Genomic DNA, 144,179 nt, shown 5'->3' with positions numbered 1-144,179 from the left:
CTTTTGCTGCCCCTCTCAATACACACCAAAAATATTACAAAAAGTCAAAACGACATATAGGGAAAATTAAAAACACCATGTTTAATTTTGAAGTAAAACTTTAATTCCAACATTCTAAAATATTATTTTTTTTGCTTTTCCATTAGCAAAATCATCGAGAAGATTGTCGAAGTCTATCACTCAGTTGCTGTTCTATAGACAGTATGGAAAGATTTCTTAAACACAAAGTGTGCCCCCCCCTCCCCATAGCTACACCACCGGGGACAAGTCATTAAGAAATCAGAATGCCACAGTTACACTTGAATGAAAAGTGTGGCACATTAGCAATTATTATACAATACCTATCATACCTTTCCTTAAACTCATTCACTGTCAGAGCACCTTTGGCACTCTATTCCAGTCATTCACCACCCTCCAAGCAAAAAAAAAAAAAAAAATCTAGCCCCATGCTCCAACTCAACACATTTTTATACATCTTGTACAGGTGATCCCTAGTTTTCTCCCTACTTATATATTAAAAAATTTCTTTTGTATCAATACTATAGAATATTTTTATTAACTTTCATGTCTTCTATTTTCTGCCAGTCAACTAAACTTTGAGACCCACCATCAACACTCATAGGGATCATCTCGTAGAGCAAGATCATTACATACACTTCAACACAGCATTTAGTAACTTTCAAAATCTAGTTCTTACTCCAATTCTCCTAAGTATTAAAAGGATATATCCTGGAGTTTAATTCAAACCCAGCATTCCTTTCACATAAATCAGAAGCCCTAATTTTTGTAAGTGCTGCTATTTAGAATTTTATATTATAAGAGGCTATTTTAGCAGGTAGCATTATTGGATGCTAAAATGGCAGAGATTACATTATTTTTCATTCAGTTAGTATTATTATGATGATCGTTAAAAAAGGATTTTTTTTAACAATAGGGGGAGGAGGAAAATGAATTGGAATGGAAAGATAAAAAAAAAAAAAAAAAGTCATAAATGTCACTTAAAACCATGGATAAGGAAGTTTTTATTTTACTTATTTTGTGGAATATGTTTGATAGGTGACAGTGTACTTATTTAAGATGCCTTTTATTGTGAGAAGAGTTAAGCAGTATGGGGGGGGCTGCAGAGTGGAAGTAAAAATGATTCATGAACATATCCATCTCTGCACACAGCATATTCAGTTTCTTAGTCTATGACATGACCTCCACAGTGACCCCACATATTACTGTATTCACTTCTGTTGCACATACTCTGTTAAAGGAAGTGGCAGCAGGACTATATTTACTAGCTTGTTGAGAAACCCTTCTGATGCATTACTATCAGATTTTGGTCTATATACTATCTAACCATGAGCCTGAGAACCACTCTTGAAGAATGTCACCTGCACTCTTTGTGGGAGGATAGAAACATGGCACCAGTCACCTCACGTCCTCCATTAAGTAATAGTGGTATTTACTAAATGATGAAAAGTCATCTACATCCTAGCTTTGTAGGCTTTTTTTTTTTTTTTTTTTTGGAAAATTGGCTTTTCCTCCCAGTAAGGAAGATATGCTTTACTAGCAGTGATACTTTCCAGAACCCATTGCAAAAATAGGCCTTACCAGGAAAGGTGGCATGTTGGCTGGCTCAGAGAGACTATATGCCATGTGTATTAGCCTACCTCCTAGCATCCTAACCATTTCCATAGAACTGCCACAATGTCAACAACACAAAATTTCAATGTAATGATCATTTTTTCAGGCACTACAAAAGAGTTCTCAGTCCAAAAGGCAGAAATATAGTATTTCTATACCATAAACACTGCTGCTACCACACTAAACACATATGACAATACATACACTTCTGGAAAATAACATTTTCATAGAAGCTACCAGGCCCAATCACATCCATTTGATGTGAATGGTGGTTTGTTATTTCATAGCTATCTGCTGTTCCAGTTATGACTTGCTTGATGCAGGGCTTGCAAAGCTGTATACAGCAGCACTACTTTGGAGACCCAGTCTATGAAGTTCACTACAGAATATTTTGACACAACGTGATGGACATCGTCACTTCCACATGAGAGAAAATCCAAACATACAAAGAGAATAATTCATCCTCCTTTCAGCACCATATTTTAATCAGTTTGACTGTTCCTTGAGTTTCTTTTCTCTCTCTCTCATTTTGCATATTTTAATGATATAGTCCAACCACATAAGCGAGAGCTATCATTGACAGACTGCCAAGAAGAGTCAATTCATGTTGAAGGGAAGAAAGAAATAATACAATGTACGAATTGGTCACCGACATGTGAAATTACGTGCTTTATACATAAAATTTTCAAACTGTTATACAAGCAAAATAGTTACCGCTTTAAAAACTACAATGATCATAAAAGTTTTAGAAGTTAATTTTCCGACGTGTAATAAACAACTCATCCCACAATACGGATGATTACCCTATTATCGAAATGGATTCTCCTTATGTTGACATGCACAGAAGTGTTGAAAGGGCTCGTATCTGTGGGTGTACTATATATCAGTTAATGTATTTCAATGCCTCTAAGTGTGTACAATCACAAAAACTGATGAATAATATGACATAATCTATGATATATTACTAAGTCCTATTCCCAGCATTGTACATAAACAACTACAGTAGTTTAGCATGCATTCTTTGCCTTTATGCTGTGGTTTGTCGCAGATAAACGGTATTTACGAAAAATCAGCGTATCGAATTAATTTTTTTTAATCGTAAGAACATACGCAAGAGCATCTCATATTCTGTTGTTGTTGTTTTTTACTATAATTTAAATTTGGAAAATGGAAACCTAAATAATATAGGTGGAGAAAAAAATATACTAAATAAATGAACCCATAGTCAAAGTGTTAAAAATAACTGACTACAATATGTATACCTTTAGAATTAATCTAAATCCCAGGAAAGTTGTGTTATCTGTATTATATTCTTGTAGAAAGGCTTACATATTAGTTACTCATAACTATTCATTTTCAGGAAATAAAGTTTACTAAAATATTAATCAGGAAATATGATTTCACCTTTCTGTTACAAAAAAAAAAAAGCCTTTATTCACCTTTCTGTTACTGAAAAGCCCTTTATAAAAACAAGCATAAATTTATGATTGTTTTTAAAAAATTATAAAGGGGAAAAAAGAATTATAAAGTTATAATATTTAGAATGTAGCTATGAAACTCACTAAACTTTTCAATGTTTACTGTTGAATCTTGTTAGTTATTTCACATTGAATAAATCATTCAGTAGCATTGATTGGTAAATTGGTATTTTATGGGAAAGGGATATCTGAGTATAGTCCTCAATCCACTACCAGGTCTAGTTTTAGTTATTGCTTAGGCATCCCAAATCCTTATTAATTATTATTAATTACTAGTATGTGCCCTCAAGGGTGTTCAGGTTACTATGACGTAACTACATGATTAAGTTTACATTATTATTACTGCTCTCTTATCAACAACTTTCCTCCAAATCAATCTATTATTTGTGAACACTCCAGTATTGTCATCTAACATTTAGTTCTAAGCATCAAACACCTGTTTTACTATCACTCATTCTATTTAAGTGGCCAAACCACCTTAGGTTAGTTCTGCTGACAAATTCTTGAATGCTAATAATATCAAGTTCCTTTCTAATATCTTAATTTTTAATATGATTATGCCATTGTTCACTCCCTTAATTTTTTGCAGGACTCTCATATCTGCAGTTTCTAGTCTTTGGTCAAGTGTTTTATTTCTAACCCAACTCTCAGATCCATAATTTAAAACTGGTTTGATCTCTGTCTTGTATACTGCTAGTTTGGTATTTTGGCTAATTTCTCACTTATTCATTATAAATTTATTCAGCTGGCTGCCCACCATACCAGTTTTGTTTATTCTGTTGTCTATTTCAAGATTTAACCTGTCATCTTCACTAAAAAATGTGCCTAAATAGCTGAAATATTTTACTTATTTTATAGCATCTCCATTCAGAATACAGATGAAGTTTTCTCCTGCCCATTTTTATAGTTTTGTCTTGTTGATTTTCATGTCAAATTTATTACAGCTATTATTCAATTTAGTTAATGAATCCTAGAGACTTGCACTAGATGTGTTTAGGAGTACAACATCATCTACATAAAGCAAAGAGCTAAGTTTGACATCTCCATTTCTAATATCAGGCTTGATGCCACTTTCTTTCATAATGTGATCCATATGATCCATATAGGCAGGCCACATGTGACCCACGGCAGGATAAAATCTATATTAAATTATATGTATTATCAATTTAGCCATTAGTTTTGACCGCAGATTTTCTGATTGATATACTAGTTATATTCATTATTTTTGATGACGGAAACAATTTATATTCTCAACACGGAATCAAAATTGCTTTAAAAAGATTACTCAATTTATAAAATCTACTGTTTCTCTGTGTGAGTGGTAGATTTCTATGCGCTCCAGAGTAAAGCATCATTGAAAGTCACTAGCTCTGCTCTGGTTACAGTGATCCCTTTCAGAGACTCAGTTTCAAGTATTTTATATTGTTTTCCCATTAGTAAAATGATTTAACAGATATAGTAATTCAATACATATAACCATTGCCTTGAAAAAATGCAGTTTATTTTTATTTAAGTTCTGCCTAAAAGTATGCAGCCCGTGACGCTACCACTCATCATATATTGGTCCTCGTACAGAATGAAGTTGGCCACGCCTGATATAGATGATGAATAAGAACGGAGATAATGTGCATCCTTGTCTTACACCTGATTTTACATCAAACCATCTTCCTTTATTTCCTTTAATTCTAACTGCTGACTGATAACTTAAATACAGATAATGTATTGTTCTGTATAATGCTTAAACATTATTTTATTGGTATTCGCTGTAGTTGGTGAAATTGAGTGGTGAAGACGGAGAGTTGTAGAGTCAGTGCTCTCTCCTTCAATGAGTCGTTGGACTCATTGGAGGTGTCACGTAATAATATAATTGTATTGTTTTGAAAAGTTTTTCTCTGAGCACCCTGTCGTATGCTTTTTCCAGATCTACAAAACTTAACTACAGATCCTTGTTATAATCCCATAATTTTTCAACTATTTGTGTTAAAGTGAAAATCTCATCTTGACAACCTCTATTTGGCCTACCAAGCTTGTTCTTCTCCAAGCTTCTCTTCCACAATCTTTCTCAACCTCTTTTCAAGTATGCTTGCACAAATCTCACTTGGAACCCTTAGTAGAAAAATTCCTCATAATTCTCACATTTCTCTTTATTCCCTGTTTTTTTATAGATAGTAATTATTAATGCACTACTCCAATCATTGGGAATTTGACCAGGCCCTTTGAGTTATGCAGTGTAGCCACTGCAAAACTTTTATACCCTCCATACTTCCGCAGTTCTGATCGAATATTATCTACTCCTGCCTCTCCACATTTCAAGTTTTTTATGGCATTTTCTACCTCACGTATTGATATGTACTCCTCTTTGCATTCCTCTTGAAAATTTTCTAGTACAGTTCTGTCGCTGTGCTTGTTTCATTTAACAGTCTTTCAAAGTAATTACTCCAGACATCTACAATATCATTATCTTCAGTTTTTCATGTCACCATTATCATATTTGAATCCTTTTACAGCATTCTTCCTTCCATTTCTAAGCTTCTTCAATAGCCTCCAGAACATTTTACCACCTTATATTTATTTTTCATTGGACTGCAGAATTAGTCCCCTGTATTCAAGCCACTCTGTAGACTTTTCCTAGTGTTCTGAGGCTAGTTTGTCTGTAACTTTGTTTCACTGTCGGACAGCCTTTGCTGTTCTATAAAAAAGGGAAATAAAAGTGAATCTCAGAATTATAGAGGAATTTCTCTACTAAGTGTTCTAGGTAAAATTTATGTAAGCATACTTTTTTTTTTTTTATGTTGGGCCCATACATGAGAGGTTGATTGATCAACCTATAGTACATTAGTACCATATATGGGTAGTGGGTTGGGAAAGGAGAAACTTGTTTACATTTGATTTAAAAGCCTGTATATTGTATTCCTTGGGAAATACATCGAGGGAGAGACTGTTCCACAGTAAAGAAATAGCAGGGATGGAGGAGGAAAAGAAACTTGTTCTGTGGGTTTCAAGGTGTACTGTGAAAAGTTTTTGGGCAGCAGCTGTACATGTTCCAACAGGCTTAGTACTGAGTGGGGAAATTATTGATGCTATTTCAGATGAACATTTGCCGTGGAAATATTTATAGAATACCAAGTTGCAGAGGCCAAATGCCTGTGTGAAAGTGGGGGGGGGGAGTTGGTAAGAGATGGGTCATTTATCAATCTAAATGCTCTCCTCTGTATTGAGTCAAGCATTTTGAGGGAACTTTTAGGAGGTCCACTCCAAATGTGAGAGCAGGGCAAATTTGTGATTTGCATAAGATAAATGGCTGTTTAGAGGTGACGTAATGTCTTGAGCAAAAGAAATTCTAGTTTTCTGGAAGCTGAGGATGCAATGGTTATGATGTATTTATGCCAAGAGAGGCCTGATGTCAGGATAATTCCAAGAAGAGAAATCTCATCTTGTCTGGAAATTTGAGTCTTATCAAAAATAATACTGGGGGAAAATAGTTCTTTTTTTGTGAGAAATAAGACAGAACTGGGTTTTACTAGTGTTGAAGTTGGTTATCTGAGCCCCATTGGAGGATGGCTTGGAGATCAGAATTGAGGGCAGTGGTGGTTGATGCTCTGTAGATTGAAGTGAACTGTGTAGAATAGGGTTTATCAAATGAAAGGAGGAGTGCAATGTGCTGTCATCTGCAAAACTGTTTATTGTGTTGGAGATCAACTGAAGTAGGTCATTGATATACAGAAAGAAAAGAGTTAGTGAGAGAACAGAACTTTGTAGAACCCCCAGCATTAGTTGGATGGTGAGAGGATAAGGAGCCGCCTTCCATCACACATAGCGTGCATCCAGACAGAAAACTGGCAATCCAACTAAGAAGTCCTGAGATAGTCCAAATGATAGGAGTTTGCTTAGTAAGCCTTTGTGCCAGACCTGGTCAAAAGCTTTAGAGATATCGAGTGCAACCACTTAAGATTCGTCAAATTTCTCCATGGCATTTGCTCAGAGATGGGTGATATATAAGAGTAGATCTCCTGTTGATTGGCAGCGATGGAATCCGTATTGGTGGTAGCTTAATAGCTGGGTACTTCAAGATAGTGTAGGAGTTGAGAATTGATGGCTTTCTCTATCACTTTAGATAAGACTGAGTTGAGTGAGATAGGCCGGTAGTTAGATGACAGCGATTTGTCACCCTTCTTAGGGTGACGAATGGGTTGAATATAGGCCAATTTCCAGGCTTTTGGGTAGATACCAGTAAAGTAAGAGAGTATGTACAGGTGGCATAGGTTAGGAGTCAGTTCTGATGCACAGACCTTCAGGACAATTGGAGGAATGCCATCAGGGCCAGAAGATGTTTTTGTGTATAATTTAGACAATAGGTTTCTGATCTCTTTCTGGCAAAAGGATATAAGGGGGAATTGTATGTTGGGCAATTGAACTTGAGAAGAGGCCAAGAAAAATTGTGGAAGAAAAACTTGGAGAAGAATAAGCTTGGTTCATACCAAGCAGTCATGATCAAATTTTCACTTTGCGACAAACAGTTAAGAAATCATGAGACTATAATAAGGATCTGTATTTTTAGATCTGGAAAAGCATAAGACAAGGTGTCAAGAGAAAAGCTGTTCAGAATGCTATAGTTATGAGATAAATGGAACATTATACAGAGGAATACATAGTGTATATATTTAAGTTACAAATCAGCAGTTAGAATCAAAGTAAGTACAGAAAAGTAGCTTGATGTAAAATCAGGTGCACACTATCCCCACTGTTAATCATCATTTCTGCAAATCATATAAAAGAAAATGGTATTAAACTTGATATCAAACTTAGCTCTTTGTTCTATGTAGATGATGTGATCCTAACTAAATCCAGTGCAAGTTTTCAGGATTTTTTAAATTAAACTGAATAACAAATTTGGTATGAAAAATCAGCAATGAAAAGACCAAAACAATAAAAACAGGATAGATCACCTCATATGGCAAGTTGGTATGCAGATTGAGGGAAACTGGGATAGACAGAAGATTGTCTGACCAAGTTCTGTGTAGAAGGGGCTGAAATGTCTCAGAAAAAGGAAGCATAACCAGTGACATCTTTACCACTAGTTACCTTACCTTTTGCTCACCTTGTTTGTTAATAATATTTTATGTACATTGACAAGGAATATTCAGTTATTTGCTGATGATACAAAGTGAGGAGAGTTATAAGGATTGATGCTTACATGTGGTTACTAAAGTAAGATTTAAGCAAACTTCTAGCTTAGATAGATAAGACTGCATTTTATATGAATAAGTACAAACATTGCACTTCAGAGCGAATCAGCATAAGAAACTATTGGTGAATGAGATTCAACAGATTATTATTAAGAGATACTTCCTGAGAGTCAGGGATTCATCAAGGTAAGCCTCATACTACATCCATCATCTGTCATACTTATTCTTGAATTCATTCACACTGCTTGCACATACTACATCCATTCCAATCATGCACCACTCTTTGAGAGAAAAATCTCGAAAAAACCTGATATAATTTTTAACACTCTCATTTGTACTTTCTTCACTGTATCAGAATTACAACAGAGACCAGACCTGCACACAGTAATCCAAGTGAGGGCTTATCAAGGCCTTGTAAAGAGGCAAAATGACATCCTTATCTTGTGAAAGTTCATTTCAGTATTGCAATTATCTTTTGAGTTGTATTTATAGTCTTTGCTACATGGCCCAGAACTTCAACTTGTTATCTACTAACACTCCAAGATCCCTAAACTGATCAGTTTCTTCTAGCATAATCCCACCAATATAATTGGTGGGATTACATTGGATATTGGATATCTTCCCAAAATTCATTCTGTACTGCATATCAGCAGCATTCCTAATTACCCCACCTATCTTTGCATCATCAGCAAATAGCTGTATGTTGCCTGTCAAATCCTTCTCAATATCATTAATGTATAGATTGAATAACAGTGAACCAAGAATTGATCCTTGTGATACACCATTAATTACCTTAAATCTTGCAGACTCGCATCCCCCGTATATACCACTTTTTGATATCTGTTAGTCGGCCATCCTCTTAACCATGCTAATATTTTATAATCCTACATGATGAATAGTCTCCAATTTATGCAACAGTCTTCCATGCTGTATTTTGTCAAAAGCCTTAGCAAAATCCAAAAGTGTCACGGTGTAGCCATTCCCTTTGTCTAGTTATGACAACATTATTATAGAATGTGAGCAAGTTGCTAAAACATGACCTTTCTTTAATAAACCCATGCTGTTCATAGCAAAGTAGAGATTCACTGTCAACCCGTTTCTGAATTTGAGCCCTAACCAATTTTTCCAAAATCTTCACCACCACTCCTGAGATACTGATTGGTTGATAGTTGTATACATCAGTCTTTGCACTAGCCTTGTACAATGGGATTATCATAAGTTCTTTCCATTCCTGCAGAATCTTCTCTGTTCTGAGACTCAAATTATATATAAATTAAGTGGTTATTAAATCCAACATTATTTCAAAGCCAAATACAGAAACTATAAAAGTTTTGTGCCAAATATAGTTAGAAACTATAAAAGTTTCGGCGAAGTTTGACCAGAGAGCTTACGGGAATACACTCGCACTTTTATAGTTTCTAACCATATTCGGCACAAAACTTTTATAGTTTCAGTATTTGGCTTTGAAATAATATTGGATTTAATATCCACTTAATTTATATAATTCTGCATCGCCAAAGTAAAGCCTTTTGGCTCTTTATTTTAGTAGTCAAATTATATAGCTTGGTCAAAGGAATAACCAGTTCAGCTGAACACTGTTTTAGCACCCGTGCTGAATTCTTATTCAGTTTGTGCAACAGCTCTAATACCTCCTCTTCATAGACCTGAGTTTCTTCAGAAGAGGTAACAGTGTACTCAATGTTGCATACACTAGGTTGATAGCTTTTAGCCAAATGGGCACTCATTAGTTGACCTCTTCCTCATTCTGTCACCCTCACACCATCTGCATTCAGAAGAGTTATTCTTTCATATTCCTTCTTTCTTTTACTTGCAAATATGAAGGTCGAGGAATACAATGCAAGAATTGGGAAGACTACATGATGCATTGCTATTGTAATAAAGAGGGTACTGACAAGTAAAGATAAGATAAAGATGTGACTTGCTACACAAGGCTTTGATCAGACCACACCTGAACTGTTGTATGCAAATATTGTCACCTAGTTTCCATTGATGTGAAGACTGAAATGTTGGTTTTATGGGGAGAGGTTATATTCTTTTAAGTTGGCAAACAAGGGAGTGAGGCATACTTTTTATGTATATTTTTATGGTGATGAGTTGATTGTATTGTGGATGACTTTAAGACACGGCATGATAGGTTGCTAGCTAAATGGTACCTCCTTTGCAATGCATCTGGACCCTATAGAGGTCCATTAATAATAATATGAATCTGATGAGTGAAAAATTTAGTAGAGCAAGAAGTTTAAAAGCTTTTTAGTCAGAAATCAATAGCTGCTAAATAAATTTCAATCCGGCCTGGTTGGCCGAGTGTTTAGCGTATCCACTCTCCAACCAAAAGGCTGTGGGTTCGAATCCTGCATAGGCATAGATGTTTGTGATTGTCTTCCACTTTCATACATTCATTCTCTCAAGTATAGATACACTCTCCCAATATGGACTGGGTCACCATGGGAGTAGTAGACTTGGACGTCCCTCAGTGGTAGAGGCCTTCACCCTGCAGTGGGTAGAAAAATAGGCTGTTCATCATCCTCAAAAAAATTTCAAAACTGCATTTCCAGAGAGTTGAGAAATTCAGCCTGCTTGATGCTTTGGATTAAAAGTATTTTTGCATGAGCTTTTAATTTCACTAGCAATCTTTCATTATCCCCTTGATCTGATGCCTTTAGAATTTCCTGTCTCTCAGCTCAGATAAATTATTCGAAACCTTATTTTTCTCTGGATGTTTATTCTATTATACAGATATCAAAATTTATTTTTTTCATGGTGCCAAATTCTTTGTGACACTCTGCTCGAGAAAACTCTTAAAATCTTAAAATAAAATCTGAAGAGAGTAGAAGTAAAGTGTTTTCAGGAGGATACTTGTGTCATGATAATTCTTTTAACATGTAAACACAAGAAATTATGATAATCTTAAAAAAATATAACTCTATACCAACATTCCTTCCAATTAATAAACTCAGCTACCTTCCGAGTTTATTTATTGGAAGCTTGGCTACCTTCCACAAAAGACAGATGACCTCTTCTTACCCTTTCAAGAAAGTACCAAGTTCCATGTGATTGTAATCTACTTTATTTTGGACAAATTAGTCATTCTGGCATCGATCTTATATTCCTTGTAATAAACATAATATTTAAAATGCTGATACAACAGTAGCTAGAATTAGTTATTCAATTATTCCAGTCCCTCAAAATCACTTTTACTTTGGGGGGGGGCTCCAGTTTGCTGGATTTAAGAGCAATCAATCACAAAATATACTGATTTTCTTTTGAAGAAGTTTGTTATATGTAATTCATAGTTTCGTTCTGTGTATAAAATTTTTTTATACACATTACACAACTTTTTATTTTATAAAAAGCTTTCTCATAAATTATAAAGGATAAATACAACTTCAATTCTTGTCTTTTTTTTAAATAATTTGTTTTAAGACATAAACTTGATCTTCCATGTCTAAAATCACTCTTTATCCTTCTCAGAGGATTGTTTGCAATATTTCTAAGTTTTTTATTAAAAATTTAATTAATATTTTGTAACTTATATTTAATAAACTCATTCCTGCATAATTTTTACATCTAAGTTTTTAACCAATCCTCCAACAATTAACTTTAAGAATCTTTGATGTAAATATTCAACAACACACTTTAAACTGTTGAGAGGTAGTCACAGGGGTTACACTGGAGGGGGGGGAGTGCAGACACAAGGGGCCATCCCTGGAAATTGCAAAAGGAAGTCGTGAGCAAGAAGATGAGGAGTGGTTTCTTTGCATGGATAGTGGTCGAACGTGGAAAGCATTGCTGTAGAATGGTAACAGTGGTGTTGATAAGAGGATGGCTGCCAGATATCATCAGAAAGGGGGTACACAGAAGAGCAGAATCCAGGTGAAAACTAGTGACTAGTGATATGCTGCAAAGTTCAGTATTAGGACCACTTCTGTGTACATGAATGATATAGGAAATACCGTACTCGGTTGTTTGCTGCTAATGCAAAATTAGATAGAATAATAGTGAATCAAGGTGATGTGAAGAGCTCACAGGATGATTTAAATAAGCTGTCAGTATGGGCAAAAGATGGGTGTCAGTTTTAATGTGGAGAAATGTAAATTTATACATTTGGGGATAAAATAAATTACAAGCTGAGTTCTGGATTTCTAGAGAGGAAATGTACAGTGAGTGGCTATTTTAATCAAAACACCACCAAATAGTGTGTTGCACCACTGTGATCCTTCAGAATAACCTTGGAACTTCAGAAATATCAGCTCAATGAGGTTCCAGTATTATTTTATGCAGACATGAATATACACACACACACACATATATAAATTAGTTGCCTATTTTTCTACCCATTGCAGGGTGAAGGCCTCTCCAGTTATAGGGGGTTTTGGGTCAACTACTCCCATGGTGACCCAGTCCATATTGGGAGATAACAATCACAAACATCCATGCCTACGCAGGATTCAAACCAGCAGCCTCTTGGCTGGAGAGCAGATACACTGACCACTCGGCCGGTGCACGTATACTAGGGATCCCAGACGTCCCGTAAAATACAAGATCGTCCCGTTTTTGGCTAATGTGTCCTGTTGTCCCGACTTCGGGACAGCTTTTTGTCCCGTATTTTAGAGTTCAAGACTGAACGACAAAATCGATGAGTTACAATTTCTATTCTATTACAAACATCGCTCTCCGTCATTACAGGGAATTGTAGACGCGTCGTTATTTTCTCAAGGCAAGTGATGGCAATAATGATAAGTTTTGTATCTATAATAGTAAGTAAAAAGCCATTTGAAGGCAACTTAAAGTGACTTAATGAAAATATGCAGCCTAACAATTTGATTTACTATTTGTTTACTTATACATAGTAAACCTTACCACGCACACACACACACTTGGAAAGTTAGAATCATTTTGTAACACTGGCATATGTGATGGATGCGCATATTAAACTTTCATCCTCAGTCATAAGTGTCCCGTATTTTTTTCCAATTATCTGGGATCCCTAACGTATACACACACACACAAATAAATATAAATAAAAAATATATATAATGTATACACATTGTAAATAAAAAAAATCAATAAATCTGCTGATGACTTTTATTCCACAAAGGGAATAGCGAAGGTCATTCTTGCATAAGATTTGCTAGCAGCAGGATGCTGTCACGAACATCACATGCCAAAGATCCTTAATTTTATTGAGATCTAATGAAAAGAGTAATTCATGAAGATGCTGTAAAACTTCTGAATATGTATTCATAATCCACAGTTCCATTGTTGTGAAACACACACACATACATATATATCAGTGTGCACTTCCAGCCGGAGCAAACTTTTGCAAGACCAAGTATTATTATTATTATTATTTGGCACCTCCAGGGAGCCCAAAGACTCATCGAGGGAGGGCACCTGCTCTACAACTCCATCTCCACTATTATCACCAACTGACCGCAACTACACCAACGCCATCAATCGCCAACTACCACTGGTATTTCCACAGGCAATCACAAATATCTATGCCCACGGCGGAATTCGGACCCACAGCCTTTTGGCTGGAGAGCAAATACACTATCCATTAGGCCAACTGGGCTGGCAATATAATTAAGAATATAATTTCTTGGCATTTCTAATTTAATTTATAATCAAGCGAAAAAAACTTTATCGACCTTGGTTTCTTTCTGGGTCTGGCTACTGCTGTTATGACCTTAATAAAGGTCAAAACTAGTCTGGGTAGTGACCCCCTTCTCATAATTCAGAGCAATATGTATACTCATCTGAAAGGAAGTGTTTTGTAGAATTATGGAATACTGAGGTATTTGATGAGAAATCAATCTCCTCTATATTCTAGTAGCCTAGTTGAGAAGATACTTTGCCTGCTTACATTTCAATAAAGGATTTAAAAATATATAATTTCTGACAAGTATAATTTATATTTTGCTTTGTCTGATATTATTTATATTTATATGGGCACGCCTTGGAGTCAAAAGGCTCATCGCAGAAGACCGACTTTATCCATTAACACAATACTCATCATACATCTTCTTAAACCCCCTAACAGGTTTAAGGAGATGTATGATGTTAGGGCACTCACAACCATATCTGGCAATCTATTCTACTCATTCACCACTCTCCAAGTGAAGAACCTAGTCCCCACACCCCAGGGGCGAATGCTGGTCTTGAAATTCACTCTTGCTCTTGTTATCATTCAGGGAGTGAGAGGTGTGATTGAAGTCTGATTAGTGGAATAATGAATTACTGACCATTTAAAACTATATATTTAGAAATTTATGTACATCTAATCATACAAATACAACATTTATTTTACAAATGATATTGTATCTTTTTCGATTTAGCTGACCTACTTGAATACTAATTCTACCCTACGGTTCTTCTTTATGAACTGGTGAATAACATCGTCATAAAAAGTTGGTTGTAACTTAATTTTCCCAAGCAACACACACTTGTAAATGCTGGCTGCAGCTCACTGGCTAGAGCTACTTTGACTGCAATGGCCTGTGTTTAAACAAACGGGATGAGACGACATGGAGGGAGCGGAAATGGGCTATGTGCACGCATGAAATCACAGTGCTGAAGCGAGGACCTGGAAGCTCCTGCAACCGAGCAAGCCAAGGTAGCTTGACTAGCATCGGCCTTCGATACACAACGCAAAGCTGAATTATTGCCGCGCAAGCTTAAGACATCTTCTGTCTACAAAAATAAAAGCCTAAATGGAATGCTTATAAATGTGTGCATTTATTAACAAATAAATATTACTTCTTTCTCAAGTAATGAGCTTGTGCAGCAAGCATGGAGAATTTGCCACTGCCACACCCTTACTAACTACACTCTTAGATAATTTCTAAGTGTGACCCCTTGTTTGGTATTCCAATCATTGCTTTTCTCCCTGAAAACAGTTTTATGGTAAACTTCTTTATTTTGTATTCCATACTCTTACCACTCTCCATGTAAAGACTTACCCTCTTGCTTGCAACTTCCAGTGATGGCCCCTTATTGTAACATACGAAAAATCTCTCCATCATCAATCCAGTAAATTACAGAACTTAAATGTTTGAACTTATTTGCCATGTTCAACATTGTGCAGTCCTAATACCATTTTCATTATCTGCCTCTGCACCATCTTCAGGGTTATTTCATCACCTTTAAGCCCCCATTGATAGTATAGTAATTCAAATGTGGTCTGATCAAAGCATTATGTCTGTTGTCCTCAGTATTACAGCAACTCATATGTGAATCATATCTGAAGTTGTCATATGTGAAGTTTGTATGTGAATTTTTTTGTTAGGCTACTTGTATATATGTTGACTTCACATCAAATTGCCTCAGCACACCTCCTTTCAGATGTGCATATTGCCATGCATTATGAGAAGAGGTCACTATCCAGACTAGTTTTGAGCTTTATTGAGGTCTCATCAGTGGAAACCAGATCTGTGGAGATACTACAGCTAAATCAATGCAGAAGTAATATCCTCCACACACAAGTAGCAAAATGATTTATCACCATATTAAACTACTCTGAATGAGAGTTATAGCAAATGAGGTGTGCTCTGCATTATGGGATACTGAGGAAATTTGATATGAAGTCAACAATCTCAATATACAAGTAGCTAGTCTTTCTAGTTACTTGTATACAGAGGCATCAACAGCTAATGCTGGGCCTGTTGAAAAGAACTTGCCATCCCTGTGAAGTGGGAAAAAAAAAGCAGAAAAAAACATGTCTATACCCTTAAAATTGTGAGCCCAAGGAATCTTATTCACTCCCCCCCCTCCCCCAACCTTCTCATCAGGTCTGCTTGTTATTGTATATTCTAGCTACAAGTAGCTAAGATACTTCAAATCAATGCTTGGATAAACATATTTTTCTCTACCAACTGTGTGTGTGTGTCCTCTGGCTGGATTGTGGGAAGGAAGCCTGTTACCTCTATATATGAGAGTTGCTAACTCATCTAAGTTGAAAAATCCATTTTTTTTTTTTTTTTTTTTTTTCATAAATAAAGTTCTCTAACCTATGTTCGCTTTGAATTTCTTTCATATATTTTGTGAGAAATTCTGTTTCTGTTGGCTTTATTTACAACACTCAATATATGAACATACTCAGAGCCGGCGCTAGGGTCTTTGCCGCCCGCATGCAATGTCTATCTAAGCGCCCCTGTAACGATCCGGGCGTGTGTGGTTCTTTTACGATAATAAAAATTTAAATGATTTGAAATTTCTTAAATAAATTTTGACAGAACAGCCACACGTTGGTTCGATAAATGTAACGAAACCGGGGGGTGTTGACTAGGCCGGATAATCGTTAAAAACCCGTATATTCAAAAAATTCTCAAAAGTTATAGCAAATTTTGATAAAGCCACTTCACTTTAATCGTTGAATATAATGATACAGGAATTTTAGCCTTCTCACCAAACCGAATCGCTAACAAAATTAAAATGAATTTTAATTAAAGTTAAAATTTATTTGAACTAAAGTTTAAAAAATTCTTGCATTTTACAAGTTACTAAATTTTTAGTAACTTGTAAATAAATTTTAATAATTTTTATAAGTGGAACTATCTTTTAGGAAAATAAAAGAAACTCAAGATAGATGAGAAAATAAAAGAATTCAGAAATGATTAGAACATTTAATATAAGTATTCAAAAAACAACATCTTTACAGAATAACAGAAAATAAATTAAATTACATAAATATACTTGAAATTTTTTTAAATTAAAATTTTAGGGTTTTTGATTTCATATTCATAAAATTAGAAATAATGGTCTTAACGTCTAATTCCGCACATATATCATTTTCAATAGCTATTAACGTCAAACTAACAAGCCTTTTTTTGTGACATACTTGTTCTTAAGTAGGTTTTAATCAATTTCAACATGGAAAGCCAACGTTCACCGCTCGCTACACTAACAGGTAAGGTTAATAGTATTCTTAAAGCAATTGAAAAGTTAGGGAAAGATAAATTATTGGATACAATAAAATTAAGAATATCGAAAGGGTTTTGAATATTTAAATTATGCTTCCGAAATATATCCCGGAAAGCACATAACTCGTCATATAGTTCTATTGTATTTACGTCTTGATTGTCGCCGTCCTTCAAGAGAATCTCTAAATCGTCACAATTTTTTCGTAAATCTTCGTTATTAATTTGTAGTAATCTATACAAGAAATTGAAATTATGTGTTTTTAATTGTTCAAAACGTTCTATTACTGCAACGTCTAGAAGTGTATAAAACACATTCACTCTAAATTTATCTTCTGGCGATTGTGGCGTTTCGTCATGATGCTCGTAGTCAAATTGTCGTGTCTTCTTTCGTCGTCGGACTTCGTACCAGTTTTAAATTCTTGTTCTCCGTCCATCTCTTCACTCAGTTCTTTTGCCGTTTTAGAACTTCTTTAAAATTTGTATCTGATCGATACTCTTGTAAGAATATTTTTAAGTTTTCGATAAATTCTAAAGTAAGTGTAATGTTCATATTTTTGTCTTGAAGCATTTTACTCACAGGGTTTATTCTGTTAAGTAAATCATGCCCAGTTATAAGAGAGCAAATAAATTTGTAGTCCTTTATTTTAGCACATAATGTTTATGCTTCATGCTAAGTTTCTTTATTAAAATTTTCATTATTAAAAATTTCAAAAAGTGCATCGTAAATTTCTCCTAACTGATATCGTAGAGGGCGGATTGCATTAATTTTACTTTCCCATCGTGTTTTTGATGGCTGTTTCAATGTTAAAATTTTTACGAACTTTAAAAGGATTGCCCAATGTTTGTAAGAGAATGAAAAGAAATTGTATATTTGAATAATTGCAAAGAAACTAATTGTATCTGCATATACTCTGGCTGCATCGTTAATGATTAAATTTAGAGTATGAGCAGCACATGGCACGTAAAAAGCTGGAGGATTTTTGTTCAAAAGGAAATATTGGAGCCTATATTTTTTCCCTTTCATATTTACCCCATTGTCATACCCTTGACCTCGCATGTCTTCAATGGGGATGTTCCATTTTTTCAGTTGTTCCATTATTGTTGCACACAAACCACGTCCTGTGGAATCTGATATATTTGCAAAACCTAAAAAGTTTTTTCTGATCTTGACAATTCCATTGTCACAGGAAACAAAGCGAATAATAATGGTCATTTGTTCCGTTTTACTTGCATCAGGTGTGCAGTCTAAAATTATGGAATAATATTTAGATTTTCGAATTGATAATAAAATTGTATCCCTGATTGCGTTACTTCAAGTTTCCAATATTTCATTTGTCTGTCTTTACTCGAATAGTGTACTCTATTATTTCGATGTAGGGCCCTTTCAACATGATTTTTCCGTAACGGGATCAAACTTCGCAAACAGTTCGACTAATTTTAAAAAATTGCCGTTATTCCTTTCATATAATTTATCAGATGATCCGCGAAAAGCTAAATTTTGGCTACCAAGGAATTTTATAATTTCAATCAAGCGTTCTAAAACACTCGTCCAAGGTTTCTTTTCCATTTCATACATGCTTTGAGTCTGACAATCAATAGTAATTTTGTTTTTTAAATTTTTATCAAGTTCTTTCCATTTCAAGAAATTTTTCATGTGAGTTAAACTAGTCTCATGTCTATGCAAAGTTGTACTTACATTTCTCCAATCGTTATAGCCTTCTGCAAAACTACTTGATTCAGTAGGTGCAAAAAAGTTTGCAACAAAAGCAAAAAACAGAATTTAAAGTTTCGGAATAAATGAGCCATGCTCTTGGCACGAGTTCTTCCCCGTTTTCCATTTTTCTATTATAATACGTGTCGCCAAATTTACGACCATATATATCTCTGGGATATATTATATTTTTCTTTTGAACAGGCCCCATTTCAATTAAAACAACTCGTAACTTTTCATCAATATTTCTCCATTCCTCTGGATCTTCTAAATTTACAGAGACTAGCAATGTGTTAATTTCGTGGTCAACTACAACTAAATCTAACTATTTTTCACTTAAATCATGCGTCTTGTTATCTTGTTCATAGTTGCAATAGTTCTTTTATGCAAACTGGATGATGTGCACGGTTCTTCAACTCTGATTTCTGATGTATCGAGTTGGTTGCAATCTGCATCAGAATATTTTGATATTTTAACAAATTTATTAAGAGCCCCAGTTTGTTTCTTAACATCTCCTTCTTTTGCAGCATGTCGCTTACGATTTTGTGCACCAGATAACTTTTTTTTTAAATTTTTGATTTCATTTCTATTTTTTACCCACAGGAAATTATTACACAACACGACACAGAGACGAAATAATAGTCCGCACTGCGCTACGGTCAGTAGCCTACTGAGATGCGTACCATATGACTGGTTAACTAGCAATAAATGTTTTGTTCGAAAATTCGTTTCTGCACATAAAAACCGTTCACCATTTCACTTTAGATAGACTGCAGTAGACACAACATTCTCTACGCAAGCATTTAGCCTGCTCTCGCTGCAAAATTGTAAACGGCCGGCTGATCAAAGTGGTGGCAATATATAATTTTTCTTAATTTTTATTCGGTGTATCCGGCTTTATTTATTTTAATATTGATCATTCTAAGAATTTTTTGTTTTCATGATAAACTTTTTTTTTCTTAAAAATGAACTTATGAACGGTGCCCCGGCGGCGGCGCCCCCTTCGTAGCGGCGCCCGTATGTACGCTTCCGTCGGCCCTGAACATACTGAAAGAGAACATAAATATTTCTGAAACTGTTATAATTTGGATTAAAAAAAAAAAAAAACTACAGCATTTCTTTCTTTCTTAAATTGTGTTATTCTAATTACAGTTTTCACATACTCATTGCATTTTAGTTTATATAAAATGTGACAAAAAAAAAAAAAAAAACTGCATAAGAGTACTTGAAACATACAACATCATTAATAGGGAACCCATCATTACTGCCGCATGCAAGCTAACAAATCACAGACAGCAATGAAAGTTTTTTGTATCGTCTGCTGTCTTTATTATGCGAAGAGGCTTAGGTCTATGAATAACATATGCACACTTTCTCTAACACAAAAGAAGTGATTTGTGTTACAACAGATTACTTCCTGGAAGCATTTTGACATTAAGTTAAAAATTACAAAATTGCACTTATCTTCAAACTTCACTTAGTAGTTTCAATAAAATTTTTATTTTATTTTAGTTTGTATTTCTAAATTATAATGTGTAAATCAAACATTGCAAAAATTTAAAAATAAAACATATGATATAAAATTAAAAATTATGTCTGCAACCACCACGAGAATATTATGTTATGCAGAAGAAGCCAAAATTAATGAAACAGAAGAATGGAAATTTTTTTTTATATATAAAGATATTTTATAAGGCAGATTCTGAAGTTCTTGGAAAGTAAACTAAAATATTAAAATGAAAAACATTAAAAATCTGGAACAAAGAAATCAAAGAAAAACAATCGGAGGAAACAGAAGAAATATACAAAAAAGCAAAAGAAATATCATTAAATCCATAGAAAAGACAGCTCACCGAGATTTTGGGGATAAATTTATTAATAAAATAGGATTAGCAAAACAAGTGTTCTCTGCCAGGTTGGCAGCAAAACGACCCAGAGGAAGACCAAGATATAGGTGGATTGATACAGTACAAAGTGCCTCAGACGATAGAAATATAAGATCTGATAATGTTGGAGTCTTGACAAGTAACAGACTGATTTGGAGGAAAATTGTAGATAGAAAGTTAGTAACGATGTAATTTTTGTTTTTCATGTAGTACTATCATATCCTGTACACCCCTTGAGGGTACATGGCAGGAATTTGATGATGATGATGATAAAATAGGAGATATACGAGGGTGGTCTGAAAAGTACTTGGCCTAACGATGAAAAAACGAATTTATAATTTCAAAATTATTTTTATGTTTTAGCATAATCTCCTTTAAGACTAATACAAAATACCTCTACAGATGCAATCGCCTCTTGATTCGAAGAAAAACGCTGACCAGTGAGGAAGAGATAGAAATCAGAGGGAGCCAAATCTGGGGAATAGGGTGGATGTTCCAACAATTCATAGTGCAGATCCCTTAATTTTCTCATTGCGAAAACACTTTTGTGGGCAGGTGCATTGTCCTAATGAAAGATGATTTTTTTCGTCTGCAAACCGGGTCTTTTCTCAAGAATTTTTTCGTCTAGTCTGGTTAAAAGATCGGAATAATATTCCCCGGTTATTGTTTTACCTTTTCAAGATGATAAAGATTTTAGGCTAAATCTAAGCCTACTCCTCCTGCGAAATAAAGGCGTTAGTAGATTTATTTTTAGGAATCGATGTTTTGGGATGCTAAAGGCATCCCAAAACATCGATGCCATGACCTTTCCTGCCGATGGAACCGACTCTGTCTTTGGTGTTGAACAACCGGCTTCTGTCCACTGTTTTGACTGCTGTTTGGATTCTGCTGTGTAATGGCGAATCCAAGTCTCATCCATAGTAATAAATCGACGCACAAAATCAGTTTTATTCTTGTTAAAATGCTCCAAGCACTGTTCAGAAATTTTCATGCGAGTGCGTTTTTGATCTGCTGTGAGCAAGCGCGGCACCCATCTTGCGCAAAACTTTTTTATTTGCAATTCTTCGCAAAATATATCCTACACGTTCTTTTGAAATGCCTATAGTCTCAGCAGTTTCACGCACTTTGACTCGCCGGTCATCCAATACCATATCGTGCACTTGATCATTGATTTCTGGTGGTGTTACACTTTTTGGACATCACGTGGATCATCCTCAAGGCTGTTACGGCCACGTTTAAACTCAACAGCCCATTTCTTAATTTTTGAAAACGAAGGAGAAGAGTGCCCATAAACTTTTATGAACTTTGAATGCATTTCTTTTGGCGTTAAACTTTCTTTTACAAAGAATTTTATAACCGCACGATACTCAATTTTATCCATTTCAAGGGATACAGACAACACTTTTGCTTCAGACAGCTGTATATAACAAACTACTTGATAGAATGACTTGCAATTTCACATGGATGCTTATAACAGATGTACCAACTTAGAAAAAAAATCTTGCCGATAGTGTTGCCATCTATGGTCAAGGCCGAGAATGTTTCAGACCACTCTCGTATATGGAAGACAATAAATATCCTACAACATATTAAGTAAATGAAATAAAGAAGAAAGCGATATTGCATTAATCAATATAATAAAGAAAGATAGAACATAAGGATTTATGGTAGAATCCAAATATATTAACAGAAAATAAAGAAATCAGTGGATAAAGAACCAATTGTATTGGAAAAACTAAACTAAGCAATAAAGGTTTCAAAAAATAGAAAATCAACTGAATTATTATTATGATTCCGCACCCCTATGGTGTCGCAAGACTCAACGTGAGAAACCCATCCTTGAAAACAGTACCATACCACTCCTTGAATCAATTGACTATTGACAGATTGAAATCTCATCTAGGACATAAAGAATCGTTATAAGTTCTTTTCTCGTGAAAGATTTGCGTTTTTTTATCCTGCAGAACAGAGAAACTAGTCAGAGAATACATGCACAAACTACATTTCAATACTACAGTATATATATATATATATATATATATATATATATATATATATATATATATATATATATATATATATATATTTATTTAATAAGATGGTGAAGTACGAGTACATGCCCATATGGTCATCACGGTCATCATATGCTAATAGTAATAATAATTAAGAAAATTAATACCTCCATATTTTACATGAAACTATCCAGTATCATGAAAATTGAAATTGCATAATCAATTACAAAAATGCCATCTTTGAATTGGAAACACTTATGGTATGAACAAAAGCTGCTGGATTAGTGTACCCATCAGTATATCAGATTAGTGTACAGATCAGAAGTCTGTATGCTTCTAGCCCCATGCCACAGGAGAAAGTTTGAAATGAGCCAAATTCCATTTCAACTGTACCCAAGACTAACGATGGTCAGAATTGTTTACATACGAGTCCCACTATGCTCTACAAATCGATATCAGACGTGCTATAATCTGGAAAGAACCAGGGACATATTTTCACTCATATACACTGCCAGTAATTGTCCGGACGATTTAGCAATTTATAATTGATACCAGCAGGCAAACCCTAATATCGGGTATGTCCGGCTTTGGCTTTGATCACTTGCATCCCTTTGAAGGAGACTTTCCACCAATGTGCGGCAGACATCAGGTGGAATTTGTCTCCATTCCTTCATCAAAGCAGCACTGAGTTCAGCGACAGATCGAGGTGCTGCTCTGGACCTCAATCGCCGCTTCAATTCTTCCCACAGGTGTTCGACGGGGTTGAGGTCAGGACTCTGTGCAGGCCAAGGTAGTCATGTAACATGCATCTCTTCATACTATTACATAACAGCTGCACCTTTGTAGCATGGGGCATTGTTGTCTTGATAGTAACACAGGTTCGTTCCATAAAAATCTAGTGTAGGTAACACCTGATTATCCAGAATATCAACGTACTAAGCTGCCTTGATGGAACCACAAACAACGACCAGTAGTCCCACTCCAAACCATCTTTATTTCGTATGGTGTTCCCCCCTTTCCTCCCCATCCCTTAGGACAGTTGAGCCTTCCTAATAAGGAATTAAGTAGGTATTTTATGGCTGTAGATCCGTGTGTGTGTTCACGGGGCAGGTTTGATTGTTCTGAGGGACGAAAAGCTGGTTTTCCCGGGTGAAAAACTCTATCTCTGTATGAGACTGGCTAATTCACATTTAGTCGAAAGAGACCAGATAAAGGTTCCTCACATCATGGATGGGGATCGAACCTAGGTCTTTCCGATCAAAGGGCTTCGTCTATATCTACCAGCTGAATGCACCTCACACCATTACTCCTCCACCACCAAACTTTACTGTGAGTACAACACTATGGTAACAAGCATTCACCAGGCTGTCTCCACATCCAGATCCAGCCAGCAGACTGGAAACAGCTGAACCTTAATTAACAGCTCCAGCTCAATTGTCCAGTTCAGAAGCTCTTTGCACCAGGTCAGATGAGCCGTCTTGTTCATTGTGATGTTCGGCTTGTGTGCCGCTGCTCTTTCGTGGAAACCCAGTAAATGGAGTTCTTTTCATACAGTAATAGTGCTCACTATGGTGTTACTGGACCTCATCGGAAATGGTCTGTGCCGATTGTAACTGGTTTTTGCGTGCCACCCTCCTAGCCCTGTCAGTCATATCCGGCGGCCGCCCTGGGTGTTTGCCTGCACCTAGTGATGCCACTGTGTCTCCATTTGTTGATGACATCGTCAACCGTTGATTTTGGATGCTATACTTGAGTGGCAATGAGACGTACGGACATGCCACCAGTGTGACAGCCCACGAAGACACCTCTCTCGAAGCCACTGAGTTCACTTCGTGTTGCCATACCATGTGTGTGGCAACACGAAGATGTATTTCATCTATCGTTCAACTGCTAGATGAAATATTGCTTCTTACTATCTGTACAGCTGGTTTTTATGTTATTAATAAACCTGGAATGTTCCATTACTTCAAATAACAGGGATGTCCAAGCAATCATTAGTAGATAGTGTATATTCGTGAAAGGGGTACTTATGGTGGAGATAGTGTGATGGCTTGGGAAAGCATCTCGTGGATAGATACATTGATCTATATGCTTTCTAGCAGAACCACGAATGCTTTCCTTATAGAAACAACGTCCTGGATGCATATATTCGCCCGCATGCGGATGCAGTAGGGAAGACTTTTATCCTAGGAGAGAATACCGCTCGTCCACAAGTACATTGAAGAATATCTTCAGTATACCACTATCGTGCATGTGGACTACTCAGTCAGGTCTTCTTGACCGTAGTACTACTAAGCATGTCTGGGATGCCCTAGATAGAGGTGTTGCTACTCTCAAACCACTCCCCAAAACCAATTGAGCTCCTGGATATCATTATAAACAGTATAAAGTATCGTTCTGAGAGCTGTATTGCTTTTGAAGGTGACGACATTCCTTACTGAGATAAAGTGACAATCTCTTTTATCCTGTTGTTTTTTGACCACTGTCTTCATGTACCCATTTGTTACTGATTAAACTGTTTATTCACACTTTTTGTGAGTGAGTTTCTCACATTTCATACCATACCGTATTTCATCAAATTGCAAAAATCTTCACCATGCAATTTTTGAGTTATCGTGATTTCTCTCATGGTTCCTTAATATATGGAATCCAGTATACATGAAATATAAATGATGATGATAAAGTACAAAAAGACAAATCAGCCCTTCTGAACACACGCAATTTACAGACAAAAAATACTAATTGTGGTGGGCGATAGATGGAGTTGATGGAGATGATTCGTAGTAGAAGTTCGATGTAGTGGTTGAGACAGTTGTGGGTATCCTCTCGCGATGAGTCTTCGGACTCCTTGGAGGTGTCAGGAATAATAATAATAATAATAATAATAATAATAATAATAATAATAAGGGAATACAAATTAGGATAGAGTCCATTAGCGAAGCAAAACAAAAAGTTTCTGAATTTTTCGCTTTGACTGTGAAGATTATAATATAGAGAAATTCTTGTATCTAATGCAAATAATGGGAAAGCAGGGCTAAGAATAGATGTAAGCAAGCAGGGCATTTTCTGCGTACCAGAAATTTCTCTCAGTTCCACTTCAGTGGTGCCGGAAAACATGAAAAAAAAAAAAACCTGCTGAATTATAATTTTTAAGGATGTCATATTGTCGAAAGGTATTCTATCCTAAGAGAACTAATAACCGTGGAATGCATTGCCTGATAAAGTGGTGAGAGCAAGAACGGTCAATGCGTGGTATGATAGACTTTGTGTTTCTAGGAAGGATCTCCCACAATGAGTCTTTTGACTCCATGAACGCTTGAATAATAATAATAAGTAGGATTGAAAAATGACGTAGAAATTCCTAAAAATAAATCTACTGGCAAAGGGAGTAGGCTTAGCCATTTAGCCCTAACTAATTTCTGAAGACTTCTGGGCAGTTAGCCTTCATCCTTAATCACAGAATATCTATGCCTAAACTCTAATTTTTAACTCACAACCCTGAAGGAGAGTGCGACAGACAACTGCTGCCATTTCATGGCCCTAACACAACATTTTCGTCTGAAATAGTGTGAATTCTATGGATGATTTTCTTGAGTTTAGGGGATGAAAAACTCCACTTTCATGGAGAAAAAATACCGCTTCCCTAATGTCAGAGATCGAGTAACTCGAGAACTGCTCTACAAACGGATAAGAAAAAGTTTCTCTAAGTTGGCGACTAGAATCGAGTACAACAATCTTTCTTCTGGGCGGTCTAGCGTTATGGATCCAAAGGTGATTTCTACGGGCTTACACAAGCCTCTCTAGCGGTGCATTGAATATTAAATAATCTAGATGTGGATATAGCAATAGACAAGATAACTTATCACGTATGTTGCGAGATTTTTATAAGAAACCAATAGTAAACGAATTTAATAACAACTGAGAATCTTGTAATCAGAAGTGTCCTAAAGAAGACATAAAGGTTTATAAGATACTAACAAATACATGAGGGACAAATTGAAAAAAAATTGCAGATTAGTTGGCACTTCTGAAAGAAAGTTTTGAAGATGTTAGTAAATTAAATGATTGGAGGGAATGACTGCAGAATTCCATATGCAAGTCAGCAGATGGGTGGTTTGGGGGGAGGCAATCTTGTTTTAACTCAAAATTTACAATAAAGCAATTGATAGATAAGGGAAATTGTATGTACTGAAAGCCATTTGACAAATTGTTAAATGTTAAATCAATATAAGAATTGCAGCAAAGGAAGCCGGGTAAAAAATAATTGATTAGTTCTCTTACAGATATCAAAATACTAACAGAGAAGGAGGAACTCAAGTGCAAATTTAGGAGCAGTATGGAGTTATTACTATTTTGCAATTACACGGCAGCAACCAGTTGTATAAAATGTGATAACCTCATGTGTTCTAAAGCCAGTTTGTTCTACTCGAAAATGCCCTATTAATCTTCATATTAAGACCAGTAAGTTATTCCCGGTTGAAAATCTCACATAATGGTTTAAAGCTATTAAGAATAGAAAAGCCTTCTAATGCAGAAAAGAGAAGATTAGGTTTAGCATTTCACTGTAGTTAACTATAAGGTTTCCATTTTGGATATCATTTAATCTGTAGCAGATACAGATAGTTTAGGAACAGAATGATCATAAATCAATGAATCTATTATTATAGTAAGTTTCATGGCTTACACAGGCAACAGAAATTATATAGAATTTATTCTAAAACTCCACTATATTTCATCCAACATTACGTGGACATCATCAAGGAGATGGACCGTTAAGTACATTCAAAAGATGAATGAAAATAAGGAGTCATAAATCATGCGTCTGTTAGCTTGTGTCTCGGTCGCAGATGAAGTACTGGTATGTGATATTACGCTGAGTTCCAAGAAACAATTGTATTTCCGTAGATTTAAATTTAAAATATTTATTAATTTAAAAAAATTAAAAACAATTAATAGTGATCGCTTCCTACAAAGGATATTGGCATACAGTCTGATCGGTTCAGGATCGGACGATTTCTTAGCGTTTCACAAGTTTCAAGGAAAAGATGATCGAATTTGAACTTGCTGGAGTGAAGTTTTGTTTAGTTATAAAGAAATCTGTGCCTAGTCAATAGCATGAGACGAAAGGTTAGAGTTGTTAGATTCCAAAAATGTAATATAGTCTTAATGTTCTTCAATTCTAATCAAGGCTAAACGGCCTGTCTGTCCAAAATGAAAAAGATGACATGAACAGGGTATCTGATAGACCTGGTAAGGAAAGAGGTGGTAATGTATCCTTTCTTGATTGTAGGAAAGAAGGAAGGAAGGTAGGTAGTTTTAGTTTCCAAGCTGGTTTGAAGGAAGAATATCCTTGCTATTTGTTCCGAAGTTCCTTTAAGATAGAGTATTGAAATTCTTTTCCCATTGGATTGTAGAATGGTAGAAAGATGATAATTATCAATACTTTTTTGAATGGTAGTTTTGTTGTATCCAATACATATGATATGAAAGGCTTAGAGAAAGTTCATGTAGTCATCGACCGGAATCGAACTTAAAACAGTCTTTCTTTGGGCGCATGCAAACACTTTCCACAGAGCTGCGTAAGCCTAAACAGGTAGGTTTGTATTTTATTATTTAGCAGAAATGTTCTGAACCTTATATGTTTTTTTTAAAAGACTGTGCTATAGGACATAGAAGAAACAACGGATCATAGATTAGTTCAGGTAGGTAACTGTTATAAAAATGATAGACGATTGATGTGATGATGACAAAGTTTTCGAAAAAACTTGAGAAGCAAATGAGGAAGTAATATTGAGGCTGTGGAATACGTGGTTAGGGAATGCAATCTGCAGAAGTTGTAAATAAGAGAAAAGATTGAGATTTTTCAGACCCACAAATTGCTAAAAGGAGCTTGTTCATCAAATAGAAACCGCGTGTATTTTTCAAAAATGTGGAAGAAATGATAGATTGGAAAAAACAAGAAATTCTTTGGAAATTGTATAAAGTGGTAAGCACAGAGATAGCAGACGAGTTTCATGTATTGCAAAGAAATCTGCTAAATAAATCCACTAACTAATTTTATTTATAAAAGTTACATATGGATAAAACGGCCTCGCCTACTCCCTAAAGGGAGTAGGCGAGGCCGTTTTATCCCTATGTAACTTTTAGAGACTGAGGAGGAAGTTATTCTCCACCATTAGTCAATCTTAACCTTACGCTTTGCTACATTAAACTGACCTCCATTCTCCTTTGCTCAGACTGCCAGTCTATCCAAATAATCCTGAAAAGTTTTAAGATCATCTGTATCAACTATTGCTCTACCAAACTTTGCATCATTGGTAAATTAACCAAACAGTTTCTCTCAGATCCTTTCCTATATTATTAATATTCAAATTGAACAGTAGCACCCGAATAGCAGAGCCCTCTGGCATGCCACTAGTCACAGTCCTTTTTCTGGACTCTACTCCTAAATAAACTACTCTCTGATATCTCTCAATCAATTACTCTTTGATATCTCTCCGTCAACCACCCTCTTATCCACCTGACCAACCCTATATCCATCCCCATGTGTTGCAGTTTATTGATTAGAATTCAATATGGTATCCTGCCAAAGGCCTTTCCATAGTCGTATCACTGTAAACCCATTACCTTCATCCAACTCAGCTGTCACTGTATTATAAAACGTGATAAAGTTAATGAAGCCGACCTACCCTTCACAAAACGATGTTTCCCCATATAGTATCCTATTTCTCTATATATATTCCTGTATTTTGCTCTTGACCAGCTTCTCCAGTATCTTGACTATTACTTCTGATATTCTGATTGCTAAAGCAGTCTTGGAGCCACCTTTATGCAATGGAACTAATTTCCCCTCTTTCCACCCCTTGGACTAACCTAGAGCCGAAATAGATTAAACAGTGTGGTCAAAGGCACTGCCAATTCCCTAGCACCTCCTCGTAAAACTCGAGCTGATTTCGTTACTGCAATTTCTCTTTCATTATTGCAATATCTTCACCTGGATAATATACTCTTTCAAAGTGTTCACTTAGAATTCTATTTCGACTGATTCGGTTACCTCACTTCCATCGGCATTCCTTAAAATCATTCTGCCATAAACATTCCTTCTTTTACTTGCAGCATATCGAAAGAACTGTTTGGGATTATCTTTGGCCTGCAGTGCTAATTCCTTTCATAGCCTACTTTTGCCTTTATCACACTAGTTATCCTTCTGGCCTGTACTTACTGTTCATGTGCCTGCAGGCACCTTTCTCCTTAAATTCCCTCCACAATTGTTTCTTTCTTTCTTTTTTTTTTTTGCAGCTCCATCGTAATGATGATATTCATCCATTTAACTCCCGCTTGAATTACTGTCCTCACTCTGGGTATGTAGTCTGTCATTATTTCCCTCAAAGAGTGTTCCTTTACCACTTCCCATGCACTACCAACATCCAGCCCTTGCAGTTTCACATTCCATGACACCGATCCAAGCAATCTCCTAAGCCTATCATACTTACCAGCCTGTAATTCCACATATACCTCCTCTTAACTGAAAATTCCACACATAGCCACCTCCCAAGTCACGACCATATGACTGCCCTCTCACTAATTGGCGGCAACTAATTAGCGACCTGCATAGCTTCCATGACACAGGCTCTTCAGAAGAAAGGCCATTATAGATTTGATTCTACTGACCAACTAGAGGGACTTTTTTGTGACAGTTTCTTACCCAATTTACTCTTCAAAGATGCTTGCTTTTAATTTCTCAACTTATGAAAATCGCCTGCAGAGCGCACGAGTGTGTATACAAATAACATCGATTAGGGTTAGGAACGTCGCCTTTTATTTATCTCGTCGTGGGAACACATTTAATATTGGCGATAGTAATAAGTGGAGACCAGCTGTCCATTCATTTTCAAAAAAAAAAAAAAAAAGAATGCTGCCTACTTCTTATTAGAATAAAAATGCATTGAAGGATTTATTTTTATTTATTTATAATAATACGGTATGTCTGTGTAGCTTCGTAGTAATCACCAAAAGACCATTGCTGATTCAAGTCCCAGTCCCTGATTAGAATAACTTTTTCAGTGGGTTCCCGAGTCAGTCGATCTTTTGGTCAAGCAGGTAGAGTTTTCTTATACTAGGATATCCAGATTTTAATCCCGCAAGTTGACTGAAAAACTATAATTACATATTTCAGACAGCGATATTAGTTACGACACAAGATGGCAGCAGTTATCTGCTGTACTCTCGCGCCGATGTTTTTAAAACATCGGCCGAGATGTTTATAGGTAAAGATAGAAATCTGCTACCTACAAATTTCCAAAACTTTGTGTATAAAAGAATTCTGCAAAATAAGACTACTAAAAAGCATTAAAATAGGAAATGAATGAGCAGGGATCATAATCGTTTTATTGTGAGTGGCAGTTTTAAAAAAAAATAAAAATAAAAAAACGAATACCATCATAAAACTTTATAATCGATAACACGCAAGCAATTTAAGAACGCTGTTGAGACAACAGCAGAGCGTATCGGTCTGTTTATTCGCTGATTGTTGTAATGATAATGAGCTGAATGAAAAATTATTTCAGCGGTTTATTATTACTTTCAAAATCGATTTACACGGGTTGAGCTAAGTTTATTTATATAAGAATTGTTTCGCCTTTCACAATTTTAGATTTAAGAAAGTTATTCTAGGGAAAACTTGAATGAATAAATTTTTATTTCTTCCAAATATTTATTGCAAACGAAAATTCAAACAAAATCTTTTTTATATATATCGGAACAAAAGAAATCCCATTTTTGTCAGATATATCAAATTAAAGAAGTATCGTAATAATAAAATAAAATAATAATAACATGTAAAGTACTGTATATGACCTTTTTGCCTTTAAAATTAGGTATAATAACATTGGCGTCATAGCCTGAGTTGCTTTAGCCGTAAAAATCTAAATAAGCCAAACTAAAGCTTTTAAACTTACCAAATATGGAATATTATTTGGACGTTTTGTAGTTATATTCGAACTCCATGTTTTTGTTACATTAAATTGCTTTAAAAAAATTAAAAAAAAGAAAAAAAAAAACTACGCTATCATATTCCACCGCGAATAAAACAATCTGACAAGACTGTTAAACAAATTAAAACCATAAAATGATCTGTAAGTAGTAAATAATTTACTATAAACTGTCTTTAAATTTTAATTAAAAATAATAATAGTTGTAGCGTTTTTTTTTTTTTTAACCGAACCTTTTAATATACACTATAACTATAATGAATAATCAAATCATATAAATCGAAAGATGGTAGCCTTTGCTACCATCTAGTGGTGATATTCGAAACTAATCTTGTTTATTAATTTGGAAGGTTGATCTATTTACGCAGAATTCAGGGGCTCGAATACGAAAAAAATATTTTTGGACACCCGAATTTAATAATTATTTTATGCAATTATTTCATTAAACAGTTCAGAATACTATTTTAGTAATATTGCAATAATTTTAATGAACTACTTTTATTAACAATATATTACTGCATTGATATAAATACGAAAATATTATTTGTCTCTTTATAAATTAAAAAAAAAAATAACATTACGATATTTTTATAGTAATCATATCCACTTTTATTTTTAAAATATGATTTGGAGGGGACGGGGGATTAGGGCCGAAATCTGATATTAAAAGTAATATCAGATTTCGGCCCTAATTATTTAGCTCTTTTAATAAAATTGTTTAATAAATTATTATTATTATTATTTGCAGGAAAGAAAGAGTACTAGTCTTTGCTTCCATGTTTGTCATTTATCATATAAACTAGCTTAATTGTTCAGGAAAATAAGTTGTTCATTACCAATTTCAGAACTCGGAATTTCCATGAATTTTCTTCCGTTGTAAGCATTTCTTATTTCCTGTTTAGATTTTTGTCACCAAAGCTTTCTGATATTCTTTTAGGAATGAGAAAAGTAATTAATGGACTGAATAAAATTTCCCATGCGCCTTAGAGCAGTAAGGAAGTAGCCTTCACTGCATAGAACATTCATAAATCACTTCCTCGCTAGTAATTGGACGAAGGGAGATCATTAAGTTCCTTCTAGGAGGCGCTATTTGCACTGTTAGACCCTCTGGCGGTAAATGTTGCTTATAATGAGCGGATTTCTTTCTGCATGAATACCAATCTCTCGGTAGGATATGAGAAAAGAATCTGCAGCTTTGCAGTGGTAGGTACACATCCCTACGCAGGATTTCAAGTTGACGAACAGTTGATTTTAATGAGCTGATCTTTCGATCCACTCTATCTGCTAGTAATAATTTAATAATGTTAATGTGTTGATTTATTTATTTAGATGCTTAAACTAGTCAACAAAAACAATCTAAAAACCTGATTCACCACGAAAGAAAATCTAAACATTCCACAAGAATTATATTAAGTGCTACATAAACATATTTTGATATTTTTCATTTTATTATTTTACTAGCGTAAATTCTGTCTTAAAATGACGAGTTATACGTAAAAAAAAAAAAAAAAAAGCTGAATAAATCTTCAGTTGACAAACTGTAGATTTCGTTCAGCTTATAAACAACAGTTCTTTATTTATTTACTAGTTTAAGCCTAACATCAATAGCCTGTATGCTTTTTTTTTCTTTCTTTTTTTTTTACAACCGGTGATAGATAAATATTAGAAGAGTGTGAAATACTTAGTCGATTTTTTTTTTTAAATATTTCTGGTTTTACTTAATAAAACAAGAAATATTATAATATGGGAAGTGAAAAAAAGAAGGAAATAATGTGTAATTCAGATAGCATAGAAGTTTTCTTCTTTTTTTTTAAAGTAAAATTCCCGATATCATTTTGTCATATTTTGAAGAATGGGTGATTCTCAGTCTTCCATTCGGGATTAGCCACTATCCAAAATTAGTGCCTAATAGTCAAGAATTAAACTATTAGTATTTGTAAGTCACGAAAAAAAAAAAATATATATATATTAACAGACGAAGGGTACACTTCCAAAATTATTTTTAATTGTAGAAATTTACTTACAATAATTAAAAACATTGTGATTATTTATTTCGGTTTGACTATATGAAGGACAATCAAATAATGGGTAGTTTTTTATTTATTTATTTAAAAATTACAGCCTTTCGGCACTCATGCATTTCTTTCAAAGTATGTCAGTCAAAATGACTGCGACATTGGTTGAAACAGTTCATTTTTATTGATAAAGATGGGGATCGCCATCTTTAAGTGGAATTCCATTTTTCGGAGGAAGAACAGACAGCATCAAAATAAATACCTAGATCTTTACACTTATTTTTTTTTTTAAACGACAAGTCCTATAAACTCAAAGAGCTATACGTGCTGTGGGCTTTTTACAAACATCCATGGCCAAAGTGGGATTCGAACCAACAACCTGTTGGTTGGAAAGCCAGTATGCTGTCCACTCAGCTTTTGGGATGGGAAAATCCTTTTATCCTGATAGCACCATCAAGACGTTCCCAGCTGTCACCACTTGGAATCAACTCCAATGGATGGCTTGGTGTTCCTGTTTAGCTTTCTTCCATCATTTGCTAAGTTTAACACGAAGTTGTATTTGCATTCATAAAGATAGCAATATTTGTTATTTCGATGATCCGGCATGGTATAAGATATAAAAAAGGGGTGAGAAAAGAAAATGAATCTCTCGAGATTTCTTAAATACTGGATTCTAACGCAGGTATCAAACCAAGAGCTATTATCGAAACCAAATATTTAGGATTTATTTAGGGTGTATCACTAACAACATTATGATGGGTTGATTGCTAAGATTACACCAAAGTACGCTACCCATCAGACAAGCGTAAGGTCTCTGTTAATTGCGTATGTTCTCAAGCAGGTTTGTCTATTTTGCAAGATTTAAAAAAGATTACTTTCCCGGAGTTAAATGCCTTTTGCCTTCACACGTGGCTAATTTCAGTTAAAAAGTTCTCGTAAATGCTCTTTTGTACTATGACGAGATTCTAACTCAATTCTTCAAAGGACGTCGTCACTCGACTGCGTTAACGATATGGATAGGGCAGATGTTTTACTGATTCATCTTTCTGATCCCTCTCGACAAGCTATTCATATATTGTTTTGTCTTCGTATCCCATTATCATGAAGTCTCCTTGAGTAATAATCAGATGAATATGGAATGTTGATTCATAAAACCTAGTTCGAATCCATTTTATGATGTCAGGAACATTTATGAACTTTTTTTGTTTCTTGCGAAAATATTTTCAGATAGGTACAAAGTAACCAATGACTTTATGTCAATGGTTTTTCCATAAGATCTTATTCTTCAGTCTATTTCCATTCGGGTATGGGGGAAAAGCATTGACATAAACTTACTTTGTACCCATCTCGAAATATTTTCGCGTTATCTTCTTAAGTATATCTTAGACACTGTCGGATCACCAAAATGACAAATAATTCTGCCTTTATGAATGCAAATACATCATGAATGTTAATCCATTTAGAGATCAAACTGTGCTTTTTCAAGCCTCTTAAGTCCTCTATAAGCAGGCCTAATACCGCTAACTCTATGTATGTATAACAGAATGAGATCTGGTGAACGACAGTCATTTCTGCAGATCGCCATTGCAATCCGTCGATCATATTCACGTGCCACCATTGCTATACAACACGAAGTACTGAAATGCGGATGTGTTTGGCTCATGCTAGTAATTTTCAAGCTGGTAGTCTTCATTCGTGTTTATAGAGGAACGAGGATTTTAAAAGGCCAGCAGCCTATTTTCAGCTAAAATATGTTGAGTATGATAAAATGAGTTGGTCGTTAACAATACCACAGAAAGACGTTGAAAATTATTGTTGATTCCTTGATGAAGAAAAATTCTTTTCAATAAGCAAAATATAGAGATATAAGAGCACTTATCAAACTAAAAGAAGAAGAACAAACTGTCAACTGTTGCCAGCCTAGTTAGCAGCGTGGATAGCTCTGTTTTCCATCATATTACTGATTCAAATTCCGTCACGGCATGGATGTCGATAAAGGTATTTAGTCAATAGGTGAATTTCATTGTCTTGTTAGAGTCTGAAGTGACTTAAAAAGTTCAGGATTCTCAGGTCCTCTAACTCTTAGGTCCCCAACGGTACTAATGTAAATAGGTTTATAGTCTCCATTCAGTAAATTCAACATCTTGAACTAGGAAGTACTTTTCTAGAGTACCTACGAAAGGTTATACTTAATCAAGGGTCGTATCCTTACAAACTCTGGTTATTAATCCCACAAATCACGAAAATCGGACTTAAAACTCACATTATTTAAGTCAATTACTACGTTGTTAAGGTTAGGGAACCACCAGATGGCAAAAGTTGGGCTATTGTATTCTGCTTCCTGGATGCCTTACCACCTAGGAAATCATCGATAATCTTGAACCAACTATCAGTGACAGCTAAGGATAGAGATGGGCTGCTGCTTCAAAATGCTAGGACTAAACAGTCTCGACTCCTCTTTTTGGGGAATAAAAGGCATTAGATTTTACTTATTTTTATTTCATTTTATTAATTTATTTATTTTGTATCCACACACTTGCTGTGGTTGAATAACACATTCCTTCTCACCCACATCTTCTATAATGGAAGTTCAGTAGCCAATAACACACTCTGAAATATTCTACTTTCTAAGAACTGTCAGTAAATATCACTGAATTAAGTCAGTCTAGGATTCTTCATGGTGGGAATCTGTACATAAGATGCATCTTCTGCGTATTCATTGGGAAACTTAAGAAGCACGTTGACACTTACTTTCAATAATATTTAGCATTCATTTAAGACACTTAAACTGTTACCTGTCCATCTGCATCCCAGGTGTTGCATTTCAAATATCTAAAGTTCTGCAGCCAGTGATAATGTTCATGTGCCATTTCTATTCATGAGAATAATCTCAAGAATAGGGTCTTCAAGTATTGACATATAGTCAGTAAACCTCGTGTACGTGACGTCTACAAACATGGTAACAAGTCTTGCTTAAATCCTACATGCATGAATCCTTTACGCATTACATCCAATAGTCTGTTTAAGGCCTGACTTGGTTTCAAAATGTTTTGAAAAGGTTGGTTTTTTTTTAGGAAAAGCGTGTAATTTCCATAATTAAGCCAATGAGCCATGAAATATCCAGATGATGAGTAAGAAAAAATTTTACTCCCCTTTTATTCGTGAGAGGAAGTGTTAAGCTTTTATGCAGTTTTATTTATTTTTTTAACTTTATCATCTTCATGCTAAAGAAAACTTGAATATTTGCATAAAAGAACTCTGTCAGATTTCACGCTTCTTAAAGTATTTTAATTACTCCTTGAAAACAAACATAAACAACAACAAAAAAAAAAGAAAAAACTCTCATGCGATATTTTTATAAGAGATATCTGATGATAAACATTGGCATAGTTTTATAACTGAAATTTACTTTGTTCCAAATTTCCAGTGTAAATAGGAAATTTATAATAGATGCTCGGATTTGTTTATTTTAATTCCAAAATATTTTTTCAACGTTTCACGCATGAGGTGGCAGCATTGTGTCAGTTTCCTACTTGCTGTGTTTGAGTATACTCTGACGCATGTGCAAAGTCTTCCTTTTGTGTTAATTCATGCGCATTTATCATTTTTCTCGGCTTCTTTTGCGAGTGTGCATACCTACTGAGAAAAGTTACGCATCAGTCGACTAGGAAAGCATTCCTGTTGCTACGTAAGTTCAATGCTCTCGTGAATAATTTTCTATTCAACGCAGCTGACAAAATATCAGCTATTGGATTTAATGGGAGGGGGGAATAAAAGTTACGGGCAGACATAAATCTTTCCACTTGAAACTATTTTATTATTTAAATATATAAATGTTAAATTAATTTTATTTAAATAAAAACGTTAGCATTTTATATCTTTAGATATTTTTTTTGTTTTTTTCTCACATAAATAAAAAATTAAATAGCACTGATAGCTTGCACTTATCGTATTTTTAAAAGAAAAAATTATTGCATTTGTTCGATGCAAATAGTTATGGCATAGAATATGAAGCTGAAATTAACAAGTTTACAGAAAATATGTTGAAGCTGAAATTAACAAGTCTACAGAGAATGTGTTGAAGCTGAAATTAACAAGTTCACAGAGAATGTCGAAGCTGAAATTAACAAGTCTACAGAGAATGTTGAAGATGACATTCAGAAGCACTTCCAAAGCATTTACAAATGAAACTATTCCGAAACATTGCTATATTAAAGAAAAAAATATTTTCTTTGTATTTTAGGTTTGTTTACGCTTGTTAACTAGCGCACGCTTTCCAACGGCTGGTTGGACATGCATTGAGGAAATAAATGCGGAAGTAAACGCTCAAGTCGCGTGACTCATTAGTAAGTTTTATAGAACATGAATGTTCTTTGGGCGTAATTCATCTGCGCATGTGTAATTCAAGTGTTCCTGGATGTATCTTCTAAAGAGACCTAAGCAATGCCATTCTCTATCATATAAATGACGTCGATTTGTGTTTTCTTGAACACAACTTCTATTTCTCATTTCATTTATCCTTACATTTCTTTGTAATTTTGGTTTATTCCTTTTTTTTTTTTTGTAAAGGACAACGACTACCTCTGATGTTAAATATTCGCATATTTACTTTTCTTAAAGTTTTGTTATATTGAGTTTTAAAAATTGTCAATTTTAACTTCAAAACGTTCACTGCTACGTCGATTTCAAGTTTAACACCTTCTTCTGTAAACTCATCAATTTTAGGTTCATCATTTTCTTCTGTAAACATGTTCATTTCACCTTCATCCCTTCTGTAAACTTCTCAATTCCAGGTTCATCACCTTCTATAAACTCGTCAATTTCATCTTCCATTCCTAATAAACTTGTTAAATTTGGCTTCATATTCTCTGTGCGATCAATTTTTATTATTTATATATCATCTGAACAACACACAAATGTTCTCATGTGTATTTAATTCATTTCGAAATACATGTATTACAAACGTACACCACGTACATTGCAAACATATTTTCCAAAAATAAAAATCTGAATTAAATTAACAACCAGACTGTGGGTATAACGTACTGTTTCCTTTCAACCAATATACAGTATTTAATTGGAATAATGAAGCGCCATCTAGTGATAATAAAAATAAAGAATTCCTCTTTTACTGCTGTACAAAATAACATCCCCTGTAAATCCCCCTTCTCCGCACGACAATATTTACCAACAGGAAAGCCTCCTAATAAAATGAGCTAAGTGATTTCAACCTTTCTTATTTGATTTTTTTAGTTGGTTGAAATAAATTTTTTTTTTAAAAAAAAGAAATGTTTTTAGAGTTCGGCGTAACATAAAAATGACCATCAACCAATAATTGATAAAATATATTTTTAACAGACATTTGTTTTGTTCATTTTTAAAAACGTAACAGAGGCTTCTATATTACTTCTCGTGGGAAAAATTTATCGTGTGCATTTTCCTTAACCCGAATATATTAGTTTTTACGAGCAAAAATGAATTTCTGTTTTATCACTAAACAAATCTTTTGCAGAAGTAAATGAAAAGTTTTAGATGACAAATTTATCTGCACAAACCAGCCTCTCTAGTGCATCTCATGTTTGGGTTGTCTGTTTATTCCGTGTGTTAAAGAAAATACTCTCATAATTTTGCATGCCATCGCTTAAAACTGTAGAATCGTACTTGAGAAAACCCATTACTTGTATTTAGGTGATGTAGAGTGGCACAAATAAACAAGAAAGACGTCTGCAAACGAGAATGGATGCTGATGGAGAAGTAGATATTTAAGGTCCAAAGCGACTGTGCTTCAATAAAATGGAGTAGTCCCCCGTGGCGGTGGGTATGGATACCATTAGCGACCTCTTTATTACTCCGCTGCTACCGCCACCTGCATCATTGTGTGTGTGTGTGTGTGCGTGCGTGCGTGTGTCCTGAACAGAGCGTGTAAGTCGGGATCTCCAATGACTACACCACCTCTTCCACTCCTTGTACTCCAAGAGCAAGGAGTATTGATTGGCGAGAAATTGTTTGTGACAGACGACAACCCTGTACGGCTGACCTAAAACAGGGGGCGTGAAGGTTGTTGACCCTTCCTCAGTTGCGATCCAACAAGGCGCAAAAGAAGGTGGAAGGATGTTAGCACGGTTTCACCGTGTGCCTGCAGATGATGCATTTGATTTAGAAGGATTTGCTGCAGACGTTTATCGCATGTCTGATTAAAGCCTTTTAACTGCAAGTGACGTAAATGAGAGCGAACGTATTATTTCGAGACAGCGTAGGTTGATTTCTTAATAAAACACTTCAGCTATCGCTAATAACATCCGCATTTCCTCTTCATTTAGATAGCCGTCCGAGATTAAAGAAACAAGCCATTTCTCTTAATCCGGGTTGTTCGAGTTCTTTTCGGTTGGAACAGGCAACATCTCGAAGTGCTTGGCCGATGTTTACACAGCGCTTTCAGGCAGCTGTGGAGACGATAATCACACTCACTCACAATGCGGTAGTGAATTACCGTGATGATTTGCAAACGGATGCCTTATTGCTACAAAAGATATTTGATGATGTACGTTATTCTATCGGAAGCAAATGTTTCTTGATTTTACATATTATTAATACTCTTTAGTTCCAGTGTGAAATGGATTTCTATGGCCTTTTTTAAAATTCTACAAATCCGATGCAATAATCAAATACGCTCAATTGACGGATGTAGTACGAACATTTTCTCTTTGAAAACTAGCGATGGAAATCTCGGCGTTGACCATTTTTTTCCCTTACGGAAAACTGGATTTTTCACATAAACCATTTCGAGAATTGGCACATTCTTTAAGAAAAAAAAAAAAAAAAATTCAAAGTTCAAAGTGGGCTTGAGTGCAAGGAATTTTGTGGATGGTTTAAGTCAGGGTTTCCCAAACTGTGTTCCGCGAAAAGTTCCGCTTGAATCTGTCATTTTATTTTTCTAAGAATTTTTCATGAATAAATATTTTACAGTGGAAATATTCTGAAGAGAATAATATTCGTGAATATGTCGAAAAGTTCAGAACGCCTAATAACATCTGTATAGCAAATGTTAGTGACCAAGCCGTGTATTTTTAAATGGAAGTATTCATGAAGTATCGTTAATTTGCACACATCGAAACCTTTCAACATTTGGGAAAGGGAATACCGCTGTTCATGATCGGTCATAAAAATTGCCGGCAAGCGGATTATAACAATGGGCGGTGTATCCTCTGTTCTCAAAACTGAACGAAATAACATCTGTGTTGCAAATGTTAGCGAGCAATCAGCAAGGAAGTATAAAGAAAATTTTTCCACTAAAATTGAAGATCAAGGTAGTCTGTATCCGGTTCCCAAATCTAGTAATACTGAATACTTTCTTCGCAAGTTCTTATTGTAGGGTGAAAGTTTCGAAACTGTAGTGCCGTGATTTTTTAAAAGTAATAGGCCTGCAGATTTAAATTTTAATATGAATAAGAGACAAGGGACTTTGTTTAATTTTGGTGTTAAGAAATCTCTTATTGAAGGTGTTCGTGACGCAACAGATAGTGAGTCATCCACAACCGGCTTACAGAGCGATCTCCAGGATGTACAAAAGGAGGGGAAACTGCCAGCACACAAGAGAAAAAGTCTGCATTCACTCGTAAGTACTTATAATAATATTACAAATTTTTGGTGACGGGAATGGGATATGTCAATGAAAATCAACACAAATTAATTTAATGTTTAATTAATAATTAATGACCAATTATTAATTAATAATAAAAAACAGCTAAATTAACAATTAATTATTAATTAATACGTTACTAAATAACTAAGTGAAGGGTTCCGTCGTCGGAAAAGTTTGGGAAACGCTGGTTTAAGTAATCGGGATCTGTAGATCTCGAGATTTGCTCAAAAACACAGAACCTGATTTTGTTGATAATTGAAAACTCAAATTTAGGAATTTAGAGAATTGAACTTGAAAGTGGAACACCTGATCAAGAGTTGTCCAAGAACATATACTCCAAATAACATCTTAATCGTCTGTTGTGATCATGTTGATAAAGGTGTTTTGGTACCAACAACAACGCTCCGAATTGCTTTCTCCAAGGCTGTATTACCGAAGACTACTTGATCAGGCATTGGACAAAAGCACTGAAGGATTTGCTAAGATAACTCCTAAGAAAATGCAAAATGTTTATGATATTGGTCTGCATCTGTAAAGAAGATGCTGGACTACGAAATTGTAAAAGGAAGAAATCGATGCCTATCGATTTGGATGTAACAACTCCCTCCAAATGTTTCAGATGTAAATCAGTAGTTATGCCCAGTTAAAAAAAAACTCAAAAGTGCCTACGCTATCTAAAACAGTAAGGCGCGATACACGGACGGCAGAAGACTGAACTGTTCAAATGGGACAACGAGATCCGCGCTAATTAGAATCACACTAATTTCTAGTTTAATAATAAAGCTAGAATGCCTATTATGTTATGTTTTCTAATTTAATTGCAAAGGAATCAAATCAAAACTGAGATCACGTTCTGGATCAGAATCAAGGTTGTATCTGGATCAAGAACTGACATTCCGAGCGGAATCAAGACAGACCATGCATGAGGGGAGGTGGGTGGGATGGTGGAGTGGCTCTCAAGGATTACAAAGATCAAAAATATGTTAGTTAGAATTTAAATATGTGAAGGTGACGCTACCTGTTGAGTTTGACTACAAAGTCTCGTATTGAACGCTAAACTAATCGATGCATTTCTTGAGCACCACAATGATATTACATGACAAATATCATTGTGGAATGTAGATGTAAATCACGCATTGAGGCATCCCTCTCAGTGTGAGGTTTCCCATATGGGGACATTGAGCTATTCGTCTACTCCCTCTTCCCGCACCGACACGAATCCTTCACAATTTTGGCCTTGTGTAAAACATAAGTTCAGCAATGGTTATAAAGAACGTAGAATTACCACGTTAATGAATTTCATTCTTAAAGAAAAATCCAAATAAATAAATAACCTTGGCATGAGCCAAAGACCAATTCATACTTGTTAATGTTTCGTGAATCCATTACAAAATGTTCAATTTCTACTTACAAAATTTCACGTGGCAATGCGATGATTTCTATTTGTCCAGCTAAGCTGAAATCTCATCTACCTTACAGCACGGATTTATATCCATATTCGTGGACAGCTGCTAAAAACGGTCCACGTCAGGTAGAGAAGACCGATTATACAACCCCATGTTGTTGAATTCACTATGTTCTCAGGTCTGTTTGAGAGATTAAAAAAGTCTCCCGAGGAAAAAAAAAAAAAAACCGCCTTCCTATAAGACCAGCTAACTCACCCACCTTAGGTTGAAGAGAAGGAGAAAAAAAAAAAAAAAAAAACTTTTATTCTGTAGGATATGGTTTTCACATTAGCGAAGAGAATGAAGCTTATTTTTCCAGCCACAGGTCGTTCTCATCTATTCGCTAAGGAGGCATTAACGCATTAGGTTACTGACAGATCATGACTCTTTAGCACTGCTCTCTTTTTCTCTCTCTCTCTGATAAAAGGATTGCCTATTCATGAAATGCTAAAGAATGTACTGTCATCAAAATAGATAAGGAAATGTATTTTTTTTTAAATTCAAACTTCTTTTAAATATCTACTATATACCGCAATCCATTCTCAACATCATCAGCATGAAAACTATCATGTAACAAACTAAACATCCCAATGCTAAATTCACATTTTTAATAGGGAATATTTACTTTCAAAAGGCGAATATGAAATAGATTTAATAGAGAATGAATGGAACGAAAAAAACAAACCTGAATAAACCTAATAAACCTAGAGAATGGATTGAATTTCGGAGAATCTTATTGAAAAATATGAGATGGAAAGTTCTTGGAATTCTTGAATTTCGGTCCACTGGAGGGCATACTCGTTCTTCAACCAATACGTTGAGGGAATAAATAACCTTAGCTCATCCACGGTACAAATGCATTACAGGTTTACAGTCTTTCGTAGGTGGAAGTCACATAAAAAAAGAATTAAAACAACAGCTATCTAATCCATCTCAATATTTCAGTGATATGTTTCACCTAAAAGGTTATGACTTCAGTGTGGTACATATTAAAGCCACCATTAAATCATTTTTTTTTATGCGTCCAGGAAACCTCTGTAGATCAGTCGGTATAAAAGACTCCCTTTGCTTGGATAGACCTAGGTTCGAATTCCATCTAGGACGCAAGGACCCTTTATCAGGACTTTTCATCTGAATGTGAGTTAGCCAGTCTTATACGGAGGTGAAAGGTTTGATCCCAGAAACTCGAGTTTTCCAACCCGCAAGCAGATAAGCTGCCTTCGTGAACACGCATATCTGCAAACATAAACCAGTTACCCATAGAGGGATGGCAAAGCCGCAAGTGTTAAATTGCCTAATCAGACTTCTAATTAGGGAACCCAACTCGTCTTGAACAAAAGAGAATTGGATGGAATCCGTCCAAATTGTGCCTGCTTTTTTAAAGTGTTATAAAAATCGACCAAAAAATTTGTGGATGGTTTAAGGAACTGGGATTTGGATGTGAATTTTGAGATGCTCAGAAACACAGAAGCTGTTAGGAAATCCAAATTTTTATCTATAGCAAGGGTTCCAAATTATGTAAAAAAAAAAAAAAAAAAAAAAAAAAAAGGTGACTTCCTTGTGGTACATATCACTTATGATCGCTTTGCCCTCTTCCAGAAGCTACCAAATATAATTCGTTTAAAGTCATCCAGCCTTACCATGAATTTATATGAATTCAATGTAGACTGGATTTGAAATTAAAAAAATATCGTTCCTAAGATTAAAAATAGATAAGTTTTAAAAAATTATTTAAATTGAGGATGAGATGGGCATCAAAAACAACTTTGTGATCCCATCGATTTGGTTTATTTAACTTTTAGGAGTGTCTACTTGCTTTCGTTTGTGAAACACACCAGGGAGCAACAGAAAAGTAACACACAATTTAAACTTGTTATTCTGTAAATAAAAAAAAAATGTAGAAAACAAAAGAGTTTGAAAGCAAAAAAGGAAGAGCACATTCTTAAGTATCATACTTCTTCGGAAGCATCAAATAAGCTGAACTACCCACCTCCACCAACCCTCAAAGAATGTCTTAAGCTTCGTTACCTTTGAACAGTGAGATTTTTCTTTTACTCGATCCAATTCGCCCGCAACTTTCAACATTTTGGAGTATACAGACGCGTGTCTGAACGCCATATTTAAACTGTCCAAATAAATTCACCGAAGCGAAAAATCGACACTCCATTGCACCTCGTTAATCCTGTTCCCTAGAGGCCAATGCGTCCTCTGTTTCCTCATTGCATACAATGTGACGGGAGAATAAAGCTTTCAGCAATGCTTGCGTATGTACACGCGTGGAAGGGGGAAAAGATGGGTCAACAGAAATGAGTCGGTTGAATTAATCCTGTAATTAGTCTCCTCCTGACGCAAAGCTGTTAGATGGGAAAGGTTGTAGAGAAAAAAAAAAGACGCTAAAAATACTTCTACGTTGTCAATTACGTTGATTTAATCTTTAAAAACCGTTAATTGGTATAATCTGATGACATGACTCAACTATAACGTTAAAGCCAATTGGGTATTTACATCTCAGTTGATTACATCATCTGCTGCCATCTGTCGAGAGTTTTTCTAAATAGTTTTTCTTTTATGTGTAATGTATGTAATCTGAATCAAGTCAAATAAGCTCCTCCAGTATCACACGAAGCATGCTTTAATCACACATTGCTTTTAAGATACAAAGTTGACGAGTTAAAACTCATTTATTCCAGATGTACACAACATTTAAATATTTCCAGTGCGAAATAGCCGACAATAGAATTTATCATGTCTGCAAAGTTCACATTCTGCATAAAATTGATATGAAAATTGTAAATGCCACGATCCACTGTGCAAATTACACAAAAAAACTTTTATTTGGGTTTCAATACAATTGGGAGCTGACTTTCATGAACAGGCTACGAGTAAATGTAAACAGTGACAATATGCCGCTGGAATCTTTTTAAAACCACGATCCATATATTGTTCCTGTAAAATGTATGTCTTGTACATGTTTGTGTGTTTTGTATGTTTTTTGGACACAATGTTCAAGGCAAAAGCCCATCAATCAAGATGGCCAAAAAAATGGTAGCCATGTTGACGGAGGTCCTCAGATGATGAAATTTCTGAAAAAAAAGTGGGCGATGTCATCGGTGGAAGACGACCCACAAGAGACTGGATGTTTTGCTCATTGAAAAAGAGGACAGGTGAAGGATCTGGTTGGAGCAAAAGGGAACAACGCAGGAGAAATAATGAGCATCCATTTGCAAGCCAACTACATGACTTACACAAATGTCCACTGGTCACTGTTTGGAATGGAAAAAATTAGAATTGGAGATTTGCTTGAGCATAAAACAAACTGAAGACTGGGAGACATGAGTTATCACTAAGCAACAACGAAGACACTTTACATCAAACACTGGATCCAACAAGTTGCTATTATATGACTCAATGATGGCCAGCAGTCGGCCACACTTGCCAGGAAGGTTGAGTCCCGACATCAAGGTTGGTTTTAGGGGACCTTTTCAATTCTCATACTCACTCTTTCTTTTCGGTTTCATCTTTGGCTTTTTCTGAGCTTTCCTCTTCTGTGATCTCCTGTGGTTTCTCATCCTTGTCTTCTGCCTTTTGTTTTTCTTTGTCTTCTGGTTCGATGGGTTTGTCTTTTTCCTCTTCTTTTTCTTCCTTCTTTTCCTCTTCCTCTGTCTTCTGATCTTCTTTGATCTCTTCGACTTTCTTGGGTAGATGGGTGTTCAGTTCCAGCGTCTTGCACATATCATCCCAGTCTGGCCAATACCGTTCCTTCATACGCTCAACGAAGGAGATGAGATTGGTGCAATCGGATTCCAGATATTCCTTGATCCCGCCAAATGGAACATAAATGAACTGGCACAGGTGAGCAAAGGCCACACAATCCAACTGTAAAGATAACAGGATTATTTTAAGTTTATCGTGTGATAATTAACCCAACCAAAGAAAATGAACTGTGCGTTACATACAACGATTATAATTCAACCCTGATTATAATTATATTGTCTCGAAATAATTTTAGGATATTTTAAATAATATATATTTTTAATTATACTCGAGGAAATGTTAGTAGTAAGTTTTTTTTTTATTTCTCATCATGCTTTATACTTACAAGATGAGGTTCATCTCCAAAAAAATAGGGTTTTTCAGCCAAATATTCACTCAAGGCCTTCATGTCATTCTTCCCAAATTCATAGATCTCTTCTGCAGTGTGACGCCCCAATCCATGTCCGACTGCTCGCTTTACGTTCTGCAAATATATTTATTTGTTACTTTCATGCGATTTAGGTTTCTGGGAGCAGTTTGTGGGTAATTTTTTTTTTAAACAAAATAGGAAAATTGTAATGAGTAATTGAATGAATGGATGTTATAGTCAATTAATTTTCTTACCAAATGTTTGAAACGAAAATGGTTAGACAGCTTATGAGAATACAAAACCTTTGGCATCAGGGTTGCTATGGTAACACTGAAGGAAACTGTCAGGCCAGTGAAATCTTACAACCAAAAGCACTGATACAAGACGAACATACAGGTTCCTGGGCAGAGTTTGTCTACCAAGGCGCTTGTATGTTCCTGGACAGAATCCATTTATGATAATACTGCATTCGTTTCTTCTTGTGATTCATTAAATATCATTTGATTAGTTAATCATTGTTCATAGTTTTCAGAATCTTCCATATTGCAAAATACATTGAAAGGTACTTACGCTTTTAAAGCCAAGTTTGAAAAAAAACTGCAACAATCCTTTTGGCAGTCTGGAGTTGAGAGTGCGTTTAATATCCAACTGAGCAGCTTTCAGGAATTCTCCCGGATGACTATAACGCCACCAACGCATCACCCTGCAAAGAAAGATTTGAATTCATGGGAAAAATAAAGTTAACAAAATAAAAGTTCTTCTTGTAACTAAATTTCCTCTATACATCTGATAACTCTACAATCCTAATCATATTTTTATTTTATTTTTTTTTTTACGTTCATTAATTTTCTGAGTTATTCAAAAATAGCGCCATCTACTGATCCGATTATGAACTACCACATATGACTTTTTACTGTTATTAACTCATCCACTTCTGTTATCGATACAAAAATAGATAAATAAAATAAAAATCGTCATGGAATCAATAAAGAAGAAAATAATAAGACGTTAGATGCTGATTCCTCAGGACAATAAATATGTAACAGGAAAAAGTTAGATCATATGAACATGAATGGAGATTGCCAAGATTAACCCGTTTAACATTTGAATATGTTTATTCCCTTTAATTAGTTCTTTTTGTTGTTAAAAATTATTCTGTGCATTTTCCAGCATGGGCTTTATTAGATACTATTCACGAAATTTATTATTATATCAAGTTATATCAGAATAAGCATTTAAGTTCTTTCCAAACGGCACCAAATCGCCATAGAAATAAATAGAAGGCTTAAAAATGAAGATCATCAGCGCGTCGACTTACAAAATCACCGTTGGAGCATTGACTTAAAAAGCATAAATTTCTTCCTCACTCCCAAACACTTCTTTATGCGAAAACACCTCGATTTTGCGTCTTAAGCGTTGACAGGTCGTTTATAAAGTAACAGAATATCTGGCGAGATTGTCCCTACCTCCTGTTCCAGTTAACATGATTATACCATCAATCTATCCCCGATTGAGTGGGTGTAAACTTCATCTTTTAAACATTGAAGGAGAGAGACTTCTTTTTTTTTTTTTCCATTGATAAAGTATCACTCAATGATTACGCCTTTTCGCCAGGCAACAAAAGAGAAAACGGATCTAAATGTGTGCAACTCTTGGTGAATAGTACAATCGCCACATCACAGCGAAGGATCAATAATTGGTACCCAATGGAAAGAGCAAAAATGTCTCAGTTTAATGGCATCGAGTGATATATCCATGCGTCCTGATTGGAACAAAGCTCAACAAGTTTATTCCAACTCTCTCTCTAGCTTGTTCTTTCTCTCTTTTCCCAATGTTATGTTATCTTTATTAAAGATGGAAGAAAATTTCTGGAATTAAATTTCCCACATGCATTTTTTTTTTCTTTCATGTTCGCGATGTCTATACCCATGTATATAATAATTTATACAGAACTCAGAAAAAATCAGTAATCCTACCTTGTTTAACTGAACAATTTTTTGATTTTTTTTAATTAAAAAAAATAATCACTAACCCTACTGTACCGTTAGGGTCTACAACAATCAAAAGTCAAAATTAAGAGAAGATAGACCTCATGCTCAAAGCAGGATGTTCGGAATTATGGCCTAAACAGCTTGAGGATTATGTTCGTTAATTCCATGCATTCTCTTGGCCGGTATGACTGTTTTGTGGGATTTAAAAAAACCCGAATTTTCAAGAGGAAAACCTTATCATCACCGCATAAGACCGGCTAACTCGCCCTCATCCGAAAAACCCTTATAATGTCCAAAGCATTTCATCCCAGAGCATATTAGTTTGAAAGCGGAAACACTATCCACTAGGCCCATCTAAAACAGATAATTGAATGAAATAAAGAAGGAATAAAAGCAAGTAAAAAATCAACACAAGCCAAAAAAATGAAGTTAAACCAATTCGCCAATCACAGAAAGCCACACATTAGAAAACGCATTGGAATATAGTCGGCTTGAGCAAATAATGGAGATGCACTTATCTACAATTTATTCTATCGTCCGATAAGATACCTTCGTCCAATATGTTAGTCTAACATGGCAACGGAATGCATCAGCCAACTACTGACGCAGTGCCACGCAGTAATATTGGGGAACTGCACGGCAAGTGTCAAATATAACACTCCGTCTCTTCTCGCTTATTGGCTACGAAAAATTAAGGTCTAATATGAGGCAGAAAACCGCTCTAGCCACGTGCGATAATTCATCTGTTTCTCAGAGAATGACACGCTCCGGTCGGTAAAAGAGGAAGGAGAAATCTTCGTCAAGAAATTAAGAACAGCAGTCATCATTCTACCTTTTTCTATCTCTTCGAAACAGGTCGGGAGAGACAGACAACGTTGGGCTCGTTTTTCATTACAAAGAGAGAGAGAGAGAGAGAGAGAGAGAGAGAGAGAGAAAGAGAGAGAGAGAGAGAGAGAGAAAGAGAGAGAGAGAGTGTGCTGAATGTAAAGACACACACACACACACACAACACGAATGAGAGAGAGCAGCTCCGTAGCCATAGAGACGGTGTCACATCCCCGTCAAACTCCGACTTCTTGTGGATGCGGGAGCTCCGGCGTAAATTCGGTTACCTCCCCAACCGTGTGGACATGACCACGGATGAGAGTCATCGAGTTCGTAGCCATCTCTGCTACTCCTGACGGCTCCTTCCCCGTGGCAAAGTGGGGTCGGCCGTCTGCAGGCAACTCACGTCTGAACTATCGATTGTAATGCTCCTCTTCCTGTAGACATGACGGCGACGAACTCTCGCGCATCCAATACTTACGCCCCCCTCATCCTCCCCCCCTCCTCCCAGCAGCTCTCGTCTGTTTAAAGCCAATTATAGCGTACGATTCCGAACTCGACGATGGAAATTTTTTAATGAGTGTGATGGAGTCTTTGGAGCCTTTAATAAGTCAAGTTCAGTATGCAAACAGCTCATGGAATGGTGTGTGGAGAAGGCAACTCGACTGTTTTAACTGCCGCTGCTTCTTGTTACGACAGAAAGCTACGATATGAGCTGGTCATATATCCAACGGGTGGTGTGATGCTTCAAGTGCGATGCAGAAGCACCTCTCATATTTTCTGATATGGTAGTACTACAGGCCATCGTAAGAGGGCGCTATAGTAGGGCTACGTTATCCTCGGTATTCTAGCACCTGTAAAACAGAAGTGTCTCATGTAAACCTTCAATTAATTTCGTCTCTACCTAATACAAAGAAGCTGTTTTTTTCTTTCTGTTTTCTTTTCTTAAACAGGTATTTGAAAACAGTCGGCAGTAAATTTAAACTTTACTTTGATTTTATACCGTAAAAGACCGCGACAACAGCAACAAGTGTAACTTCCCATCAGTTAAGTGTCAAAGCAATGGCTTCCACACAGCATGTCATTTGCATACCAATAACCAGATGTTAAATGAATAATGAGACTAATTTTTACGGGAAAGTGTCTTCAACAATTTCTTCAAGCCTTTCCGTTAGATTAAATTCCTATTTAATACAGCTTTCAAATGGCAAGCATTCAACCACATTATCTCTGACCCATTGTTTTTAGAACGACTACCACCATGTAAAAACATGGTGGTAGTCGTACTAGACCCATCTGTAGGGTCATTTTTCTTCCTCTTGATGTGACTATCTTCTGTATAATAACTTCTATAACTCCAGTCCAGTGGCTGCTTCCACAATTTCACAGAATAGTATCGTTTTTGATCTAATCTCTTCATAACCTTCAAGATCTTCTATACTAGAATCAATTTTAACTCCTTACAGCTTATTTCAATTTTTTTTTTAAAAAAAAACGCATTCCTAGCTGTATTCTTAATTTAATTTCTCTGAAGATTACCTTCCAAGATACTTAAGCACTGCCTCTTCTTGCTCATCAATAATTAATGTACTACCACCTATTCCGAAGCTTCCCTAGCTCAGTTAGTTTTTATGGAGCCTTTTGGTTGGAAAGACATGGGGTTGAATCCCTTCAATAACGCCAAAAATAAACCTTGATCAAGGATTTTAATCAAAGGTGAGTTAGCCAGTCTCATACGGAGGTAGAGGATTTTTCCAGGTGACTCGAGTTTTTTGGCCCCAGGCAAACCGGCCCTGTGATTACACATTACGACAGACAGAAAACTATTGGACAAGGAATGCAACGGGAATCCTCCTTGTTATATAATAATTCTCTAGTAAAGTAGAACAATCCTATTGTCTTCCCTGATGGCCAATATAAATGAATCATTGGAAAAGAATGATGAAAAGAAATATTGAAAACAGAGTGTTCAAGTATACCCATTACCAGTAGCGCAGTCAGGATTTAATCTTTGGGGGGGGGGGGCAGTTGAGTAGACGATTTGAGAATACACACTACGCATCGCATACGACCGAGCATCTGCAATGATTGCTAATTCGTAAGTAGTATAGAAATAGAAGACACGACACAACATAACTTAAAAAAAAAAATGAATTTTAATTAGGAAATGATTTTTGGAAAATTTTCTAGTGATTTTTTTTACCTTTTTCTTTTTTTAGGGGGGGAGAGAAGGGCCCCTTGGCCTCCTCTAGGGGCGCGCCACTGCCTATTACAAATCATATTTGCTTGTATCATATTTGTAAATATTGATACTGTTGTTCACTAGGTTTCGCTATCGGTTCTGCCGATCGTAAAATATATACTTACCTTCCCATCTTTTTCCAAATTACCTGACAGTAAAGTACCCTCTTCGATGCTTGAAAAAAAACTTAATCTATCGCTTCTTCCATTCTGTTTTGCATCTTTCGTGGTTTTTATTATCTTCTCCCCCCCCCCCTTCAATCATTGCGGCTACCCTGTCCATTATTAACAACCTTGCTGGCAACCGCACAGCCTTTTAATGACAACCATAAAAACTTTACACCCATCATTCGTCACATTATTCAAACAGCGATTTTTATCGGCAGACATATGCTAATTTATTTAATTCGATGTTTCCATGCGGAGTAAAAAGCTTTCGTTTATTGGCATTAAAAAAAAAAAAAAAACTTTTTTTTTTTTGAAACTAGAGAAGGTTTATTTTTCATGGCCAGTATTCGTCAAGGGATAGAAAACAGCACAAAACTAAATGCAAGTTCGTCAAATAAATTCTATTTTCTTTGGTTGAAAATTACATGACTAATATTAGCATTAGCGAGAAGAAATGACTACTTGTTGCAGTTTTATCTATCAAAACATAAACAGCATGTTTTATCAATAACAATAATAACAGCGAAAATTGTTTCTTTCATTTTATTTCGTATTCACAATTTTATCGCTGCCTATAATTGTATAAATATGCGCTGCTACTGCCTGATGGGGAAAAAAAATGTCAACATGATAATTTCCCATTAATAATATAAACAACTATGTTAAGCCAATTAAATTAATATAAAAAATTATTAAATTTAGTGAACCAACGTAGAAAACTGAGATTATTTTGAACCTACTTAAAAAAATAAATAAATAAAGCCAAAAGTTCTGCTATGACGTCAAGTACATTGCTCTCCCACAAAAGGAGTGTGATGAGACTGACGGAAGTGATGTTGTTTCCTCTTATTAGTTTCGTTTGGTGATTTGTAAAATTAGCCCTTTCTGACCTGAATTTTTTTTTCCAAGTGAAACATTTTTTTCTTTCTATTTATTTTATCTTTATATATTGCTCTTTCTGCCTTAGTGATTCCAACTGGAATCACTAAGGCAGAAAGAGTTAGCAATATTTCAATGATGAATTTGCTAATAAGATATTTTTATTAATTACAAGCAACGTATTGTAATTAATAGCATAATTATTATAATAAGGAAAGTAGGATTTTTTTTTAAAGCAACAAAAATATTTTCTACAATTATAGTAGTTTGGAATAAATTTATTGTAACGGTAATGTTCTTCCTAGATTGATGTAACTGTATCACATAATCTAACAAGAAATAGCATATTTAAAATGCATGTGACGTCACTGAGCGTGCTTCTGTCCATGATATTGTACATTGCACTCACGCTTCATGAATGCCGATCACGTGGTTAGCAATTCACTTCCATCAATATCAGGCATGCGTGCCTAGTGTAATAGAATTGGCCTCATCAAATATCAACGCGGAAATAAGCTTCGTTTTTGGAAGAAAATTGTCTCCCATCTGCAAATTCATGTTGCACTCCTGTAAGCATATATGAGTGCAAAATATGGGTGTTCAACCAATAAGAGAGAGAGGGCTCAACTTTAAGAGTATTTAGCACCACTTCTTTAATGACAGGCCGTCCCCTATTCAACTATTCGTACTTTTAGAAGTTATGATGTTTGTTAGAGCGTGTATACATGCACCACTACCATCACGATGGGTCTGTAGTCAGCTGCAAGGCACCCTTCCGGAAGAAAAAGCCTCGGGAAGTGACTTGCTCAGACTTCCCCCAGTTCATTTCTACACGGTGACTCACCACTTCGGTGAAAATTAGTGACGCATGCGCAGATAGGTGTTACGAGCTGCAACTTGGTTTTGTACACACAGGAAGTGTGCAGTTGGCAAATTACGACTATTGGCAGGCCAAGGTCGTTCGAAACACGATTAAAAGTGGGGTTACGCGTACTTGGAAGGGAATATGACATGTTTATAAAGTAAAATCACCGAGAAATGAATAAAAAAAAATGAGAACATTCCAATTACAATATTTTGTACAGTCAGAAAAGGCTGAAGAGAATTAGACATGAGTAAATTTTTTTTAATCTTCCAAAACATTCTGAAATAATAAAAACATTTCACAAACTTGTGCATTCCATTCAGAGATAAGAACGTTTACCTTAAAAAAAATCAATTGAATAACATGTGAGAATACGAGAAAGGGTTCGGATCGATATTATTCTAGTAGCAATGACCTAACATAAGGCATTGCTCAGAAGTAGATAACTAAAACAAAATAGAACTAAAGGTTGGTCATATTCCTGAAAAGTTCCAACTTCGACTCTTAATTGGCAGCTAACACTGGTGTGCACATAACTAAAGACACACAACGAGCGGCCAGTTTATTCGGTACATCCATCATCCATGATTTTACTGATATTCCAGCAAAGGTTGCCAACAAAGGTTGGTCGATTGGTAGAGCTTCTGCTACTAATGGCTCACGCAAAAAGTTAAGCAAGTTTGAGTGCGGTTAGTAGTTGGAAGGGATCAGTCGTTCAATGCTGTTGGCACACTCTCTCCCTCTCTCTCGATGAGTCTTTGGACTCCCTGGAGATGTCAAATAACAATAATAATAAATTCCTATAAAGTATGTGTACGTGTGGGTGGATCTAAACTTCATGACTATACGCAATAGGATAATGAGACAGCAGTACGAAATTTTGGGCGAGGTACAATAGTTGGTACAACAGTAGTGTATTTAGGAGGGGGGGGGGGGGTTGGAGGCTATAGATATGCTTATGCCCAGAAAGGTTAGAGATATAAGTTAACTTAAGAAGAGATTCAATGTTTTGTACAGCAATCCGAGTATTATAAAAAGTAACGAATAGCGAAGGCAGATCTTTTTCGAAAAAAAAGAAAAAAGACTGTGTTTTGACAGAATTCACATTAACGAGGCTGCCCTCTCACCCACTGGAGAAAGACAAGATCAGTGTTTAAGGCATTCGTTATGGAAGATCTTGGTTATTAGAATGTTTGAGCACGAGGTATGTCATTGGCAAACTACGGATGAGATTTAAGTGCAAAAAGATCATTTATGCATAGGAGGGAAAAAGCACTGGAATACTTCGGTATAAGAAATATGAAGAGAGGAAATGATTCATCATGGTACACACTAAACGACCAGACAGAAAACCATTGCAGATACAATTATAAAATGCATGGAACACATACTATAAAACTGCAGTTTGTTAAGGGAACCTCTAGGGACAAATTCCATATCAGATAATTCTGGAAATGTCGAGTGGCCATCTGAATTTCTCCAAACTTTTCATGGCTTGTGTCCAAAGGTGAGAATTTTGGTCTGCTGGTTCAACAGCAGACTTGCTATCGAACCTGAGTGACGGAATATATATTGGTGATTACCCATTAATTGGCGGCCTCCAATTGATGATGGAGTTGTCTAGTGATGCCCGACTCATTATCTAAGGAGAGGGTTGAGAGAAGGAAGATTAGACGATAGTCTGACTTTTAATTTCTTTTTGGCCAATCTAGTCCTGTTTAATGGATTAGATTTGCCCATTATTCTGTAAAATAATTCTGAAAGATTGTTAATTTTGGGTGAATTCCAGTTAGGTGAAAAGAAATAGTAATGAGGCCATTAGAAGGAAGAACAGAAATGACAAAAATCATCCCACTGGATACCATTATAGCGCCAAGAAACTGAGAGTGATTGAGGGACGGTCGTTGCATAAAAAAGGAAACTTGAGACGAGCTTATGATCTGGTTACTGAGAGGAGATGGGACTTCTATAACTGTTACTGTTATTTGGAATTACGACGAAAGCAACTACGGCTAAGCAGCGATTAATGTGTATTCTGTGAACTGTGTTCTGCTAATTGTCTGTTTTGCAGGATGAAGAACCCGTTTACGCGAGGAAAAAACCCTTCCACCTTCGTATGAGACCAGCTAACCTCGCCATTAGTTGAAATAAGCTTCTTGAATGTTCTTCGCATTCTAAACAAGATTCGATCCCAGGTCTTTCCGACTGAAGGACATCGTCGATATATTGTTCATATACCTCGAAAGCTAGACTGTATCAGCGATAGGGATACGAACTCATCATTTTCTTAACAATGAAAAATAACCAAAGAATTCCGATTTCTTACGACAACATTTCAGAATAACCATTTACCGACTTCTGCTCCATCCACAGCATACTGTGAAACTAATACTATTAAGATAACATGAATCTCTCTTCCGTATATAAGTTCCAAATTTCTTTCAAAATCAGAACCCCTTTCACCGATCCATACTTTAAATTGTTTACCGCCTTCTGTGTTATTGTATTCAGGTTGCATCTGAAATGGAGGAACTGAAAATCATCCGATAAAAAATAATAATAAAAAATCCGCCTCAAAACAATTTGAAATTTCTGCTCTGAGATGGAATGTTTCTATTGCCTCAAGTGAAGTTGCTATTGTACTGCATTTAAGAACATTAGCGACTGTGTTTCATCTTTCAGTCGTTTTCAGGGTTGACAAACACTGTTTCCATCCTCGTTGGAGTTTCAGATAGAAAGCCAGGAGATTTCTCTTCAAAAACACAAAACCGAAATAACTAACAAGAGTACCAGGTTGTGTGGAGATAAGACTAGGTACGACAGATTGACATTTTTGCATTTCGACGATATTTGTATCCGGTTTCATAGCAGAAATCGAATGGATTAGGAAATAGAGTCGACACAAATATAGGGGAAAAAAAAAAAGTCATTAGATATGAAAATTATTAAGATTACCTTAGTGAGATCTCTGATGTTGAATATTCCTGGTTAATTTGTGTTAACCAGTTTCTACATCCAATTTTAAACTGGATGTAGAAACAACATAACAAGACATGTGTTATAGTATGTAGTTTTTCGAAAATAAATTCATCCCCGTGAAAGTTCGCTCGATTTATCAGATCTCGAGACGGTCGCATTTTTCCCAGGTCGCCTAAAATGCACTCAAAGGGTTGCCAACCTCTGTTGTATACTATCAGAAACTCAGATTTTCAGAAATGTAGACTTGTTTATACTTAGTTTTTAAGTTAGAAATATCTTAGATATGACATATCTACAGAAATTTTGGGTTTATATTCACCGCCCCCCCCCCTCTTTTTTTTAAGAATACAACCAGCTATGATTCATCCATGAGTAAAAGTTGAGTTCTATGAACTTAACGAAAGATAAGGAAAGCAATGATAGCAAATATGTTTTAAAAATGTTAGTAAAACGTTGTTGGGAAGAATAATCAACAAGATAGAACTGTTTTATCTCTATTTAAACTGCGCGTCGTGAAATTGCGTCTCAGTTCAACTTAACAGCAAGAGATTACACTTCTGATACACGAACTTAGACAAGAAAAAAATAATAATAACAATAAATCACTGGTTGTCATCTGCCCTTTTAACACGGTAAATAACTGCAAGAAATAAAGCATCACCAAAAGATCACTCGTGACACGAATGAAAATTTATTATGCGAGAGATTTTTGTTGCTTGGTGCAATAAATAACTTAACTTGCAGAAGGATTTCTATTATGTTTGAAAAGCTGTCGTGTGTATCCAATCGGCACGCATGCGTAGTCACTACAGTGGCGTGAACTCGGTTGGACGCGTGAAAATGGCTTTTAAAAGTTGTGAGGTACTGTTTGAAGTAACAAGCTGGAGTTCGTGGCAAACTGATCGCCTTACAACAGTTGCAACGCTAATTACACACACGTGACACAGACCGCTACTGCTCCGCACAGCGCAGTCAACGATCGACTTCAAGGCCACATCGCGCAGACAAGTATCGACTGAAAACAAATTCCGCTGCTATCGAGGCTCTCAGTTCAAATAACAAGGGAATTAAATACTAACTCAAAGAGGCAAACGGTCAAGTAAAAAATATAATTAAAGATATTATTAATAATAATAATAATAATACAGGGAGTCCATCGAAAATTCTATACCTTAAAAATTAATTAAAAAAAACTCGGATATTTCGATATGGAGTGTTTCATTAAACGAAATATAGTCTAGTTTAGGACGAATTACAAAAAAACTTTCAACAAACCCTTCCATAGCATTCCATATAATAGCCTGCTGATTAAATTGATTAGTTGTAGGAACCAGACGACAAGCAAATGACAGGAAGTGGTGTTTTTAGGAGGAAGTTGAAATTTCAGCCTTTGTTGTTTGATTAATATACTCATTAATGATTTATGTTTCAAATGTAAGTAGAATGTCTGTCTTTTGCTGATAATGAAATGTTCACTAGCACTTGGCCGAACTCTACTCGAGGATATAAAAACACAGCGAAGAAGAATTGTAAGACTTATAACTGTAAGAATTACGAGTTAGAATTATATAACTTAAAATTATAACTTAGAAGAATCATGAGAACTTCCTTGTTAACATTTTTTGTTGAAACTATGTGGAATGACGTTCTGCATCGATTTACAGGAGCTGTGAATTTAGGTGGCTTTAAGAAAATATTACATAACCGGATATAATATAAAAAGGGTTGCAAGAAATGAAGATTAACAATGAGGGTGAAGATATCGTACTCGTTATATAATCTATCGTATTCCTCCTGCTGTATCTATCGTAGTATGGAAGCAAGTTCGTATTCGGTTTTATTTTTAAAAAATGAACAAAAATCAGCTATAAAACTTAATTTCAGTTTATCTCTCTTTTCAGTTTTCTTTCAATAACTTTGTCGCAAACATTTATGATAATTTTCCAAATAAAATAAATAAAATTCAAATTAGAAAATAACTAAATAAAATAATAATAATAATAATAATAATAATAATAATAATAATAATAATAATAATAATAAAGAGATGTAAAAATTATATAAACAATAATCAGGATTTAGCAGCAAGTGACAAATCTGTTAGTTTTATTATATATTTCAGGTGTTTGTTGTTCAGGAACTCATCCTAAAGAGCTAGAACCACCAAATTAGGCATACATATCGTTTTATTATTTATGAAATAAATGCAAATTCAGGTAAAAATAGGGAATTTTTACCTGAATTTGTTAAGGTGTATTTCAACGTTGTTATTTCAATAGAATTTGGCTTTCGTCTTTCATTTTTGGACACAAAAAGCAGTAATTTATAAGTACACTAAAGAAAAAGTTCTCCAGGAAGAAGAAGAAGAACAAGAAGGGAGAAAAACAAACAAACAGGTAATTGGATTCAGGACCTGAGCAACAAGGATATGACACTAGTACATCGACAGAAACAATAAAAATCCAGAGAAAGACAAAGATGAAAACTGGATTGATAATTATTGCTACCTAATTATAGCTATTCATATTGCTATATGAATGTTTCTATTATGACGGGAAAATAATACTTCGACTTACTTCAGCGTTAACTAATTTGCTTTTCAAATCACAATTATCATATTTAGAAGAGGAATTATTTTCTAACCTGCTCGTTTAAAAAGAAAATTAAAGAAAGTTATTTTATTTTTCTGTGTGATTTATCATAAATCACACAGAAATCAATGCCATAAAAGAGTATGAAATATTATAAATAGGATGAAAATGGACTTCAGAAATACATCTCATATTCGCTCTGTTATGATAACATGCTATGATTTTTATATGGATATCGAATCATATTTGAACAGTTTTTTTTTAATATGAAAAAAAAAAAAAGATTAGATCATGAAGCTTATAATAATATGACAGAATCTTTACTGAAACAATGTTTACAAAACATCTTAGAAATTAAAATTTGCAAGGCATCATTGTACTCTCCATCCACCCAAGAAAAGTTGTAAACATACAGCACCTTACCTATAAAGATCAAGTACATGGTATTTTTCAAACCGTTTGAAGCCGCCAATAAGCAAGATGGTAGCACATAAAACAGATATTTACCGAGTATTATTTTATACAGACATTTCTACAAAAAATTTTTCTGTGATTTATCAGAATTTCAATCGAGTACCTAATTTTGCAATACTACAAAAAGTACCAATGTATAATGCATGCCTTATTTGTAAGAAATGTATTTCGTTTAAAATATATACGAAACCTGTATAAAAACAAAGCATTTTATCCTGTTTTCTTCTTCTTCCTTTCCAGGCTTATAGGTCAAGTGGCCTGTTCCGGACTCAATTCCATCTTTTTAAGGGTCTTTCTCTTCATCCGGTACCTTTTGGGAGGTAATTTAGAATTTGTTTAGGTATTCTGCTTCTATTCATTCTCAGTACGTGTTCTTTCCATTTTGCTCTATAGCAAATAACTGTTTCATTTAGGAAGTTTGTAATTCCAAGTTTATTTCTGATTTTGCTGCTTTTCATTTTATCCATTATTGTGACTCCTTCAGTTCTGCGCAGAAATTTCATTTCGGATGATTCAATTCTTCTTTCATCTGCTTGTTTATTGTCCGTATCTCACTGCCATAAAGTAAGGTAGGTTTAGCTACTGTACTGTAGATTCTTATTCGTGTGTTTTTGTACATAATTGAGTTCGAAAATTTTATTTATAATGCGTGTTACTTTCAAAAAGTTTGATAGCTTCGGTTCTACATCAGCTTCATATGACATTGTGCATCCTAAATATTTGAATGTATTTAATTGCTCTATTATTTTGTTGTTTATTACTATTTTGCTTCTTATTGGATGAGCACCTTTGAAGACCATGGCTTTTGTTTTGTCGGTTGATATTTCCATACCATATGTTTTTATCAGATTATTTAGACTGCATAATGATTTTTGTAGTTCATCTTCATTGTTTCCAAGGATTATTTGGTCATTTAGCCAATCTGTTGTTACGGTTTATCTTGAATCCTCCTTCATTAGTTATCTTCCATTTTTTTATGATTTTATCTGTGTATATATTAAATAAAACAGGTGAGAGAGGGCAACCCTGACGTACTCTTCTATTTATTGGTTTCCAGCTTGATGTTAAATTATTGTGCTTCACAGATATTTTTAAGATCAGATATTTAACATTAAATCTTTATAAACAAATAAAAACACTTTATCGTCGATTCGAAACCAATTAGATTGCACAGTTAAAAACACATTCTATAAACAGACGCACTTGATTAATAAAGATTGGGGAAATTATGTGAAAGCCAAGAATTAAAAAAGAACTCTTCCATAGTTACGAGTATTATTATGATTATTGCACTGGAACCTCCATGAAACCGAAGACTCATTTAAAAAGGTACGCATTATCCACAAGATATCTTATGGTACCTCTCCTTGAATGCATTGATCGACATAGCATTCAAAGCAGACTCTGACAATCCATTCTCATTTATCACTCTCCAAGCGAATACAAATCTAGTCCTCACACTCTTACTCAATGTCCAGAGATGACCTATCCTGTTCTGTCCCACTAGCCAAGGGATGAAAAATTATCTTTGCACCAATCCTATAAAATCTTTATAGTAACTTGAACGTTTCTATCATATTCTCCCTTTTCCGCGTTCAACCTATTGTCGCAGGGAGCATTCCACAGACCATGAATTCGAAACATCTATTTTGCTTGCTTCCATCTTTATCCAATGAAAGAGTGTCTTGGCCGCTTATTAGGACCCAAGACTTTGATTAAACGAATACAAGTTCTCTAGCACATTCTTTTGCAATACATCCACTCCAACCATTTTATCCCCGTCAAGCCTACTCAAGACTTCCACTTCACTCACTTTCAAGGGGATAAGATGAGGTTTTGATTCCTCCCTGCTTCCTTACAACAATATCATTATTGTTGTAATTTTAAGCCATCTCGATTAAGCAAAATTATCCTCTCATAATAATTATTTCCGCATAACCGAAAAACTCCGATTTTTTCCGAGCCTGCTTCGCTAGTCTCCTCTAATACTCTTTCTTCTTATACTTGTCACTTTTCTAGCCAGCAGCACTTTATTTTACCCTTTTGGATTTAGGCATACAGTCTGTTATTGAGATCATAAAATCTTTTTAATTATCGCCAACGCAATATCAATCTCTTTTCTTAAGTTTATCTTCCCAAACCGGAATTGTTTCAAGCTGCTTCCTGAGCCTAGCCTTTCATAATCTCCTATCCTCCACATGTACCCTCTTATTCCAAATACGTTTACAATGCCGTTGCCTTATATGTTAGGACTATATGATCACTGTCACCTCCTGGTGGTAAAGAGCTGATTAGCCCATGAGTTCCTTGCGTCACCATATGGAATAGTGGTTCTTTAAGAATTCACAAAATTCTCTTTCCTTTCAGTTTATATTCAGGAAAAAAAAAAAAAAAATCAGCTAACGCCTTTTTATTCCCGTTTACAGGGAATAGACGAGGCTGTTTTTTTAGCCCATTTCGAAAGTTAAAATTCCTCTCTCTCACTATCACTCTCGTTTTTCCCAGGCTTGAACAGATACCACTCATTTGCCCATTGGTAGTACATCATCTCCCTTTTTTTTCATTGCTGTCTTTTCTAAAATACTAATTAATAAACTTCGGTCTAAATTTTTCACTCACTAAAAATGTTCCGATTTAAACCAAAAGTCGAAAGAGTGAATTTTTGTTAATCATTCAGAGAACAAATTCCATTAAAATCAGTAAAGGCAAAGACAAGTTATAACTTTGTGCCATTTTTTGCAAAATCAAGAAAGTTTTGCCATTACAAATAGTTCAAAATTGCAACCAAAATTACGCTAATGATAAATTTAATAAACATTACAAACATCAACCTGGTAAAAATAAATAAAAATCAATAACACGAAACAAAAATTCTACTACAGATTTATAGTAGCCTTTGGTGAGCGGAAGCCACATAAAAAATAAAATAAATATGATTTCTCTTAAAAATTAATTAACATGATATTGCAGTTACGCATGCCCTCTCATTACAACAACAAAGTAATTTTTCTTGTTTTTTTATGACAAAATATCAAGACATTAAATCAGGATATTCTGAATACTGACAAGGCCTCTTTTCTTTCAAGATATAGGCTCTTTCGGCATCTAAAAGCACTTCTAAATAGGCTGAAAAGTGACGCACAAATGCGAGTTAAATGTAAGCCATATCGTGTTTATCTTTGCATTATAGCAGTTAGGCAAGTGCTGACAGTAACTCCCATGTCGTAGAAGCATTTGACGGCTTTATTAATCGCCCACGTATAATATCTTTACCGCACATCGGTATCGATTTGCGCAAGTGCAAATGTACAGTTATGTCTAACGTTCGTTTGGCGACGTTAGGCCTAAGATATAAATCGTAATTCCGAAATATGTTTTATTCCTACCATTATTCCCGAAAAGCAAACAGTAGCATTTTCACGTGCAGCTTATGACGTCAATAAAAGTGTTCTTGTCCTTGACTTCGAGTTCTTTGACAGCAAATAGTTTGATAATCGATCAGTCTACGTTACAACAGTCACTGCTAGCTTCTTCGGTCAAATACCGAAAGGATATGGCGTCGTTTACACAACGAATATAGATTAAATTTAATTTAACAGACTAAACGAAAAATAATTTATGTATTGATTTTTTTTTTATTTTTTAAGTAAGAAAAGTAACAAATAGAAGTGGAATAATTACCAATACATCATATTTTAACTAACATGTAAAGCGGTTTATTAATGAAAGGGAGAAACTTAAAATAAATATATAAAAATTTAACTAATTAACAAGCAGAAACATGTGATACTGTATTAAATTACACACATTCTAACTCAATACTAATTCAAGAATAAGATATTTCCAACTTACCAGCTGGTGTGATTATTGAGCATGGATATAAAAGCGTGGCTAACATTCTTTTGGTCCGCGGAAAGATCTTCATCGAGCTCTTTACCAAACTGTTTTCCCAGCTCTTTAATGATGATGTCAGAATCTGCTATTTCAAGACCATTCACTTCGATAAAAGGTAGCTGCCCCTTCTTAGATTTGTACTTCATCTTATGATCTACATTCTGGAAATATAAGTGAGAGAAAATGATTGTGGCTTAAGTCCAGAATAAATTTTAAGATTCAATAATGTATTTTAAATAAATAAAACCCAAGCGTTGACCATATGAAGGGTAATTGAATAAAATGGGAACATTACGACTGGAATACAAAGAAAAACGAGATTTTTTTTTTGTAACCTGAGGTGATTGTGTACTGTTGGGCGTCAAGTCTATCATTAAATACCAATGGCGTACGGCATTTGTCTAGCGTGGAAAACCTCAATGTATTTTGGTAAAGGAAGACAAGGAATGACCAGAACACGCAAAATTACGATGGAAAGGAACTCCCATCTACAGTGCTGTGTGTACAGGATTACTAGTTGTTATGTGTAATGCGATAAATGTTTTTTTCTTCCGTCCAAGAAGCATTTTTTGCTTTTATCTTCTGAACGCTATTGTGTAATACGTAACGGTGAGTTGATGTGCACACATGCGTTTCAGATTTGGATCTTTCACTGCGACAAAAAATTAGTAATCATAACAACACCCTGACTTCTCATCTGTCCTATTCCTGGCTTATTTAATTTATGCGTGCCCAGATAGACTACCTCATTAATCAGGACCAGGTGTTACGATGAAGGTTTAACAGGTGAAAACACACCATCATTGCAGTATCATCAAATATGAAACATTGAGTTTCTAGACACGCAATCCCACTGCTGCTGTCTAAATAATGTACACAATAACTGATGCGATTGAGTCACCAGCTAATTTTATTGTTCTCTGGTGATTATCAAGTGCTTTGTTTTGATTTAGATTAGCAGTCATTTGTTTGGGTTAATACATTATTAGATAAAAGAAGATTTGGGTGTGTGTTTTAATCATGTTTTGCTGTCTAATAAAGACAGCAAAACATGATTAAAACACACACCCAAAAGTTTTTTTTTTCATTCCTGTCACTTCCCATCCATGCTTCCCAAAAAAAAAAAAAAAAGCAAATGAAAAAATTGTACTTTTAGTTATTATAATAAAATCAATTTATGTTTAACTTTTTTTTTTTAATTCGTCTAGCTAAAGATGCAAACGATAAATGATCAAACGGATCTCGAGCAAATGAGCATTTAACTAGTATATTTTCTTACGGTTCTGTTTGAAGTAATATGAAACATTTATAAGACACTGGTGATGATAAAGTGAAAAAAGCAAGCTGACTAAAATTCTGCTTTTATAATTTCAAAAACGGTATCATTTTTAAGATATGTTTCTATGACTACAGTTGAGTGAACCTGAAGTCCGAGATTAGGTCACATTGTACACACTGGTGTATCACTATTCGTCCTTGAGTCCCAAACTTTTGAAATTTATCCCCAGTATCTTCATCATTAGGTATCGTGGTAAGTGTTCCCACCCAGTCGTAAAACGGAAGTGGGAAGGTTTTCCTCCCTAAAACACGTGTTTTTCATCTAGCAAAAGGGGCATATCGGAAATAGAAATCACATGCTGGATGCGTAGCCTCAGTTGTTTTTGGTCGTGATTCAGTCTAAACAAAACTAAATTAACCCTCACAAGAAAAGTTGCAAAACACATCTAGTGCGGTAGTTCCTGTAGGAGTAACGCATACAACCAGTCATCTGCCAAGGAAAAGATATTATCATACAGTATGTGTGTAGTCTGTAGTGTACTGATGCCGAAAAAATAAAGCGGAAATGGAAATACAAAATGGTAACAGTAAACTAAAAAATATTGCTATAATCCAAAGCAGTACATCGATAGTTAATACTGCAGATGCTGATGTGTTGGATGATTTTATTTATTTCCTGAACTGTTTCTATTTACATTTCGAGAACGGAGATGAATTTTAAAAGGATTAAAATAAACAAAATTGTAAACAATTTCTAAACAGAGTAAACTCACATAGGCTTGTTACCTTAAATTGAAGAAGGGATGTTGTTAAAGCGTCGATGTATTTGAATTAATGGCAATATTTTATCAAATTCGTATCGAAACATAATCTTACTGACTACAGTTAGTTTCTTCAGTTTAAAAGAAGATAATAAAAAGTTAATTAAAAGAAGAGAATAAAAATGTCAGAAGAGTCCTCACGTGTTGGCTCAATGGCATGTTACAGTTAAGTAACCTAGTTGATTTGTTAGGCCAGTTAGCCTAAATGAATAATCAACTATATATATATATATATATATAGTTGATTATTCATATAGTTGAACACACACACACACACACACACACACACACACACACACACACACACACACACACACACACACACACACACACACACACACACTATAGTGTGTGTGGAGAGAGAGAGAGAGAGAGTGTGTGAGTGAGTGAGTGTGTGTCGAACGAAGGTCTTTTTTTCAGCACTGTTTATAATTTAGATGCTTATAAAGTTTCTTTGATTTGCAGCTCGGATGTACGTTTCCACTACATATTACGTTTATTATTCAATATAACAGTGGTCTGAGCTTGTTAAAATAAATAGTTATTTATTAGGGGAAAATAATCCGGAGAAATAAAGGAGAGAGAAATTCTAAGAAGGAAAGTGCTAGAAGAAAATACTTACGAACTAATGTTATACAGTAAGGATTTTCAAATCAGTAAATACTCTTAGAGGTCTGCAATTTTTATCAACGGTATTTACTTCATAAAAAATGCTAAAAATAAACACCGCCTTTTTTTTTTCTTGAGATTTCAACATACTAAAATACAATCCAATACTTGGTATTTGTACTTAGAATTCCCCCCCCCCAAAAAAAAAATTAAAATATCTTAAAGGCAAAAAAAGAAAGAAAGCGATTAGTAAATGGATGCGAGGAGGAAATTATTGGAATATTTTTCTGACAACATCATCTTAGATCTTGCACCATACTATGGTGCATTATCATATGATAATCTAGTGAGCAGTTTCCATAGAAACCACAGCTGAAATAGGCAATAATTAACAGTCCTGACACAAGCCTGTACAGCTATGAACTCCCTGGAGTTCAAGTCAACAGAATCCACACAGAATCAGTTAGTGATTCCAGTGTTTCTTGACTCGGGTCCCTTTTTTTACTATCGCTTTTTCACCTTTTAATAACGACGGCCCCAGTTGATCCAAATACTCGAATCGTGTGATAATGAGTGATGATGACTAATAGGACAATGTAAAATAACACATCATTCAAAGTCATTTAACTCTAAACCACACACACCACCGCATACACAATAGTCTGTAGCGTGCATCCCTGACATTTACTCTTTATTTTTATAGCATTTATTCCGTAAATGCTGCAGCACCAAATTCACAGTTATTGTCTTCCGATGTTTTCCTATTATAGAATAATCTACGATCAATTTATTCGTTAAAACTTCTTACAAGTTATGCGTTTAGTTTATAATGATATCCTATTATGAATGAATCATTTTTCTGTCACCAATACTTGTCGTTTCTACTAAGAGTTGCATTCTTTGAATAACTCCATGCATATTTGGTAACAACAGATTAAGAAAAATGAATCAGGGAAACATTTTCAAATTACATTCTGTATATCTTCTGTCGGTTTGACAAGCGAGTAATGTTTTTAATATTTTGTCTGATTTTACAACAGGATTGGTGACGTTATTTTTCGTCATTCTTTAAAACGAACCCTTATTGCTACGTTAATATTCGGACCGACTTTCGCTTTGACACAGAATTTTTATCACTTCCAAAGTACACTACAATAATTTTTGTTTTGTATGCGGTTGTAAATAGTTATTTTTAAAAGGGCCAGGATTTCATTAGACCCCCAGGCTACTTTGAGAATTACATTTTATCGATATTTATTTCTGTAGCAGAAGTAAATATTAAAGATTCAGTAAACTGTGAAAATATTTAAATCATATTGTCTGACAACAACTTCTTTGAAGAGAAACAGTCTAAAACCATGACAAAACATGAAATTAAAAAAAAATAAAATAAATCTTCTTAACCTTGCGATATTCCGGGAATAGTGAAATCAACCTTGCCTCATATACAGTGTGCCATCATCATGAGGTATTCCCCAAAGACTACAACCACCAGCTCTTCAAAAAGAGTATTTATAAATTACTTTGCTCTTCCAGTCCACACACGCCATCTATTTGCTATAAGCCTTACGGCCTCAATCTATGAAGCTAGATCGGCAAAAGAATCGAACCTTATAAGCTCGATTCTAGTCGCCGACCAGAAGATTTTTTTCTACGGTTTTTATTTCGCTGGTTCTAGAGTTAGTCATTCTTTGATGTATGGTGTTTTCTATTGGAAACTAGAGCTTGTAATTCCATAACTTAGAAATACCCATCGTAGCACATACGCTAAGTCAGGCAATAATCCCAGTCAGTATTAGGAACACAAGATAGAGAGAACTAATACGTATTCTACGTAACTGACTATACACTTACATCGAGATCGATGACAACAAACGTCAATGGCTTGGAATCTCACCTTCGCCAAATAAATAAATAAAAATAAAAATTATCCGCTTTGAGAATGAAGGCTGACTCCATTAATATTTAGCCGAAAATGTCATTGGACTGTTTGAGGCTTCAATAAAGATACCATGGTTGAGTGAACCAGACTGATATCCTGCAGAGTTGCCAGGGCAATGAATGTGAAAACAACTGTATGACGCAATGGATTCCTCATGTCTTGCATTTACTGTAAAAACTCCGTTTCTACCTATTTAACAATATTTCAGATCCGGTGCTTACCAGTGCCATATTTTGACTTTGAAGACAATGCTGTCGAGATGATAGCAATAATGATATATATATATAAGGGTGGAGCAAGCTCCGATCACTATTCTTGGTATTTACCCATAATGTGAAACCCAGCTCCTAGGAGCTGTATTACTGTTCTACATTATGAGAGAAGGTCACTACCCAGACCTTCCGCTTGGACTCGCCGAACTTTATATAGTTTCTATATTCGGCATGAAACTCTGAGTTTCTTATTCGGCTATGAAACAATATGGAATGTAATATCCCATATTGTTTCATAGATTTCTTTGATGTATGGTGTTTGCTATTGGAAACTAGAGCTTGTAATTCCATAACTTAGAAAGACCCATCGTAGCACATACGCTAAGTCAGGCAATAATTCCAGTCAGTATTAGGAACACGAGATAATCCCTTAACATAAATAAGTTCATGTCGCCGAATTGAAGCCTTTGGCTCTTTATATAATTAATAATAATGTAAGTTTTATTTTACTTATAATTTTTAATTCAAAATTGTAAAAGATTTAACATATTTTTGTAAATTCTCAAAACAACCACACCTTTACAAATTTTATATAATATAATTATAATTCTTTCATTGCTACAACTTTTTTTATTGTTAAGCTCAATGATTTATTTATTCATTTTTTTTAGGACTCTTTTGCGGCAAAAATATTTTCCTGTTTATTTTTACAAATTCTCTACCTTATCGTACATATATTATACATATCCTCCTCTCAAAACAAAGAGTCTCATTTCCATTTAAATAAAACCATAAAACTTTTCCCCCCCCATTTGTTGTTTTTTCTCCTGCAGGAGGTTTGATCTCTGTTATTACTAAAATGCAATCATAATAAAGTAAACTGCGATTACATACATTTTCAAAAGCAGAATCACAATATCTCAATTTGTAGATAGCTTCATGCGCTTTCCATGAGCACAAAATACTGCTTCTTTCTTTCTTTCTTTCTTTTTTTTTTGTTGTTGTTTTTTCAAAACTATTTATACATCCGTTTTGGGAATCGGGATTTTTATTAAGTTTAAATACAGAAATAACGTGGATTTAAGACTGCATCAGAAAAGAAATAAAAACATAAGTGGAGTGTGTGTGTGTGTATTCTCCGCTATCTTATATAAGAACACACACACTGTTTTTCTTTATTATTGTCTGTATTTGCAAATTTTATCCCTTCCACCCAAGACTGGTTGCAGTGAAACACAATTCTAACAATGGAAACTATTAATCAAATATTTGTTGTTTCGTACTAAATTTAGCTGTAATTTATCTCCAAAACTGAATTTTGGCGAATCAATACTAAAAAATAAAACGAAAAGTTTTTAACAATATAATTTTGTATATGTTATACTTTAAGTGTGCCGTAAAACTTATGGGATGGATATGAAATGTGAATTTACAATATATTTTTAATAATAATACGCTGTGTTGAAAAATGTATTGGGATACTACTAGAAGCTCACACATTATATACATATACACACATACATATACACATATATACACAGTACGTACAACATCCAAATAGAAGCTATGTAAATAATACAGATGGAAATCAGTACATATATAAAGAAGACGTCAGCGCAAACACAGTTCAGTTTGAATTAAAAACTGAACCACAAATAATAGACTGTGCCCAAGTGAAAAGAGGACTTTTCAATTCTCTAGCATCGGATGGAAGAGATTGATCTGTTGGCATTCCATCGAACGAATGCTGTGAGTTATAACTGCATTGCCCTCCAAGTTCTGAATAATTGTATGTCCTGCACTTATGAAATTTTAAGGCAAAGGGCCATACTTTTTCCAGCAAGATACTTTCCTTTGTAAGCACAACAAAGTGTCACAAGACAATAACAGTACTGTGTTCCTGTTAAAAATAAAATGCAATCAATGCTGTGATACGAAAATGTAACGTTTTGATTTGTCAGGTGCAGGAAAACAACGACCAAATATAAAATTTAAAAATAAAATATCGTACATGAAAAAAAAAAACTAATAAAAGAACATGGATAATAGGTTGGGTGAAGAAAATCAGCACTTCCAATTCCTTTAACAACCATAAAAATATAATTATTGGTTAAAAAAGTTGATGAGAATGTCTTACGGTACACTTAAGAAGATAGATTACAAAATGAATGGTAAAAATACGTCATGATAATAATTATCGCGACAAAAACTGAATGTTCAAAGAAAAAATCTCCATAAAATCGATGGTATACTTCGCCATTGTCTTAATTACAGAAGACGATAATGAAAAATAATAATATATGTAGAAAAATTCTTCTACATGTAAACATTCATTTGATTCACCTGTTGGTCCTAATTTATGTTTCTATTTATTTAATCGGAAACCAAATGGGTACATTTCAAAATAACAGATGAAGAATATTTTTCTTCATCTGTTTGAAAAATAGTTCAATATTTGATCATTTTAAAAATGTTGTCATTATTCATGTGAAATACGTGATGACGTAGTTGCGCCGGGGTCTGTTATGGACGGGCCCACAATTAGGAAACTCAATATATATTTAAAACAGAGGGTCCCACTGAGATCTATTTCCTCCAGGGCCCCTGTACCTTAATTTGACATTGCTAATACGGTTGACAAGCAGAAGTCTTAAAACTGTATCCTCCTTAGTATTAAAGTGTCATGGAGTTTTTCCTCCAAGGAGACACGCATGGTAAACAGGCCAAAGCCGATGCAAACGATTAGAACCTGCAGTCAATGATTCCCTAAAAGATTTTTTTTTTGTCTTCACTAGCAAGACCTTAAACTTCTTTACTGCATGTTCACAGCTTGTAATACCTTTAACAAGCGTAAACTTTTAGTTATTTTAATTATTTGGAGGAAGGAAGAGTATTCCAACCGACGTTAGTCAGGGTTCAACGATCACTGCAATCATTCCTCTCCTGTATTCGCAATGAAGGAAGGAACTAAACAAGACGACAGATTCTGCATTACTGCAAACAAGCCAACTTCCTACTTAAATCCTGGAACAAGGAGAGAGTTGTGTAACGTCAAAACGACTTCTATCAAGTTGATAGGGCCTTGGAAATTATGTGGAAACTGTCCTGTGACATTTCTGCATAATGCATTGTACATAGATGAAATCCCATCCATCCTATGCTGTCACCCCCAATATTAAGAATGGACCCATCCTTGTGATGACTCACATAAGTTAGCATAACTCATATTACCAACAGTTCTCCGATAGAACCTACACGAGATGTCATTTTCATACACAAAGTTATGAATATTTCAACTCGGATAAATCTGAGTAAAAAAACAGGTTACAAAAGTCTGTATACTTCATAAATTTTCCGAAGATTTGAAGTATTCGTTTGGCGAGATTAAACAGCTCATCATAGGAAAATCCGATACAATTTTTTTTTCAAGATTTCATAACACGTGATCTGCATCAATTGATATATCCTCAAGTCAGAAAAGATATATCTTGATGGAAAAAACATACAATCAACAGAAGGTCATATCTTTACTGCCATTCTAATCCAATTGCTGTCCAACTGCGAGATGATTTCTCTCGGTTCAAAGATATATTTCTTTTATACATTTAAAGACTTCAATCAATTCCTTTCTATAAACCAAAACAAAAATGTTATTACCTTTCTAAATCATTTTTCATCGATTCATCTTTAAAATAATACAATATATTGCAATAATAAATGATGCAACAAATCTTCACTTCTGTTATGGTTAAAAAGAACTCCAAACCGCAAACTTCTTACTTCTACTGCAAGGCAGAGAGGCAACCCGTTCAAAAGGACATTCGCCTCAGATTAAGGACAGAAAAATCCAACTGTTTAAAGCAATTCTTTTAAATGGTTCACGTACTATAAGCATGCTTTTTTTTAATTTTTTTTTTTTACATTTCTCGAAAATAAAAGATTGCGCAATTTTTCTATACAAGCGTTAGAATAAGACATGGAAGAAAAAAAAAAAATAAAGAAGAAAGTATAGATGGGTATTAAGATGTACACTTCTTAAAAACCAAATGTAATTAAATTTTAACGTTAAAAAAAAATATAAAACCGAACACACAAAATACCTGCTGAATCATTTCAAGAATTTAGTGGGATTTTAAAGACGTATTTGTAATTACGTTGGATTTTTGTGACAGAGCTAATTAATCCGAATAAAACGAAGATGTTAAATCTTTCATGGATTTATGGTGGAGGATAGTTAGAATGTGCTGTTTTTACCCTACTGAGAGTCATACTATTCTTTCATTCTCAGTGTTAGTTAAATTATTATTTTATTCACGTCGCAACAACTGAAACTGGAGACCATTTATAATATTTTAAAAACTGCCCAATTAAAATCAAAAATCAGTCGACATCCTAAATACCAATTTTCATGAATAATTGCTCTTAGCTAACGCGATATATTTCTTGATATAATTCCGAAGTGTGTTGGGCAGAGGGATAACAACGAATCTGTGTGTTTACATATTTTTGCGAAATCACTAACAAATTGTTTACAAAAGCCTACAAGCTAGGAGATATTTAAGTTCTGTTCGCTTGAGTACAAACCGAAAAACAGCTTTCAATTCAATTAATAATGAAAGACATCATAGTAAAATAACAATATGCAAAATTCACCTTTTGTGAGTCTGCACGTATTTTCGTTACTTGTTTTTTTATAAGCGAACACAATTCTATACCTCGAATATTACCGAATGATAGACGTTTCACTGGAAGGTGAAGCAGGGAAGGGTAACGACACTACAAATATACAATCAACTTCTTTTTTTTTTTTTTTTTTTTTTTTTAAATAGAGTTATATGAGCTCGTCCGAACAGGGATTTTACAAACATTCATGTCTTACGTGGGAAAAATCTAATAATCCTGATTTTTTTTTTATTTTTTTTTTTTACCGAAAGGATTTAACAGAACAGCGGAAAGGGTTTATTATTATAGAATATCCATTACGTATTATTTAATCACTAAAACGGTAATACTTGAATGCTACAAGAGTGTCTCAAATGAACATACGAGCATATTTGTGACGAATTCAATGAACCACATAAAAAGAGCTAATTTTTTTCTGCTCATCCAGAACAGATTTAAACTGGATTACAAGATATCAACAGGGAGGCCAAAAATAAAAATAAATAAATAAGCTGCATGCAGTCTGCAGACTGAGAGGTTGTACCATTATGGAGAATGTATGCAAGGTATGTAAGAGCACTTCAGCATTTGACCCTACAACACTTCGGTCTCAATCACGTTGCCATGAGCAACAGCAGCTTAAGGTGGTTCCATATTCTCCCCGAAGGGTATAGAAACTGTAAGTTTAGCGCCTTATTGTAGCAATCGATGTACAGGCTAAATTCTTTTCTTCCATTCTGCCTTTCTTAATGTTAAGGAGATGGCTAATTAAGACAGCTTTCAAGTTACTGTCAAGAGACTTAACGCCCTCTATCTCCTCCCCCTTCTTGGCTTAGATGCGCTCAATGTCTTTCGGAGGATTGTTGTGCAAATCTGGCGTCACGCTGTGCTAAACAGTGTGTTGGGTGGGGGAACTTTTCTTGTATAGTACTGACGTGCCACAAGTAAATAAAAAAAAAAAGTAAAATTTTTAAAGAAAAATCGTAGATATTATAAGGAACAATAATAAATAGTATAAATAAATAAATGTTTAACGTATTTTCAGAAATAAGCCAAACAGTTAGCAGAAATCCTGCATTTTGCACAAAAATTCATGATCTCTAACAAAAATAAATAAATAAATAAATAAAACTTTGGTAGCATGTTCATTTCTCTGCATAATAAAATTAATTTGTTGGATAGTTGACTAAGACGGATATGAGGTTATGTATCCGTGTTCCCATAGCAACAGTGCCTTGGGTCTTCCACGCGAAATGCCTGGTATACCACAAGAATTTTGGATTGAATTTTGGATGCGTTTGGCTAAACACACCTAAAAATGAGTTCTGTTTCTGTCCTCTTTTTTTTTTTTCATTGAAAGCAGGCAATATTTCATTACATATCTGATAAAATAATAATCTATTATTATTGATATAACAATAATCTATTATTATTGATATAACAATAATCTATTAAGTTTGATAAAATATGTGATAGATTATTGTTATCAACAAAATACTTTTTTTTCGGCTCCATTAAATATTTCGCTTTGATATTTTTTTGTCATTGTGTAAAACTGTCTTCCCTCAATTATTCCCCTCCCCCCATTGTAACTACCGTCAAATTTCTAATCTTAAAAAAAAAAAAAATCTCGGAGCCAAATATCGGCTTGTAATGGTCACTTAATATGAATGCACAAATATATTTTGCATTCATAAGTGGCGCACCCAGAGGGGTAGGGACAAGGGCCCCCTGCTCACCCAAAGAAAAAGGGGAAAAAACACTAGAAAGTTTTCCAAAAATCCTTTTCCTAATTGAAATTCATTTTTTTAAAATTTAAATTGTGTCGTGTCTTCTATTTCTATACTACTTATGAATTAGCGACCATTGCAGATGCTCAGTCATGGGTCGTATGCGATGCGTATTCTCAAATCGTCTACTCAACTCCCCCCCCCCCCGATTAAACCCTGAGTGCGCTACTGTTTGTGACAGTATGCTAGAAGTGATCTAAGAGCACTTCTGACATGCCAACTTTATCTATTTATTACTTTTTTTGCACAATGTAAAACTAAGGATTTTAATTCGATAATTTTACATCAGATAGAAAAACTCAATACACGTTTTCTGATATGTCAAACGAAGACTAATCATTGAATAATAAATACTGAACAGAATCCAATTAAGTCTCTTTTTATGTCATAAAGAATAGATAAATATCACTTCTTCCTGTTTCTCTCTCTTTCCCAGGTCTCCAGGAAGCGTTCATTGTCACGTGATCACCAACTCGCCACAAGAATAATCATTTACGAAGGCCCAGTAGACGCCACATCCCCCGAAAGTCGTAAAAGACGCTTGATAATGCCATAAAATGTTTATTACTGTTTGTGTGCATAGAGAATCGCTGTGCTAGAGTGCCCTTGAGTTATAGCCTTACTGCATTCCAACTCTATAAGAAAGTGGTTTGGTTCGTAGCCATCTGGGCATCCCTTCTTTCCTCCCCCCCCCCCAACCTCTTTAAAAGAAATATAAAATAAGATGTTTGAACCCACAAATGGCACGTGACAAGACCTGTCAGACCGATATAAAGATTATATCCGGACGTTTCGGTTGATATTTCCTACGTAACAAAGCAGAAAAGTATCATGATCAAATAATATTTCATTTATTTCTTAAGTGACATATCAAAAAATAAAATAAAATAATATATATATATACATACATTTGAATTAGGAAACAGGCGAACAAAACTTTTGGGGGCAGAATGATAAAATTGGCAAATCTCACGTGATCTCGAGATGTCGATTTCTGTATTATTTGTTCCATTAGCTAGCATTATGTGCGCGGTCCTTTAAGCTGTCTTGGCAAACATGAAAACCCGCATCCCTACTCTGTACATCATCAACATCCCTCCCGTTCTGCCTGCCTCAACATCTTTATCCTAGTTGGACGCACTCCCCTTTTACATTAGCCCCGGTCGAAACCCCGGTCTGTTGCTATGCACGAAATCCGTTGCTAAGAGGAAAATGTAGGTCGCTACTCATATGTACCCATTAGCCTTCAGCGGGAGGGCTGATGCACCGCAGTGTTCCTTTTGAAAGGAGTGGTCGTCAATAGCTTGCAAAGTCTTCTTTCTATCGTTCGCCCCCATTCCTACAAATTTTCACCTAATGTAATTCTATATATCCCCCCCCCCCACCTAAAGTAGGGAATCTGAAAATGTTCATTGGAAAGGAGAGAGAGAGAGAGAGAGAGAGAGTTTTAACTTTAATCATCTTTCAGTGCCAATTTTTCAAGGGAAAAGGTAGCTTACATTCACCAAATTACTTTTTTTTAAGCAGTGACGTAATTCCAAATACATGACTGATTTTTTCAAAAAAGAAGTTGGACAAAACTAAAATCTATTATGCATTTATTTATTTAAACTCTGTCGTCTGTTTGTTAACATAAATCATGTTTTCTCTTTTTTTTTTTATTCTTTAGAACGATCCCGTCTCAACACAAAAATTTGAGAACTACTTCCTCTTCCTTATCAAAAACACTTCTCTGGCTGTGATAACTCTTTGTTAATAAAGCAATGCAAGTCTAATATAACAACACTTTCTCTATTTCAAGTTGCTCAATAACAGTGTACTACACTCTTATTATTATTATTTTATTCACATAATTGATGCACAGTCAAAACAAGATATCATTTAAACAACAATTTGACTGGTGATCTGTTTTTTGTAGGTCATATGGGGGTCACTTCGTTGATGTTTAATTACTGTAAATAGTTGGATAGCTTCTTTGAAGTTGCACCAAGCTCACCGATAACTATTGGGATGACTTTAGTGTGTTTAAGCCACAACTTCGATTGCCAGATCTCGATATTTAGTAATTTTTTCCAGTTCTTTGTTGTTAATGTTGTTATCACTGGGTACTGCGATATCAATAATCGAAGCCTGTCGATGTTCGATGATTGTGATGTCAGGTCTATTGTGTTCCGAATGCCGATCAGTTTGTATTCTAAAGTCCCAGAGAATTTTTGCTGTTTCGTTTTCCAATACAGTCTCTATTTTATGTTGCCAGCAGTTATCAGAAGCAGGAAAGCCATATTTTGCCAATGAATTATTTTAGCCACTTGATCATGGCGGTATTTAAAGTCGGTTTCAGCTATCTTGCTGCAGGCACTGATTAGATGTTCTACAGTCTCATCTTTCTGATCGCATAATCTGCATTTGCTGTTATTATTGATGTTAAATTTTTTTGCTTTCATTGCATTAGTTTGTAATACCTGTTCTTGGGCTGCTAGAATAAATCCTTCTGTTTCTTTTTTAATATATCCAAATCGTAGCCATTGCCACGTCTTGCTCACGTAAATTATTATAATTATTATTATTAAGAGAACGGACAGTTCAAAACAGCTGCCAGCCATAGGGAAACCTATTTGATGCAATAATAAAAGAAGAATAAATATATGGACTTCGGGAAAGAGTCCATGTCTTTTAAGTAATACAAACTCCAAGGCAACTTTGATGCTGATTATATTCTCATAATCGTTGGTAAATATCGAAACTTTTTAAGTTTGTTTCTATGTTTGGATGGATTCCTTGATTTTAATATATTTTTTTAGCAGTACTGCCGATTTCTGAATCGCTTAAAAGTTATCAAATATCTAATAATACTTTAAAGAATCTTAAAGTGACTACTACGACACTTTAGACTGTTATTTGATATTTCAAAATGAAATTTCAGTCCAATGATTATGTCAATAACAGATTCGAAATTAATAAGGGGAAAAGACCTACTAATACTGGAACGAAAGAGGGCAAAGTTGGAGGAACTTTATAAAGCACATTACAAAGAAATGTAGTGTATCATTTAAGAAATTCTCAGTGAGAAGATAAGGGTCATAGAGATAAAAGCATATCCGAAATTAACCGTGATGTCATGTTTATTTAAAAAGAAGCTAAAATATGAGCTAGCGTGGCATATTTCTTTCAGAATGGGACTAAAACCTTCATGGGGGTGGAGAAACCGTATCTCCTGCTTAGTATGTTTCAAATGGTATTGTAAAAATGGGCGTTGGATGAATTTCACCTCGTCCCCCCCCTCCCCAATGTAATCATTCCCTCACCATTACAGTTATATCACCTGTTCTATGACTTGAGGTTAGGTTATGATGGTGTTATTCAGCTGGGTGATTGCGAACGAGTCCCCGTTTTCTCCCCAAGCGAGGGACGAAAGTGATAATCTCATTATTCACAACCCGGAAGTGACGTCACCTTTGCTTAATGATAAGGTCTGAACAATGATGGGTGGGGTGTGCAGATGACCTTCGACCGCCATGTGGTATCCCAACATCAATTTCTAACCGCGTTCATCGGGGGGAACTATGTTATCAGAGGAAGGAAGGACAAGTTGGCTAGTATCCAATTAGACAACCGAGTCACAGAGTAGCGATGAGATGAAAGATGAGCAGATTGAATTCATGTGCACTCTCGTAGCCTTCGATCAAAAATCAGACCAAACCAGCAAAAATAGAAATTCAGAATCAAAAATTTCATGAAAAGATATTGAGGTAAAAAAAAAAAATTCGCACAATTAATTTAAGAATTAATAAAATAACAAAAATCTTTACTTTTTTTTATTGAATAAAACAACAGAGACCGAGTATAATATTAATAATTTCCACAGAACCCTAAATATAGAACCAAAATTATAGAATAGGAAAATACGAAATAATAGGTAATTTTGGTATGATGAATTACTGCATATAAAATAATTTACAAACGTATTCAAAAATTGCAAACGGAAACTACGAAAACAATTAATAAAATAAAACAATGGAATAAATTACATACGAAAGAAAAAAATAAACAATTTGGTACAATAAATTAATGCCTTCTGACTTTGTACAGAGGGCGCACTTCAAAACACTAAATTAAGAAAATAATTATGATGAAAAACAATTAAAATAACCAGATCCTTTCCAAAATATAAATAAATAAATAAATTCTATATGATAAATAACTGCAAATAAAATTCGCCAGCACAATTTAAATTTATTTAAATGAATTCGCCAATGTCATATTTTGAATAAATAGCATAAAGGACTTCAGTAGAATATTCACGTAAATTAAAGACATTATAGATCCATCCTTATTTCATACTCAAATAATTGAATTTGAAAGTTTCAAATGTCAATCTAGCACTCAGGTCAATAAACTGGACACCTTGGAAATATAAAAATACCATTTTCATACAGTAATATAAATGCCTTTAGGGGGCGCTGTTTTCCGCAAAACAATTAAACCTTAAAATATTCAGAATAAACAGATTTAATAATAACGTTAGATAAATCAGTATATAACAATTACAAATTTTTATATATTATCAATGAATCTTCCAGAAAGCGCTGGTTAGAGATTAAAATATATAAATAAGGGGAAAAAAGCACGATCAATTAATAGTTTAGTTGCTGATATAGTCATAAAGTATGCATTTCGGAGGACGATGCTCAGAAAGATGCAAAATGAAAAATAACTAATCGGTGTTAATATATTAGAAGTTTTATTAGAGCATATCTTAATAAAGTTATACTTTTCAGGAAGCTATTCGGAATAGAAATGAATAGAAATGAAACAGAACAACAACAATAACAACAAAAAAAAGAATTATAATAAAATATTACTCTGACTGATAATGACATAAATTCTTTTGATGTTTTCCAGAGGGCGCTGTTTAGAAATATACATGAACTACGTAATGCTAAATTATTAGTTGAGTTGATGAAATAGACGACTTTGTAAGAAACTTATAATTTAAGTTTTGCATAAAATATCGTAGATGTTTTTCTAGTTTCAAAAATAATCGCCATAAACTAAAGAATTTCGGACTGATAATAACACGAATGCTTCTCCAGAGGGCGCTGTTTACAAATATACCTGAACAGGATGTAAAGTTGAGTTGATGAAATACACAACTTTGTAAAAAAGTATAAATTTTGCATAAAAATCATCGATGTTTTTCAGAAGGCGCTGGTAAGAAACAGAAATAAAAACTACAAAAATAACCAGGATGAACCAAAGAATGTAAGTGAATACTTCAACGCTTTTGAAATCTACTGTAAGTAGCTATCAGTCATAAATTGCGTTGGGTGAAGCCATTTTTGGTCAGAAAATAAACACGACCCACACAACTCTAACCTAAGATTTATTTTTCTAAAGGATTCAAGGAACATCGCCTGCCCTTGATAGAAATGCAATGCACTAATTCCTAACCGTTTGCATGAATACCTCTAACAGTGGGTTCCGCTATTACAGATCGGTCATTCGCCTCCTGATTTTTTTTTTCTACTTCCCCCTCTCCGATTTGCACTCTCCCCTGCGCCATCCTCCCAGTTACAATGCGAAGATCGGATGGCGCAGGTTACTCACATCGTTCGCCTGGCGTACCAGACGCGACCCAATCGATAAAGTACGCTTTCCTGGTCTGGAGAGCTGATAGTTCACCTTGTGTGCACTAGTGGGAGTGCGTGTGGCTGTCAGCCAAGAAGTCCTCACGAAACACAACGTCACCCCCTCCACTTTTCCCCCCCAACATACACACGACTGGCCTACTGTAGAACACGGTTCTCACGAGGGTCGGACATGGACCTATATCTCTAGTAGAGTAGAACCGGAAAGAAAAATAAGAGACGGTTCTATGGTTAAACTTCAATATGCGTGACAGCAAACGATTCTGATCCTGCATTCGACCATCTACTGATACAATCGTAAAAAAAGTTTCTACGTGAAAAGATTCCAAAACGTATGAAGAATTGCCAAATAACCGTGAAAGGTTCTTAGCGTAACAAACTTGGCGTAACATACCGAATCTGTAAGCTTGGGATACCCCCCCCCATAAAAATATCATTGCAGATGTCCCTTAGAGAGGAGTAGAGAGAAAGAAAAAAAAGTCATTGGTATAGGATGGCTCCAGACAGGCTGGAACACGCCTTAATGGATCCATTTGCCATTCAAATAAGCAAAGGCAGTGGTGAAAACGATTATCTCAGTAACAGCTGGGTGCGCATGCTCAAAACGATATCAATTTTATTTTGGATCAGTAAGATGCAAAATCTTTAATAAACAGAAGCAAATGTTTATTATACTGTAGTTGTTGTGCACATTTTAACTGTCTTTAATTTAGCTGAAATCAACATATGCATGATAAAGAAGAAATTAACAAGTTTTGAGAGCTCGTGTTTAAGCTAAAATCGACATGTTTTGAGAAACAACATAAATTAGATTTATATGTACAGAAATGTTAACTCTTTAAAATTATGCTGTTGCACAGTTGTGGTTTTTTTTATTATTATTATAACGCTGACGTCATGATTAATATTCTGCAATACGACCCGCTCACGCAAATATAAGGATAGTTGCGTGTTGGGCGGGGTGGCGAAGTCATGATTGGCAAAGCAATAAATTGTTAATACGGTGTTGGAACTAACAAGTTTTTGACTGAAGGAGCGTTACCGGTTGTATTAAGATAATCGTAACGTAGTGGTTTTAAGTTAGTCATTTTTTGTTAGATTATAAAATATGAAATAAAGAGACAAAACTATCATTTTATTTTTTGGTGTCGAAACTTATTAATACAGTTTTCTGTTAATTTACACCTGATGAATTTACAGAGTTAAATAATAATTAGACAACATTACCACCAGTGATATTAACATCAAAAGAGGAGTGAGACAAGGATGTGTGCTCTTACCACTCCTGTTCAACATATATGCAGAGGTAATCTTTAAAAAAGCATTGGAAGAATGTTCAGAGGGAATCACAATAAATGGAAAGATTGTTAACAACCTTCGATATGCAGATGACACCGTGCTAATTGCAGATAATATTATGGATCTCCAAAAACTCATTGACAGAGTATACATAGAAAGCCAAAGAATGGGAATAAATATAAACATCAACAAGACAAAATACATGATCATCAGCAAACATCCAGCCTCAATGAAACTGACACTCAATGGGAAAAATATTGATCAAATGTCAAGATATAAATATCTTGGTTGCTGGCTTAATGAACGGTGAGATCCAGAAATAGATATAAAGACAAGGATTGAAGTTGTACGGCAGTCCTTCGTGAAAATGAGAACACTATTCTGCAATAAAGACCTAAACATGGAAGTCAGATGCCGAATGCTGAAATGCTACATGTGGTCTATTCTGCTCTATGGATTTGAAACATGGACATTGAAGGTGACAACCATCAAGAAAATCGAAGCCTTTGAGATGTGGCTATACAGAAGAATGCTAAAGATATCATGGACAGAAAAAATTACCAATGAAGAGGTCTTAAAATCCATTGGCAAAGCTAAACATCTTGTATAAATAATCAAGAAACGAAAAACATCATATCTTGGCCACATCATGAGAAACAGCAAATACCAACTTCTACAAACTATTTTGATAGGAAGAATTGGTGGCAAAGGAACCAGAGGAAGAAAAAGAATATCATGGTTTGACAACATCAAGACGTGGACAGGAAAGAGCAGTGCACAACTGCTCAGATTAGCACAAGAGCGCAGTTTGTTCGCCAAGATGGTCGCTGACCTTCGATAGAAGATAGCACAATAAGAAGAAATAATAATATTCAATTTTTTAATATTCGAATATTTTTATACTGAAGTTTTTGTAGTTTTTTCCCACAATTTTCAGATAAACGGGGTTGTTTCCATCTGGTTATAAGAGACTACAGCTTTTACGGTTTAGATCTTTATTTGTAAGACTCTCTTCAATTTTTTTTTTTTTTTTCCTATTCATAAAAATTTGCTATTTACACTAAAAAAAACGAAAACTAAAAATAAATATTTTTAGTTTTCGTTGTTTTGTTTTGTTATTCTATTATACAAATTCCATTCCATTTAACTGTAAATGAGCATTTAAGTTGTGCCAACTATTTGTTTTTAATTATATAAGTACAAAATAATCTGAGAAAATCATAAAAAGATTTTTCATAGCAACACTCTTACAGTAACAGTATATATTATCACGGAACATTTAATTTTAATCACAACTTAGTATATTTTAATGTTAAACTTAGTACATCGAGGACCATGGGTGGATTGAAAAGTCAAAAAGAAAAAAAAAAAAAAAAAATCACAAGAGTTACAGACCTAAACATTGAACAGAGGACTGTGAATAGTTACCATGGAAATATTTGTAGAAAATAAAGCAAGAGAAACGGAATGTGGAAGACTTCATTAAGTTCGTAGAATAATTAATCACAATTTATTTTCAAATAATAGCACGCATTTCTGTATCGTTTGACTTAATCTGGCCACTAAAAAGGCCATTTAAAAACGGATGTAATTAAAAATCAGTAAATTCTCAAAATATCAAATTTACATAAATAAAAGTAGTAATCTTGTAGCTAAAAATACAAAACATGTCTTGCATATATAGTGAAATGGATTACGTTAATTTCTCGATGATCTGATATCCGCATTGAAAAAAAAAAATTCAATTTCAATTCAAATATTTTTCAAAGTCAATTTCAAATTCTTCATGTTCTTCAAAAAACTTACCAAATTAACGTTGACCTAATTGAGACACAGTCTAAATTCTTAAAAATGTCTATTTTTTCCGATGAGTTCATCAACGGATTTCACTGAAAATATCTTTTAAATACTCCATAAATACCTAATCAAAGGCTTCGTAACAGTTTCGATGAGACCCAATCAAGCAAGTGGAAAAAGTTCTTTATAAAGTGTTAAAGTCTGTAACATACTTCTGTTCTCCGATAGAAGGAATTATTCTTACAAAAGAAAAATAATAAATTGGTCTGGAATCAGAAAACGCCAATCATTCGCTTAAAAAGAACGCCCTTTTGTTGTAATGCAATTATCTGCAATTGGGGACAAGTTGCAAAGACTCTAACCGTCCCTCAACAACAAAAGAGCCAAACTGAGAGGAAACAGCCTCATATCAAGGGAAAGGGAGAGAAAAAAAAAAAAAAAATGCGATGACCAATCATAGCCCGAAAGGGTATCACCGGCTAGAATCATTAGCAGAAGAATGATGTGAAGAATTCTTGTACAGTAAAGGGATATTCGATGTACTACTATAACTCTGGTTCCAAGGTGAATATTATTGAAGTGTTATTCGACAATAGTCCAGTTAAATAAAAATTGAAAACGATTTTCACAACGATTCTCAAATATTTGACCTACTCCGTCGTTGCCTGGAATTTAAAATATTATAACAGCAAAAATAACAATACTACCAAGTATTAAAAATAATGTCAACAAACTATGTGCTTCTAAGTTGTAACCAGCTTCTTGTTTCCTAGTAACTGGTTCAATTTTTTTCATATAATGTGTTTTTTTTATCAGGTAATGATCATGCGATTTGGCACAGTTGATCATTGGCATTGCTATGTGTGTTTAGTTGTAGAAACGTGTAAAAAATAAACAGATAAACGCATACAAATTAAAAATATTAAAAACAAGGATGTGTTATATGAACGAAAGGGAGAAATTTCGTCATTTTTTTGTTCTTTGTTTTCTAGTTAGTCTTGAATTCAGGGTATGATAGAGTTAGTTTTCTTCTGGTTGGTCTTTTTTTTTTTTCTTCTTTCTCTCGCCCTCATAAATCTGATTTTGAACACAATTCATATTAATGACGTCTCTCCACTTTTTTTTAAAGAAATACATCCACGAAAGATCGTAAAATTATTACAACCGTGGACACTAAGGAATGGATCATTAGTAAACCGTATTAGAGATTAAACATGGCATATTTTATCAAAACACCTTGGTTGTCCCACACCGGGCAACGATAAAATGGTCAACTCCTGAAAACGTATACCAGATGGATTAACTCTTCTGATGGAAGTCCGATAATAATAATGTAATATTTTAAAAACACATAATTATCCGAATGAACTTACAATCTTCTGTAGCAGTGACAAAAAAAATTAACATCGCATACAAAAAGTTAGCCTAACTCAAATAGAGAATAAAAAAAATTTCAACCTCTGTGTAGATGTCGTTGGTCTGTCTATATCACATATTATAATATTACGAAAATTTCAGAATATAAAAAAGAAAAAAAAATTCCCAATGCGATATTTTCTTGATTTTGATTGGCATCTCTCCTCTGTGTCCATACAAAAGGAACAAGGAAGTGTTGTTCCTTTTCCTCGGTCCCAAAATTGAACCATGTGATATTTATCAGCAGATAACTTCTATCAGGAGGGAACAAGAACCTTCCAACCTAACGATTGATGATTTGCTAAATTACATTGCTCGCTGCTGTATGGTTGCGTGTGGTCATGGAACAAGAGCACCTCAGAGAGTGTTCCAAATTGGAAGTTTCTTTGGGACGGCAGCGCACAAATATTACAATGTGCTGCGATAGGATTTCCTCATGTACAATGACGCTTCCAGGCAAGAAATTGTCCGAAACGATTCATTGCATGTCTCAACAGTACGTCCACATCACCGACACTCTTGAAGCCCGAGACTTTTCCCTTCATTGACATCGATCCATCCATGTTTCTGTTAGTCGCTCCAGCAGTTTATCAGACATGACGAACAGTTCTCTTCATATACAAGAGCCGCCTGTCGATAAATTTTACTTGGTGTAACATTCTAGAACCGCAAAACACGCACTTGTCGTTGCTCTGACAAGAGCAAAGATAGTAGAAATTCTTTGGAATACCTTAAGATCCCATACAATTTCGCTACCTTCCGAGAAAAAGTTAAAAGAAAACACATTTTAATTTCGTTTATCATTTAAATATTCTGATGTGTTCATAATTTTAAAATATATGAAATAACAATAACGTGTGGATCTATAACATAGGATCTATAAACACTTTCTATTTCAAAAAAAAAGCTGAATGCTTCTTTCTTTACAGTGGTGTGAATTTAGAGAGAAGTTTAACCTTGACTTCTAGCAAACAAATAAAACAGGATTAAACACGTGACAGATGCAAGAAGAATATGTTTCATGTATTTGGCAAGGATCTATCAACCATTTCAAATAATTCCTTAAAATAACACAAATACATCTTGGGAGAGAAAGAGTGCCATGGCATTCTCTCCAGACGTATTTGAACAACTGACAATCTAAGAAACAAACTATGGAAAAAAATGCTCGTATTCAGCTTCTACACAACGCATATGAAAAAGACAATTACCAACTCCATCGATTTTTTGAATCGATAAACATCTTAAATAGAAAGTATCACGATCAAGAAGATAAAGTTTCGCTTAAAAGAAAAACGTACGTGAATGGTCTTATGACAGAGTGCATCAACTGTTTCTTTATCTCCATGAAAATGAACAAAGTTTGTCTTTTTGAGGGGATCATTTTTGTCCCTACGTTCGCACACAAGTTATTCTAAATTCTGAACGGATTTCATCGATGTTTGATATTTGGAATCCATACAACAATTTGCTTCACCGTCCCAAGTTTTGCTTCCATTGACCCATTTAACGTAGTAAAAGCACACGCGCGAATCGTAGATTGGTCATTAAACATCATGTTTAAGCATGGAGGAATAAGACAAGTCATTTGAGTGATTTGTACAAAATAACGCTGGTCTGGTTGGCCGAGTGGTTAGCGTATCCAATGTCCAGCCGAGAAGCTTCGGGTTCGAATCCCGCCATGGGTATGGATATTTGTGATTGTTCTACTAACTCTTTGTGGAAAGGGGATCTGCGATCCTACCACTTCCAGCAGGACTTCATTCCCAAAATGCAATGAGGTCCAGAAGTGACCTTACGGCGTCCACTGACGTCACACGTGAAAAACTAACCTCAGACTTATGTTGAAGATTCACTATCCACAAATTTATATTATAGTAGTAAATGATAACGGTGGAAGGTCCAACCGCTTTTTTAATACGTCTGTCCGGAAGTTTATGGAATAAGACATTGAGTCAATAGTCCTTTTCATTTAACTGGAATGAATCAGTCAGGAACATCTTTTCCCTTTTGTCAATAGATGTGGTCGCGGCTCGAATTCCACTAGACAAATGTTTGTGGGTGGTAGTTAAATAAAAAAACATAGCATAGGATGATGCATGGCTTACTGGATTCGACATCATTATCTAAGCAGTTACAGTTCTACTACAACCACGTGCAAGAAGTTATGCAACCCATATTCTACCCCTAGTTATTCGTATGTGGGAATATCTCATCTCTTTAACGTATTATGTTAAATAACCTGTCATGGCTAAGTAAAATGGCTCCACTCGGACCTATTGAATTCGATAGGATAGTTGATGCTATAGACATAGTCTACTGCGTCTAGCAATGCTGGATTCTCTGACAGGTCGTCCATTTCGCAGGAGTAAAACCTACCATCACCATATATTAGATGACCTAACTCATCTGCAATTGAAAAGCTCCTATAAAGGATTCTTATACATCAGTCGGGATTCAAAACGTAGGTCTTGCAAATTCCAACCAAAGGGCATCGTTGTAGTGAGGCCGTGACGGTTTTGGAAATGTGATGTCCGAAATCAGGCAAAAAATGTATCAGAAAAATTGATCATGAAATATTCTCCAAAAATGAAGAAAAAAAATTTGCAATCAGCAATTGTTTTATTATTATTATAAGGAACTACCGAAGGCAACACGATTTGACATACCGAAGAAAACCAAGTTACTTTTCTTCACCATTGCATTTTGCTACTTGAATCCCCATTTATAGTTGGACAAAAGCAGTTCCAAAAACGGAAGGATACGTAAACGTCACAAAATAAGTTTTGAAAGTCTTCTATAAGTTTCTAATGGATACAAGAAAATGCTTCGAGAGTTTTTACATTGAGAAGCACAAAGAGAAGTACTTTACACCGGAAAACGGTTTGACAAAATGGGAACATTTATAAATGTCTTTTCCAATAGAAATCTCGTTTTTCCTTGTTGCGTCCGACTAGTGGAAATCACTTAGGAGACTCGCAAAATACTTTGCGGGTTTCAAGATTAGTTTCTTATTGAGCTTCAAATCAGATTTCTAATCAACTTTTTCCTACCCACTTCACCGAGTTACAAGCGACATCATGTTCACGATGTTGACGAGCTGCGGTTGACAGTGCAAAGAACAAAAATAGTACTTCTTACAGAGCTACAGAAAATGCCGTAAAGTATGTAGTTTCTCTCCTCTCTCTCTCTCTCTCACACACACACAATTTCAATTTACGCGCAATTTTCTTTGCTTTTCTTTACAGTTCATTTTAAAATTTTTCGCTCAGTATCTCTACAACAAGCCCATTCCATCTGACGGAATTCGATGATTGGTGCTTGTCTGCCAGGTGTGTGTGTGTGTGTGTGTGTGTGTATATATATATATATATACATACAAGCGCTGCACCCATCTGTATATGAAGGTGGAAGAAAATTTCTTCTCCCAAAATTTCTTTTGGGAGAAGTGACCCGGGATGACGTGCAGCATTTGAAATACGCCCTAAAGCCGCTGATGCAAGGGTGGTCTGAAAAGTTCTAGACCTAACAATAAAAAAAAACGAATTATAATTTCAAAATTATTTTTATTTTTCAACATAATCTCCCTTAAGACTAATACATGTATTTCAGCGATGCTCCAGCGCCATTATCTCGTCCCTGTAGTGGTTCACAGTAAGATCTGCAAAATACCCCTCTACAGCTGCAATCACCTCTTGATTCGAAGAAAAATGCTGACCAACGAGGAAGAGTTTTAATTTTGGGAAGAGATAGAAGTCAGAGGGAGCCAAATCTGGGGAATAGGGTGGATGTTCTAACAATTCATAGTGCACAATTACCATTGTCAAAACACCTTTGTGTGCAGGTGCATTGTCCTGATGAAAGATGATTTTTTTGTTCTGCAAACCGGGTGTTTTCTCAAGAATATTTTTCATCTAGTCTGGTTAAAAGATAGGAATAATATTCTCCGGTTATTGTTTTACCCTTTTCAAGATAATTAATAAATGAAATGTTTTAGCATCCCCAAACACCGATGCCATGACCTTTCCTGCTGATGGAGCCGACTTTTTCTTCTTTGGCGTTGAAACAACCGGTTTCTGTCCACTGTTTTGACTGCTGTTTGGATTCTGGTGTGTAATGGTGAATCCAAGTCTCATCCATAGTAATAAATCGACGCACAAAATCAGTTTTATTCTTGTTAAAATGCTCCAAGCACTGTTCAGAGATTTTCATGCGAATGCGTTTTTGATCTGCTCTGAGTAAGCGCTGCACCCATCTTGAACAAAGCTTTTTCATTTGCAATGCTTCATGCAAAATATATCCTACACGTTCTTTTGAAATGCCTATATTCTCAACAATTTCACGCACTTTGACTCGCCGATCATCCATTACCATATTGTGCACTTGATGAACGATTTCATGTGTTGTCGCACTTTTTGGACGTCCTTCACGTGGATCATCTTCAAGGCTGCTATGGCCATGTTTAAACTCGGCAGCCCATTTCCTAATTGTCGTAAACGAAGGAGAAGAGTGCCCATAAATTTTTATGAACTTCGAATGAATTTCTTTTGGCGTTAAATCTTCTTTTACAAAGAATTTTATAACCGCACGCTACTAAATTCTATCCGTTTTGAAGGGATTCAGGCATCACTTTTGCTTCAGACAGCTGAATAAAACAAACTACTTGATAGAATTATTTGCAATTTCACATGGATGCTTATGACATATGTACCAACTTAGAAAAAGAAAAATCTTGCCGATAGTGTTGCCATCTATGGTCAAGGCCGAGAACGTTTCAGACCACCCTCGTATATGAAAGAACTTCTACCAAAAAAAAAAAAAAAATCCTTTTCTCTTAGATAACAAAAATTCATAGCTGAAATAAAACACGAATTATTAAACGGGGGTGTTTATCCAATGAGTAATACCTAAAAGTCCTTTAACAATGTCAAATTTAAACGAATGGTTGAAGATAAAATACAATACACGAGAATTGCGATAAATCCATGTGGCAGCTTTACAATCCAGTTGATTGTAAAATGAACAAAACTTTCTGTACACTTGCCAGGGATTACAGTCACTAAAACAGAGGATGAGAAATTCGATCGTATCGATTTATATTTCTTTGGAACAACTTCCTATTTCATGTATTTCCTAAAGCGAATAATCCACAATCATTGAATCCAATATTAACAAGTTTTTTTTCTTCTTCACTTTCTGTCCATCTACAATAAATGTACTATGGTTGAACAACCTCGCGTGTGTAGTTTACGATATATATACATATGTGTGTGTGTGTTAAAGAATAAATTTTAAATGACTTTAAACCGAGATAAAATATTAAATTTTAATGATACAACTAGTTTCAGCCTTTTACAGCCCTTCTTCAGGTATCCACTAAAGGTAGAACACAATAAATACTAGAACTAAAATAATAGAACATAGTAATAGAACACTTTAAACAAAATGGATATTCTGAAAAAACGATTAAGAAATATCTGCTGGATCCTCCTAGGCAGCGTACTACGGGAACTACTGATTTTAAAAGGTAGCATCTCAATACCTTACATTAGTTCAGTCTCCAATAAATTGGCTAAAGTCCTTAAAAAATACAACATCAGGACGTTTTTCACTACACTCCCTAAAGTCCGTTCTCTTATAAGCCATCCGAAGCCTATTCATCATAATCTGGAATATCCAGGTGTTTACAAGTTATAGTGCGACTGTAATATTCCTTATTTTGGACAGACTAGCAAATCTGTTGAACTGCGTATTGAGGAGCATAAGAGAGACATCTCCTATAAAAGATCACATACATCTGCGCTATCCAGTAATGTTCTTTTCTCTAATAACCCTCATGACGATCTACAGAGTCACTCAGTTTGCTGGGATAAATCCGAAAACATTTTTCGCTGTAGTGATGAGTTTGAAAGGAAAATCGTGGAGTCCAGAGAAATCCTCCTTAATCCTGAACATTTGAACAGCAATTTGAGTTATAACATCCTTGATAGCCATACTGCAGTTGTTCAATACTGGCGCTCACGAGAACCTGCAAGCACGCATGCTACAAACAATAGCACGTTAGATAGAACGACTTGAAAAATACAACGTTTTTGTGTCAATCATGTATTGCATTTTTTGCCTGTAATTCTCAATTTTTTGTAACTTCAATTTTTTTTTTTTTACTGTGTTCTACCTTTAGTGGATACCTGAAGAAGGCGGTAAAAGGCTGAAACTAGTTGTATCATTATCATTAAAATTTAATATTTTATCTTGGTTTAAAGTCATTTAAAATTTATTCTTTAACACGTATCATTACAACCGAGTAGAAGATCAAGAATATATATTTCCAGGCTTGCTCCCACTGATGAGACCTCAATAAAGGTCGAAACCGGTCTGGGTAGTGGCCCCTTGCCTTTAATACATAACATCATACATCTCCTCAAGGAGATGGGCTGTGCATTAAGGGTAAATATTAAGAATAGTAATCAGAGCTTATTCTACCTTTACCACGAGTTGCCTTGGTTTTGAACTACGTGCAGGGTCAGCTAGACTTGAAACACTTGCAGGCGCAAACTTGACTTGTTTGCTGTTTGCTTACTTGGGAAATGTTGTAAAACCAGGGGTTTAAAATAGCTTGGTATCTTTAACATACATATATATACACACACATACACAGATACTATGGGAAAAAACTTCGTTCTTTCAATCTTCAGTTGAAAACCATTATAACGGTTGCTATCGTAGACGAGATTCGAATCCAGGTTCTTTCCATAGTCAACCAAAAATTTTAAAGTCTGCAGGGATTCAGGTTAATAGGAGGATACTAGGCAGAGCTACACCTTCTCCTTTTATTACAGAAGGAAAGTTGCACCTAAGCTAAACATCAACCATAGTAATGAACAGGGCAGACCACACAGAATATCGCCACTGTTTCGGAAATCCGTGATACAGAATGGTTCTGCATCGTTTTCAGACAGGATAGGCGAATGTATTTGGAAGAAAGAATGCCAATAGATATGTATCTCTTCTAGATAATGCAAACAGGACATGGACGCAGTGACGTCTTCAACGTTGTCACTGCGACATCATTGTGTGTGTGTGTGTGGTTCAGGTTTTCTGAAATATAATGCTATCCCATTATTTGGTTAGGTCGATGTGGCGTTAGCCAGATGTATGGATAATTCAAAAGTTAAAGCAATGAGATAAAAACTAAAACGTAAGTTAAATTAAAATAAAATAATATGAACTTACAAGAAAAAAAAGAGTTCTTCATAAATGAAACAGAATATTTTTAAAGCCACTTCACTGCGGTAATTAATGGACTCACAAATAATAGGATCAGTGGTTACCATGGCATATTTGAGTATAACCACATAAATAATGTAAAAGAAAAAAAAAAGAGAAAAAAACAGACGAAAACTTGTCATACTACCGAGAAAAACACATGCAACACAGGGTCCACGACTCTTTCCTGGGTTCCGGTAATTTGTTTATTTTATTATTTCTTGTTTTGATAAAAATTGTTGTTATTTTTGTTTTATAAATACTTTTAAATCAAATTTCATATTATCTATTTATTTCAATATGCAACCATATGCAACCATATGCATGGGGAAGGAGTGTCCTAGGTTCGATTCCCGTCGGAGACGTGAAGAGCTGAAGGATCTTCCTCAGCCATAGCCAAGTCAACCGGTCTTGGGCGTGGTTTTTTCCCCAGTTTATCCTGGGGTTTTTCATCCCGCAAAGCAAGCAAACCGGCCTTGAGAACTCAACACTACGGACATAGGATACACTGGGGGGTAGGTCTGACCACCCTTATCCAGTGAACGGTTTGAGGTCCGATGATTAATAAACCCTCGACACCGCAAGGTAAAAGAGGGAAAAGATGAGATATAAAAAATGCAGAGTCGGGAAAAAAATCTTAATTTTTCTCAAGTAGTACAATGGGGATTTTAATTTAAAAACGAAGAGTGTTAATGCAATCCTCCTTTCCAAACATAAAAAAAAATAGCACCATCTTTTGACACGAACAAGCCATCCAACAAACTGCTAATAAAAACATTAAAAAACCTCATACGACTATTGTAGTCTCTTCAACCGTTTGGGTGGAGATAAAACTTATCTTCGGCCCGACAAAAAAAAAAAAAAAAAAAAAAACCAAAGCAACTCAATCTAGCGAGAATCACTCCATCTGACAAGCCCATGAATGAATGGCTGATGGAGCCATCAGTGCCTGACGATGACTCATTTAAAAATGCTAAGCTACCGAGAATTACTCATTTTATTTTTCCTCGTTTCTCTCTCTTTCTCTCTCCTGGAAGAAGTGTTTGGTCAGCATTGACCTCCATGTTATTAACTTTGTCTATTGATTACGCTCAATAGACCTCACATGAATAATCTCAACAGCCTAAACAAACTACGCAACGACTTCGTTGTTTATATAAAACGCAGTTCTCTAAACCAGTTATAGTCAGCGATAAAGAAAATAAATTGCTGATTTTTTATTCTTCTACTGCTATCCTCACTAATATAAAACAATTTTGTTCGAACAACTTACAGATCTCTCTGTGGGGAGGAGAAGGCAACTGGATTGACTTGATATGAGATAAATGCAATCACTGGGGCAAAACTTTTTAAGATGTAACGGTTTGGAAGAGAGAACATAGTTACAAGAGTATTCAGCCCTTATCTGTTCGTTCTATCTTTTTGTTACTTCATACCAAGGTTTTTGCTGAAGCATTCTAGCAACGTCATAATTGTGGCTTCCTGTGATGAGATAAATTTGAATTAATAAAAGATTGCGAGCCTGATTTTCTTTCATTGCTTGGTTTACTAAATTACTAAAATTGCGCAACTAGGAAGAAACAGCAATTTAGCAAAATATCAATAAATGTGTCCTCTGTCATTTAGTATAAAGTAACACAAACTCGGCATTCTTTGGGTATACTTTACGTAACAATTTTACATTGTGTGATTTTACACCATTTGTTAAAGCACTATAGAATGGCCACAAAAGCCCGATGAGGGATAAAATGGGACTTCATTCTATATCAGGCTTATTTATTTATATTTTTGATGCATATTTCCCAGACAATAAATCAAAATATAAATATAAAAAACCCATAAAAAGATAAATGTTATTAAATCACAAGTATCAATGCCAAATATTCAGTAGAGTGAAACAAAAAGTTTTTACTTTTTTTATGATTTATAACTTGCGTTGTTAGTTAACGAGAAACCTCTCCTAAAACCATATATTCCGTATAAAATTTAATATTTTTAATAAGACGAACCTAAGAAAATAAACTGTTTAACTAAATGAAATATATGTTTTTGAATTTTTTTTTAAGTAATACCGATAGATGCCACTGTAATATTATCGTCTGCCAAAAATAATTTCAATAAATTTTACTGAAATCGACCATTGAGAAGGCCGATAGATGTCACTTTCGTAATATCATAGCATTTTTTACTTTTTTTTTTAAACAGGTACAAACACTGCTGTTCACCGTTCTTATTACATTCGTGAAATGTTGTCAGTTAATTTTGTTCCTTATTCTGTCTCCCCTCTTTACTTGGAATGCGATCGTTCTGATTAGCATTTTCCGTCTTCGATCAAAAGCTCTTATTTGGCTACTGGTAAAAGCTAGTCCAGTTCTAGATGTCTTTAAGCTCCGTTTTTTTAAATAAACGGAATCTCCCAGATGCGAATGATTTTTTAAGCTAAAATGTTCTGTTAGAGCGATCAATTTTTTACCAGTTGTAAGGTATAAAAATTCAACTAAATTACTTCGAAGACAAAACTTATCTATCCAAAGTCAAAAAAAAAAAGATAGTAAGATATGTGAAAGAAAAAAAATTATCACTGAACATATCCGCTAAGTCACCGATAGATGTCGTTAGCCATTCTACATGAAATCGTCTGATTCGTTTGTGTTAAGCTGGGCAATTTAATTGCTTTCCTAAATCACACTTACTCAGGAATTTATTTTCGTGGAATTCCTTTTTTCGAAGAGTTTATTTATTTTACTGTTTTTCTCTTTATTTTGTTGTCTTATCTGATGTCGTTTTTATGAAGATTTTGTTGTTATTTATTTTTTTTGTAAAGTAATTAGTTTTTATTTTTATCCGTATTAATAAAATATTGAATAGTGGCCAAGAGGATTCTACATATATCGCCCTATTCAAGTTCTTTGTATTTACTACTGCTTCACTTTTAATTTAATTTTTTAAGCGTTTTAAAGTTATTTCTACTTTGCTTCCCGAAATGCCAGTTTTCCTTGCATGAGTATTTTCGAAATTCCTTGTTAATTTTCCATATGACGGTTCTGTGCCCATTTGTTCAGTCATTATTTGTTTATTCCCATTTTATTTATCGTCCTCAAACCAGCTTTATTTCATTTGTAGTTATTATCTCAGTTGTTTCTGTTTACAGAGGAAATCGTGCATCACTTATGACCTATATTCTTAGTACTTAGTTCCATTTCTTTCATTTTTGGCCAAATTTCATCATTTCCTCACATTTATGCCATCATTTCTAGCATTCCTTTAGTCGCTACCTATTTAAGACGACAAACCACTTCCTAAAAGATGATATCCAGATATCAGACAATATCTTTAAAATTTCAAGTGGCATGTAGGACTTCCTATAAAGAGAAACAAACCTCATGCGCAGTTAACTAGATTTTCTCAGATAATTTTCGTCGTGATCTGAATACTTCCAATGTCCTGCTATTCATTTTTGTATCTTAATCGTATAAATTTATTTCATAATTTATCCTGTTCATTGTTCTTTCTATTTCAGAACAACAAAGCTTGAAATGAGAACTAAAATCAAATGGTAAAGCATCCAACCAAATGATCAACACAGATTAGAAATATTTGAAGCTTTGGTCGGATTGTGCATACATGCCCTATGAATTCAAATAAATAGTTATCTGATGGACAAATAAATTTATACTCCCGTCTCTAGCAAATACAAAAATAAATAAAAGGTGTCTGTGGCGTAGCCTGTCAAATAGATTTAAAAAATCTTTAAGGAAAATATACCAGGGAATGATATGGAAACTGCATTTCTTGTAAACGTAGAAGGCCAAAGACAGACTTTCGAGTTGCGAATAAGGTTATGCTATTCGTTCGAGGAGAAAGCGGTACCAAGGAATATTTATGATCCACGAAGTTTATTTTATTTTATTTTGAAAAGCCTAAGAGTCATGTCACTTCGCACGCTGACTCATATAATCAACTAAAAATATAAATGGGTTGTGTTAATAGCTTGTTTCCTATTTGTTACACCAGTTTTTTTTTTTTCTTCTTCGCAGAAATGGAAAAATAAAAACGCAAGCACTTTCAAGAAAGGGCTAAGAAAAATCAAACAAATTGAGTGAGACTAATGAAAACTAATAATTACCGCGTGTTCCACTAGAGGCAAACAAGCAAGTTTGAGTCTTTCAAGCAGAAATTACTGCAACCTTCAAAGTACGGTGAGGAAATATACTGTCTTCCCCATTTCAAAAAATGAAGGGGAAAAAAAAAATGAGGGGAGGAAATAATCTGCTGGAGGATCCTAAATTGCGCAGTTGGGGACTATCATATTTTAGTTACCTAAATGCTCATTGAACGCTAAAACAGTGATTATAGACGATAATAAGCATTGCCTGAGTTTCTCAGTTTAAACCAGCAACTTCCAAAAAAAAAAGTTTTTTATTTTATTATAATGACAGGCGCATATTTGAATAATACAAATATACACCTTAATATTAAATATGGACAAAAATATAATTCTCTTACAATTACATAACAGAATTATGAAATAAAGACAGTGAAAAATCGATGCACTGTTATTCTGCGTAGGGAAGTGTGCATTTTTCTTGTATTTGTGCAATTCATAGTACTAAATAATTTTTGACAATTTATAATATGCAGAATCATATAAATGCACTGCAATAAAAATCAGATACCGAATGGACAAATTATTTGAAGCACATACTTTCATATCATCCAGGAAGTCCACCTCCTTCTTCAAATTCTTATTCCAAATATGTGAAGTGGGTAGACAAATACCAAGGGATAACGTGTGTTCGCACGATGAACTCAAAGTGATACCGAACCAACAACGTGATCTCGGCAATAGCGCCTTACTGAGACGTTCGTGTACAGAAGTGTGTAACGTGCACCGATAATAGACGAAGAACCAAAAAAACATCCAGCCAACGGCAGTCCTTCAGCCACAGACAGCAACTTGTTAATGTGAGAGGTTGAGTGAGATCTACAAGAATCGTGCGTTGCCACACTAACACCAATACTAGAATTCAATGCAATAGTGGTCTATAGAGAAGCATATCGAAATGCACAATGCATCGGATCTTGTCCGTCATTAGCAACACTACAAGACGGTAACGATGACTTGCTTGGACTATGTAGGTTCATTGATGCCAGTGAAGTAAGTCTGAATGTAAATAGTCTATTTAAAAATTGTTGTAAAGGGATATCACTCCAGACTGCTAGTTTATCCAACTGATAACGGTCACTGCTAGCAGAATAATGTAGCAGTCACAGGACAGATAAGTTGGTGGATGGTTCTAGGAGCAGAGGGCGCGACTTTACCACACTTCATTGGACTACTCAATCATCGGATCCCAACCCATTTTTTTTAACTCAGAGAAACTCTGCGCTACAGCCCAATCTGGGAGAAACGCGAGATTCACTCACGTCTGCATAGGATAATTATTATTATTCCATGAGGAGCCTCCGTAGCTCAGTAAATATAGACGAAGCCCTTTGGTCGGAAAGACCTGGGTTCGATTCTCGTCTACGACGTGGGGAACCTTTATCTGGTCTCTTTCGACTAAAGGCGTTATTTTTTCTTCCGGTAACTCGGATTTTTCGTCCCCCAGAAGAGGCAAACCGGTCCCGTGAACACACACGGGTATAGTCATAAATATACTTACGACAAGGAAGGCAACGGACATCTTGCTTGATAATCATCTCCTTGGTATAGAAGAGTATGCTGCCCCACCAGCCATAAAGCTGAAGGGAAAATACATACATTATTTGGGAATGTTTTCTCGGAAATTAGTACACTCGGGGAAAAGTACGCCACTCTACGCAACCCACCGTACACGCTATTTACTTAAAGCTCCATCTACACACACACACACTGTCACAATCCATCCATTACACATAGCGACATCTACCGCTACTAATAGTATTTTTTGTCTGCAAATTTCGTGTGTACTAGGGCTGATTTGCTTTTATGTGAGATGAAAATTCCGAGTTTACAGGAGAAAAAATGCCTGCTATCCCCGTACGAATTTGGCTAAATTGATCTTCAACTGAAAAAGCCAATAAAGATTTCTCTCGTGACGACGAGAATCGAACTCGGTCTTTTTACAGTCGAAGGGCACAATGTACCATCGTTCTTCTTCCAAACTGCACTGCGGAGACTTAATAATATTGTGCGGAATGCTTTCGCAACAGTACGGAGGTCATGCTTTAACGAACTGATGGCTAAGTTGCTGCTAGTAGGTGAACCCAAGTTGGAAATAGTAGAATGCTGTTCTCCATTTTCAATCGTCACTAGTAGTTGCGTTCGTGTTCAGTACCTAAGATTAAGATTTACTGGTGAACAGCAGCAGAAACCTGCCACACTCTGTTTGTACCCGCAAGTGGTATTATTGATTCCAGTAAGCGACTAGAATCCAAACAACTACAATGGTCTTCCTTTTGGTGATCTAGAATATTGTAGCGTTTACTACAAGGATGCAGTGACAGTTCTAACTTCTACGTAAAGTGTGTGTGCGTGTGTGTGTGCGCGATTTGCATCTTACAGGTTAATGCAACGGAAACAGCTGGAAAAAAAAACAAAAAAAAAAAAACATCGATATTTGATTTTAAATAACGAAACCCATAAATGCAGTCCGTACATACGTTGAGTAGTAGCAATGTGTTCTCGATCTTACATGATTTTAATTTTTCCACTGACAGAAATCGATTCGCTACGAAAGAATTATCTTTTCTTTGTTTAAAAACCACACGAAGTTCGTTATTTGTTCGTCGCAAATTCCCGAGTGGCGTCGCCAGATTTGAAAAGTCAAGTAATAGAAAGGAAGAGGAGGGCTAAAAGGTCAGAGGACTATGCAGGAAGGGATTTCCTAGCAACAAGCAACCATGACTAACTTGTTGACTCATAGAGCGTCGTATTTGCAAAGAACACGTAATATGTAGGGCGAGGAAGTTACAAAGGTTGATTTCCGTCCTTCTTTCTCTGTACGTTTCCTTCTGGAAAAAGTCAAGCAACCACAACTCAGCACTAAGCAGAGATTCCGCAAAGTACAAATAAAAATTTGATATCTAATAAGCCCTTCCTTTTAATATGCTTACGTAGGTTAATTATTTCTTTAATATTTCTTTCTTGACTGTGAATATATATAGGTAGGCAACTAGTAGAATAAAGATTCCTAAGCAAAATGCTATTATCATACATTTATTCCAAAGAAAATGTAACAAGAAAGCCTCATTCAGAAGAAACAGAACTCTGAATTTACATCAGAGAAATGGGTTTGACTGCTTTGTGTTCATGTGATCTTGCGTAACTAACCTCGAGTGTAAGGCCTTGGCGTAATTCGTTTGCTAGTTCACTGCAATCATGTATGTCATCGTCTGCTGTTTGTTTCGTTGAGAGACAACTAAATTAATTGTTTCTTGAAAGTATTTTGATCTACAACCACATCGTACTCAATCAAAGAGAATGGTTGCATTTTCCTACAAGGTTAGTGTTGTTAACTGAGAAGTATCCCTCACACTGGAATTGTCTTGAAGGCAACTCTTCAAATATTAATCTCAAAATTGATACCAGCTCATCCTGAGATGTTTCTTCTTCTTTTTTTATTTTTTATTTTTAGAAGCCCTTCTGATTTCTAATTAAACGATTATAAAGGCAGTTCCTTTTCAAAACAAGTCTCATTGCAAACGTCAAGGCACAGGTATTTAACTGCTTGTAAGCAATTATTGAAAAAAAAAAAAATCGTTCTGAAAAATTTTGACTCGGACAAGTACGAAGAGTATGTTTGAAAATTTATTACATTTAAGTACACAGTTATTATTAAGCAATAAGTTTCTTAAATTTGAAATCTGTTTTACAATTTTATTTTTAGATGCGACAGGTTCGAGTGTTAAGAGTAAATAAATAAATATATATATATCGGTTTTAAGTTTGATATTAACCGAATTTTGATACGAATAACTTCCCGATCTATAAGTAAAAAAAAGAAAAGAAAATTCAAATGGAATGAAGGACCCCATGAGGTCCCAAGAACGCTACTCTAGACAATTAACAAAGCAGTTCAGGAAACTTTCTGAGCTTGGCAAGCGTGGAAACAATAAAAAATTCTTGTTCCCAGTTTACGAACGATCACAGCACTATCATGTCAATTGCAGTTAATCCTGACTACCTTTTTTTTTTTTTTTTTCCCTCTCCAATGGTCGAACAGAGTTCGTCCATTTCTTTCCTTGCTTATATCCTATCGTATATCCTCTCGACCAGCTTCCTACTGTTCATACATTGTATTCTTTTTACACGGCGCGCAGCTTATAAATCAAACATGTCGACAGCAAAATGCCGAAATACACAGCAGCACTATTGATCTACCGATTTCTTCTTCTTCAATAAAGGCAGAGCGATCAATTGTCACTAGACAACTACAGAATAGATCTTTTCACCTTACTTACGTTTTTATTATTGAACGAGAAAGAAAAATTGCATCACTAGATATTCACTATCATAATGATTTTGTTTGTCAGCGTCTTCTTTTTTTTTTTTTTTTAATCTCTCAACACGTAAGCATCAGCCTAAAGGTCCTTATATTCACTTATCAATGTTAATGATCCGGTATAACCTTTTTTCGTCGTGGATGCCAAATAACTACCATTCTTACACGTGTTGTCCTAATAAAACTATTCCACAAGCCTGCCATTACCTGTTTGAGTTCGAGAGAGAAATGCTTGATATTTTAACATTTGTTTCATTAATATAAATTACTTCATTTTTAATAATCAATTTAAATAATAAGTTTTACTCGAAAACTTAGTTCTTTAATTTAAAAAAAAAACAACTGATTTCTAAGATTTATTTTGTTGGGACTTTTTGCATTCTGCGCATAAACAAAAAGGAGAAAAGACAGACCATCAATGTACCCGCTAAAGGTTTGCGTACAGGAATCAGGGACCTGAATCTGGGGGAGGGGGTGGGGAGTTAAACTAGAATCTGAATTTGGAGGCTAAGAAAATACGAAAGCATTTCCAATGTCCCCCCCCCCCCACACACACACACGTAAATCAGCATCTAAGACAAATTCACCATGTTTGCCTCTGGAAATCCAACATTCGATCATATCATATGCTCTGTATTGCTTTCCCAAGTTCTGAGGTCCTCTAAACTTGATTTACCGCAGCGATAGATTTTATACCCAAGAGCAAGACCCCTAAACTATGAAATTGAATCTCTTGTAATCTTTTAGATTATTGACGTCTCCATTGAACCGTACAACATCATAACATTTCTAGAAATAATGTAACACCAGCATATGATCATAATCAACTAATTTAAAATACAGTTTAAAAATAATAAGTAATTGTTTAAAATAATATTGAATATTCAAATATGTATAAATCTATTAATCCCATCATAACATAGAAAAAAACATGAAAGATATTTCCTCCGTGATCTACAAAAAAAAAAAAAAAAAAACTCATTTTAGTAGTCCAACAATAATTCGCTACTGAGGTCAATGCTCATTTATCATAGGAAGCACCGAATAAACCATTTATTGTTAAATACAGTTAAATTTACATAATTATTGTAGACTAGCATTTGTATAATTATACTAAAGCAAAATTTCAACTCAAAAATAATCCGAAACATTTTGTCATATAAAAAATATATATATATATATATATATAGTAAACATTCCATTACTGAATACTTATATGGACAAGCGAGTCCACTCAGTAAATATGTTGCTTGCATTATTGCGCCATTAATATACAAGCAAAAAAGACAACTCAAAACTATTTACCAGGACTTTTTTTTCCCTCGAACTCTTTTACACTAATATTGCTACAAGCTATCTTCTTATACATAAGTCCAGCGATAACTGACCTCCCGAATGGGGGGGAGGGGGAAATCTGGCCGCCTTCCAACAGCTGCATTACAGATCACAAGGATGCAGCAAATACTGCATTTTAAAATAAAAACAATCTGTAAACAGTAAACTGCTTTCATTTTTTTTCTTCTTCCATATTCATAGCCAAACGACTGCATTGATATTCTTTTCACGTTAATTTCTCACGATAATCGCATTGCACTACAATGCCACCTCATGGACGTATTAGTGAAATAACAAAAACAAAAATAATAATATTTAAAATTCGCTATGCAAATACCAATGAACGCATAAACGAATTATTTTTAGTTTCACTGTATTTATTTTCAAATGTTAAAAGTATTGCATTTAAATAAATAAATTGCATTTATAAATATTATAAATATATAAAAAACATCAAAATAAAAATTAATTTCTTTTAAATTAAATAGTTTGGTTATTTTCACGTTAAGATATTTCAGTCATAAACATAAAATATCAAACGAAAAAAATACGCGTTCTCGTATGCTATCTCAAGCACCAATTATACATCAGCAAAACCCACACCATATGGAGTGCAACATCCTCAAAAACAGCGTACGTTTACAATTCGTTTCATAATCCATAAGCCCACATTTTGAGCTACAACACTAAGGCATCTCAAGCAGGCACTTTGGAATTATACGATTCTGCGCAATCCGATAAACAAACATCGTGTTAAACACATACCATAATGGCTGGCATTAATAGCAAGCAAAATACGATGGCGACATATTCTAAGGAAAGAACTTCATTAATATCTTTCTTCGGAAGTATTTGAAAACTTCATTCAAAAACCGTATTTTGATTACGCACTCGCTTTCGTTAACGAAAAACTTAAAGAAATTTAATCTTAAGTCGCTTTTAAAAACACTCTAAACAAAATACTCGAGTTTTAACGAAAAATCTCCTTGTGTTAACAAAAATATGCGTTTTGGAGAACGACTCCTTGCATCCATGTTTATTTTTCTTTCTATATTATTTGTATTCTTACATACAACTAAAACAAGATAGTTTCGTTTAATTAATGACCAAACAAAGAATCGATTAGTCGATGCACTAGTTAATAAGCAAATAACTAAGCATTTAAAATGTACAGCTTTTATCGATCAAGAGGATAAGCTCTCAGAGAATGTAAGAAGCTGCACTGATGGCTGGTGAGAAGATGAAGGCTCTTTCTCCTCCATTGTTATCAAGGCACACGCCCAGTCGCATCAAAGCCTGCAGAAACCGTTCACACAGCAATAAAGAAACATTAAACATTAGCGAAGCACAAAAGCCACGAAGGTATTCTAAATTCCAACAAGCATATTATATTTAAGCACTTCATCCACACACTGACAGCAAGAGAAGGATGGGACGCCTACCTCGTATTTCAGACCTGTCATTCGCAACCACGTTTCCACCTTCAAACAAAACGGCGAAGCCGAAGGCAGGGTTGGACATCGGGTGAATTGGTATAAATACACCACATCTTTCTCAAAATCAGTTTTGTGAGCACCTTGCCTATTTCTATCATTTGTGGTCCCACCATTGGTTGTAGCGTTGGTAGCAGGAGTTTCTTCAGCCGGTGTGCTGGTCATGGCGGCGTCTGTCAAAACGAGAGAGAGTTCAAAATGGCGTGCCACGCGAACGGCAACGATGAAGCCCCCGAATACAGTACGAGAACAATCTTACTCCCGAACGGCGCAAGCCACCCCTTCACACTTGTCTTCACTCACAGACGGGAGACGCGCGCCAGTAGCGTCTCTTCCAACATTCCGCTTTATTCTCACGATGATGACGTCACGATCTCGGTCTCGCTTCGATCTCACGTTATAGGCAATAGAAGATTTTTCTTTCCGGGGAATTTCGAAAGGGAAACAGGCAGTTAGGAAAGAGCTTGTGGTGATTTCCTTGTATTTGTATGAAGGAATGTTCTGTGATTCATTCTCGTTTCAACTTTCTCTTTTGGAAAATTTCTCTGATAAAAATCACGAGCCTATGTAGTGGCACTGTTTTTTAAATACGTTTTTTTTTTTTGCTGAGGTGAATAGGCAGCATCTTTTCCATGCGTTTAACATCCATGTAATTAAAAACAATAAATTTTATGTCCAGAAAACTCACAAAAAAAAAGTGATGTGAATGGCCTTCAAACGGAGATAGCATATTAGCAAATAGCGAACCAAAATATGAGCTTGCCTTAATTAAGCTTAAAATCAACATAAAAAAAGTAAGATCGAGATTTAGTAGTCTAAGTTTTAAGAAGTGCTATGGAGCCTAAAGAATTGTTGGTGTTATCTAGAGAGGCAAGTTCTTTCCACGTTCACAGAGATCCTTTATTGGTCTTTGCCACATGACTTTACTCACTTCATACTTCGCTGACTTAAAACAGTCTCACGGTGGCGCTATCTGTCTGCCAGTTGTGCTAACGACCTATTACATCCTTAATCCTGCTCAACTTGTAATCAGTTCAAAACAAATTAACCGAAGCACGCTCTGGTTGAACTTCCTCGTAGAAAAGGACGCAGCGTGTGTGTGTGTGTGTGTGTGTGTGTGTGTGTGTGTGTGTGTGTGTGCGCGCAATGACGCTAAAATTTCTTTCTAAATACAATAAATGAACATTCGAGAGTGTTCGTTTGTTTTTCTAGAAAGAGTCAGTGCTCTGCAATTTCTACCAACATAACAACTGTTTATTATTCATTACAACCAGTAATGACACAAAATGATACTCGTGTCATTACATTGTTTCAATTTGTGTTTCGTATAGCTGGACGACAGGCGGAGATGTGTTGCGTTAGCTATTTATACGAGCTTGTGTAATTATGTTGGATTAATATATTCGCTACTGAGCAATTATTGAAGAAATCAAGAGCGGAAAACAGCTGGAAAATTATTTAATTTTTTCCCATTTTATTTTGGCAGCCGAACGATATTGTAAACGTATAATCTCGACCGCATTCAATTGCGGTCGAGATTATTATTTATTTTCTCAATCTGGAATATTTACAAAATAATGAATATTTAATAACATTCTGATTATAGTCAATTGCAAAACCACATACGAAGATAATTTTATTACAAATATAATAAATAATGATATTAAATTTGTTATAAATAATCAGCGGAGTTCTCTTTTTGCAAATCTTAGAAATTATTGAAGAAACAATCGGTATTTACATAAAATAAATACCGTTATTTATATAATATGCAATACTGAAATTAATAATGTTCTTTACAAATTACTGCTAAAATAACGTGTAAAGTTTTTTTTTTAATATTTGTTTTTATTTATTTTAATTTAAATCAATTTTATCATTGCTTAGTTCAGTAAAAAAAACACCAGGAGTACAAAAGCTTCAGTGGCAGACGAAGTAATCGTAATTGGACTAGTCGACTAGTAATAAATAATTCATAATATTAAATAAATAAATCTCTACAACGGCTTTCAAAAGAGATATTTTAATGTGCTTGTTTTTAATTGTTCAGTGCGTACCAAATATTTTTGCAATATTCGGATTCAAGGTAACTGAAATTAATATACAGTTTTTTAGAATACTATCTTTAGGCTTCTCTTCTGTACTAGATAGCCTGAACTTGTTGACTTCGTTAATAATTTCAGTAATAATAAACAATCGATTGTACAAAGATTCCTAGTTTGAAAAACGACACAACTCATTTGCCTTATTCATTTTCTGTTGTGAATGAGGGTGAATTCTGCTAGCTTAATTTTTATTGAGATGGGTAAGTAAATATTTACAGTTAACTTAATTGTGTCATTTGTTTGTTCATAGTCTATGTCAATCGGCGAGTGCGAGAACAACAACAACAAAAAAATAAGTTACGTTTCGAAGTGAGAATTCTACTTTGATATTTGATTGTAAAACGTATTTTAAGATTGAAAGTCAAATGTACAGCAGAGTGCTTTGGTGTGTGTGTGTGTGTGTGTAGCGGAAAGGGAGGGGGGAGGAGGTAGAAGTAAATGTGTTTATCCGCATGTTTTTTGTTTCACTTTTGTTGCCTAAAATTTATGCCTTCCTGTTTTTTCTTCGCTTTTTTTTTAAAGTTTACACGAAAGAGGAAGCCTTTGTAGATGTCAAATTGTAAAGAAAATAAACTAGTTGAAAGTTTATGGTTACATGCATTAAGGAAAGGAGTTTAGTTTTGCTTTCCACCATTTATCATATTATTATTATTATTATTATTATTATTATTATTATTATTATTATTATTTATTATTATTATTATTATTATTATTATGGGAACAAAGAGAAAATAACGACCTTAATATATATTGCAATGTCAGAACACAAAATACTGACAGCAAAGCATTTATGTCACTATGCAGCTTTGCTAAAACATTATTTCGATGCCAACTACAGGACAGTCAGAAATACATACCATATAACAAGACCTCAGACTACTAATTATATCACATATACATTCCAGTTCAGCGACGCATCAATACATTCCAAATTGTGTGTGTGTGTGTGCGCGCGCGCGCGCACGTGCACAGACTTCTCAATCATAGATTTCGTAGCTTCCCAACACAGCAAAAAAAAACAATAAATAATAACCAACTGGTGTCATCCTCAGATAAGCTTACATATAAGCTTCGCGGATGAAAGCAGAGAAATTAGTTCTCATCCAAGATGTATCATATGTAACCAAGTGCATGTAATGTACGTATCACGTGTAAACCAAAGTATTTAATATATGTATTCTATGTAAACAAATGTATGTAAAGTAAGTATCATATGTAAACAAATGTAAGTAATGTATCATATGTATTCAAATGTATGTAATAACTGTAACAAAAGTATACAATATAGAGTGATTATATCCATTGATATTGTATATATAGAGTGTAAAATTGCAAAGAAACGTCTGTAATAATCATCATTATGAATGTTATAATAATATTTGTTGTAAACAGTTATTGTTATTATTATTATTTAAAAAAAAAACTTTAAGTACGAGAAAGGATTTGTTATGCATAATTGTCTTCATATAATGTATGTATTTTATCTGAGAAATAATAATAAATTATTATTTTTTTTTTTTTTTAAATATTATTAAAATTATTATTATTATTATCATAATCATTAGTTCTAAACCAGATCACATATGATTGATTGTGAATACGATATCAGAAGTTTAAAGGAAGAAAAGAGGGCACTGTTATTTGTTTTTGTATGTTGTTATAATTTATAACTGTACTTTATATTTCTGATAAAAAGCGTAAAATGTACATAATTAAAAAAAATCAAAACTTTTCATGTCAATCATTTTCTCCGCTTATCCCTATAGTTTGGTGTCATTAGAACTGTCATATTTGTTATATTTATATTTATCTCTCAATTAGACATATATTTGCTGTTTGCTACTTTACAATCCTTTACAATGCTCATTTGTATGCAAAGATAAAACATAAAACTGGTTTTACTTTCATCGGGAAAAAATATTTGTAATCATCTAGCCAGGTTGAGGTCAGTTTTAGATTTTGCATAATAACATGTGAGGTTTGTGAATAGTGTCCGCTTTTTCTTCCCACTCTACGAACTACTGTTAGCTGTACTGCGTGACTCTGGCGTATCACTTACTCGCCTGGATTACACTGCACTTGCGCACCCCACTCGATGGTGCATGCACAATAATCAGCATAAATAAAATAAGTATAAAACGCACGCCTGAATAATGTAAGAGTAGTATAATTGAAAAGCCAATTAGACACACGGATGTAAATTCATGCAATACTACTCGATGGAGCAATAAATGTAATGGAATAACTTCTCCACAGAATATCCTGCGTATTTGCGGATAATTTACATTCTAAGAACTAATAAACGGTGGAGTTGTTCAAAAGATTCACCTAGCTTCAGTGCTCTCCGTTTTTATTATCAACATTTCAGATATTAGAGGGTTTTTAAAATTAATATTGTGTTTCTTGTCAGCTTTTTTTCTCTCTTTAACTACCCGAAGAAAGCACAAGGTTTTCCATATCTCTTTATCTTAAAAAAATGACTATTTAATTATCTTTCATTATAATAAAAACAGACAATTGTCATGAAATTAATTTGTGGTGCAGTAAAAATAGAAGTAATAAATCTCAGGCAGATATGGGAGAGAGAATTTTACTTTAGCAGGAAGATCAGTGTCTATCGATTTAATGCGATTAGAGATCTTATACTGGAGTTCATATCGGAATTTTATACTAATATATACATAAAAATCGCTCTCTCTCTCTTCTTTGAATCGTAGTTTGACATTTTTTTCTCAGCCTTGACGCTCAAATTATATTTTCTTTTCCTCCAAACGTATTCTAGAATCTTCATTTTTTTAAAAATCTAGTTCTTATATTCGTTCCGAAACAAAATAAAAATGAAATCATAGTATTTTAATATCGAGTCGGATATTATGCACGTATGCGAAATTTGAAGAAGCTCTCAATGGGGAAATTTTAGCTTCACTTTGCAATCAACCATGGCAGAAAAGGAAGGAAATGCTTTGCGAATCTTAAAAGTACTTCCTGAAAAGTACTTCCTTTCTTCCCAGAAATGAAATAAGATTTTATTTATTTATTTTTTTTTTAAGAAATAAATGACGTTTTCTTCAATAAGCAATTCTGTTTCGTATTAAAGCAAGAGATTACTACTTACTATATCATCAAGCTCCAAATGACTAATGAGGATGACCATATATAAGAAATACCGAGGACAGCCATCCTTTGTGACGTCATTTGTGACACAAAAGCATGACATCATCAGTAGAAAGCGAAACTGTTTGCATTTCCTAAAATCAATGGAGAGAATCACTTTCTTTCAAGATAGGCACCAGGGATTAATAAATCAGAAACAGGGAGATGGCAGTTCCTGATAATTCCGTTATCATAGGCAAGAAACGATGGTTTTCAATTATATGAAATCTTATGAACCCTGGTTCCCTGCATCTATCGTCGACTCCTTACTCCATCCCCCTCTCCAGTTTCCCCCGCAAAAAAGTATATGGAGAAACAAATAAACAAACAAAAATGGTTTCTTGGCTTCTAAGCAGACAATATACTTGAGATATGCTAAAGAAGAGTGAAGTTATCTCAGAGAGAGAGAGAGAGAGAGAAGAGATCTTCCTCTCTAGCAGTATGCGTTTAACAGGTTTATCTGACTTTGAAGTAAAGAATGATCTGAAAATTAATATTTAAAGAGTTGTAAACAAAATTCAGATTTTATTTACATACATTATCTGTTATTTTCATCTATCAGAGACCAAAACCAAAATCTAGATTTTTGTTGAGTTGTCTCTGTTATTCAGGATCCGTGATATGGGAAAGACGCATCATGGGAACGGACCATCATCACCAAACCAGGGATTGAATTTTCGCTCAACTAAAAGGGTCATTGATGTTTACAGATGATACAAAGTAAGTGTACGATACAAAGAATGCAGCCTGCGGCACCGCTCCATTAGTAGCAAAATTTGAAGATCCTGATGTACGACAAAAGAAGAAACCAGTAACCTAATTGCGAAGATTTAAAAAAAAAAAAAAATAGATTTGAGCATGCTTTAGTGATGTATAGACTAATCACTTGTATACTCTAAACTTTTTAACAGCACTTTCCTAAAGTTGAGTGATAGAAGCAAGAAAATCTGTCGATCGATAGAGGCGAATGCATAACTGGGAATCGTTTACTAGTTGACAGGTTTCTAGATGGCGCAGAAATAAACGTTAACAGATTTCTCCATTATTTTAGATAACATCGAAGGGAGAAGAATGGAAATACGATTGGTTTCCTTCTTAAGTAGTAATTAAAAATCACACGTGTGCCACAGTAAAAAATTATATTTATTTTACAAATATAATTTTCTACTGTGGCACACGTGGGATTATTTAATTATGGAAACTCCAAAGGCTCGCTATGTAAGAAAGTCTTGCTTTTTAGAAATAGGCTGAGATGGTCTAATGATAGTCAAATGTTGACTAAACAGTTATAATATGCGTAGTCGTAATGTAACGGGAAAATAGTACTTTTATTTTATTATCGAGTCACAATCAACGCGTGTATGCACTGCCAAACCCTTAAGAAACTGCATCGTGCGATCCAGAATAAACAACGTGGCATGCTTACCAGGGGGCGTTGTATTGATTCATGATAACGCCCGCCCATACACGGCCGGCGTAACACAACTTCTGGCCACCTTCGGCTGGGAACTATTCCATCATCTCCCATATAGTCCTGACCTCGCGCCAAGCGACTTTCACCTGTTCAAACATCCGAAATCTTTCCTTGGTGGCCGGCGGTTTCAAGACGAGGTCAAAGAAGCAATCAATACGTGGTTTGCGTCACAGGCGGCAACCTTCTACGACGAAGGTATACAACTCTTGGTGCCCCGTTATGATAAGTGCCTGAACAATGGCGGAAATTATGTAGAAAAGTAGCGAAAGATGTCTACTTTAATTTGAAATAAAGTTTTTTTTTTTTTTTTTGTAAGTATATTTTTGTTTCCCTGACAGCCCATCGGAACTTACTTTCTGGACGTCCCTCGTATTATGCTTTCATGTCACATAAAAGATATATTTAAGCTTGTTGATATACTTTTATTCATTAAGACATTACACTGGCGATTGAGATATATATGTCAGAGAATGATATCGCTCATTTTCTTCGTCCCCATGAAAAGCGCCCTCTTTAGTACAGTTAAAAGAATGGCCGTGGCGTTGGGTCGCAGTGTAGTAGTCGGTACGGACGATGCTCTTTGGTTGGAAACACTACAGCTAGATTCCTCTCATAGTGCGAGAGAAATATTTTTAGAATTTTACAATTCAAGATTAGTTAGCTTTTTCATTTGGAGGAGTGAGAACGTTTTCCTGGATGGAAAACGTTCTCACACCAAAGACTTGGGTTTGATATCCATATCAAACCCAAGTCTTTGGCGTGAGAGGAACTCAGATACAGAAACTTCAGTGCTTTTTACTTTCCTAAAATAGACAAACCGAACACACAAACAAAAATGGCACGAACTTTATGTGTTTAAATATAAACGAACTTAAAACTGAAAATCCTCATCTCTTTGAGCTGTCCAACTAACTGACTGTCCAAGCAAGTGAAAATTAGAAATTTCATTTGCATTTAGACCACCAGGGCGATCGTGTCTGAGATCATTGAGAAATATGAGATCATATGAGATGCTGGCTTAAACCATACTAGTGTAATATATTTGCATCATGAGGTATATCTGTCTCAGTGTTATCACCATAGGGAACTAACTTTAGACCGCAGATCGCATAAATAATCGAGAATTGTCGTAAATATCAGACATGTTTTTTTCAGCATCTAGACGGGAATCAAGTTTCTTGTGATCTTTCGGCAGTACATGAAACTAAGCATCGAGTATGATGTCTTTCGTGTAATAGGAGAGAATCTGTTTGCGTCATTGCATAATAATTAGAGGGAAAATGGTGAGTTAAGAGGTTAGTTTTGTCTGTATGTAATGTTGAGTAAACCATCGATGCTGAACATGGTGTTCAGCATCGATGGTTTACTCACTGTTCCAAGAACTACCCACAGCATGCGCCATTCTCCTAATCTTTCTCCAGAAGGATTTCAAAAAAAATACAAAATATACTTGATACTAGTAAGTCCCCTGATTCAGATAGTATTCCTCCAGTTGCACTAAAATCTTGTGCTCCACAACTGACGCCCATCTTGTGTCGCCTTTACAAGCTGTCATACTGATCTGGCAATTCAACAGCATCGAAACAAGAAAAGCCATTCAACAAACTATCGCATTATTGTTCTCACCTGAATATCCTCGAAAATAATGGGAAGAGGTCATTGCAGCCACTGCATTACACTATTTGAAGACCCATGATTAAGTAGTGAATACCAGTATGGATATCACCACTTTTGCTCTACAGCAGATCTCCTAACTAATCTTACCCATCTTTGGAGAAAAAGAAAAGTTTGAAAAAACTTACGAGGTCGCGCTTGTTATTTCCAAGACTCTTGTTATTTTCATCGATTTTGGCGTCGCAGTCTTTTTACCAAGCTACCATGCTATGCTATGATCTTCCTGAACTTTGTGGGTCATAGTCCATGGATCCCTCTCATCTGCTTTTCCATCGATACAAAATTCTAAGGTTCTATGCTTTATCTACACTCTTCCTTTTATATGTTAATGACCTTCTCACGCTAATGTTCGATCCCACTCATATCGTCATTCATAAAACCTTGTAGTACTCAGATGATGACTCAAGCATCAAAATCTTCTATGCTCATTGCCTTAAACATCGATCTTCTAACAATTCTGAAGTGGGGTGAAGATAATCTAGTGAAACCCAAAGCTACGAAAATATAATCCATCTAATCCTATCTTATTTCTTGAAAGGAAGACCACACTTCACTCTTCTTGATTTTTGACAATATTCCGCTCGTCTATCAATATCATTTTTCTCTTCATTGATTAGCCTTTATATCTAACTACACATCATGTCGGTAGCCTCTTCAACCTCCCAAAAAGGCTGGTATTCCTTTAGGTTCCGAACAATATTCTCTTCTGCTCAATCCGTAACACTTTATAAATCCCAAATCCGTCAGACCTTAAAATATTGTTTTCACCTTTGGGGCGGTACACCAAAAATCGTACTTATAATTCTTGATTTATTCAGAAAAGAGCCTATTCGCTTAATAGATCGCGCCTCTCTCACTGACTCCCTCCAATCTCTTCCCTATAGGGGCTCTCCTTCAGCATAATGCCTTTTCTGGTATTTCCGTGATCTCTGCTCCGATGAACAGGCCATCACCAACCATGCCTCCTCTTTTTTCTAATGATATAAACGAGGGAAAATGCTAACCACATCCATAAATGGTTCAGCTCCAAATTTATCGAAAACGGGGAAAACGAGGGAAGGCTTTTCCTCAATGAATACAACCTCCACTTCTACAAGAATCATTATGATTGCTTATTTCTAACTTGAACCCTCTTGGTGCACTTGTAGAGAAGAATACCAGAAAAAGGCATTAGATCTTCAGTAAGAACTGTATTTCAAGTAGAATGGAGAAGTACCGTTTTCAAAAGGTTTGCTAAGGTTGTCCATCTTGGAAAAGAAAGGGAGGAGTGGATTTAACATTTAGAATTCTTGTAGTGACAAATAAGACTGACTAGATTAGATGGGCGAATGATACTCCACGAGGAATAAATCGACATGTAGATTGTAATATGAAGGATGTAGGCCACAGCCAACACGTACATTTATGTAAAAGGAAAGGTCAACAGCTTTTAGAGAGTGGTCATAAATACTCTTGTAAGGATAAGCATAAGACTCTTGTAATGATCTCAGCGCCCACAAGGGCGCTGAGATCATTAGTGAGTAGCCAATTCTTAATAACTTTATTTCTGGATCAGTCCAACTGGAAATGAGAAGTGTAAGTCAGGCCACTCCGTTAAGAGAAAAGTTTGATTGGAGAAAATCTAGATTTTAAGAAAGAATTGTATGAGCTCAGAGAAACAACAAATTAAATTGACAAAATAGGATAACGGGATTCTCGAGCAATGAAATTAAAACACAGCATGCTCCTATTGGGCAAAATGACATAGAACATTAAACGAAACAAATTCCAGCTTGGAATAAAATAATAATAATAATCAAAGAGAATATAATAAGGAAGGTGGGATGAATTGTTATTGAGGAAACTGAAGATGAAAGTTGATGTCATTAAATTTGAGATTATGTATTGAGAAGGCTCGAATTTCTCTCGTCAAAAAATGCATTCCCTTTGTCTCTAGATGATTGTAATTATATTCATATAATGTACAAATATTTAAAGAAATAGAATGTATACAATGTTGAATTCTTCGCAAGCAGTATTCATAGACAAAATTCCCTTCCAATGCTTTATCAAATCGTTTCTTACGGATACTGCTTGCGAAGAATTCAACCTTCGACAATCGGCGCGGATGTACTCCATAACATCTTGCGGCCATTCTCCGAAACAATCGTTTTATAGTTGTAATCTTAGAAGTAACGATAATTTATCAGATTGTTATTTTGGAAGGTAATGATGTCGGTGATGGGGAATCATACAATCTTGAAGACGACGATAGAGGATTTAGTTGAATTGTCAAAGTAGACCGACTACTTTGACAATTGTAGAGAGGGCACTCGCTCTACAACTCTCCGCCCAACGAATTCGGTGAGGAGGATCGATGTGTGTTTTCGTCTTCAAAAATCCACTCCAAGAGCCTCCGAGGCACAACAGCCTTCGACGATGCCCTTTGGTTGGAAAAACCTGGGTTCGATCATGTCTGGAATGCGAAGAACATTTACCAGGCTTTCCAGTTAAAGTTGTAGTTGGTCTGACAGAGGTGGAAGAGTTTATCATTCCGGAAAACAGACACACACAGTTGACAGCCATAATACACTACGCCAATTGGATTAAACGTCGTATCAGAGCATTGACGAGGTTTCAGGCATGTCCAGTTACTTGGCATATTTGAAACCTCATGTTACAAAAATGTCTAGGTTCGGATTCGGTGTGAGTTGTGGTGCTTGGGGTAAAATCAGAAAGAGGAACGTTCCTATTCCTAGCAACTAAGTAGAGCAAGTGAAGAGGAGAATTCGGTTTCAAGTGAGGTTGTATATGGATAGAAACCACCCCTCTCATATTTCTATAGGTTTAGACAAAGAAGAAGTGCCATTATGATAATTCAAGTTCAGGTAAATAACCCATTAATAGAAAGAGACTGTGTGATAAAAAGTCGAATGAACGAATAGACAAGTTGGCTGTTTTAAGAATATAGGTGATCTGATAATCTGATAGTGGCTTATAGATTATAATTCTAAAAGACACATTTTTTTTTATTATTATTATAATTACGTGACACCTCCAACGAGTCCAAAGACTCCTCGAAGGAGGGCACTCACTCTACAACTCTCCGTCTCCATCACTCAATCCACTAACTACAGCGAACCGCATGAACCGCATTATCTACACCAACGCCATCTACTTCCCACTAGTATTTTCATAGACAATCACAAACATTCATGCTCAAGGCGGGATTTGAACCAGCAGCCTTGTGGCTGGAGAGGGAATACGCTAACCACTCGGCCAACCAGGCGGGCCTGATCAGTGTCCTAATAATCGTTTTGAGATCATGTGGACAAAATACTGAGAATGAGTTGTTTATTCAGTATTCTCTAGTAGATTAATGGGGTACACTATAGGAATAGAGGTCCTCCCCCTAACTCAGTTATTTTCGATGAAGCCCTTTGGTTGGAAAGAATTGAGTTTGAATCCTGTTTAGGGGGCGAAGAACCTTTATTAGGACTTTTCAGTGGAAGGTGAATTAGCCTGTCTCGTACGGAGGCGACAGTGTTTTTGTCCAACAACCAGGCAAACTAACCAAGAGAACACTCGCAATTTACACACAAAAGCATGCAGGTAGGAATTAGACCTTTTTTCTAGAACTTAAACCTGTCAAGTACTGTAGGTTATATTCGTTATTAGGCTAGATCCCAATCCCCGAAAGAGATTTCGAAATTTTCGAAGAAGTTACAAGAGAGCGATAGAAAGAGAGTTTAGTTTACTGTATCTGTGAGTGACACCTCATTTCTGTTATGCCCAGTACGGAAAGGGAGACGCGCTGAATGTCATTGTAGTCCCAACTGGAAATTGGTTGTCAGCCACCTTCGTCATTCTCCAGAAGACTAAAAATGCCTTCATCTAACGCCTTTATTATATAAGAGCAAGTTGCAGATGAATACAGAACGATAAGTTTCTATTTGCAGAAATAAAGATTTCAGTGGGGGAAAAAATTAAAATTTCAAACAATAACATTAGAGAAAAAAAAAAAAAAAACGACCTTAGGACATTTTTACTCGCGAGTAAAATTCAAAATTAGGTAATACTGCAGTTACTGTTCTTTGTTTGAATCAGAAAAGTTTTTCTTTTTTTTTAATGAATTTTTCATTTGGTACTCTTTCAGCAGCTCATTTAGCATAGCTTTATTTATAACATTTAAAATGTTCTATACATAAAGCCTTCTTTATTCAAGAGTTCCCTCTGGAGGATTTTTTAAAATATCTTTTGTGAAAGTTGCAGTTACTTTGTTGACTCTAACGTCAATCTAATAGAAATTAACTTCCTATACCATCTTTCTCGCTTGTAGAAATCTAAGATGCTAAGCCATCGTGTTCTTATACTACCTTTTTCCACGTAAAATTAAGACAATTGGCAGCAACTTCTTTCTAGGAATTGAGTTTTTATTATGGTGTTAAGACAATGCATTTCATGCGCTGGTTAAGGAATATATTGCGTGAAAAAAAAAAAAAAAAACTTCCTTTATAATGAGGTTTTGTTCTTAAAAGATTCCTCAAGTGAGGTATGGCTATATTTGTTTATCGTGAATAAAGATAAGCCGATTTGTCCTTATCAAGAAAAGTGCTTCTGTTGTGAAAGAATATAAGGCGTCATTTAAAGTAGATATATATAGAGAAAATTTGATTCGATTATTGTGGAATTTAGGATAGAATTTTGGTTACTAAATTGTGGAGTTTACTATGGAGCATCTCTTGTAAGGGCATTTGTAGAAATAAATAAAACCTACGCTTTTGTGCATGGTCTTTTACTTTTTTCTGTGATGAAGTAACAGACCTTAAAATGTCAGATAGTAATTACATTTTATTTCCTCGTATTTCGAATGAAATATCGACGACTGTTTCGAAATACAACTTTTCTTTTTTTTTATCAAAATTAAAATTGACTATTAATTAGTAGCTTCTTGATGTTAATTACAAACCTTGTTAATCGATGCTCTTATTTCCGTTAAACCAATTAGTATTTTGCTTTCTTGCTGCTTAATCATATTTAGTTTCAAATATAAGCATTAATTGTCGTACGACTTCCTCTTTCGACACACATGCTGTGCTCATCACTACTTTAGTAGCCGAGTACTTTGTTTTTTATGAAAAACTATGGAGTTTTCCCACAGTCATTACATTATATTATTATTCCAAAAAAACGATTCAGAATGCACCAAGTTTTTTCTAACTTCTTCAGAAAAAAACATGTTTATGCATTTTCTGTATAAAGCAGTTATAATCCATGCATGCTCAGAGGGTGCATAACGAACTAAGTAAACCAATAGTCAGCATTTATATGGCTATTTACACACCTTGCTATGCAGACTTCTTAACTTGATACAAGGCCATCATATCCAATTAGTATTCAAGGACTCTCTTGCTTTAAGAATGTAGAAACGGTGGATGTACACTTCAGGCAAATATTTCCCCTCGTCTTCGTAAACGCTGATTTTCTTTTTTTCTCAGAATAAAGAAGGCAAAGTATATTCCATAAACGCAATACATAGCAACGAGCTTTTTTTGTGTGTGCGTGTTTGTAGTTTGAATTAATTTTAGAGACTTCACAAAGCGGTAGTCTTTTGAATAAGGTCGAAATGTCATTCAAAGGAAGTACTTTTCTATCATTAACCACAGTAATTCCAACTTTGAGATATAAAATGTACGATTTTAAACGGTCCATTTTTAGCTGTTAATGAAACAGCCCTTTTTTACGCTTTCTAAATATTACTCTTGGCATGATGCCAGAAGGATGGAGGTTATCAGCTGTGGAGCTAGGACTTTATTAAATAAGAAATTACATAAAATTAGTTACGTTAAAATAGTATGCAAAATTAATTAACATATTTTTCCTTCCTGATCGACAAATTTAATTTGAAAAAGGTATTTTAACAAGGAGCCCTTTTTATAAGATTTCATTCATCCAGAGACATAAGTGATGATAGGTGCGATATGGATAGATGTGTTCACAATATGTTGTGGTATTATTTCTCTGCTAAGGAAGTCTTCAGAAGGAAAACAATTAAGAAAGGCCAAAGGTCGTGATAGAGGTTCAAAGGATTGAGTACATTTCAGTGACTGATCATCATGACCTTCAGAATTCTTCACACTTGTACTGAATCGTGCGAAATTTGTGGAAAACAATTTCTTTCAGCACAGTGTCATTTGATATCTCACTGTTACACACACACACACACACACACACAATGAAGAGCCTCCATGGTTCTGTTTTCTAGACCTTTAACTGGACATTCGTACTTAGTATATTTGCACCAGAGTCAAGTGCGACTTGTACTAACCCTGTTTCAACAGCGAAGTATGAACATTGTGTCAGGCTTTGCAATTTCCTGTTTTTAATTTCCTTGCGTTGAACTTTTTGTTTCGTTTTTCCTTTAGTTCTGGTTTTCAAAACGATTGGATGTTGTGCGTGTGTGATTATCTTGTCCGGATATTCCGTTTTAAAATTTGTACTAAACGCCTTTAACTAAAGCTCAAATTGTTCTATTCGTCGATGATGATGATGATGATGATGATGATGGACTTTAAAAAATAACATTAAAAAACGACTACTTTTTTTCAAAAATGAAATGTGAAAAAAAGTGCGAAAAAATTACAACGATACCCCAAAGGTTTTCAAGGACTCATCTCGGAAAGCACTCCATTCAGTCAACCTTCTCCACTACTCAATCCTTCATCAACACACAAACGGTGAACAAATAAAACATTGGAGCCCAATGTAAACTGAACGGCGACTCGTTCATCTGCCCTATAAAAAATGCATCTGGAGTTATAGCAACGCAAGCATAAATATGTGGCCGTTGTCAAAAACTATAATCCCAAACAAGAATGCTCAGTGGGTGTCATGATGCGTTATTCTGAAGTGGAAAAACTTAGTATATTTGCACCAGAGTCAAGTACGACTTGTAATAACCCTGTTTCAACAACTAAGTATGAATTGTGTCAGGCTTTGCAATTTCCTGTTTTTAATTTCCTTGCGTTTAACTCGGATCGACACTTCCGTACATTTTATTCGTTGATAGAGTCTACATATCGAAACTGTTGGGCTAGTCATTTAGTCCAAGTACATTACTGTAAAATATACAGGATTTCGTGCGTTGAATTCACATAAAAAAATAAAATAAAATAAACAATTTTTTTATTGTTTATTTTTAATGGTAATTCAATCCACCAGTTATTGAATTTATCACCTTACAAATCTTTGTGGTGACTTAACAAAAGGATACAAATACATTGGCTAACCCATAGCCAGCCTGGATTTCTCTTTGTGTCTTTTGTAAACGCGATTTTCCTTCCTTTAAACCAGTGTTTCTCAACGTGGGGCATACGTCCCACAGGGGGGGGGGGAATTTGAATATTTTGGGGGACAATTAGAAAATGATGTTTCATTCATCACCTCACCTCATCACCGATATACTCAAAAAAATTCACCATTGTCGGTGATAAATTGTCGATGTTGTAACCTTGATTTTCCTAGGAAAAAAGCCGACATCACTAGTACAGCAGTCAACATAAATACAGTATCGAGAGGAACTCTCAGAAAAGCAAAATTATGAGTCTATCAGAACATTATTCAAGATAAAAGGAACAATGGCATGGCTATCTGATGAGACAAACGAAATACGGAAATTCAACTAGTTTCGCAAAAAAAAAAAAAAAAAAAAAAACTTTTGCTCTTCCCGTCGTCATATTTAGTTGAATGTGGCTTTAGTGCCGTAAATGACTTGCTACTGAAAAAAAGAAATCATCTGGATATCACAAACCATGGGGATTTGAGATTGAAAATGACTAAATCAGACATCAAACTCAAGGATCGCATTAACTTGGATTTTATTTTCCCGAGTTCAGTTCGATTTATGTTTTATAATATACAAAATGTAATATAAAATTTATATTCATTGAAGAAAGTCAAATTAAAAACAGTTTTACCTTTCTTATTTAAAGTACGTATTTATATTATACTTTTTCAGAACTTGGCTGACTATTATGCTGGGGGGAGGGCATCAAAATCGTTGGGAAACACTGCTTTAAACTAGTATGGTTTACCGCAGTCTAATATTAGCTTGTCAACGACTATACCCTTAGTGTTCATAGTCCACGACCCTTTGAGTATCAGTCAACAGCCAATCACCTTTTCTGTAGTGGAAAATGCAAACGATCAGTGCCATGTGATTTTAAACGCAAATCAACTACGCAATACACATGATGTTAAAAAATGTGCTGGCGAATTTCAGCTATGACAAATATTTTAATAAGCTCTTTGCCTTCGCCAAACTCATGAGTATGTGGTGTTTTAGTTTTTAATTACTCTCATTCTTTCATCATGAATCACTGTAGAATCCAATTTTCCTTACGAAACGTATTACTGGGAGGAAGATAATACACATTATAATTTTGTCAAGGTGACAAGTCTAATTAGGATCATACATATCCAGCCATTGGAAAGCGAATCTGAAAAAGAATGGATAAGTAGGCAGCGCCATCTGCCGACATTGAGAGATGACATTTGAGATTTGCAATTGTTTCTATGAATTATAATTAAATAAAAGATTATTAAAGAAAAGTTAATTTTTTAATTCGTTTATATAAAACACGTTTAATTTTTATTTTGATTTGAACTTAGTTTTAAATTTTATGAAAACTGTCTTCCCTTAGCGATATAAAAATAAATTAAAACTCATAGTAATCAATACCTTGGATAGACAAGCTCTCTGCGAAAAATACATATTGCGTTATGATGACGGAATTTTAAATTTTATTTTGGAACAGATAGAGAAACACACAAGAAAAATTTTAGATTTGAATATTAATTACAAAACAAAACAAAATGAAACTGCCAGGTGGCGCTCACCTAGCAGTTTCTTTTATGGATGTATAACAATTAAGTTTTATATGCCAGACGATATACCGTATAATTAAATATCAACTACTCATCGACAAATTTTGTTATTAATCAAATGTTAAAAACAACTAGCGATCACAGTGAATGCTGTTTATTATTACTTTATTTTATTATTGGAATTCATTTCAAAAAGAGAGTAAGGTACCGGAACATTTCTTGGCCGACCATGTACTTGGCGCAAAAAATGATAAGGTTTACTGGAACGTAGAAGATCAAATGCATAATACGGATTATACCGCGAAGGTTGACGTTCTGGGCCTAACATTGTCTATTCATGAGCTTCTTTCGTGTATAAAACGAAGACCTCACAAGAACGAAAGATTGCTTCTCAAACTATAGAGTGAGGCCGCAGAATTCTATTTACTATCATGCGATTTTTTTTTTTTTTTTAATGTTCATAACACCAATTGATCGTAGGCATTTCGATGGTACCAGAATCGATTAATACGAAGCTAAAGCGGTTTATCTACGAAGAAGAGTAGTGAATTATCGGAGACGGATAAAGATTAGGATTACGATGGGATTAGGAACACTTCAAATGCGCGCGTAGTTTATTTTAGAATAGCTTTGTGTGTGTGTGTGTGTGTGTGTGTGTGTGTGTGTGTGTGTGTGTGTTTGTAATGACGTCGTGTGATAGATAAGCCCTTTTACATAGTCTTCTATCATCGGTAGCTGTAATCGATAAAAGGAAATGATTTATGATGGCAACAGCAGATCCATTAGCATGAGTTTGTAATTTCACATACATCAGATTCCATTCTACAACTGCTTCCCTATCATTTCTTCCTACGCACATTTTGCTAGTATCAGCTGTTTTGTGTGTTATAAAGAAACGTGTTTGATAGTGATACAAAACATTACAATTTAAAATTTTTTTTTTTATGTTGGGAAGTGTATTTTAACGTATACAAATGTTTATTTTGTTGTAAAAAACCGCTTTTTACAGTAAGGGGTTTCACATTATACTTTTTTTAATTATAAAAAACAACAACTTTTAATGCAACTAGTTAGAGGGCGTATTTTTAAAATAACACGAGATTTGTTTACAGACTTTTACTTTATGTGGTTTTTAAGAAACTATGAAAATAAAATAAATATTAGCTGCAAGATAAAAAACACAGCTATTGTTAAAGTTTTTATGGAATTATAGAGTAAAAGCTATTTCTAAAATTTACCATTTCTTATTTTAAATAATAAATTTATATTATCACTTGCGGTAGTCATCCTCCATCATTTGATTTCCCCTTTTCATATAGGAAGATTCTGAATTAAGAATAGTCCCCTCCCCCTAAGCATAGCAACTGCATCGAGCTTCTCATGGCATAAACATATCACATGTATATCTGTCTCAGCATTCAAAAAACAACAAAAAAAAATGAGCTCTTCTTGCACTGAATGTCCGATCCACTCACTTAAAACAAGTGCATAATTTTAATAATCCGACTGCTTCAAGAGCTCCCCAAACCTCTCACGCTTTCTTATAAAAAAAAAAAAAAAAAAAAATAGACTCTTCGATCCGAAGCACGTGCATTGATGAGATGAATGAAAATATTAACGATCCGTTGTTTGTTGAATCATTCCACTCTTTAGCACACAAATATTAAAGTTTAGATCGGCTAATATTTTAAATAATTTTAAAATTAAATCAGCGAAGGTTACTTGTGCTTATTTTTGAAATTTTCTTCGCTTTTCAATTAATATTTTTAGAGTGAAAATCGAGTCTATGTAAGATCGGCCATTTCTGAATCAATTCTGTTATTCTAGTAGCATTGTTTGCTACAATATTGTTTAGTTTCTTTCATTTAGATCTTTTTTGTTTGTTTGTTCTATGATATATTCTTTTAGCTCTTTCTATATTGATTAAGGCAATGAATTGGGGAGGGGGGGGGGGAAGATCATGGAATTTGCAACGCTTGAAAAATACTAACCTTTTGATGTCAACAGTTCTTTAACTTCCCGGCGATTTGTGGCTTTGAGTGAAACCTTACATGAATAAAAGCGTGGCCATGACATTAGTTAACCGTAATAGACATTCATCAAGTCACTACCGGATACTGTATTAAATTTTTAAGATATCTTTTCACTATGTGGCTTCCGCATGTCTTGTACTCTTGACCTTTCTTTTGCTCTACTACAGAAAGACGATAAATCGCACAGAATTCACTTAAAGAGAAAAGACCGGGAATTAAAATACTCCACGCCGAACCCGTACTATTGTAGCAGTCTTTATTTACCAGGAATCGCTTGGCTCTGTGTAAACAATGGGTAGCCGCGTGCCCAACTGAATAAACTGTAGCATTCACGTTCGCTCAATCTATCGCGTGCAGATCATGGGCAGCCATTAATGCTAAAATAACAATGGCCCGCGCTACTTCTTTTCCAGATGCCTCTTTTGACAAGTCTAAGCACTAAAACTAAGGACAGACAATATTGCAAAATTGTTTTTTCGTTGAAAAGCTTTATTGTTATTTCATATCTTTGAATCTATTAATAATAGAATAAAAATTGTCTTGCAATGAAAGCTCTATTTTCTCTTCTCCGTTCCCTTGAAATTCTTTCGGTCACTTATATTTCATATTTTTATTATTATTATTTTTTTTTTTTAACATTTTTTTTAACTCCCAAAGAAATAAAGCAGACTACAATATAAAACGTGATATCGGTTATTATCTAGATTCTAGAATCAAGTTAGACAATAATTCTATGTATTCTAGAGGGAAAAAAAAAAAAAAAAGAAAGAAAGAAACACATGCAAGTTCATTTAAATGACGTCAGACTTGATGTTCTTTTCAGAAATTCAACTAAGCTCGGCTAAAACAGTCTGACTGATTTGTTACATTTCGCAAGTACGTCACTAGTCACGTGATAATTTTGAAATAAATTTAGAGGCAATTTTAGTCGTGGCTATCTACAGTTAAATCATATTTACTATAATCGGAAAGTTCTTTGTGATATTTGCTTTATACGCCCTAAAAGTTCATAATTATTTCATTGTTTTTTTTTTTGTTTGTTATTTTTATCATTTTTATTTCCTTTTTCCTCCGTATGTTAACGCATGGGCGAGTGCGCAAATGCAATAAATTGCGCGCGAACGCTTTTGAAGCTTGGTAAAAGACCATCTTGTAGGAAGCAAGTTGGGTCAGATAACTGCATGCACGTGTCCACATGTAGCGATCGCTCTAGTTATTCTGCGGACGTATAAAGTGCGGAAGATTATATATTTATTTCCTAGTTCATCTTCCATCGCTTGCGTGTTTCTAGCCGCGTGTTGTAGCGCTACTAAATATTCTTTGTGTGTGTGTGAGAGAGAGAGAGAGAGAGAGAGAATCTACAACGTTTATTCACGTAGTTATCCGCTTGGCTGACGTGTATGCGGCCTATAAGATAAAATCCTCATAATCTAGCGAAAAAGTGAGGTTGTTAAGAGTCTTAATCTAGAACCATTAATAAAACCGAACAGTGTTGCAAGATTTTTTTTTTTTTTTTTTAAAAAGATATGTTCATAAACTATAGAAAAGGATTTTTTTTTTTTTTTTTTTTTTTACTAGAAAGATGCGTTCACCTCCACCAGAGGGCTCTCATGATAATCGACGTTCTTTCGGTAGAGAAGACGGAACAAAAGGCATATTTTTATAGGGAAATCAACATATGCGAAAACCAAAATATAGCAACTTTAAAATACAATAAATTATTATATTACAACAGTTCAGTAAATAAACATTACCATTGTTAAGATCCACTGCTGTTGCTATAGCAACAGCAGTGGATTGTAACTACGGTTTTGTTAACTATGATTTTAACCAACAGCAGTCGATTTTAACTGTGTTAACTCGAGTTTCCGAAACAAACAAACATTTCCACTTCTGCATGTGACCGACTAACTCAGTTTCGGTTGTAAAAGCCTTGTGAAGTTCTTCGCATCGTAGAGCGGGTGTAAGACGAAGAAAATTAAAAATCAGAATGAAGTTGCGTGGCATAGATGATATGCCGTCGGATTAACCATTTTATTTACCATATGATTGACCTAAACCTTCACTCTTTTATGGAATTTCCTACGAAAACTACTCAAAGAAGGAAAGCAACCATTCTTAATTGTATTACGCATTACTTGTTCATAATGACATAGTGACTTAGACATAGTCACAATGACAGATTGGATACTAATTATAAAAAGAGTCTTGATTGATAGCACATGAAACGAGCAAAGATTTGAAATATTTGCACTTTCGCGAGCATTCGTTGACTAGCGTCATTTGTACACACGTGATTCATGTTTTTACTTTGCATACCACGGCGCTTGGCCGCACGAAGAAAGACTTGGTTTCGAGTCTAGTCGGCGACTAGAGGAAATTTTTCTAAGCCTTTTTTCGACCGGTTCCCGAGTTAGTCGATCTCTGGCACGGGCAAGCGGGTTTTTCCTCCCGGAAACTCGGGTTTTTCGTCCTGTAAACTCAAGAAAATCGACCGTAGAACCCACATTATTTCAGACATTAAATATATTGTGTTAGGGTTAGGGACCACGAGATGGCGGCACATTTGAGCCGTCTCTCTTCACTGCGTACCGCTTAATTAGTGATAGCCTTGGGCCATCTATCTCTGATTGGTACCAGTGGAGATTGAACTGCCCACTCAGTCTCCAAAAGTTAGATAGGGCTAAATGGCCTCGCCTACTCCCGTATATACGGGAATAAAAAGGCGTTAGCTGATTTTTTTTTTTTTTTGATATATATATATATATATATATATATATACAGAGTGGCCATAAAATAACTTTCCCTCTTTGGAGGCATCTGTAGCTAACACCAATAAACGGAATGAGACCAAATTTTATACTGAGACTTTTGAAGGCATGGGAGATGCTTTACACAAAAAAAAAAGTACCAAAAGTCGCCGATAGGGGAAATTTTGGCGCTTGCGGAACCGAAAGCTGTCAAATATTTGCAGTAAACGCAGGTAAAAAGGATTATGCAAATTTTACTTTGCGTACGTGACAGCAGCGCCACCAATTCCACTTGAAAAGGGATTGGGAACGTTCAGGTTCCCAATTTATTCGAATGACTGACGAATTGTGCTCAATATGCGTCCTACCTTGCCTCAGCGTGCTTTACTTCTTAAGTTTTTTTACCTTAAACAGTGCAATGTTGTAGCGGCCCTTCGGGAATTTAGAAGGCTTCATAACCTGTGTACAGGTCTTATGTCAGCTGTAGCACTGAGAGCTATGATTAAGAAGTTTGAAGAAACTGCATCACTAGGAGTTAGACCTGGCAGAGGACGGAAAACTGTGCAAGAAGAGACAGTAATAAACGTTGCTACTGCGGTGTTTTTCGACACAGGGACCAGTACTGGTCCAAGCGCCCGTGCCATAGCTCGGCTGGAAAATCTTACGGAAAATGCTTCACTTCACTTTCAATCAAACATTGAAAATCGTGTATGTGGTCCAGGGGACCCTGATTCTGATGAATAAAACATTATTTCCTGTGAGTTCAATCACTACATTAATTTCTGTGTCTCTCGCAAGTTGTTGTTTTAGTTTAATTATTATTATTATCATTGTAACGCGCCACATATCCAGCTGGAACGAGTGACGAGGCTGTCGCTTACACCGTCGAAATGTTATTATTCCATTTTACCTGCCTTTAATGTAATTATCGCTTGTTTTCGGCTCCGCCAGCGCCAAAATTTCCCCTATCGGCGACTTTTGCTACTAAATATTTCTTTTTGCGGAAATCATCTCCCCATGCCTTCAAAAGTCTCAATATAAAATTTGGTCTCATTCCGTTTATTGGTTTTAGTTACAGATGCCTCCAAAGAGGGAAAGTTATTTTATGGCTACCCTGCATATATTTTGTGTGTGTAAATTGCGTATTCTTAGTCTCCATTACAGGATGGAAAAAATTCGGTTTTCTGGGATGGGGAAAAAACCTTACCATCTTTTTATGAAACCAGCTAACTCATTGAAAAACCCGGATAGGGATCTTCGCGTCTAGATGCGATTTGAATCCAGGTTTTTTTTAGCCAAAGGGCTTCGTCGAAACCAGATACAATTTGATTAGTTAGCCTCTCGCAGAGTGCAATGCTAGCTTACCCCCTATGAGAATTCCAGGAAAGGGTACACTAGAATCGAATTTTTGTTGGGGGGGGGCATTTTAGGTGATTGTACTTGTATTTTGTTGGGATAACTAGACAGCTAAGACCACGAGACATCCTTTAGTAGATCGCAAGTGGACAGATCTACTGAAGGATGTCTCGTGGTCTTCATTCTTTTTGTACTTGTTACACGAAGTTAAATTTTACGAATCGTATTTATTATAAATATTTGAAAAAATTCCGTATTGTTTGTTTGTTCACTAATATGGGTGAAGAAGAAACAAAATAATAAAAAAAAAAGAATTGATTGTTTAGATTTTGAGACGGCATTTGTTAGTGGAAGGAATCGGCTTTAAAAAAAAAAAAAAAACAGAGATAGAGAAAAAAGAAAATAAAACTTAGTCATCCTCCCTCTATTAGCCATTATGCCACCGGTTGGGGGAGAGGGGGGAGTGAATATAACAGCGACATTTTACAGTGGGAGGCTGTTTTTATTGGGATATGCTCGCAATGCAAGTGTCCGCAGCGAGCGAATCACAACTCAGGAATTGTGATCAGAGTTGCGATTCTCCCAGGGTGAAAAGATTACGTGTTTGGACTGTGGAGAAACAGAAGAATTGAAAGGAAAATAAAGAAATAACGACGGAAGGGAAGTACGCTGTCAGACAGCATAAAGACTTATTCCAGGTGTACAGACCAACTGAAATGAGACAGTTGTCTTACGGAGAGAGTTCTGGGAAGCCGTTTTAAATGGACATCAATTCATTCATTGCACGAGAGAATTTGGAAATCCAAATCGCTTTCTCTCTCTCGACGGGGGGGGGGGGGGTGAACCGTTGTGAAAGCACCTATCACCAATCTCTGCGGTTACATGGCTCCATCTAGCGGCTTAGTTTAACACCATATTAAGTGTATTTTGCTTCCCTGCATTTATGTTTCGGATAATCCCGCAGATTCAGGCTCCAGACTTGAATGTCTGTTCGCTTCTGAACAAATTAACCACCGACAACCATCAGGAAACAAATTTCCATATTTTGCCCCATCCACGTATGTAATTTAGCAAAAAGTACCACTTTGAATTAATTAAAACCCATCGATAATTGCAATAATTTGCTTTTTTATCAACACGATGTTTATATACGGTAAAATGCACATACAAACCACCACAAGCAAGCACGCGATATTAGTGTCGATATTAGTACACAGTTGTTACTATAAAATCCAATTATACATTAACTAGATCTTCTAATAACAATTGCGTACTTTCTTTATTTCAAATGCAGAATAACGGACAAAGAAGAATCATCCACTGTTCTTTCGGGCGAACCTTGCAGCAATAATTCTTCGATTTCGTTTCACAATGCAGACGAGGTAAAAAATCACGCACGAGTACTGTGTTATATCTATCTAATACGTGTTTATATGTATAGAAGCCAATTTGTTTGTTCTTGAGGGATGGAAAACCCTGCTACCATCGTCTGAGACTGGTTAACTCAGCCTTGATTGAAAACACCTGACCCTTCCTTCCTTGAAGAAATTTGAACTTAAGTCTCGCCAAATAGGGTAGTCGATCGACTGCACCACTGTCAGAATTCACTCCATGAGGACCTAAACGAAGAAAAACAAATTCCGATTAATCAACTGGGTCCCTCAGATGGAATTACCCACACGCAGAGACACCTGCACAGAGTGGTTAGCGCACCGTTCCACCCCCCCCTCCCAAAATCCTAAGAATTGACACGATTTCACACGATAATAACATCTTATAACATCTGATATAACATCTTATACATTTCTTACACCACCACATTATTTAAACGTGCACTGGCTGAAATAATTGTATTATAAATTAGGCTTTTATATTTAAAACCTTCCGATTTGAATATTTCAAGTAAACTTAGTTGATGCGCTTCTTTTATCGATTATTTATTTATTTTTTGCACTGCCACAGGTTAATAACAGCTGCGTTATTTGATTAGCTTTTGTTCAATCAACGAATCCATAAAAAAAAAAAAAAAAAAAAAGTCAACAATTTCGAATCGACAGTGTTTAATGTCCTTATGATCGACCGAAAATATCTCTTAAGTTAAAATTTTTGTTTTATTTTGAAAAAGAGAAAATCGTTATGATTTCAAATAAAATTTAGTCGCTTCCACAAGCCACGAATGTTAATGAAACCGAACCATAGATAGCATCGACCTAACAAAACCTTAGGGACCATTATGTCTGCAGTTAAATCAAAAGCTGAATAAAATAGAACCATACAATACTTAGAGATTTGAATTTAAATTAAAGGTTGTTAGCACCGATGTTGCTAAATACGTCTTTTTCACAGCATTCATCTGCTCTCACAATGAGTACCTGGGAACTTCGATCATTCCCATGCAACTAGAGAGGGATAGAGCTAGATCAGGGTTCGGACTATTGTTCAAAACATTTGCAGCAGTTTTGAGTTTTGAACTCATTCTAAACATTTTGACAGACATGCTTTTAGGAAAATATTAAAAATTCCAAGTGCGTTGGATTGTTATCGCTGTTTATGTGCTAGAATACTTGCCATCAAGACTATAATTTGCAATTATCAAAATAATTATAAATAAAATTAGGTATTTTATGAAAATATCTTGTTTCAATATTTAAAAAAAAATACTTTAACGTCTTTTATTCCGTTAATAGCGTACCCAGAGCTGCAGTTAGCCATCACTACATCCGCTACACGAACCCTAACCCTTAGTACGATACAATACCTGACATATTTTTCCTTGAACTTACACACCGACAAAGTACGCACTACTGACTCTGGCAATCTACTCCACTCATTCATCACTCTCTAAGCAAAGAAATTTAGTCTCCCCTCCCTCCCTCGCTAACTACACTCTAACTTAATTTTCGTGGCCTACCCTTCATTTTTTAATATTATTCATATACTGAAATATTTTCTCCACATCGTATCCTATCAAATTCCCTAAGCAACTTACACGTCTCTATCCAATCTCTCGTTATTTGCATCCCAACCCATCTCTGTAACCAGTAAATTTTTAATCTTTCCTCGTAGGTAACATCGCACAGACGTGCCACCATCTTGGTCCCTCGCCTCTGAATCTTTCCACATCTTCAAGAAACCCAGGAGACCAGATCTCTACGCAATAATCCAGATTAGGCCTTATCAGTCGCGTAAGAGAAACAATAACCTGCTTATCTCTGCATCTCAGGGTGTTCTTCAATAACCTGCTAATTCCATGTACTGTTTGAGCCCTTTTTTTTATGTGCCCCGTAAACTTCAACTCTCCATCCACCAACACACTCAAATCCCTGTCTTCATCAATTTCCTAGAATACTGCTCCAGATGGACTCAGCTTGTAATCTTTTCACTCCAAAATGCATAACCTTACATTCTACCCCATTAAATGGACATCGCGCTCTACCTAATTTTGCATCATCTGCAAACAAGTGAATATTTATCCTGAAGTAATTTCTGACATCATTAGTTTATCAATTAAACATTAGTTGGCCAAGTACAGAGCCCTGTGGCACGCCACTAGTCACAGGCCTTCGTTTGGACTCTGCTCCTGAATAAACCACTGTTTGGTATTTCTCCATGCTTATCGACATCGTCAACTTCATTTCCACACTCATTTGCTGTAATTTATTTATCAGAATTCTATGCGGTATCTTGTCGGTAGCCATTACCTTTATCCAACTCAGCTGTCACTTTATTATAAAAAAATGAGTAAACATGACCTACCCTTCGCAAAACCACGCTGTCCCCGATACAGTATCCCATTCCTATCGATCCTTTCCCGAATTTTATCTTTAATCAACTTCTCTAATAACTTAACCATCACTACAAACATTTTGATTCGTTATTCGCTAATTTGCTACTTCCTTGGAACTTCCTTCAGGAAAAGGAACTATTTTCCCTCCTTCCACTCCCTTGGGATTCTACCAGAGCGAAGATTCACATTAAACAATCTAGTCCACAAAGGCACTACTAATTCTCTAGGCACTCTCGCATAATGCACGAGCTAATATCCCGTTCAACCCATAATTGTATTCCCATCCACATTCTGTATTATCCGATGCGACTTCCTTTACATCCCCCGAAGTCGAGAACAAAAAGGCTTGTCCCACTAAAGAGGATATTGAAAATGATTAACCACCAAAATCGCAAAATTAAAAACAAATTATTAGACAGATGACGCAGGAATTACAGAAAGTCGAGTGGAGTTTAAGGGAACATAAGGAGGGGTAAGAAAATTAAGCAGCAAAATGAGAAACAACAAACAAGAATCAGGTAAGTTAGTGCGTAACGAAAATCAATAGGTAAAGTTGATTGTAAAAAGGACGTTTTTTGGGTGTGGTGACTGTCATAAAACATGCTATTGATGAGCGAGTTATAACATCACGTTTTCCCGGAACAGAAATTCAAAATATAACGCAATCAATTCAATAACAGAAAAGGAGATCGTAATTCCATTAGGTACGAACAACTTAAGTAGCGATACGTTCAGTTTGAGAGAGGATATGAAAGGGTGGGTTGTTGGAAGAAGCGAGACTGAAGAGTGAGAACGTGAAAATCGAAAATATGTTGTCTAGATATAACGGAAAAGAATTAAGAAGGGGGTATGATGGCAAACGATTCGCTGCGAAGAAATGGATGCGAGTTTTTGGATGGGTGGAGTGAGTTTAAGAAAAGAATGGATTTGTATAAGAGGGATGGCGTACACTTGAATACATTATAAGTCTGGAAAAACTACGAGGGGTTTTTGAAAAGTCAGGTATTCGTTTTGAAAGAGAACGAAATAAAACACGGTGGACAGATAGACCGTTAATAACGTTCCCAAAGATCGCCATTGCAGTGTGGCGCTGCTGTCGCCTCCCAGCTAATTCCAGTTGCAAGATGGCGGCCACCGTGCGAGTGTGGTTGAAAACAGGTGCCCGAGAAGTTATTCGTTTTTTGCAGGCAAAAGGGACTTCACCAAGTGACCTTCACCGTGAACTGGTTGCTGTGTATGGCGAAAAGGTGATGTCAAGGAAGCCGTGTGTTTTTGGTGCAATGAATTTAAAGTGGACCGTGGTGACATTGAAAATCTACATCGGGCGGGCAGGCCTCTATCGAGCAAGACAGAAGACAATATTTCGCGCATTAAGGGCATCGTTCTTGAAGACCGGCGAGTGAAATAAGTGGTCAACTTGAGTAAATCCACTGTTTACGAAATCGTTCACGTCCTTGGCTTTCGAAAAGTGTGTTTCTTGCTGGGTGCCCCGACAATTGTCACAGGAGCACAAGGCAACACGCATGGGGGGGGGGTGTTTGGAGAATCTCTTGCAATACAGCAATAAAAGAAAGGATTTTCTCGCTCGCCTAGTCACAGGAGACGAAACGTGGATTATCCACTTTATTCAGGAGAGCAAACAAGACTCCGTGACTTGGAAACATCCACAATCTCGTGCGCTCAAAAAATTTCGAAACTGTTCTCACTGTCGGAAAAGTCATGACTAGTGTTAGAGGATCGCCAAGGGGTTCTGTTGGTAGGCTTCTTGCTAAAGTGGAGGGTGGGGGGGGGGACAATCAGTGCAGACCTTTACTGTGCATCGGTTGATGCAAGACAACGCTACTCTTCACACACTGCGCACGCCACTTGTGAGTGGTTGCGCCCTAGTCGTTGGGAAACTGCCACATCTAGTACTGAAGTAGATAAGTAGATTGAACGATGGATAAACTGATCTATCGTTTGGGCCAGTGCATCAATAAATTTTAAGACTTTGTGGAGAAGCAGTGCACGCTCATTTATTTCTTGGTGTACAATTTCAACTTCCTATTTTTAAACATTTTCGATAAAAAAAAAAAAAAAAAAAAAAAAAAAAAAAACGTGTTACCTTATTTTTTGGAAATCCGCTTGTATTAATTGGTATGTAACTTAACAGAGAGTCAGGGAAGCTAAATTATGATGGGAAAAATGTTCAGAATCTATGCGTAAGAGCGACAATGTTATGTAAATGGAGATTATCAGAGAAATGATTATGAGGAGAGAACGATTTTGTTGTTGTCCGGATCCGACTATCAAGCTGTATATAAGGTACTAGAGAAGAATAGAGATCTGCAAGTTGCCCAACTGTGTCATGCAGACTGCAAACAAGAGTATATATAAAATAAAGCACGCAGGTAGCTTATTATGTCTATACACGAATGCAATGAGCGTCAGAAACAAAGGGGTAGAGTTTGTTGCCTTAGTAAATATGTTGCGACCTCAGATTGTATCAGAATCAGACCTACTAACTGGTATCGAGTGTGGGTACAGTATTTTTAGGAAGGAAAGGAGGGAGCGTGCTGCTAATGATATCGGATGACTTGAATCCAGTTAGAGTTGAGGCCTATGATTGTAGTAGTACTACCAATAACAATATTTCATGTGGCAGTGAGTTTGAAGCCATCTGGTGCGAGGTGGAATTAAGAAGATCAATTACATAGTGGGGTGTTGTTACAGACCTGGTGGATCGGTTGCTGGTGATGAAGAAATGCATCACCAAATAGAAAACGTGAGGCGAAAAGAGTAATCATAATGGGAGACTTTAATTATCCAAGTACTGATTGAGTAGCTATGAAATCACATGAGAAGAATAAAAAATGCATTTATTGAGATGTTGCGGGACATCTTCCTCGAGCAGCATGCGACAGAAGGAACTCGTTCAGAAGAAACAGGGAAAATAGGGGTGATATGATTGAGACTTACAAACTTAAAAAAAAAAAAGCATTTAAATGATGATTGAGACTTATAAACTTTTGAAAGATCATACATGATATCAGTAGACGGAATTTTTCATTTTATGGAGAGTGAGGAAAGGACACGAGGGCATCCTTGGAAGTTGAGAATGAATGCTGTCGAGAAAGGGATGAGGGCTAAATTTTTCTCTCAAAGTGATGCGTGATTGGAATGAATTGCCATTGCCACACACACACACACACACACACACACACACACACACACACACACACACACACACACACACACACACACACACACACACACACACACACACACACACACACACACACAGAGCTAGAGTGTCAGTGTCAGAGACATGACGCACCCGTAAATCAACCGACGTGCAGTTTTCGTGAACTTTTTAGTGTTTTTAGTGTTTCGCTGTGAATTATATTTTTATATTTTTTATATGTATTATATTTAAATATTATATATTTTAATGGTGTAGATTCAAGACCAAAATGGTTGGGCGTGTTCCCGGAACTGAAGTAAATAACTGCTTTTTTCACGCACATATATAATTGCTTAAAAAAGTTATTAAACCACTACATGCATCTACAAATGAGCATGAAAAAAAAAAAAAAAAGTTAGCGATGCGTTATACGACAGTGGTCTGGAACCTAACGTGTCGTATGAGCGGTGTATGCCTGTGCAGTTATTTTCTAGAGCAAACTTAATTCAGCGTATGACGGATAGATGGAGCCACTTTCCATTCAGAAGTTTTGAGAAAACAACATTTGCCCCTGTCTCCATTGTTAGTTGATACAACCTAAAGAAATCTGAAGATTTTTAGATGCTACAAGAGATCCTGCGTAGCAGTTACCATTGATCTTAGAGAAATTGAAATTGAAATTGATCTAGAGAGTGCTTATGATGAGAGATTTCCCTATACACGCGGGAACTATAACAAGCGCGAGCCTGGTTGACCGAGCGGTTAGCTTATCCGCTCTCCAGCCAAAAGGCTGCGGGTTCGAATCCCGCTGTGGGCATGGATGTTTGTGATTGTCTCTGAAAATACTAGTGGTAGTGGTGGACAGTAGATGGCGTTGGTGTAGATGATGAGGTTGAGTGATGGAGACGGAGAGTTGTAGAGTAGGTGCCCTCCCTCGATGAGTCTTTGGACTCCCTGGTGGTGTCAAATAATAGTAATAAGCGTGCAAGAAGCAAGGGTTTGTGTAAAAGCAAGGGTGTGCTGGGTTCCTGTGCATCAGGGGTTAGCATTCAGCACCTGCTTGTTTCCGATGGGGATGAATGAGCTGAACACGGTGTTGTCGATATTGCACGTGATGTGATATTGATTGACCAGTCAAGAGAAGATTTAAATGATTAGTTGAAATTGTGGATTAGTAAATCTAAACAGAATACGATGTGAACCATTGTGAGGGAAGAAATATGATGGAGAATACTTCGGTTAGACTTGTTGAGAATTACTGATCTGTAGAATCAGTTTAATTATTTCGGTTCACTAAAACGAATTCATTGTTTTTAACACCATATCTACAAAATACTACAGAACTCACATTATTACAGACAATCATACAAGTGCTGAGGTTTAGGGCCAAGAGATGGCAGCAGTTGTTTGCCGTACACTATCTCCCATAAATACTTCGTTTATTGAGTTTACTATCAGTGAAGGACCTTCAATATTTAGGGTTAAAGAAGCTCCACCTACTCCCTTTTGGGGAATGAAAAAGGCGTTAAGGGCTTTTTTGAAATATTTTATCGTCTGCACGACATGACACATTTTATTATTTGTTTATTTATTTACATTAACTCCACATTAATGTTATGTTGAAGGAAAACCTTCTTTTATAACTCAGTTCATACATTTTATTATAGAATTCATTATTTGTATTCAATTATCTGAAACGAAAAAAACCCTTTCGCTATTATTTGAATCAAAATAATGACATCAATAAAAAATATCAAATTTATTAATGGACTATTACAAATCGAAATACACGAATGGCAAATAACGCAATGGCCTCATGGGCCTTGACTCCTTGATCCGATCCATTATTCTCATCAAACCCTTCCCTCCTCTTTAGGCTGTACATCTCTTCGTCTAGACAACAAAAACTTATTTCCGTTTCAACTCGTTTTTCCTGTTGAAGGCAACATTTAACTGCCAGACATCCCTAGATGGAAAACTATATATTTAGCTTCTTCTTGTTGTCTGCAATACGGCTGAGCAACGAGATACCACAAATTGCCTTTCGCACTTTTGACAATTAAGGCCCAAGCTGTGTTTTCTGAAAATGCAGGCTGCATTAAGCCGGTTAGTAATGAATCATTTAAAACAAATTTATCAACAAGATATTCGTTTACGGATGGTTTGATTTTCTTCAAAAGGAAGTGAAGGAATGATGATTTTAGATCGGAGTGCTTTTTATACGATAAACTGTTCTACTATCTATAAAGAATGACCTGTTTGATAGGGTTTGCAATTGAAGTGAATCAACTGTCATATAGAGAAGATAAGGCTTCCTTTTTATTAAAAAACGCTATAATGTAGTTATGATAAAGGTTTTCTATAATTTTTGTTGTAATAAATTTGAACCAAGTAGATCTTTAAATTAGCCACAAAAATCAGATATGTAATGTAACCTGACCATTTTGTTATTTGAAAACTTGTGCCAATAATATAAGTAATAAAGTTATCTTACGTGAATATAATCCATTTCGAACAAATTATTATTATTATTATTATTATTATCATCATCATCATCAGGGCGGCTGGTGCATAGGCACTGCGGAACTGCAGCACCCCCAATTGTTCTCGATACATAAATATATTTATTAATTTATTTATATTTGCTTGTAATATTTAATTTTATCATCAACAATCCTATACAATTCTCTTATTTTGTAAAAAAAATAATAAAAATCCATTTATATTGTAGCACTTGGGAGGGCGAAGGACACTAGAAACACTGTGTTTACCACTGTGTCATATTGCTACGCATATGCACGTCATAGTGAGATGCGAGCTATTAGCGTAATGCGGCACTGTCCGTCGCGCAGTTCCACTGTTGTTTATATGCTGTTTGCGCAAGTAGTAGTGTTCGTAGTGCTTATCGTGTTTACTCTGTCTCTTTAAATATTTGGACATTACAATTAAAGGATTTAATTGTAATGTCCAAAATTTGTAAATCCATTTCTTTCATTACAATTAAGGGAATGGATTTTATTTTTAAGTAATTTTGAATTATACCAAACTGTGTAATTTTATCGATAATAAATAATATTTTTTCATGTTTAATTTTTTTTAATTTTTACCATAATTTTGATATTTTATCCAAACACGTATACACTGTAATTACGAAAGTTGCAACACCCTCACGATTTCAGGCCACGAGCCTCCACTGATTATTATTATGATTATTGCGTGGGGAGTCTAAGGAGTCTTCGTGGGACCGCACGCCACTCCACACAATTCCCTGTCCACACCACTTAATCCTCCGTCTACACACTACGCCATCCACCGCTCTGAGTGGGTTTTGTGTTTGGTCTGTCCATTGCGTGTGTTCTCTGGTTGATTTGCCCGTAAATTAACTTTATGTAAGAAGTCTGAAGCGAATAAAAATCACCCGTACTCTTAAAGGAAATGAGTATAAAGAAGGCAAACGAAGTTATTTTTGGAGGCGGGGGAGGGAGTAGAGGAAGAATCTACCAAGAAAGAAAGAAAGAGAAAGAGAGAGAGAGAGAGAGAATATCTTCTATAAACTGAAAGTGTGGTCTAGTTCGCAATCGTTGCGACAACCAAAGATAATATTTTTGGTTAATCTCTTGAGCACACGAAGCGAAATCATTACGATTCTTGACCGAGGAAAAGGAACAACAAAATCAGAGTAACTTCGATATTTGAGTGATTTTTTCCCCCGAGATCTAATGTGAATTCCGTGCTCGATACGACGTCGTTTGTTTTTGTTAAGATCAGCTCGTCAAGCTACTCTCATAAAATCACCACTTACAGACACACTAAGTACGCAATTAAAGGCAACTTTCCTATTAATTCAAACATCCGGGAACGTGTTTTTCCTTATTATCACTATCAATGAATCTCATTTTATTGCCAGACTTATAAATTTATGTAGCAAGACTACACATCATGAACATAAAGGTAAAAAAAGTTAAACCTTCTCTTTATTACAAAATTCAATACGACTTTTATTATTCGATTTTGTTTCAGGATATCTGGCACATCTACCCTTTACGCTACTGACGGTCATATAAACTGCTATACGTTTCAATAGGGAATTAGAGCCACTGAAATCCGTAAGAATAATTTCTCTCGAACTGTACTTGCTAACTATCTTCTTATGTGCATGTGGGTGTGCAGCTTAATTGGACACTCGATCTTGAAGGGAAATTGTCGTTTTTTATAAACAGAGCTATTTCTCGTTTCTCGTTCCAATATTCATGAATGTAACTTAAATAAAACAGATGATGTTAAACTTTGAACTGCCCACTCAGTCTCCAAAAGTTAGATAGGGCTAAATGGCCTCGCCTACTCCCCATATACGGAAATAAAAAAAAAAAAAAAAAGGTGTTAGCTGATTTTTTTTTTTTTTTTTTTTAATGTTAAACTTTTAAACTGAGTGTTATAAAACTCGAGTGTTATAACGTGCGAATGTGCTAGTATCTTAACACTAGGACAGATCACTGCTTTATCAATTGAAATATCAAAATTGGAGACAGGGCGATAGCAAATACCTTGGCCTTTCATTTTCAAAATATAAGAAAACTAGGGATGAATACTAGGAAAGACCATGAAATATCAAAACAGGCTCGACAGCAGAAAAACGCTGCAAATTCCCCAAAATATGAAAACAAAGTATTCTGGGATTCATTTACAATCTGTGAATTGAGAGATGTCTTAGAGAGACCAGATACAAATAAATCATGTGAACCAGATAACATACAAGGAATTATGATCAAACATCTTCCTTCCCTAGCCCTAGATTGGCTACTTCGCCTATACAACAATAGCTTAAAACAAGGAAAAGCTCCAAAAGACTGGAAGTCAGCGACAATCATACCAATCTTAAAGCCTAACAAATCTCAAGGCCTATCAGGAAGTTATAGGCCAATTTCACTGACTTCACATTTTTAGGCTGCCTTTAGAAAAAATCACTCAACAAGTGATCAACTTTTCTACTTAACCCAGGAAATTCAAGATAGCTTTCAAACCAAACCTATCAAATCTACCATTGCAGCTTTTATAGATTTTAGCAATGCCTTCGACAAGGTGTGGAGGCAGAAACTCTTTTTCAAACTTTGTCATATTGGAATAGAAGGAAAGTTCTAAACTGGATCTATGACTTTCTAAGAAATAGAACAATTCGAGTTAAAATAAATAATACCTTTTCCAAGAAAGTGAAAATAAGACACGTACTCCCTCAAGGCAGCATTTTGAGCCCACTTCTTTTTCTCATCTACTTAAATGACTTAGATAAAAATATAAATAAAGAAACAAAGATAGCTATGTTTGCTAATGATTTGGTCCTATTCTCAGCTCACAACAACCTAGAAACAGCAGAAGGTCACTTAAACAAAAAGTTTATCTACATACTGCGAAAACCAAAAAATTAAAACTAACCCTACTGAATCAGAAATTTGGGTATTTACCATTAATAACCACCTCAGAAAGTGGAGACCAAAGATTAAGCTCAACAGTCAACTAATTACCTTTAATGAAAACCCCAAATACCTTGGAGTTACTCTGGATCCATCACTAAGCTTCACTAATGTTGCTATCAGAACAAAAAGAAGACTAAATATCATGAAAAGTATCTCAGCTAAAGATTGGGGAACCGATGCTAAAACCTTAAAAGTCACGTACACCTCTATTATCCGATCCATTATGGAATATGATTGGCCTATCTGGATGCAAACATCACAAACCAGTTTAGACAAGCTTATAAAAATTCAGATAAATGCAGCTAGAATAATATATGGACTAAGGAATGCAACTCCTGGAGAAGTAGCTGAATTCGAATCCAACTTTGTTCCTTTAAAAATGAGGTGGCAAGAAAATCTTACTAAATTTGTAGAAAAAAGAGCCAACCTTGCACATCGTAGTAGAAGAACTTTTTAAAAATTGGCAACCAACAAACAGAATAAAGAAAAAAAATCAACAATGCATGAAATCATGGAAACTAAAATTCCCTTGGATTGTCCAAACAAAATAGCCAACTACCAAGCATTTCATCCAAATCAAAACAGGAAAAATATAGTTAATTTTGAAATATGGAAATATTAGAAAAAAAGCCTAGCAAAACCCTGAAATCTTGAGATCATTAGCGTTTCCAAAAATAATGGAATATGGATCTGACTCAATAAGGATCTACACAGATGGCTCCAAAAATCAAAATGGCAGTTCTGGGAGTGGCGTACTCATCTATGGCTCTCAAAATATAGAACTAAAACAACTAACAGTATAGGATGCAACTTATACCATGCGGAATTAATAGCCATTAACACAGTACTGCGACATTTGGATAAACAAAATCCAAAGGAATTTATATTCTTCACAGATTCCTTAGCAGCCCTTCAAGCTATTAAGAACTGCTACACACTAGCCATCAATTAATTCTTAGAGACATTGCAAAAACATAAAAAAAACAAACTACATAAGGATTCCGAAATAATTTTCCAATGAATCCCATCCCATCTGGGATTAAAAGGAAATGAAACTGCAGATGAAGTAGAAAAATGGCCATAACATCAGGTGATACCACAGATTTCGATCTTTTTAAAACTACTCAAAAAGAAAACATAAAAAGAACGATTCTCCAGGACATGACTCACCACTGGTATTCAGCAGAAAAACCAGGAGCTACCATCAACTCCAAGTTTAATCGCTGTGCCACTACCATGATCTCTCGCCTCAACACCAGCCCCACAAGACCAATCAAGTTTAGCAATGGCATAAAAGTCTTCCCCATCTTCAAAATCTGTAACATCGAGGAAGCATCACCGATACATTTACTAAATTGTATGAATATTTCTAAATGTGAACTTTATAACAACCCAGAAAAGTTGCTTTATAAAATACATGAATTTGACTTCTATGATCTGGTGTAATAATACCATGGGATAATAAAAATAAAAATCAATTGAAATTTCTTACATTCAGATGAGTAATATTTAGAATTTTAGCCAATACTAAAGATGTCTCGTTTGTCATGATTACTATAATTCTGCGTAGGAATTTCTATGTTGAGAACCACCCAATTTGGAAAAAATTGCGCCGAAAACAGCAGACCAAATATTAATTTGATGTGCTTGTATGAGACCAGGCTAACTCACCTTTAGTTGAAAAGCCCCGATAAAGATTCTTCGCGTCGTAGACGGTATTCGAACTCAGATCTTTCCAATCAAAGGGATTCGTCTATACTGATTGAGCTACGAAGGCTTTCACCACTGATATTACTGACTGAATGTAATGGTGTGAGTTCACCAGTCGCGTTTTGAGATGCACGGTTAAAAACCGAATTTCTGGGAGAGAGAAGAAATGCTTTTTGCCAGCTGTTGTTTAACTCGCGATCCGGACTAAGAAAGGCGTAGAAAAGATTCTTCTAGACAGCGACCAGAATTGAACCTTGGTCTTTCTCCGGGTAGTCTAGCGCTATGGAAGCAAACGGCGTGTATCCCTGTGTAAACACCCCTCACAAAACGTACTGTAGATTATTCTTGGACTCCAAATGATAATTTGGAGGTCCAAAAAATTTTTAGTAAACATTTCCCAAGAAACTTTAGTGTATTTCTGAGGAGAAAAACTTTAGAAAAATGTGAACAAATCTGTAAAAATGTATAGCTACGATTGTGTTGAAGTAATAAAAAAAAGAAAACGAACTGCTATTTAATATTCAACAAAGATATTTCTTGTTATTTCTACAGTATTGTGTTTCTTTTTGAGAGGATCATTGCTAACTTTGAACACATAAATCAGAAAATCCGCATCAGCTATAGTATGAGTCTCGAAACTGAGTTTTTTGAATTCTTGAACATTTTAAAGGGAGTTGCAGATTCCTTATTTGAATTAATTAATTAATTAATTATTTTTTGAAATATGATTATAGAATTTACTATCGTCTATAAAAATTCTTATTCAATTTTTAAAGCAACAAAAGATAATTTTAATGAATCAGAAATCATGTAAATTAGAATAAGTTAAAATATATGACGCTGTTATATTTTAGAGCCACTTCATGTCTCCAGTAAGCAAGGTGGTGACCGATGCTGGACGATGAAAATTTATCTTCCACCTAAGGACATTCTTAAATATCGATGCTTCCAACCAGCCGGTAATCGAGACTTAACACAATGTATCTCTGAACTGTACCTTGCGCGAGCATTTAAATACACCTGTTAGTTGCTAAGCCTTTTCCTGTAACTCAACAACTTTACAAACTACTAATTGATGGCTTCAGACATTTCTTTTTGCTTTCACCTAGAAACCTTGAAATGTCTTACAATATAAGGAAGGTCATGGTTTTCTCGAGGATTTCCCCATAATCCGATGTTGAAAACTTTCTTAAAAAAATGACATTGGAATACAAAGACAAAAGATGACCTCATGAGAAGAGCAACCGGTCCCTCATTTTGTGTCTAATCTGTTTACAGCTTAGTTTTCTGGGAAAAATCTTTTCGTAATGCGAATTACAACAATCCTACTCTACCCTTTCTGTTTTTAGCATTTTTCGCAATAGTAAAGAAACGATGGGATGGATGATGTAAACACCATAATGATTCAAGTTCCACATTTGTATATGGAACTTGAATACTTTGGAACGATTGGTACAAAATTGGTTGGCTTTTGCTGCTAGGCTGCTAGTTGCAACGACAAGTTGGATATATTTCGCGCCTTAAGACTGAAATAAATATATTTCCTACATCGTGGGTCAAGACACTTTCTCTCTCTGTTATGTTATTTATCCTTAGTTTTCTAAGATAATCTTACTTAAGGAATGTCACATCATGAGCAAAATATGAATGATAATTATAACTTTAAGAATCTACAGTTTAGGAGGAGCCACAGTGTTTGCTTTAAACTCAAGGCCTTTTAATATGAAACATTAAGAAGACTACAAAGCACATATAACATGGTAGCAACTGTTTACTTCTTGAGTAAATTTGTGTAGAAAACAGCCAATTTATTATACGATTAACGATTACCTTACTCTTGAAGAATCCGTATTTTTATGTTTTCAAGCAGGTTATAACTTATATCGATATTTCATAGTCTGTTCTTCATGACAGATTTTTATCGCATGTTAGCATTTTTCTTAAAAGCAAGTGATGAATGTATTTGGTAACTTTTCATGATTATTCTTACGGTTGTTTTGATAAGTAATGACACGATAATACGCCTTTTTACCCACCCCTCGTGGGTGTTCCTTCCCTGTAGTGATGTATTCGGTATTATATGTGTTGTCGGCAATTTATAAATTCGTATACCGTATACATAAAAAACGTGGAACTAACTTGTTAGGCACGTTTGCAAATAATTATTAAAACTTGCTTTGAGGGATAGAAAAAAAAAATCCCTTCTCTTTCTCTCTGTAAGACACGACGCCGCTAGCAGAAAGGCTTAGCTAGTTTCGATAACCACATGCCACTTATGCAGCAAAGAAGAAAGACATGCCCATCCGAGGATAACAACTTGTCTTGTGGTAGCCCACTCAGCTCCTAGCACTGTATCAATGATCTCATGATTATAAACAATTTCTTCACGCTACTGACGCCACCTAGCGAACGTTTTCACAGTTATCTGTTAATCCAAGGCAGGCACCTTCGTGGTTGGCTTGTCACCTGCCTCCCGTGTGTACGCTGCCCCCTGTCTGTCACTCTTACGGTTGCCCATGCGCATACATGATTTCTCTCTCTCTCTCCATCCATTCACTACTGACAAACGGACTGTCGAAGGACAGAGAGTATTAACCCGTCGATACAGGGCGCTC

The 144,179-nt window shown here is 35.3% G+C and overlaps 1 protein-coding gene across 2 annotated transcripts; it reads right to left on the bottom strand.

Moving 5' to 3' along the window:
• Window positions 1–45,553: 45,553 nt before the first annotated feature.
• LOC150098416 (failed axon connections-like) lies at window positions 45,554–123,593 on the bottom strand. 2 transcript variants are annotated; one of them, XM_090404883.1, is made up of 5 exons: window positions 123,286–123,593; window positions 63,928–64,130; window positions 47,633–47,765; window positions 47,039–47,176; window positions 45,554–46,815 (listed from the first exon to the last, which is right to left on the bottom strand). In XM_090404883.1, exons 2-5 carry the CDS (start codon window positions 64,113–64,115, stop codon window positions 46,435–46,437), a joined length of 840 nt encoding a protein of 279 aa, XP_090261009.1. In that variant the 5' UTR covers window positions 64,116–64,130; window positions 123,286–123,593; the 3' UTR covers window positions 45,554–46,434. The 2 variants fall into 2 exon arrangements, with proteins under 2 accessions (XP_090261009.1, XP_090261008.1); XM_090404882.1 differs by lacking the exon at window positions 123,286–123,593 and adding an exon at window positions 103,973–104,354.
• Between the last annotated feature and the right edge of the window lie 20,586 nt (window positions 123,594–144,179).

Source organism: Typopeltis vanoorti, chromosome 15 (genome assembly GCF_054136105.1).
Source record: "Typopeltis vanoorti isolate ZY-2024b chromosome 15, IOZ_Tvanoo_1.0, whole genome shotgun sequence".
NCBI classification, from domain to species: domain Eukaryota; kingdom Metazoa; phylum Arthropoda; class Arachnida; order Uropygi; family Thelyphonidae; genus Typopeltis; species Typopeltis vanoorti.
The sequence above is the reverse complement of the archived record's forward strand: the minus strand, read 5'-3'. Positions and strand labels throughout refer to the sequence as shown.

Coding starts and splice junctions, on each gene's coding strand:
- LOC150098416 (XM_090404882.1), bottom strand. CDS start 104,188: ATGACCAGCACACCGGCTGAAGAAACTCCTGCTACCAACGCTACAACC. Junction 47,766..63,927: donor CTCAATAATCACACCAGCTG/GTAAGTTGGAAA, acceptor CTTTCTTTGCAG/GGTGATGCGTTGGTGGCGTT. Junction 46,816..47,038: donor TTGGAGATGAACCTCATCTT/GTAAGTATAAAG, acceptor TTATCTTTACAG/TTGGATTGTGTGGCCTTTGC.